The 138,144-nt window shown below is 38.9% G+C and overlaps 1 protein-coding gene and 1 pseudogene across 1 annotated transcript in view; both read left to right on the forward strand.

Annotated features, from left to right (window-relative positions):
• Positions 25,578 to 116,988, forward strand: LOC102166446 (annotated as a pseudogene).
• Positions 131,349 to 138,144, forward strand: part of C1H14orf28 (chromosome 1 C14orf28 homolog) — a 10,680-nt gene continuing 3,884 nt past the window's right edge. The window contains exons 1-3 of the mRNA XM_003480458.4: positions 131,349 to 131,684; positions 134,635 to 135,159; positions 136,964 to 137,053. Coding sequence (XP_003480506.1) covers positions 134,636 to 135,159; positions 136,964 to 137,053 — 614 coding nt within the window. The 5' untranslated portion in view covers positions 131,349 to 131,684; position 134,635. The remainder of the gene's footprint in view (positions 131,685 to 134,634; positions 135,160 to 136,963; positions 137,054 to 138,144) is intronic.

Here is a 138,144-nt window from a genome sequence, read left to right on the forward strand (position 1 = left end):
CTTACATCTGATTCTGATTTCCTCTCCATCAAAGAATTTATGATAACTATGATTAAATAATGCAACTGTACAATTAAATAATACAGTTCTACAATTGTATTATTAATAACCATTTCTCCCCATGGTACAATGTAAGGTCTATAATGTCTTGTTTACCACATCACCTAGAATGGTGTAATGCCTATACTGAAGAATCAATAAGATGTAACAAATTGTGAGGACATATTTGTATAGCTACACTGTTTTTTAACCTATTTCTGCATTTTATATTTTACTTATTTTCAGAAGTGTATTATTTTTGTTATTCTTACCAGTTAAGTTATTCTTTTTATTATGCTATATAAAATATTTAATGGTATATAAGGCTTTCTTCTTTATAAATTTTAGTTGCCTAATATACATAGTTTTAATATAATGCTAATTTTTAAAGAAAAATTGAAATGTAATAGATAATACTAAATAGTAAAGATGAAAGCCATACAAAATGGGATAAAGCATAGAATAAATTTCTTATTTGTCTCAGCATATTTTCCATTCCACTTCTCCAGAGGGAGACACTTAATCTGTTGCTTAAGATCCATGATATAATAATCTGTCTGGATGTAATCGTGTTTAAATATATGTATTTTATTCTGTAAAAAAAAATATATTCTGTGATAATCTCTGTGGGAAAAGACTGTGAAAGAGAATGGATGTGTGTACATGTGTAACTGAATGTCTTTGTTGTACAGCAGAAATTATCACAACCTTGTAAATCAACTATACTTCAATAATTTTTTTAAAATGAAAAATAAATAAAAATAAATAAAAAGGAAGACTAAATGCTCAATGTTATGAACAAAACAGACACACACACACTCTACGACTCATCGTTGTGAAATTCAGAATACTGAGAAAGACCATAAAATGATCCAGAGAGAAATATATACATATTAAAATAATCATAACATATAGATACAGATGTAATACAAGACATAGGAAACAAAATAGCAAGCCTCAACAGTAATGCTGGAGTGTAGAAGAAAACAATATTTTCAATATTCTGAGCTAAACGCATTTTTAATCCACAATGCTATATCAAATAAACTATTAATCATATGATGAGATAAAAGATATCTTCAGACATGCAAAAAAAGCACAAAAATTGCTTTCTCAAACATCTTAAGCAGATTTTGAAGAATTTCTTTACGTAAAACAGAAATAAAAAGCAATAAAGATAAGGACCCAGAAACATAGTCCATCATCAGGACGGCAGCAAAATAAGTAATTGCCAATCCACAATTCAGATATTTTAATTTGAAAAGAGAAAAATACAAAGTATAAAATGACTCATTCCAGAAAAATAAAAAGCAGTGATTCTGACACAGTTGGAGAAATAAAATCAATTTACCTACTTCCGACACTACATTTTCTCCACTAAAATCATCTATTTTTTGTTTTCAACCTTTAACCCTTACTGAAGGCAACATTACTCTGAATTATAGAGTATGAAAATGTCTCTTCCAATATGAAAAAATCTTGGTATTTCTGAATGAGGAAATATTGATAGCTTATTATTTTTCAAATTACTTGAATCTTTTACATTTATCTTCCATGGTTTTTTTTTTTCTGGCCTCCAAAATTGATATGTAAGAGCAGGGGTTATAATTCACTCTTCATTGTAATTCCAAAAGTTCCCAACATAAGGTAAGTGCTCAATAAACAACTGTGTAACCTACATGATATTGAGTTTACAGTAATTAAAGCATAGTTGATTCATGTGAGTTGCTACTTCAGGTGTTAAGACTCTTAATGGTGCTATAGAAGAAGCTGTCAAGGCTGCATAACAAAGACCCAACAGGAGTAATCAAGTGGGGCTTCAGTTATTCTGAAGAACATATTAGAAGAAAGCAGACCTTCCCTAAATATGAAGTAACAGAAACTCATCACTTAAAATTATACTTTGAGGAAATTCTAGGCAGACTATGAAATTTCTGTGAGTCTGATTAGGGTCCTAAAACAAGAAGTTGACAGTCCAGAATGGACGGCATGAGAAATGTAGTATACCCCCAGGATGAACAAAAGAAGGAAGAAAGGTAAGAAAGAAAAGGGGGAGGGAGGGTGTTTGGGAGAAAGAAAAGGAAGGAGCATTGAAGGGAAAAAAGAAGGAAAGGAAAGAAAGGGAAGGGAAATCCAAAAGAAAGAGAATATTCAGAATTACTCTCTTCCTAGCACCAAGTAAAGGTTATCATTAATACTCTCACAAAAGTTATTGTCAGAATTCACTATTTCTTTCATTTATTTAACAAACATATGTTGTGACACTGGTGGCAGATACTGCGTTAGGAATTAGGATTCAGTAATGAATTCTATACCATAATAAGTCTCCTCATGAAGCTTAAGCTTTGTATATAGACGTGTGTATACCTAACACAAATGTGTTTTTTCCTCATGTTATTCCCACTAGGGAACTCCTTTCAGGTTATTGCTTTCAATGAAGCCAAAATAAAGCAATCAGGAGTTCCTGTGGTGGCTCAGCGGTAACGAACCCAATTAGTATCCATGAGGACGCAGTTTCGATCCCAGGCCTTGCCCGGTGGATTGAGCATCTGGTGTTGCTGTGAGCGATGGTATAAGGCACAGATACAGCTCAGAACTGGACTTGCTGTGGCTGTGGTGTAGGCTGGTAGCTGTAGCTTCGATTTAACCCCTAGCCTGGGAACTTTCATATGCCATGGGTGAGGCCCTGAAAAGATAATAATAATAATAATAATAATAATAAAGCAATCCTTCCATGCCTTAACTGGGTTGGTCTTACTCAACCATACTCAGGACTTCAGGGGTAAGAGGATGCCAAGGGTATAAGGCCAAATAAGCAATGCTCTACAGAATCATGTTTTACTGAGATTTATTTATTTTTCTTCCTACACTCCATATTACAGCTGCTAGTTTGTTTTTATTGCTACTATTGATGCTACAAGGGACATCTGGAAACCAGGGACTAAAAGTTTTCAGCTCCATATGTGCTCGGGGTTATAGCCCCAGACCTTAGGCAAGTAACTCTAATCAATTTTGCCAAAGTTCTCACTAATAGAATCTGTGAAAGTGAGAATGGTGTGTCAGGGGTCTCTTGTACCATGAAATATCTTGAAAGCTGCAGTCTTTTGGAATTCTGCTTTCCTCTGCCACACACTAAGCCATGGGGATATACTGAAGCAGGGTTTCAATAAAGACTAAGCTCACATTTTACATGTAGAATTGGAACCAGCAGAGAAGACCCAAAAGTCAGACATAAGCAAGTGTTCAAGCAAGCTATTTTATTTATCTCTCCTACACACAGACTAGAAACTATAGCTCTAAAATTGATCCCACTGGGACCTGAGGCAAAACATTTGCCAGGATGAATGCACTGCGCTAATTGCTCTCTTTCCATTTGCTCCCCATCCTTTCCCAGTTTTCCCCTTTTCTCTTTACCTTTGCCCCGTGGTGATCTCTCATGAGACGGAATCTGTTGCCTTCCTTCCATCACAGATTCCAAAGAAATACTCATGAGAAAGGGGTTGTCTGAAATAAGAACTAAGACGACAAATGATAAAGGGCAAGTTCAAGTAAAGAATCCCTTTAAAACTGCTCCACATTTGGCTATGTGTTCACTCACCAGCTTGTGCAACTGAGTCCTTATGAGACCAGGAAAGGAAGCACCCCTGTTCCTTTACAGAAGACCAGTAAGGTCATTCATCCCTTTGCCTCTTCCTGTCTGTTGTTTAAACCACCCTAATAAAGAGGTGAATTCCTTTCTCTTCTTTCTATTTTCATTGTGTTTGTGTCAAAGCCTTCCATGAACATTTTGTTATTCTGGAGTTCTTGTGGACAGATATTTGAGATGTAAGGGGCATGTTAAAAAACCATTTATAGCTTATACTACAGAGTTTTAAAAAGCCCAGGGTCAGCACAGCAGTGTCTGTTTCACCTAAAGCAAAGCTTTTTAAGCCAAGGGAAAAAGGGAAATGGTGTTTGGAGTTTTATTTACCACATATTGTTAATTCAAAGAAAAACAAAAATAGCAGAGAATAAATGCACTATTATGGACTTAGACACAGTAAAAAAAAAGGGGGGGATATTTGAATAAGCAAAATGAAAATTTTTAAATTACAATGCTTCAATATTGTTATGTGACAATGGTTCTGTGTCCTGGCTTCAATTTAGAATAATCTCTGGAGACAGAATTTCCTTTTTCTATAAGAGCATAAGCATCTTTACCCTGAAAAACATGGTTTCTAAATATCTTGATGAAGATTACAAGAATTTGCTTTCAAAGAGTTTTATTTTGAGATGGGATTAAGATGGCAGAATGAAGGACTGGAGCTCAACTCAGGAGCAACCCCATACCTCCTGAGTGGGAAGCCCCACAGACTGGAAACTAACTGGGTCACAGAGAGAGACTCACCTACAGGAGTGAGAGTTCTGAGCCCCACATCAAACCCCCATGTGTGCAGACCTGGCACTGTGAGAAAGATCCCCTGGAGCATCTGGCATTGAAGGCCAGTGGGGCTTGTGTGCAGGAGCTCCTCAGGACTGGGGGAAATGGAGACCCCATTCTTTAAAAAGCTGCACACAGACTTTCACATGCACTGGATCCCAGGGCAGAGCGAGGTCTCCATAGGAATCTGGGTCAAACCTGACTGCAGTTCTTGGAGGACCTCCTGGGAAAACAGGGGTGAATGTGGTTTGTTGTGAGGGAGGGACATTGAAGGCAAAGCTCTCAGGATTATTCAGCAGCGGCCTTTCTCTGGTTTTGGAAAAATCTGGCCCCACCCATCAGCACTGAGAAGCTCCAGGCCAAACAACAATCCAGGTGGGATCACAGCCCCCACATCAACAAACAGGCTACCTAAAGACCCCCCAGGCACATAGCCACCTCTAATCTCACCCAGAGACAAAGCCCCACCCACCAGAGGAATTAGAATCAGCTCCACCTACCAGTGGGTAGGCATCAGCCCCTCCCATCAGGAAGCCTACAGCAAGCCCCTGTACAGACTTCATCCACAAGAGGGGCAGACACCAGAAGTAAGAGAGGCTACAACTCTATTGTCAGTAAAAAGGTCACCACACCAAAAACCGATAAAAATGAAAAGACAGAGAACTATAACTCAGATGAGGGAGAAAGAAAAAAACCCCAGAAAATCAAAGTGATCAGGAGGTTCTCAACCTCCAGGAAAAAGACTTTAGATTGTTGATGCTGAAGGTGATGCAAGGCATTGGAAATAAACTGGAGGCAAAGATGGATAATTTACAGGAAACACTGACCAAAGAGATACAAGATATAAAACTTAAACAAGAAGAGATGCAAAATACAATAACTGAAATAAAAAACTCACTTGAAGCAGCTATCAGCAGAATACAAGAGGCAGAAGAATGAATCAGCGAGGTGGAGGACAGATTAGAAATTACAAATGCAGAACAGAAAAGAGAAAAACGATTGAAAACAAATGAAGAGAGTCTCAGAGAGCTCTGGAACAAGGTTAAACGCACCAACATCTGTATCACAGGGGTGCCCAAAGGAGAAGAGAGAGAAAGGGACAGAAAAAATATTCCAAGAGATAACAGCCAAAAACTTCCCTAATATGGGAAAGGAACCACACTCTCAAATCCAGGAAGCACAACGAATACCATATAAAATAAACCCAAGGAGGAATACACCAAGACACACATTAATCAAACTGACCAAAATTAAAGACAAAGAGAAAATCCTGAAAGCAGCCAGGGAAAAGAAACAAGCAACATACAAGGGAACCCCAATAAGGTTATTGGCAGATTTTTCGGCAGAAACTCTGCAGGCCAGAAGGGAGTGGCATGATATACTTAACGTGATGAAAGGAAAAAACCTCCAACCAAGATTACTCTACCCAGCAACGCTCTCATTCAGATCTGAAGGAGAAATCAAAAGCTTCACAGATAAGCAAAAGCTAAGAGAATTCAGCAACACTAAACCAGCTTTATAACAAATACTAAAGGAACTTCTGTAGACAGAAAAGAAAAGGCCACAACAGGAAACAAAAATTCCACGAATGACAAGGCTCACCAGTAGAGGTATTTATACAGTAAAGATACAAAATCATCCACGCATGATTATGCCACCAAAATCAGAAATCATGAGAAGAGGGAGTTCCCTTCGTGGCACAGTGGTTAATGAATCCGACTAGGAACCATGAGGTTGCGGGTTTGGTCCCTTCCCTTGCTCAGTGGGTTAACCATCCGGCGTTGCCATGAGCTGTGGTGTAGGTTGCAGATGCGGCTCAGATCCCGCATTGCTGTGGCTCTGATGTAGGCTAGTGGCTACAGCTCCGATTCGACCCCTAGCCTGAGAACCTCCATATGCCATGGGAGCGGCCCCAAAGAAATAGCAAAAAGACAAAAAAAAAAAAAAGAAATCATGAGAAGAGGAGGGTACAAATGCAGGACACTGGAAATGCATTTGCAATTAAAAAACAACAACTTAAAACAATCTCATAAATATATAGACTCTTATATCAAAGACTTTTATTTTACCAAAAGACATCAAATGAGAAAGTAGTATTTGGTTGCCATTAACTGGAATTCTAATATTGTAATTTGCCTACACGTTTTTGTTATTCTTAGCTTTTAAGTATTGAAAGAGCAGTTTGAGAGCTTAAAGTTATTCTCTTACCTTGTATTGATCTTTGCCTTAAAGGACTTTGGCTTACTCTTACTGACTGCCTTTGGGCAAACTAGAAAAATCAAAAGGTACCCAGCTAAAAAATTTTCCATGAAGTCTCTCAGAGTCACATTCAGAAATAGGTGGCTAAATGAGTGTGTCTGTGCATGGGATTTGGGTTGGAAAGAGTGCCTGAATGGGTTAATTCCTGTGAAAAAGGAAGTGAACTTGCACTGACAGATAATAGAGATGGCTCTGTCAGTCAGGCACCTCTTACCAGTTTATCTAACCCACTCTGATCATCCTTTCTTCTATTCCTACTTACCAAACAGCTCTCCTCCCCTGCTCAGATTCTTTCTTCTTCCCTCTGCTAGCTCCCCATGAAAGGAAATTGAGGTGAGGAAAAGATAGAATACATATGACATGTCAAAGATTACCACCTTTTTTGTTCCTAACTTTCTTGGCATATAGTTGACTTACAAAGTTGTGTTTAGTTTAAGGTGTACAATAAGGTGAATCAGTTATACAAAAACATATACCCATTTCTTTTCAGATTCTTACAGGTTGTTGCACAGTATTGAGTGTATTTTTCCCGTACTGTGGGCTGTCTTTTCATTTTGTTTATGGTTTCTTTTACTGTGCAAAAGCTTTTAAGTTTAATTAGATCCCATTTGTTTATTTTTGTTAAAGAATACCACTTCTTTGTTTTGTTTTGTGCTATTTTAGGGCTGCACTGGTAGCATAGGGAAGTTCCCAGGCTAGATGTCAAATAGGAGCTGTAGCTGCCGGCCTACGCCACAGCCACATCAATTCAGGATCTGACCCGTGTCTGTGACCTACACCACAGCTCACAGCCACAGCAAATTCTTAACCCCCTGAGCAAGGCCAAGGATCGAACCTGCATCCTCATGGATACTAGTCAGGTTCATTAACCACTGAGCCACGAAGGGAACTCCCCAAGATTACCACTTCTTAAGTTTACTTCTTTAACAACTCCTCTTCCATCTTAGAGGAAATTCCTACTTAATACTCCCCAAGAACAAAATAGTTATTTTGTTGAATTAACTAAAAAGGAACTTCTTGGGAGGGCCTGTGATTACAGTAGCCATTAGGTTTGGTGATGCAGGTGCCCTGTGTGGTGAACCTTCATCAAGTCTAGTGAGTAATACAACTCCAGGCTTCTTCCTGTCAAACAGGGAGCCCACAGCACTGTAGAGCAATGGGGTGGCCTACAGACTCAAGTTGTCCTGCTAGGCTTGCACCCCGGATCTGCTAACTACAAGCAAGCTGTCTTGAGCAAGAAAACAGGGTTGCTAATAATAATTATAGTACCAATATTCATAGTGTTGTTATGAGGTTTAAGTAAATACTCATGAAGTGCCAAAGAATTACCTGGCTTATAGGTTACATTAAATACCTGTCAAAATAAATTTCAAGCTTGTTAAATTAATTTTGAAATTTAGATTATAATCTATTTACCAATCCCATTTGTAATTAAAATGTAATCAGTCACCTTTGTTATCTCACTTTTTAAATTTTTACATGCTTGGCATTAGAACCCCTCAGCCTCCATTCTTCTACTTAACAACATAAAATAAAACTCAAAATTATATGTTTTAGATAAGCATCTTGTTTCTTTTTTTTTTTTCCCTAAACACTACAGTACCTAGCAAGAGTTTAAACTTGAGTGGATTCTTGCAAAAAATTGACTCTTTCTTAATAACATACTTTCTCATGCTAAATGTCATAGGGAAACCTATATAGTCCAGGTTATTTCCCTATGTTTTTTTTCATTTGCAGGCTATGCTTTCAAACATGAACACAATTAAGTAGAAAAAAAGAAAGGGAAGAAAAAAAAAAGCCTTCAGTTACTGAACCCTATAAGCCAGTACAAAAAGATGCAGCTAAAGGTGTCATTTTCCATCAAAATAGCTATCCTGAATGTGGCACCTCCAATTTTGGATACTATTTTAATGGAAGTAAATGGCAGCTAAGGCCAGTTTGAGCAGTACAGTCTTATAGGCTATAGCCATGATCCAGTGTAATGTGATTTAACCAGATTCAAAACTAGCTACACAATGTATTGGATCATGAACTTCAGATTTTTTCTGCAGTAAAACTGTTTGGAATCCTGTTTTCCAGCCAATATGGGTATCACCTGTTGTAATTCCTAATTAGAGTGTGTAGGCTAAAACATGCCAGTGACCAAAATCTCATACATATTCAGAAGAAAGCTGGTCAGGTGACCTTGCTCAATAAGGAAGCAAAAAGCAAGCACTCAAGGAAAAAATGTATAGATTACTAGATAGATGATAGATAGATAGATAGATAGATAGATAGATAGATAGATAGATAGATAGATATTTAGATTGATTCCTGGAAACAAGGCATTTTGTGTTTTCAATTCAATATGAGTTTAGAGCCAGAGTTCCAAACCTCAGGACACTTCTTAAGTTTACTTCTTTAACAACAGGACAGTAACTAATCAATTTAGCCACAGTTTTCACCAGTAGCCTTTGTAAGGCTGGTGACCAGAAGGTTAAGGTCAGCAACAGCAAGATTACTATTTATTAAGTCATGGTTCTGTCCATCCTCTGTTCACATTCAAATTGTCATCCATAAAGGGATGTCTGTCTAAAGCCCTGACATTTGGTATGGATGCTTCATAAAATTCAGCACATTAAAGACACATAGAATTCCAATTTAAAAGACTAATTTGATGGTAAAAGTCTTCACTTACGAAACTGGAAAGCTACGTTAAAGGCAGTTGAATATGTTTGGGAAGAAATTGCTAAGTAAAACCCCAAAAGAAAATGTGAGATCATGCTGGAATTGTTTAATTGAGCAGTCACTGTCTAACTAGAATTATGTGATTTCAAAACAGTTCAACCTTCACAAAATAAACCAAAATCCTTGTACCACACAACCTCACATTGAAGAAGAAACAACGAATCTAAAGGATCAATCAAGATGGTAAAGAAGCAGAATTAAAAGCAGCAACAGATTCTACAGTATCCCATACACCACTTTATTTTCATATTAACAAGAAGACAGATGACTGAAAATAAATGGGACAAGGCTTTTTCAACCACAAAGCACAATACCTACTTTGCCTGTTGGCCTGCACAAAGCTCAATGGTCTTTCTAGAAATACTAAAATGGAACTTTTCCAAGAAACACTTAAAACCTCATTGATAATCCTCACGTCAAGTGAAGCAGTACCCAAGATTGTTTTTCTTTTTTAATCATCTGACCTTTCTTTTGGACATAGATAAAATTCAGTAACTGTTTTGAGCTATCTCACACCTCCCACACACATGCATATCATGAGTTATTAAAAACACTGAAGATACTAGAAAACATATGGCAATAATCAGCTTTTCTAAATAATAAATCTGTTTTGAATACAGTTTTTTAAATCATCTAAAGTTTCAAAAAATATAAATAGCTTGTGAGATTTTTTTCTAATTTATAAGTAACACACAGTACTTACGTATAATTAAAAAAGGAAAAAATAAACAAAAGTACAAAGAAAGAAAACAAAAGTCACCTATTATCTCATCACCCAAAAAAGTAACTACCAACATTTTGGTGAGTACTTCAGTCTTCTTCCCATGTCTGTGTGTGTGTGTGTGTGTGTGTGTGTATAAATAATGTTTTTAGTTTGTATAAAATTAGGATCCCACAGAACATAATTTTGCAAACTATATAATATACTACAAAATATAGTATATATTATATAATTATTTTTCACATCAAGTTTTCTTCTACTAATTATTTTAGTAAAACTGGCATTTAACCAATCTGTATCTGAGATTACAGGTTGTTTAATTTTTTATTGCTATAAATGATGCTTTGATAAATATCCCAGTAGAGTAATCAAAAACTATTTTCTTGGGAAATATTCCTAGAAAGGAACTGTTACGTTAAATTTTATATATATATATATATAATATATATATTTTATATATATTTATTTGTAAATATATATATATATGTTTTAATGTTTCAAAATATATTGCCCAATATCTAGAAGACTCTTTAAGTGTTCCATATTTTGCTTAATTGACTGCATTGCTAGCTAGATTAGTGAAAATGATAGTAATCTAGAATCTTTCCATGATTCGTTCAAAGGCTTTCACAGTGCTGGCCTCCAGTATACCAAAGAGATCATTTAGCATTCACATGTCACTGCATCCACCGCCCCCATCACTGCCTATGGCTCAGAGATGCCACCAAAAACAAACATTAGCACAGACCTTCCTCAAGGGGCCATTTAATAAACATTATCCCTTTTCAATTAGGTAACATTTAAAAAGGGGGGAGGGAATTTCCTTCATTTTCTAAAAATACTCAGAAATGAAGATTTCACATTCTGGGGAATTCTATACTAAGTCACTATGCACAATTTATACTTAACAGTAATTCCTAAATGAGTTTCTTTCAAAATAACTATTTCACATGCTCTCTTCAACAAATATTCTTCTCCTTTGTGATTAATTTAAATGTGAGTCCACATGGTATAGTAGTTAAGGGCAAAGTTAAGTTCAGCAATGGGTTTCCCTGTGCTTGAATTCTTTCCTTCCTACTTCCTGGTTCTGTGGCAGTGAGCAAACTACTCAAACTCTTTGTGCCTTGATTTCTTCACATGTAAAATTTGAGTATAATAAGAGTGAAATTTCTCCTGTAGTTGTTACATTAAGAGCATTAAATAAGAGAATCTGTATAAAATGCTTAACACCATGCCTAGCCCATAATAAGCATTCAAAATATGTGTTTAGTAGTTGTCATTATTAAACAAAAATTGCCTTTGGCTCTTTGAAACTTGTTGCTCTTCATGTGCCTGATAAAAGAAAGTACATTCTGTGCAGCCTGTGCAGATATAAGGTCTTTTTCCTCTCTGAGATGCTAAAAGAACTTTCCTGACCCTTATAAGCCAACAAAGGTGCAGTGTTGATTAGCGGTTAGATAAAATCCTCTCCAGTTCCTCAGGCAACGTAATCTGTTTATAATGGGATAACACTGACACCTAGTGGTAAGAAAAATGAATTACATGCTTTGGAAAACCAGCAAATACAGGTCTGGCCCAAGGAATTTTCCCACTATTTTAGGGAAATGAGTTACATAAATCCTAGGTAGATTTGTATATTGGTTATATATCATCCTTTAGTTACATATAAAGTATTTTGAACAGGTGAAGTCACATTATCCATTACATTAACCTTCACACTTTGTTTTAATCAATTTGTTTACCTTAAAATTCTGAAAAAGAGAGGAATACATTTAAGAGAAATATTAATATATGTTAATTTTACTTTCAAAGCACATGTAAAAGTATAGCAAATTAATGCAAATTAATCCAAAAACAATACGGCAGGCATAAAGTACATTAATGGGCCTTAAATATTACATATTAATTGATGAATCCATTTTACACAATTTTAGAGTAGAGATTAAAGAATGGAAACAGTTTGTGTTAAATAAAACATAAGTAATTATGGATTTTTTTCTGTTTCATTTACATTTTTCTATAACGAAGAGTTGGAAAATTAACATCTCAGGAAAGGGTTTACACATCAATCATAAAAGAAGCTTTAAGAGAACTTCTTACAAGGAAGTTAGATGATTAGTCACAAGAAATCCATCATTATTATCGGTCTGTATTTACTGATTGTACCTGGTGTTATAGTCACTTGATTAAACTACTGCAAGGAAGTCTAAAGATTTAATTTAGCAGCAAGACCTCAGAAATGCAAATTAGAAATGCCAATAGGTACTACTAGACCATGAGAAAAAAAAACTAAGAGTGATCCCAAAGTCACTGAGCCCTCGGTCCATCATCATCACTGTTAATAGCATCTAACACTTGTAAAGCATTTATTAGATCTAACATTTTGCCAGCCTCTTCTAATTCATAGCTGTTCATTTCATCCACAAATAGACTGTCTACAGTGCTGCCAGACCATATTAAGACAATGGTGGATCACAACAGATGCAATCCCTGTCCTCACTGAGCTTATAAGCCACTAGAAAAAGTAGCAATAATCACCAAAGCTAAAACAAACTTATAACTGTATTATGAGATGAATTATGTCCCCCTAAAATGCATATGTAGAGGCCCTACCCTAGCACCTCAGAATGATTGTGTTTGGAGATAGGGCCTTTAAAGAGGTAATTAAAGAGACTGCTAGCATGGGCCCTGATCCACTCTGACTAGTGTCCTTACAGGAAGAAGAAATGTGGACACATAGACAACATAAGTGTACACACATACAAAGATCATGTGAGGATTCAATAGGAAGGCAGCCGTCTGCATGCCAAGGAGAGAGGCCTCAGGAGAAATCGAACCTGCTGATACCTTGATCTTTGACTTCTAGCTTCCAGAATTGCGAGAAATAAGATTCTGTTGCTTAAGCCACCCAAACTATGGTATTTTGTTATGGCAGCCTTAGCAAAGGAATATACTGTGATAAAATGCCATTAGAGAAGTTTCACAGAACTGTGAGCATACATAATAGAGCACTGGACTTAGTCAAAAAACAGAGAAGAATGAACTCTGAAGAATGAGTAGTTGTTAGTAAGTTGGAAAGGGAGAAGCTGCAAACTCCAGAATGAAGGGAGAGCTTGCACAGGGCCCAGGGGTGGGAAGAAGTAGGTCATATTTTCAGAAATAAGGGAAAATCAATACGGCCAGAATACAGGCAGCAAGTGGGTGCAGAATATGAACTGAAGCTGGAGAGGGAAGCAGATCATGCAGATAATTACAGGTCTAGAGTTAAAGGTTTTGGTCTTTATCCTGAGGAAACTTGAAATCATTAATATGCTCAGGCAGGAGATAAGATAATTTTGAATTTTAAGATCATTCCAGCTGGAGAAAAGGGAACAGATTTGAGGGCAGCAAGAAAGGAATGAAGAGAGCAATTAGGAAGTTGTCTAAGTGTCTAGCAGAAGTTACATACTGAAGGAAGGTAAGAGCAGTGAAGATGAAAAGATATATATATATATTCAAGAGACATTTAAGAGATAAGGTCACAGGGATACAGCAAAGACTTAGTTACGGCGGTAATGGAGAAAGGTTTTTTCAGATTTCTGGCTTGTAGAATGGATGGATAAAAATGGTACCATCCAAAAAAAAAAAAAAAAAAGACAAAAAAATGGTACCATTCTTTAAGAAAGGGAAATGGATGAAAACAAGATTTGGAAAGAAAAGAAATTAACTCTATTTTTAGGTCTATTTAGTTGAGTCTGAATTCATTGACTTTGAAAAATCCAAGTAGAAATGTCCAGAAGTTAGAATTTCAAGTTTAGAACCGAGAGAAGAGAACTGGGTGACAGATATGAATTTGGACGTCTTTCACCTGTAAGTAGCAAGTAAAGCCATAGGTGTAAGCAAGCAAACCAAGGGAAACAAAATAAAGTAAGACGAGAAGGGCCTGGGCTGAGTTAAGTAACTTCAAAGACAAAGGAAGGGTTCCCATCACGACTCAGCAGAAACAAATCTGACTAGCATCCCTGAGGATGCAGGTCTGATCCCTGGCCTTGCTCAGTGGATTAAGAATCTGGTGTTGCCATGATCTGTGGTGTAGGTTGCAGATGCGGCTTGGATCTGGCATTGCTATGGCTGTGGTGTAGGCCAGCAGCTACAGCTCCAATTCAACCCCTGGCCTGAGAACCACCACATGCCTCGGGTATGGCCCTAAAATTTAGAAAAAGACCAAAAAAAAAAAAAAAAAAAAAAAGACAAAGGAATGAAGAGACAAGCAGGAGGAAACCCAGGGAAGTACAATGTTATGGAATCTAAGATAGTGATCACCAATGTAAGATGCTGTTAAGATGTTAGGACTAATTTAAGAATATGTGGGAGTTTTTCAGAACTTAGCTGAGTGATGAATGGAAGATGAAATATGAAAGTAGTGAAAAAGGACAAGTATTTTGAGATATATTCCTAGTAGAGAAAGGAAGTAGCTGTGAAGGTGACAAAACATGTTTGGGTCGTAGTTTCCTGGGTTTTAAGAGTACTATAGACTGAATGTGCCCCTCAAAATTTATATACTAAGACTCTAATATCCAATGTGATGGTATTAGGAGGAGGGGCCCTTTGGCAGTGCTATAGAAAGTTGATGTCTCCTCAAAATTACATGTTGAAACCATAATTCCCAATGTGATAGTATTAGGAGATGGGGTCTTTGAGAGGTGATTGGGTCATAAAGGCAAAGCCCTCATGAGTGGGATTAGGGCCCATATAATAGAGGCCCTGGAGAGCTCCCTTGACCTTCCACCAGGTAAGGACACGGAGAGAAGCTGACAGTCTGAAAACCCAGACAAGGACCACTCTAGAACTCAGCCTTGCTGGCACTGATTTCAGACTTCCATCTTCCAGAACTCTGAGAAATAAATATCTGTTGTTTATAAGCAATGCAGGCTATGGTACTTTGTTATAGCAGCCTGAACTGACTAAAATATAAGGTAATTAGGTATAGAAGAGGTCATGATGGTACATCCTTCTTAACAGGATTAGCATCCTTATAAGAAGAGACATCAGAGCTTCCTCCCTCTTCCATGTAAGGATACATGAGAAGGCAACTATCTGCAAGCCAGGAAAAGCCAAACCTGCCTGCATCTTGAACTTGGATTTTCTAGCCTCCAGAACTGTGAGAATGTAAGAACTGCTATTTAAACCACCCAATCATTGGTATTTTGTTATACAATTCCAAGCTGACCAGGATGGAGTTGGGGGTGGGGGAAAGGGAGAGGTATTTTGTTGGGTTTGGTATGGTTTAGTGGGAGGTACATAAGTATGCTGTAAAATTGATGAGAATTGTAGTGTCTGTTGCAGCTCGGTAGTTACAAACCTAACTAGCATCCATGAGGATGCAGGTTAGATCCCTAGCCCAATCAGTGGGTTAAGGATCCATCATTCCCACGTTGGTGTGGCTGTGGTGTAGGCCAGCAGCTATAGCTCTGATTTGGCCCCTAGCCTGGGAACTTCCATATGCCATGGGTGCAGCCCTAAAAAGCAAAAACAAAAAAATGGGGAAGGATCAAGATGGCGGAGGAGTAAGACGCAGCACTCACCTTCTCCCACAAACACATCTACATGTAAAACGATTCACACAGAACATCTACTGAACGCTGGCAGAAGAACTTAAACCTCCAAAAAGGGCCAGAGACTCTTGACATAACTGGGTAGAACAAAAGAAAAAAGAGAGAGAGAAAAAAAAGAATCAGGACAGGACTAGAATTCCTGAGAGGGAGCTGTCAAAGAGAAAAGGAACCCAAATCCTAGGAGGCCACCTAACTGATGGGGAAATCAGCTGAGACAGAGGGACCTCAAAGTCACCAAGAAAAATGTAGCAACTGGACTGAGGAGGACAAAATAGAGTGAGAGCTACACAGATCATCTGCACCACTGCCCCAATACCACAGCCTGAGGTGCACAGACAGGGGCTGGGAGCTGAGACTCAGGCTATGGAGGTCAATTCTGGGGAGAGGACTAGGGCTGGCTGTGTGGGGACAGCCTGAGGGGCTAAGGAGCTGTGTGCCACGGGCAGGAGAGTAATGTGCTATGCACTGGGGAGTGAAATGCCACAGCGGAGGAAACCTAGGAGGAGGTCGGGCCCCACAGGAGAAGCAAGCCACCATTGTTGGGGAGGGTGGAAGGAGAAGGGGCAGACTTCCATAGGAATTTCTCTGCCCATACATGGGCTCTCAGAGGGCAGGGCACCTCTGGCACAGGCTACGGGTGACAAGAAGCCACTAGCTCAGGCTACAGGAGACCGGGCACTTCTTGCACAGGCTACAGGTGGATGGATACCTCCTGTGTGGGCTAAGGGTAGTGGGGGGCTAAGTGCGATGTGGTGCCTCTTGCGAGATCTACATATGGCAGGGATAGATCACGGCAGTCATCTCAGAGGCCAGAGGGAGCCATGGCCTGCCACCACTGGGTGCCTGTGCCTGGGCTCCACCTGAGGACCCAGTCACCTAGGGGTTGGCCAAAACAAAAAAAGAAAGTGGGCACTGCAACTGAGCACCACCAGTTGTTGTTCTCACTCGCCTGGGAATACACCCACCCTGCTGCTACTACTGCCAAATGCTCTGGGTGGTGCTCAGACACTTGATCACTGTCTCTTCCCAAAAACCTGCAACTAGGAACAGCTTGTGCAGCACCTCCTGTGTGGGCTAAGTGGAACAAGGTGCTTCTTACATGGTCTGCAGGTGGTGGGGGCAAACCACAGCAGTTACTGCTGACTCCAGAGGTGGGCATGGCCCACCACCACAACGGATCCCTGAACAGGCACCACTTGCAGCCCCAATCACCTTGGAGGGCACCACAGAGGAGGGCACTGTGACCCAATGCCACCTGTTGTCGCTCTCATACCCCGGGGAACACACATTCCCTGCTGCTGCCACTACTAAATGCTCCAGGCAGTGCCCACATGCTTGATCACTGTCACTTCCTATGACTCTGCAACCAGGAGCAGCTGGTGCAGCACCTCCTGTGTGGGCTAAGTGAGATGGGGTGCTTCTTATGTGGTCTGCAGGTGGTGGGGGCAAACCACAGCAGTTATCTCTGACTCCAGAAGTGGGAGTGGCCTATGCCATTGGGGGTCCCTAAAAAGGAACCACTTGCAGCCCTAGTCACCTCAGAGGGCACCACAGAGAAGGACATTGTAAGGCAACACCACCTTTTGTTGCTCTCGCTCTCCTGGGAGCACACCCATCCTGTTGCTGCCACTGCCAAATGCTCTGGGCAGTGCACAGAGGCTTGATCACTGTCCCTTCCCAGGAACTTACAACTAGGAGCAGCTGGTGAAGCACCGCCTGCATGGGCTAAGTGGGACAGGGTGCTTCTTACATGGTCTACAGGAGGTGGGGGGAAACCACAGCAGTTATCTCTGACTCCAGAGGTGGCCACTAGGGTCATGCTCAACTTCTCCCACAAACTGAGCTAAAGGCACTAAAAAGCAGAATGAATAATGCAGAGGAACGAATTAGTGACTTGGAAGATGGAATAATGGAAATCACCCAATCAGGACAGCAGACAAAAAAACACAAAAGCAATATATGAGATCTATGGATGATATAAAGTGGGCCAATCTATGCATAACAGCAATTCCAGAAGGAGAAGAAAAAGAAAAGGGGATTGAAAATATATTTGAAGAAATTATGTCTGAAAACTTTCCAAATCTAAAGGAAACTGATATCAAGATACAGGAAGCACAAAGGGCCCCAAACAAGTCAGACCCAAATAGGCCCACATCAAGACATATTAAAATATAAATGGCAAAAGTTAAAAAGAGGATTCTAAAAGCAGCAAAAGAAAAGAAAAGCATTAATTATGAGGGAACCCCCATAAGGCTATCAGCTGATTTCTCTACAGAAACACTACAGGCCAGAAGAGAGTGGCAAGATATATTCAAAGTTCTGAAAGGAAAAAAATTACAGCATAGAATACTCTATCCAGCAAGAATATCATTTAAAATAGAAGGGGAAATAAAGAATTTCTCCAACAAACAAGAGCTAAAAAAATACAAAAATACTAAACCTATTCTAAAAGAAATACTGAAAGGTCTTCTCTAAATAAAAAAGAAGTAAGGAGAAATAGGATGGAGGAAACCACAATTGGAAAGTAATCACTTAAATAAGCCAGCATGCCCATCTAAAGCTGGGAGAAAAAAAAAAAAAAAAACAGTAACAGCAATGATAAACACATGGAACAGCAAAAGGACCAACATGAAGATGTTAAAAAAGGACTTCAAAATCACAGAATGTGGGCAAGGGAAGTAAGAAATTATAGATTTTTTTTTAATAATATGCTTGAGCCTCTGTGACTATCACGCTAAAGCAAGCAGATACATAAAGGAGTTAACATATTTAAAAAACAGGACAACCACAAATCAAAACCAAACATTACATTCACAAAAACTACAAAGAAAGGTACTCAACTATAAAATAAATAGAAATCATCCAACCAAAAAAGGAAAGGAAGAAAGGAGAAACAAAATCAACTGGAAAACAAGGTTTAAAATGGCAATAAATACACATCTATCAATAATTACCTTATATGTCAATGGACTGAGTGCTCCAATCAAAAGACACAGAGTAGCAGATTGGATGAAAAAGAAAAAACCTACAATCTGCTGTCTACAAGAGACCCACCTTAGGGCAAATGACACATATAGATTGAAAATGAAGGGACAGGAAAAGATATTTCATGCCAATGGACAAAAATGAGAAAGCAGGAGTTGCAATACTCATACCAGACAAAATATACTTTAAAATGAAGGCCATAAAGAAAGATAAAGAAGGACACTACTTAATAGTAAAAGAAATAGAGCAACTGAAATGACCAATTGCTAGAAATGAAATTGAATATGTAATAAAAAAAAAAACAGTCCCTACAAACAAAATCCAAAACCAGATGGCTTCACAGGAAAATTTTACCAAATATACAAAGAGGAATCTATACCCATTCTTCTTAAACTTTTCCAAAAAGTTGAAGAAGAAGGAATACTACCAAAAACATTCTATGATGCCACCATTGCCCTAATACCAAAACCAGACAAAGATACTACCAAAAAAGAAAACTGTAGGTCAATATTTTTCATTAATATAGACACAAAAATTCTCAACAAAATTTTAGCCAACAGAATCAAACAATATATAAAAATGATAACACACCATGACTAAGTGGAACTCGTCCCAGGTTCACAAGGATGGTTCAACATAACACAAATCAATCAACATCATACACCACATTAACAAAAGAAAAGTCAAAAACCACGTGATTATCTCAGTAGATGCAGAAGAAGCATTTGACAAAGTCCACTATCCATTTATAATAAAAGCTCTTACCAAAGTGGGTATAGAGGGAATATACCTTAACATAAAAAAGCCATTTATGACAAACCTACATGAAAGATAATACTCCATGGGAACAAGCTGAAAGCCTTCATGCTAAAATCTGGAACACAAGGATGCCCACTCTCACCATTTTTATTCAACATAGTATTGGAAGTCCTAGCCACAGCAATTGGACAAACAAAAGAAATAAAAGGCATCCAAATTGAAAGAGAAGAGGTAAAATTGTCACTGTATGCAGAAGACATGACACTATATATAGAAAACCCTAAGGACTCAACCCAAAAACTACTTGAACTGATCAACAAATTCAGCAAAGTAGCAGGATATAAGACTAACATTCAGAAATTAGTTGCATTTCTGTATTCTAACAGTGAAATAATAGAAAAGGAATATAAAAATATAATATCTTTTAAAATGACATCCCCAAAAATTAAATACCTAGGGATAAACCTAACCAAGGAGGTAAAAGACTTATTTGCTGAAAACTATAAAACATTAATCAAGGAAATTAAAGAGGATTCAAAGAAATGGAAAGATATTCCATGCTCCTTGGTTGGAAGAATTAATATCCTAAAAATGGCCATACAACCCAAAGCAATCACAGATTCAATGCAATCCCTATCAAATTACCCAGGACATTTTTCACAGAACTACAACAAACAATCCAAAAATTTACATGGAAGCACAAAAGACCCAGAATTGCCAAAGCAATCCAGAGGAACAAAAACCAAGCAGGCGGCATAACTCTCCCAGACTTCAGGCAATATTACAAAGCCACAGTAATCAAGGCAGGGTGGCACTGGTACCAAAACAGACATACAGACCAATGGAACAGAATTGAGAACCCAGAAATCAACCCAGACACCTATACTCAATTAATCTTTGACAAAGGAGGCAAGACTATAAAATGGGAAAAAGACAGTCTTTTCAGCAAATGGTGCTGGGAAAACTGGGCAGGGATAGCTGCATGTCAATCAATGAAACCAGAACACACTCTCACATCATGCACAAAAATAAACTCAGCATGGCTTAAAGACTTAAACATAAGACAAGACATCCTCAAACTCCTGGAAGAGAACACAGGCAAAACATTCTCTGACATCAACCTTACGAATGTTTTCTCAGGTCAGTCTCCCAAGGCGATAGAAATAAAAGCAAAAATAAACTGACTAATAAACTAATCAAACTGATGAGCTTTTGCACAGCAAAGGAAACCATCAAAAAAAAAAAAAGACAACTCACAGAACGGGAGAAAATAGTTTCAAATGATACAACTGACAAACACTTAGTCTTTAAAATATGCAAACAACTTAGACAACTCAACAGCAAAAAAGCCAACAACCCAATGGAAAAATGGGCAAAAGGCCAGAATAGACATTTCTCCAAAGAAGATATACAGGTGGCCCACAAGCACATGAAAAAATGCTCAACATCCCTGATTATTAGAGAAATGCAAATCAAAACTGCCATGAGGTACCACCTCCCAGCAGTCAGAATGGCCATCATTAACAAGTTCACAAATAGCAAATGCTGGAGAGAGTGTGGAGAAAAGGGAACCCTCCTACACTGTTGGTGGGAATGTAAATTGGTACAACCATTGTGGAAAACAGTATGGAGGTACCTTAGAAAACTAAATGTATAACTACTATATGACCTAGCAATCCTACTCTTAGGCAAATATCCAGACAAAACTTTCCTTGCAAAAGATACATTCACCCATATGTTCATCGCAGCACTGTTCTCAATAGCCAAGACATGAAAACAACCTAAATGTCCATTGACAGATGACTGGATTAAGAAGGTGTGGTATACATACACAATGGAATACTACTCAGCCATAAAAAAGAATGAAATAATGCCATTTGCAGCAACATGGATGGGACCAGAGACTCTCATACCAAGTGAAGTAAGTCAGAAAGAGAAAGACAAATACCATATGGCATCACTTATATCTGGAATCTAATATATGGCACAAATGAGCTTTTCAACAGAAAGGAAAATAATGGATTTGGAGAATAAACTTGTGGTTGCCAAGGAGGAGGGAGTGGAGTGGATTGGGATCTTGGGATTAATAGATACAAACTATTGCCTTTGGAATAGATTAGCAATGAGATCCTGCTGTGTAGCACTAGGAACTATATCTAGTCACTTGTAATGGAGCATGATAATGTGAGAAGAAAGTATGTACACATATATGTGTGACTGGGTCACCATGCTATATGGTAGGGAAAAAAATTGTACTGGGGAAATAACAATTAAAAAAAATAAAATATGTGCTTATTGGCCATCTGTACATCTTCCTTAGAAAAATGTCTCTTCAAGTATTTTGCCCATTTTTCAATTGGGTTTTTGGCTTTTTTGCTGTTGAGTTGAGATGGCCAACAAGCACATGAAAAAATGCTCAACATCACTGATTATTAGAGAAATGCAAATCAAAACTGCCATGAGATACCACCTCACACCAGTCAGAATGGCCATCATTAATAAATCCACAAATAACAAATGCTGGAGGGGGTGTGGAGAAAAGGGAACCCTCCTGCACTGTTGGTGGGAATGTAAACTGGTACAACCACTATGGAGATCAATATGGAGATAACCTTAGAAATCTATACATAGAACTACCATATGATTTAGCAATACCACTCTTGGGCATATATATGGACAAAACTTTCCTTAAAAAAGATACATGCACCTGTATGTACATTGCAGCTCTATTTACAATAGCCAAGACATGGAAACAACCCAAATGTCCATCGACAGACAATTAGATTAGGAAGATGTGGAATACATACACAATGGAATACTACTCAGCCATAAAAAAGAACAAAATAATGCCATTTGTAGCAACATGGATGAAACTAGGGATTCTCATACTGAGTGAAGTAAGTCAGAAAGAGAAAGACAAATACCATAAGATTTCACTTAATATCCGGAATGTAATATATGGCACAAATGAACCTTTCTGCAGTAAAGAAACTCATGGACTTGGAGAACAGACTTGTAGTTACCAAGGGGGAGGGGAAGGGAGTGGGGTGGTTGGGGAGCTTGAGGTTAATAGATACAAACTATTGCCTTTGGAATGGATTAGCAATGAGCTCTTGCTGTGTAGCATTGGGAGCTATGTCTAGTCACTTATGATGGAGCATGATAATGTGAGAAAATAGAATGTGTACATGTATGTGTAACTGGGTCACCATGCTGTACAGTAGAAAAAAACTGTATTGGAGAAATAAGTATTAAAAAATAATAACAAAAAAATTAAAAATTAAAAATTAAAAAATAAAAATAAAGTTTAAAAAATCATTAAAGAAAAATTTTAAGCAAAAAGAGTTTAAATTTTTTTTAATTTTTAGTAGTAAATAAAACTGCACCATCTCTGAAAGGAAAACATTTTGGTTCACATATTATAGATCAGGGACCCAAGGATCATAAAGATTAAGTAATTAGTGGTCGGACCAGGTCCTCAAGCCTGGTCTGTCTGATTTCACTTTGCCATACTGTCTCCCAACAAATATCTATTTTGCACCAACCAGATAACATAATTCAAATCTAATTAGGATCATGAACAGATTCAGTACGTAACAAGATGATGATGACACTCCATAAAAACAGAATCTGTTCTCAAGTTTAGTACGTACCAGAAAGATTCTTTCTTGCCCTAAGAATTGCCAACTCTACAGAAAAAACGTGAAAATTTAGAGCTGCCTAGAAATTTTGAGCTGCCTCGACCAACCAGGAACTGGGGAAAGGGATGAAGAAATGATACATTAGAGAGTAGGAAAGAGGGGAAAAAAGATATAGCCTGAACCTTAGTGATGGTTGTGTCATTCTTAGAGATCCATGGAGAAATTAGAATCACTAATTTATGTAATATTCTTAATACTGCTATAGTTCCGATGGTATCATCTCACTTTATTCCTAACCCACATGTCTCTCCCTTATGGAGATTTTTAATAAGCGTATTTAAAACGTATTTTCAGTGGATTAGCAATGAGATCCTGCTGTGTAACACTGGGAACTATGTCTGATCACTTATGATGGAGTATGATAATGTGAGAAAAAAGAATGTATACACATATGTGTAACTGGTCACCATGTTGGAGAGTAGAAAACTGACAGAACACTGTAAACCATCTATAATGGAAAAAATAAAAACCAGAATATTATATATATATATACACACACACACACACACACACACATATATATATATATATGGTATTTTCAATGAAAGACACTATCTTTTTGGGGGTTGTGATCCCTAACTACTGCTTGAGTCCCAGTAAGAAAGAGCACCTCAGAGTTCTCCTTATGGAACAGTGGTTAACGAATCCGGCTAGGAACCATGAGATTGCAGGTTCGATCCCTGGCCTCGCTCAGTGGGTTAAAGATCTGGCGTTGCCATGAGCTGTGGTGTAGGTTGCAGATGCGGCTCAGATCCCACATTGCTATGGCCCTGGCATAGGCTGGTGGCTACAGCTTACCCCTAGCCTGGGAACCTCTATATGCCACAGGTGCAGCCCTAGAAAAGACAAAAAGACAAAAGAAAGAGCCCCTCAAGAATATCAAGTATAAGCCTTGCTTAAGACCTAACACCAGTGGATATTTGCTGGGTGTTTTTTGTGCTTCTCCAGGGAGTATTTTAAAAAGGAAAAGAACTGAGAGATTCTCCTGTGGTGACTTTCAACCTTGGCTACACAGGAGTCACCTGAAAAAGTTTAAACATACTGCTGTTAAAAACACTGATGCCTGGGTCCTAAACCCAGAAAACCTGAGTTTTCTCAGGTCTCAGGAATGGCTTGTGTATTATAATTTAAATTTTTCACCCCATTATTCAAATGTAGAGCCTCAGGCTCCTGAAACCCATATGAGGGCTCTCTGGGACAGATCATTCTTGCAACAAAGAATTCACTCCAAGGCAGATACTGTGCTGGGTGGCAGAACACAAATAAGTAAGACAAATCACTGTCCTCAAGGTGCTTATTTCCTCACGGAAGGGTCACACATAAAACAGACCATCACAATTCCTTCAACAAGTGTTGTGACAGAGATATATCCCAGATGTCAATGACACCACCACTCTTTCCAACTTAAAGGGTGCCATTTGTTAATTGTCAGGGTATTTAGAATACTTGGTTCTGTTTTCTCCACAACAGGTGAATTTTTCTCCAGGACCTCAGAGTTGTGATTCTATAGACTCTACTGCACTAAGAGCCAAGAGGGACTCTCCATCATAGAGCACTCTGTAGGTAAACACTCCCTTCCCCTTGAGAACCAGGAGGAGATGAGAAATAGTAAAACACCTTCCAGCAGACACTATTCTTTGGCTATTATTCACATCCTCATCACCCACCACTACCATTTCTTCCCTTTGTGCAATCAGAACAATCAATTTTTGCAATCAGTTTTGTGTTCAGGTAAATATCAGGACAGTCAGGCTTCCTCCTGCTGGTCCAGGAGTTGAATTATGATCAATTTGAAGCAGTCACAGTAATGCCTTTCCTTGCCAAATAAGACCTTTCCCACTCACCTCTGTAACTAGGGGTAACCATGTAATACGGTTCTGGCCATTTGGATAGAGGAAGTCTGAGAGTGAACATCTAGACAGCTGTCCCCATGGTAGGAAAGGAGAAAGCCCTTTTCTCCTTTTACCTGTCTGAAAACCAAACATAATATCTGGAGCCAAGGCAGACATCTTGACACCATGAAGCAACAAGCACAAGCACAAAAGACTAACATGCTGAGAACCATGGCCTGAAAGAGTGGAAGAACCTGAGTTCTGTAACCTTACTGAGCCTCTGCTACAGCCCAGGGCAAATGCCATCCAGATCTCCTACTCTACACAAAAAATAAATCCATTTGTTTAAACTACTATCAAAACCATGGTTAACTAATATACACCACTTCTTTCCTTGTCACTTTTGCCTTTTAGCCTCCAGAAGATTAACCAGTCAGAGAGCAATGTAATTATGAAGGTCTTTACTGAAGGGGAGTTGAGAAAAGAAATACCACCAGTGTGGATAACATTACATGCACCATTTAAGTGTGGCATCTCAAGATGGTGACTTCCATCCCTCACAAGGAAGGTGACCACCTTGTCGCTCCCTCTGCTTCTGATTGGTCCCTCTGCCTTCAGTTCATAGACCTGGTGTGGGTTTGTAAGCGTTAAGCTAAGGAACTACATGTCCCAGGATACCCTTCCCCATATGGTCCTAAGGTAGGTAGTCCAAAAGAAGAACTTACATAGACTTGAAAGGCAGGAATAAAGCAGTGATCATGACCCTCTGAAGATCATTGTTGGTACAAACAGAGATGGACATATGTAGAAGGAACCAGCAGTTTCCATTTCATCGTCATTTTCCTCTTCTCTGTGTTCAACCTTCTTCCCAAATGCTGATGCTATTGGCCCCAGACCCACCAGAGACAGTAGCCATGCAGAGGCAAGAGCTCACCACAGACCTCCCTTCTCACAGTTTCACTCTGGTTGCTAGACATGCGTAGCTTCTCAGATAGACCAGTGGGTCATTTCTTTTTTTTTTTTTTTTTAATTTTCCCACTGTACAGCAAGGGGATCAAGTTATCCTTACATGTATACATTACAATTACATTTTTTCCCCACCCTTTGTTCTGTTGCAACATGAGTATCTAGACAAAGTTCTCAATGCTTTCTGATCTAGCAACTTCACTTCCAGATCTTCACTTGTCCAGCTCCTCAACTGTATGGGTCCAATTCCTATAATAATTCCCTATCTCATAACCTTCTGCTCCCCTGACTGATATGCCTGCCCACCCACTCCCTAGTTCACATGTAAAAAAAAAAAAAATCCTGTTCTCAATTTCTTCCTCAGATCAGATGGTGAGCATGATATTACCCCTATCCTACTGCAGTTCTTTAACCAAAGTGAACATGTGTCCCCCAATTCCAGTTTCAGTTTTCCTTCTGTGATAGTGGCAGGCCTGCTGATTCCCTTACTGGGGGACCAATTAAAAAAGCACTTTTCTCAGTGACAAGCATTAGCTTTCCCTGGAGACAAATAAGTCTCCATGTAGTAGAGTAACCATTTCTCCAGTAGTAGGGCTCTGACTTGCCAACAAGAAACAACAGGCAACCAGCTTTCACTCAGAACACTGGGGTTCCATTCAACAGGGCTGAGATCAAGCAAAGAGAGTAACACAGCTGCATCCTGTCTCCCAGGTAATGGCCGCAGCTCAGGTGTATCCTTCTGAGTCAATCTCTCTCTGATGTAAAGGTGGGGAAGGGGGTTACTTGGCAATCTTCCCACCACAGTGTGTGAAATGAGAAATGAAAAAACCCCAAAGACAGGGTGATAAATACAGCTAGAGAGATGTGGAGAAACTCTCACATAGGAGGTTACACTTTAGCTGGACCCCAAGGCAAAGAAAACTTTTTCCAATAGAGTATCCTTCACTCTATGACTAACCATTCATGAGTTCACATGTTAAGAATAAGAAGGGGATTCAGCATTATCTGAGCCTACTCCAATTCCTGTTTCAGATAAATTGAAATGCTTCTGCATCTCCTTTCAAGGAAAGAAGAGGGAGAAAAGTTATCACAGCAGTTCAGTCAAATATGAACCTTGTTTTCTTACATAAAATTTCTAGCCACATACTTTTAAATACCAGAATCTAATGAATCATAATCCATAATCATTTTATAAAATAATAAATATTAGCACAGAAATCTCTTCACAACCATTTTTCTGAGGGAGAGACAAGAACTGTCATTTTGACCTTTCTTTCTCAAATTTCAAAGCTGTCAAAATACCTTGACCTCCAGAATTTAAAAAAAAAAAAAGACTTCAAAAGCAAACTATTTCCCCATCATCTTTTCAAAGGAAACAGTAATTGTTTAAAAATTAAGACAAATATAGGTGTCCTTAAAGAAAGGTGGCACTTTAACATGTAAAATAGATCATAAAGTTCAGCCATTAAATTAACTTTTACCACAGTGAACTTTTCTTAAGCTGCTGAAATATTGCCATAAAAGGTCAAATCCTTAGTAAACTCCAGAGAGCAAGATTGTTCAAATAATGTTCAGACTGGAATAGGGAAAAAAAATGTGCTTTCCATTTGAGTAGGATGAGACTGGAACGGGCAGAAGGGGATAAAATGCAGCTCGGGAAAGTCATTCAAGTATAGCCAATATGGATCTCAATCCATAAACTCCATGTCAAAGAAAAACCACTTCTATTTTCTATAGGTCAACGTACTTTTTGGCCAGCAGAAAACTTGAGGCACTCTTAGGGATTCCCACACACAGTCCCAGGGCTGAGCCAAGGCTCCATGGTCTTACCTAACACCATGATCATTCTGGCCTTGGGTCATCTGCCCAAGCAGGTCAGCCTATAGCTGATCTTCATAGTTTCCACCAAACCCAACAGCCCTCTCCAGCTCTCTTGCCACAAATGAGAGAAGAGAATCTACTGAGGCTGGAAACCCAGTACCTGGTGCTGCCTTCCTGCTCACATAACCTCCCCTCTCTGGTCTGGCTACACCTTTAAAGTACAGCCAAGAGCAGTGCTCCCTACAAACCATACCCCACAGATCTCCTTTCCTTTAAGTCTGATGTCCCAGTTCTCCCTCCAGCTTCTCCAGGACACCCTGCCTCTTCTCACAAACTCTACCATTCCTCCTTTTTAACAAAACACTTTGGTGGCTACTATGGTTTGACTGTTTGAATCCCCCCTCAACCCCTGCCAGCAAAACTCATATGTTGAGCTTAATACCCAATGTGGGGGCCTTTGAGATATGATTAAGTCATGAGGGTAGAGCCCTCATGAATGGACTGAAATCCCAGAGAGCTCCCTGGCCACTTCTACCATGTGAGGCTGCAATGAAAAGACAGCCATCTAGGAAGTGGGCTCTTGCCAGATATCAAAACTGCTGGTGCCATGATCTTGGACTTCCTGGCCTCCAGAACTGTGAAAAACCATATTTATTTTTTATAAGCCATTCAGTTTATGGTATTTTTGTTATAGCAGCCTGAACAGACTAAGACAGTGACTGATTAAACCCAGAGCCTAAGTCATTACCTAAAATCATTTCCTCCCCACAGGAGCCCTAATCCCTCAACCTTTACTCTCTTACTTGCTTTATTTTCTTCATAGCACTTTTTTGAAACACATATATTTGTATTTCTAACTGTATTGCTCTTCCTATATATTTCTCCCTATATATCTTTCTATTCATTTCCATATAATGTAAACAAGTACCTAGAATAATGCCTGATATGTGATAGACACTCAATAAAGAATTGTTAAATGAGTTCCCGTCGTGGCGCAGTGGTTAACGAATCCGACTAGGAACCATGAGGTTGCGGGTTCGGTCCCTGCCCTTGCTCAGTGGGTTAACAATCCGGCCTTGCCGTGAGCTGTGATGTAGGTTGCAGACGCGGCTCGGATCCTGCGTTGCTGTGGCTCTGGTATAGGCCGGTGGCTACAGCTCCGATTGGACCCCTAGCCTGGGAATCTCCATATGCCGCGGGAGCGGCCCAAGAAATAGCAAAAAGACAAAAAAAAACTTGTCTTCGTGAGCAGGGAGGGTTTAATCACCAAACACTCCCAGGAAGCAAGGGAAAATTTTTGTTTCACATCTCTCAAGCACATTGAGTTGAAGGGGGAAAACAATTATGTTTCCATGTTTAAAATAGTGTGAATGTTCTTATCTTTACATATACATTTTCAGGTTAAATGATTGTTATGCTTCCTCAGGTCTCCATGAAGCTCCCACCTTGTGCTGAAGCTAATTTGGACCTGAGGACCTAGTTTTCTCCCCCACGCAACACAGTGTGAGGAACTTGAAACTGAGGGGAAGGAAGGGAAGAGGAGGAGGAGGGCAGAGGGGACTCCTGATCCTTCTGTTTATGCTCTACTTCTGCTATATATTTCAATCACTAAAATATATCATGGGGTTCTGGGAAGTTCTATGAAGACCTTTTTATTTGGCGCAGTTAAAACTAGTCAATTAAAGGAAGAAAATTCATAGGATTTAAATAAAAATGGTAATGGAAAAATGGGAAAGAAATCATTGAGGGGAAGATGTCTGTTTAAAATATATATTCTCATTAGTTTATCTTTATTTAGAGAAGAGAAAAGTAGGACTCTCACAAAAAAAAGTCAGATATCGTGTCTCTATCACTCTGTGATTTCACTTATAATGCATTCATCAGGCTTGTTGACTTAAGTTATTACATTCTAATACAGATTAGCTAAATTGTTGGAACACAGATGCATACTCCCAAAGAACATGAATTTTAAAATCCAATTTTATACTAAATTTCTTGAGAAGTTTTTACTGTGGTTTGAAATCCATCCTAGAAGAGCATAGTAGAATATTATGCCCATTTGTATTTTATATGACAAAACCAACAGGTTCACCATTTTTTCCTAACTAAAATTGAATTGTCTGAGAATTGCAGTAACTGTCAGCCTCTAAAGAGCTTATCTCATGTCTCACAGCTTAATTGGATTGTTTTCTGAGACAGTTTTTCCTTTTCAATTTCATGAAGACTTTCATAATGCTCATATTATTGTTCCTTTGTTCTCTTTCCTCAGAACTTTGTTCGTTTTAATTTTTAGTCCTAGTGGCCTAAAACGACCCTGCTTTCCCTTTGAACCCAAAATCCAAGTAAACTGCAACCATGGAACCATTTAACATCTTTCCATCTATGATTGTATGGATAAGATAAGAAAGACCTTAATAAGGAAGGCAATTAGTGAATCACTTATATTTTCAGATAATCAAAATCACAAAGTGGTAAAGGCAAATTTCACTCTACAGGTAAATAATTCTTAAGCTATGAACCTGGAGCTACACCAGTTATCAAAAAATCAAACCACAGGAATTCCCACCATGGCACAGTGGAAACAAATCCAACTAGGAACCATGAGGTTGTGGGTTCGATCCCTGGCCTCGCTCAGTGGGTTAAGGATCCAGCGTTACCATGAGCTGTGGCGTAGGCCACAGATGCGGCTTGGATCTGACATTGTGGTGGCTGTGGTATAAGCTGGCAGCTGCAACTGCAGCTCTGATTCAACCTGTAGCCCGGGAACCTCCATATGCCACGGTGCAACCCTAAAAAAAAATCAAACCACAAAATGACAGGAGGTATTATTTAGTCATGCAAACTCCCAACTATAAGTGCTCCGACCAGAGATAGCCATTGGGTAGCAAATAAGCTACTCAATAGAATTTAAGTTTACACAGCAATGAATACTTTGGAGGCATTAAACACTAACATAAGAGTATACTGGAAAAAATATTATCCATAAGTATATCACAATTTATTAAAGTCCTAATCATTCTTAGTACTATGTTAGGCATATGGTAATACAGAAATGTTTGTTTGGTTTAAAATATATTTATAGCACAAATATAAAAAATCAGAAAAGAAAAAAGTTTTAACATATTACTATCAAAAAGCATGTCATAAAGACGGGAATCTAAGCAGCACATTTAGATACACATAGATCTACAATTATGATTCCAGTTATACACACACACACACACACGCGTGCACGCGGACGTTATAATGACAAGTACCCCTGGGTGGTGTAATGAGTAATTTTTATAGTATTCTTTATATCTTTTCAGATCCACAGAATTTCCACAATAACTGCATATTACCTTGCCAATCACATACATAAAAATACTTAAGTCACTTTGATTCTGTAAATATCTACCTAATCTAGCATTTTTATATCCCAACTACCAAAAAGATGCTTCATATACTATATAGTAAACAAATACTAAACCTATGGTATTAAGAATGTAACCCTGTCACAGCCTACTAGAAAATCTAATTCATCCCCTGTTTAATATTTTCACGAGAATGTGAAGCTTGCCTCCCTCCCACCCTCTGAACACACACACTAGAATGCGGGCAAACAAATTCTCCACTTATTTACACTTGGAAGGCAATGTCTGAATTGGAAAATCTTTATCAGATATTTTTAGGTAAGACCCACTTGAGATACTTCCAAATTTCACTATAGACTACAAGCTGCCAGTCAAAAGTCAAGTTAGGCTCTTTAGAAGCCTAAATAAACACTGAGGAGATTATATACTTTACATGTAATTCTTCAAAATGACACCAAAATCACATATACATTAAAATTAAAATTGCCTCTGTCTAAATGCTCTACTTATAAAACTCAGGTTCAGAATTCTCTTTTCTAGTAGTAGAGGCAAATAGTTCTCTTCTGATGCTCTAATCATGTCCATTCTCTAACCATTGCCTAATCCATCCACCTAAACAGTGGTCAGCTCTGCTGCGCTACTCATTCTGCAGTAAAAAGCTACAGATGAGGGAACTGAAAAACCAGCACATTCTCTATTTATAAAAATATCCCACTTCACAAAGTTGAGATTTTCAGATTAACAACAAAAACAGTTTGTAAATTCTTTTTCTTTCTGTCTGAAGTGCACAAATCCCTTTCTACAAGGTCAGATACCACCCCACTCCTCTCATTCTATACATTACAAAAGCATTCCTTTATTTGCAAAGTAAACTAAATGAAAGACTGGATTGAATGGAGTTGCAATAATTTATCCCAATATAGCCATAGAAACACATAAGAAATCATAACTAAAATACGTAATTTTGTATATGTGTTGGTATACATTTTAGTCATCTTAAGACTTGACTTTGAATTAAGAAAGATCCTACCAACAGAGAGCTCATGTGTTCCCAGAAGCAAAGCCTTGGTCAACACTCAGAATGAAAACCAAGACTGAATCCAGCTGTCTGAAATGATCAAATGTCAGCAGCTTGAGATGAGTTTATTTTGTGCTCCGTGTTTGAGTGCTAGAGATTATAAATTTGCAAGTGTAGCTGACACCTAAAGAAAAGGAGAGAGCTTTCAAGGATACTATTTAAGCTTACTTGAGAGTAAAGAAAAAAAGGGAAATGAAGCTTTATTTGTAATCTGAGAGGCCAAACACACAAAAGAGAATATGTTTCTACCATTATACCCTCCTAGAAGCAGTAACTAAAGAAAGAATTCAGAACCAAAGGGTTCAGGAATGCAAGAGTCCATTTGGTAGAGGGAAGTATTACATCTACGGGTGTTGGCCTCCTTTTTATTTGAGGTGGATGTTTGTTACATGTTCTATTTAATATGGAAGGAATAAGACCAGTCATGGGCCTGGGTCAACTAGATCGGGTCTGCAGCTGTCACCTTTATTTTTTGCTGCCTTAGCTCTGAGGCAGAACTGCTTGACAGTTTCTTATGTGTGGCACTAAGAGATCCTCAAGTCATACCTTCAAAAGGAACTGACAGGTAATTGCAGCTAACCCAATTCTCTTCCCTCACCAAATGGATGTTGAAACATAATCCATGTTTTTCTTTTTCTTTTAATCCAACAAAACTGCTTGCAGAAACTCATTAGAACAACATAAATGCTGTTTTGTATTTGTACTAGTTCAGCCTTCGTGCATGTATTTATATTGCTATTATCAGACCGAATCCATAAAGAGGGCTGACTTTATACTCAGGTAAAATCCAGGGTTGCCACCTGGTACAATGTGAGGTGTGTGCTAAATGGCTCTGTTTTTCAAAATTATCCTTGTTGCCATGAAGGCTAGAAAGTTCTACCATTTAAAAATTGCTGAATTCAGGATCCTCCTTGGAATATCTTTAGAGAGTATTATAATTCCCAAGAATTACTCATTAAACAATAATATCAGGCCAGTCATTAATAAAAATAATTCCTCATGTACAATAAAATTGTTTAAAATTTCCACTTGACTAGAGAATGATATCATAATAGACTATATCTTATTGGGTTACCTTATCAATAAACAGTTTAAAAACCAGAAAGGCAAAAAATTAACCAGTCACTTATATTGAAGTACCAACACCAGAGCTGCCAAATTAAATGGGCTTTTCTCTGTTCTTATCTTATTCAATCTTCCAGTACTATTTCCCAACATCAATCCCACTCTTATAGAATTCCTGTTGTGGCTCAGCAGTAACGAACCCAACTAATATCCACAAGGACACGTGTTTGATACCTGGCCTCGCTCAGTGGCTTAAGGATCTGGCATTACCATGAGCTGTGGTGTAGTTCACAGACTCAGCTTGGAACTGGCATTGCTGTGGCAATGGTATAGCCCAGCAGCTACAGCTCCGATTCAACCCCTAGCCTGTGAACTTCCATATGCTGCACATGTGGCCCCTAAAAAGACACACACACACACACACACACACACACACACACACACACACACACAAATCCCACTCTTCTCTTAGTTTCTGTGACTCTAATCCCTCCAGGTCTTCTCACTAATCATTTCTCTTCCATCTATTTCCTGGCTCTTCCTCTACATTTTGAATGGCCAAGGGTTATTCCTAGCCACCTTTCTCTGTCTTCATTCTCTAAGTGACTTCTTAAATTTTCACACATTTGTAGACTATTTGCATGTTAGCGATTCCCAAATTTACATCTCTAGCTCAGAACTTCTTCTCTGAGCTCCAGACACAGGCAAAAACAGGCCATTTTAAACCATTACTTGAAGGTCTTTTACAAACATCTCAAACTTAACATATTTGAAATGGGAGTCTTCCCCATTTTATCTATCAGTTGAATAAAATGGCACCAGCAGCCCATCTAGTTACTAAAGCCAGAAACCTGAGTCAACCTTGAATCTCCCCTCCTTTCTCTCATGCCCTTCACCCTATCACCAAGAATATATCTTGTCTCTATCCACACGTTTGTTCCTCTGCACCAGTGGCATACTAAGTGACAATTATCTCTTGGCTAGATTACTGCAATTGCCTCCTCATTGCTCTTGCTTCCACCATTGCCCCACTCCAATTCAATGAACATATAGAAGAAAAAGCAATCCTAACATATATTTTGAATGATCCATTTCCTTTCTTAAAACCCTTCCATGGCTTCCTGTTTCACATGGAATAAACCTTCCCACAGTGTCTTATAAAATTAAATCCCCAGAGTTCCCAATGTGACTCTGCAGGTTAAGAACCCAGCACTGTCTCTGTGAGAATACAGGTTCCATCTCTGGCCTTGCTCAGTGGGTTAAGGATCCAGTGTTTTTGTAAAGTTGAGGTTTAAGTCACACATGCGGCTCAGATCTGGTGTTGCCGTGGGTGTGGCATAGGCCACAACTGCAGCTCCAATTCAACCCCTGGTCCAGGAACCTCCATATGTCACATGTGTGGTCATAAAAAGAAATAAAATAAAACCACCACCTGTGTGTTTACTACTCTCCACCTTGCTCTGCAACACCCAGCTACTCCCACTGTAGCTCATCAAGTTCTTTTGCATATGCTAGAGACAGGGAGAGATTTCAGATATATTTTTGGAGATGGGTTTGAGAAGATGAGAAAAGGGGAGGTTCAAGGATAACTTTTGACTGGTCTTCCTTCCACTCTTCACATAACTCTCCATGTGGTTAGCTCCTTCTTACCCTTTACATCTCAACAAGACCTCAATCATACTGAAACTGAATCTGTCCCCTGTCACTCCACATCCCTTCTATCAGGATTATTGGAACTTCCAGCAAAGGAACAAGTATAGCCTAAGGAAAGGCTCTGCAAGTGAATGTGAGACAGTGAGCCCCAGGTCACTATTGTAGCATGTATGAACAGAGAGTCATCAACAAGATAGTAACCTCAAAAATGAGACTATCCCTATTATACAATTGTATATACTTTTTGGCTCTGAATTTCCAGTCTTCCCCAAGTAATCATTTAATCTATTCCATTCTGATAAATACAGTTAGATAGTAGAACTTTTTAAGTCACTTTTAGTTTTTTGGCCTTCCTCTTTCAGTGAAATTCAAGTACTATCTCAGTCACTATTCAGAGCTCAAAGATTTCTCTTTGAGCCTACTTTCCCCACTAAACTCCCAGATGAACCAGCCCATGGTGCTTCCTGGAAGTAAGTCACTAAAGAGAGAGATGGTTTACTTATAAGAGACAGATTGCAATAGCTGGTTCACAGTCCCTTTTCTCCTGGTCCTGGCTGCCAGCATCCCCACTGATCTGGCTTCTGGTGCTGGTGGCATCCAGCTGCTGGCTCTATTTTATGGAAGGTTTGCAGGCTGTTGAGTATCCTACTGGGCAGTCTCTCCATAACCATAAGGAGAAAGGCTGTGGCTTGCCACCTCAGCTCCAAGGAAGTTGTCTACATAGCCTCCGTATCAGGTCTCTTCATCCTGCTGGAAAGCCTTGTAGGTAGCAAGCCAGTTTACAGCCTCAGATGTTTTCTTTAGTCTGCCCCAGACCTCAAAGAAGCCTATTAATATCAACTCCAACAAGCTCAGCTCAACAGGAACCTAGGTGCTATCTTTGCCTCCTCTGCCAGGCTGCATCCTGCCAATTTTCTGCTATCCTTCTCCCAGTGCAAGAGGTTATGCCTATATATTCTGTCTCTCAGAGAACTCCAGATAAGAAGCTAGCATCTTGGAGTTCCTACTGTGGCACAATGGGGTCAGCAGCATCTCTGGAGCACTGGGTCACAGGTTCACTCTCCAGCACAGCACAGTGGGTTAAGGATCTGGCATCACAGTAGGTCACAATGCCACTCAGATCTGATCCTTGTCCTGGGAACTCCACATGCTGCAGATCGGCCAAAAAAAAGAAGAAGAAGAATCTAGCACTAGTGCTTACATTAAATACCTCAAATTTTAAAGGAGAATTTGGGGGGACCTTGACTTTAGGACAGGGTGGGACAGGTAGAACATTATCCTTTCCAGGCATGAGATGATGGAAAGACACGAACATCTAACAGTAATGTTTCATAAACACTTCCCCCCACCTAGCTTAGATAACCCTTTTTGACATGATCAATCATATTTTCTCACACCTGGCATATTTATAACTTGTCTAGATATTGCCTTTGTCCTCAGAGATCCTAAATGAGAATGATCCTGTAGAAAGGGAAAACAAGCTCTGCATTTTAATGTCTGGAGTTATTGTCATGAGTAAATACTTCATATATAACTTACTTATCCTAACATTTTTCTCTGATCCTATGAGCAGTATTTATCTCATATCCCTTGTTAAAGATTGAGGCCACTAAAATCTGAAGCCGAAATTGCAATGATAAATGTGATGCTTAGTTAAGTAATGAAGAACTATGTTGGTCAGGGAGAACAAACTTCTGATCCAATAGACCACTGGGGGGAAGTATTTAGTGAGAGTGAGACTAAATTTAAAGTCTTAGAAGCATGTTTTGTGTTGATTATAGAGTAAAGAATTTGATGTCTGCCTTAGACGTATGTTCACTGGAATGAAACCATTACTCACTGTCACTGATCACTGTCACTAATTAATTAGGTTTAAAAGTACTTATAACTCTAACCCTAACCATGACTATAGAACTGTCAGTCTTTTTCTAGGAGCATGGAGACTTTTTTTTAAGTCTCAATCCCCTTTTTGTCCTCTCTCAGCCAAAGCCACAGGAAAGATCATCAAAATTGTCCAGATCTTCATCATTACTGTTGATTACCTTGGCAGTTGATGTTTAATTTGAGAAGGCCTGATTTTTAGTTTGAGTGTTTCTCAGGATAATTTTACCTCTATTTATTTTTGTATCATCTGTTCTGAGATTTGTATGTAGAAGCATTCAAGACTCTGGATAATGCACAACAGTGAGTGGTATTTATCTCACAACTGTGAAGAAAACAAGAATAAACTAAAGTACAATAAGCAAGCACTCTGCAACCATCACCGAAAATTTTCCAGACTGGACCAAGAAAACAAGTCTCAACAACTCCTTAAAGTTTACCTTACATGGTCAGATGATTTTAAATGTTGGTTAGATATGAATTGTTTCACCACTCCTGTGGCTGGCTAATCTAGATACAAAATAAAGTGTTAGTAATCCCCCACTGGTTGACCAAAAGAAAATGCAAGGCTATAATTTCATCTGTAGTAATTTGGACTAAGCAACTTAAATGTTTATTCTGCTATATTATTTACAAAGTTGGGAACAAATTTTGAGACTATTTGAATTATTCAACTCCTATGAGTGGAATTAGTACCCCCAAAAATATTCTTAGGGGAGTTATTATCCATAATAAAAGCTTTATCCCTTTAGACATTTTTAAGAAGATCTACTCCATTGAAGCATAGGGGACTCATTCAATAGGAATGATCTAACTAATAGATCCATAAAACAATTATCCAAGTACTCAATTGGTATTAAAAACTCTGACTGCCACACAGGTAAACAAATCCAATAGTTTATAAGAGATGCATTCAACTATACTATAACTAAAAGCATATTTCCATTGAGCTTGTCATTATAGTCACCTTTGTATCCTAAAGAATATCTATAGCCTCCTCTTCTAATACATGGACAGTTTTCTTTATTTATATGTTGTCTAGAAAGGATGGTCATCATGGGTAGTGTTAATGTAACACATCTTTACATCATTCTTTAAATTGGCTGCACTAGCAATAGCTTGGGAGAGGTGAGTTTAGAGTTATGGCAATAATCATCCCTAGACTCATACAAGTTACTACTGTGGTAAGAGAACTATGATAAACTAAACCAGAAACATATAACCTTAAACCAGTAAAAAAAAAAAAAAAAAAAAAAAAAGACAGAATTTGTTATTAGATGAATGCAGCAAGAAAGATATAAATGATCTTTAGTAACAGATCCAACCTCTGACAATTTGTGCCACACCCCACAACAAAGGGAAGTAATTTGGAATGTTGGAGTTGGTGAGTCCCCAAGGGTAAGTCAGTATGACTAACAACTTGAGACTAGAATCCCTCTGAGCTGTAGCCTTAGGAGCCATGAAGTACATAAACCCAAAATTGTCACTCTTGCCTCAGAGGTGAGTGGAGGAAAACATACTGAAAATACCCAGCCCTGCTGCTTGAGAGGCTAGAGATTTCTTCCAAGGTAGCTGGTTTGGGTTCCAGAAATAGCAAGTTAGCATGAATGAATGCAATGGGCCATTACGTATTTTGAAGACATCCTGAAGAATGCGCTGTGGAAGTATTTGGCCCCACCTCAAAAACATCACCCATTCATATACTCATATCCATGATTCCTGTCCCTCCCCTCTTCTTCCCTACCCACAACAGCATTTAACCGGTAATAAAAAAAAAATCTCAATTCTCAACAAAATCTTAGCCAACCGAATCCAACAACATACCAAAAAAATTACACACCATGACCAGGTTGGGTTCATCCCAGGTTCACAAGGATGGTTCAACATACGCAAATCAATCAGCATCATACACCACATTAACAAAAGAAAAGTCAAAAATCATATGATCATCTCAATAGACACAGAAAAAGCATTTGACAAAGTTCAACATCCATTCATGATCAAGACCCTCGCCAAAGTGGGTATAGAGGGAACATTCCTGAATATAATCAAAGCCATTTATGATAAACCCACAGCAAATATAATCCTCAATGGGGAAAAACTGAAAGCCTTCTCACTCAAATCTGGAACAAGACAGGCAGGGATGCCCACTCTCACCACTGCTCTTCAACATCGTTTTGGAAGTCTTAGCCACAGCAATTAGACAAACAAAAGAAATAAAAGGCATCCATATAGGAAGAGAAGAGATCAAACTGTCACTGTATGCAGATGACATGATACTATACCTAGAAAACCCTAAGGACTCAACCCCAAAACTCCTTGAACTGATTAATAAATTCAGCAAAGTGGCAGGATATAAGATTAACATTCAGAAGTCAGTTGCATTTCTGTATACCAGCAATGAAACATTAGAAAAGGAATACAAAAATACGATACCTTTTAAAATTGTACCTCACAAAATCAAATACCTCAGAATACACCTGACCAAAGAGGTAAAGGACCTATATGCCGAGAACTATAAACCTTTAATCAAAGAAATCAAAGAAGATGTAAAGAAATGGAAAGATATTCCATGTTCCTGGATTGGAAAAATCAATATTGTGAAAATGGCCATCCTACCCAAAGCAATCTACAGATTCAATGCAATCCCTATCAAATGACCCATGACATTTTTCAGAGAACTACAACAAACAATCCAAACATTTATATGGAACAACAAAAGACCCAGAATCGCCAAAGCAATCCTGAGAAACAAAAACCAAGCAGGAGGCATAACTCTCCCAGACTTCAAGAAATACTAAAAAGCCACAGTCATCAAAACAGTGTGGTACTGGTATCAAAACAGACAGACAGACCAATGGAACAGAATAGAGAATCCAGAAATAAACCCTGACATCTATGGTCAATTAATCTTTGACAAGGGAGGCAAGAACATAAAATGGGAAAAAGAAAGTCTATTCAGCAAGCATTGCTGGGAAACCTGGACAGCTGCATGCAAAGCAATGAAACTAGAACACACCCTCACACCATGCACAAAAATAAACTCCAAATGGCTGAAAGACTTAAATATACGACAGGACACCATCAAACTCCTAGAAGAAAACATAGGCAAAACACTCTCTGACATCAACCTCATGAATATTTTCTCAGGTCAGTCTCCCAAGGCAACAGAAATAAGAGCAAAAATAAACCCATAGGACCTCATCAAACTGAAAAGCTTTTGCACAGCAAAGGAAACCAAAAAGACAACTTACAGAATGGGAGAAAATAGTTTCAAATGATGCAACTGACAAGGGCTTAATCTCTAGAATATATAAGCAACTTATACAACTCAACAGCAAAAAAACCAATCAATCAATGGAAAATGGGCAAAAGACCTGAATAGACATTTCTCCAAAGAAGATATACAGATGGCCAACAAACACATGAAAAAATGCTCAACGTCGCTGATTATAAGAGAAATGCAAATCAAAACTACCATGAGATACCACCTCACACCAGTCAGAATGGCCATCATTAATAAATCCACAAATAACAAGTGCTGGAGGGGCTGTGGAGAAAAGGGAACCCTCCTGCACTGCTGGTGGGAATGTAAGCTGGTACAGCCACTATGGAGAACAGTTTGGAGATACCTTAGAAATCTATACATAGAACTTCCATATGACCCTGCAATCCCACTCTTGGGCATCTATCCGGACAAAGCTCTACTTAAAAGAGACACATGCGCCCGCATGTTCATTGCAGCACTATTCACAATAGCCAGGACATGGAAACAATACAAATGTCCATCAACAGATGATTGGATTCGGAAGAGGTGGTATATACACACAATGGAATACTACTCAGCCATAAAAAAGGATGACATAATGCCATTTGCAGCAACATGGATGGAACTAGAGAATCGCATTCTGAGTGAAATGAGCCAGAAAGACAAAGATAAATACCATATGATATCACTTATAACTGGAATCTAATATCCAGCACAAATGAACATCTCCTCAGAAAAGAAAATCATGGACTTGGAGAAGAGACTTGTGGTTGCCTGATGGGAGGGGGAGGGAGTGGGAGGGATCGGGAGCTTGGGCTTATCAGACACAACCTAGAATAGATTTACAAGGAGATCCTGCTGAATAGCATTGAGAACTATGTCTAGATACTCATGTTGCAACAGAAGAAAGGGTGGGGAAAAAAACTGTAATTGCAATGTATACATGTAAGGATAACCTGACCCCCTTGCTGTACAGTGGGAAAATAAAAAAAAAAAAAATCTCTGCATGTATGCTTTCAAACCATTCCTCTTAAGCCATCAACTTTATTAGCCTGGTAGTGGAGTATTTACAGCCTGTGTTTCTGAGTGAGCCCAAAATACTCTACCTGAATGAACCACAGGAAGACAAAGATCTTTAGGTTATAAGTGAAAGAATTTGATGGGGTGACCCCTAGGTGCATAGATTAATACTTTGTAATGCTTCTCTATTACACACAAGGTGTCACTAAGAATGAAGCCACTCCATGACCTTCATTTTAGGGAAAGTGACAAAGTGTCAGAAGAGTGAGGTCTCCCCTAAGCAGCTTATGGGATAACTCAACATAAATATGAGGGGGAAATGGCACCTAGGAACAGGGCCTGGATCCATAGACAAGAGACTGAGTCCTTCCACTGGATTAGAGAAAATGATGAGGTTACTGAATGGGGACTTGCAATTTGGCAATGCATTAGTTAGAATCCCTTTTTCAGTTTCCAAAGCACAGCCAAAGACGTGGGCAGGACTGTCAGGGTGATGTGTTGCTTCTAACCTTTGTGGAGCTGATGTAAAGGGCTCTATTTCACAAGACTGAGTTTTTAGATTACTTAGCAAACGATTCTGAAACTAAGCTGAAGCAGAAACACAACTGTAACATCTCAGGCCTGCTCAGAGTTCCAAACTGGGGCGCAGAGTCCACGTTCCCCATAATACCTAGTTTGAGATTAGTCAGTCAAGTTCTTAAGGATGGTTGAAAGAGACACACACACTCACACAAAGGGATGAAAAGTAAGAAGGAAGGGTGTTAATAGAACAGGAGATCCTTTGAAATGGGAGATCATGCCTACGTGGGAATTCCACAGCCTTTATATGTGAGGAGCTAGTGGGTGCCCGCCAGCAGACCTTAATCCAGGGCAACAGCAACATTCTCACACTGGGCCTGGGTCAAAGCTGGATCACTGAACCCCAGATGACACTGCCAAGATGAAGACTGCCTTTTAAAAATGAGGGAAGGGGGGATTTCCCAACATGGTGCAGAGGAAAAGAATGCTACTAGGAACTGTGAGGTTTCAGGTTTGATCCCTGGCCTCGCTCAGTGGGTTTAGGATCCGCATTGCCATGAACTGTGATGTAGGTCGCAGATGCAGCTCAGATCTGGCATTGCTGTGGCTCTGGCATAGGCCAGCAGCAACAGCTCCAATTAGACCCCTAGCCTTGAATCTCCATATGCCCAGGGGGTAGCCCTAAAACAACAAAAGACAAAAAAAAAACGGGGGAAAGGACCTCGGAGGATAACTCTCTGCCAAATTTCAGGGTTAGTCCCAGACCCTTGAACAAGTGGCACTAAATAGAGAAGCTATTCTCTGCTACCATGCTCTGATCCGTGTCTCATATGGAATATACTGCTTTAGCCTGAACTGAAGGACTTCAAATGGATATCAAGCATGTCTGACTAGCTGACAGCAAATCTGCCTTTTGCATAGCACACAACTTCTCTCTTCACAGACATAGGGGTGATGCATGGCCTTTATAGATAAGAAGTTGATACCCATAGAACTAAAAACAAGGGCATGATTTTACCCCCTATAGTCTCAAATCTTAACAAGGCTTCTTTATTCTTGGGTATACTACAAGGTACATTTTTTTAAATTCCATAAACAAACAAAGTAAGAGAAAGCAAGCGGTAAATTTGCCTACAGATTTTAATTATTTTCTTAAAGCCAACAGTAAGCACCTACTTTTTGCCAAGCATTTTAGGAAGCCTTTTTTTAAAATAGCATCAATCTGAAAATGAGGTAATACTTCCAACTAAAGCCTCCCAGGATTTTGTTGGTTTAGAATTGAAAGTACTAGAGCATACTAGGAACAGATGGTCTCAAAAAGATATCAGAAATGGGTGCTCCCAAGAATAAGAATGTGTTTGCTCTTACCACCTCTTGCCTAAAACATCACCATAATTTCCAAATTGGTGTCCCTACCTCCGATTCATTATCTCCTCTCAGATCCATTTTTTCCCGTGCTGTCAGAGCCATCTTTCTAAAAAATCAATCTGAACATTTCAATTTCTTCCTTTTTCTCCCCTCAATACCCTACATAAAGTCCAAACTTGTTATCATGAATTTCCCAAGCTTTTTATCATCAGTTCTGACACCTCTTTCCAAACTCATCATCTCCCCTGCAAAGGCTAAACCATCTCCCCAAGCTACAAATGAAGAAGTTAGAAAATGCTATTAATTTTGTTATAACTTCATATTGTCTGCAGCAGCTGGGACAATAATTTGGTAGCTCTTTCCCAGAAGCAGCCTTGTCAAAACCCCAGAGGAACCAATGGTTAGACTCTGATGCAAAATATAGCTCTTAAGAGTTCCCGTCATGGCTCAGCAATTAAGGAATCTGACTAGAAACCATGAGGTTGTGGGTTCAATCCCTGGCCTTGCTCAGTGGGTTAAGGATCTAGCATTGCCATGAGCTGTGGTGTAGGTCACAGACGTGGCTCGGATCCCACGTTGCTGTGGCTCTGGTGTAGGCCAGTGGCTACAGCTCCGATTAGACCCCTAGCCTGGGAACCTCCATATGCCATGGGAGCAGCCCTAGAAAAGACAAAAAAAGACAAAAAAATACATACATAGCCCTTAAATTAAGAAGTGTCCTCATAGCTATGAGCAGTGGGACTTTTTAGAATATTATTTGTGCCACAGTGAAGGAGATTCAGGCCAGAATTTTAATGAACATCATAAAATCTGCTGAAAATAAGCAGTAATCACAAACCATAACCTAATACTCCTCTGGGTTGTGATAATGTAATGTTTCAAAAATGGACCCTGGGGTCTTATGCTGCCATTGTTCTCTCTGAATGGTCCCTTTATTTGCTGATATAGTCATAAATAGATTTGCAAAGTAGAAAATCTGGCTTGGGCTCAGAAAATGAAGATGAGAGGATGATACTTGCCTTTCTGGCATGCCCACCACCTGGTCTGGACCTCTCTTGCCTGACCTGCTACACTGTGTACTAAGCATCATAGCTCACCTTCTCTCTGTCTCCCTCCCTCCCCACCCAGTGTCATTCACATTCTCCCAATTCTACTCCCAAGTAAAGGTTGATTGCATTATTATCCCAAGTGTTCCCCTATAATAGGATTATCCATCTATACCCTTTGTCATTTCACTTTTACTGCCCTTCCACTGGGTGTAATATATACTCTCTTTCCCTTTTCCTGCCTTTTTGCCCTGTCCTGCTTTGCTCTCACCAATGAATGTTAGTGGACATGATATGAGCAGAGACCTTAATTATACTTGCATAGTTTGTTTTGTGCTTTTGTGCTCCCGATTCACCATGAGAAAAATCACATCCTCAGCAGCTAGCCCAAAGAGAATGAGAAAGTTCGAGTAGATATAAATGCAACTGATCCCAGCCAAACCCAGCAGAGCCATAGACAACCCACAGCCCCATGAGCAAAAAATATATAAATGTCTGTCTTTGCAAAACACTGAGTTTTTGATATTTTTTTTTACTCAGAATTAGTGTGGCAAGAACTTAATAATACCCTAATAAACAAATTTTCATCAAGGCAATAATGATCAATATTTCCTTCTACAGCTAGCCTTGTATCTGTGAAATGGAAATAAGAAAAAGAACCCAACTCAAATGGTTATAGCACGAAATAAAGGAAATAAAAATTGTAAAACCCCTAGGTAAAGGGCCAATGGAAAAACAAAATAGTAATTTTGAGGTTATTTGATTAATCTGTTACTTTCCCATGTTTATTTATATTTTCAAATGTTTTCCCTAAACAGGATAGTTGAATTTTTAAGTTGCTTATGGTTGAGCCTTCTTAGGTAATCTTTGCCCACTAATAAGCCACAATGCCTTTTGGGGAAGGCCCAGAATGGAAAAAATTCAGGAATATCTGAAAGAGGAGAGAGGAAACAGAAAAGCATTTACTTGGAAAATTAGGGAGGCTGAATACACTTTGGAGAATATTCAGGCCAAAGAGTCTCCAATGATATACGTAGGTCTGACCAAAATCCTATACTTAGGCTCCTTTTTAACCCTCTCCTAACTTACATAGCCAAGATGATTTAATAAGCTCCTTGTAGCATTAAGCTTTTGCCTCCAACAAAGCCTCTGATCTGACTCCACTCTTCAAAGTTGACCTTTGAATGATGCATTACTATATCTTAGGAACATAGAGGAACTTGGTCAGAATTATCACTGATTCCTCTAGTTCTCTTTCTAGAGGAATCAATTTCTTTCACTAAATTCTGAGTAAATATGACTGTCAAAACCAAAATGCTTCCCATAAAAACCTTATCCTTTTCTCTTTCTAAATATTTAAGTGATTTTAACAAAAGCACTTTATGCTTAGTTTCACAGTACTCTTACCTATAGCATTTGAAAATAGGACAGTACTTTAAACCAGAGGAATGAAAGGTAAACTTGCAGTACTATAGCAAGTGAATAATGAAAAGAGATTTGAGGGGGAGAGGAAAATTTATAAGGCCCTGCAAATCACAGCAAATATTCATCTACTTACCTCATCTACTGACCCAGCCAATTATGGTGGCTGAATCAGGATAAAAGCACAGAAGGAGGGAGTTCCTGTCATGGCTCAGTGGTTAACAAGCCCCACTAGTATCCATGAGGACGCAGATTCAATCCCTGGCCTCACTCAGTGGGTTAAGGATCTGGCGTTGCCATGAGCTGTGGTGTAGGTTGCAGATGTGGCTCAGATCTTGCATTGTTGTGGCTGTGGTTTAGGCTGGCAGCTACAGCTCCATTTGGACCCCTAGCCTGGGAACTTCCATATGCTGCAGGTGTGGCCCTAAATAGATGGAAAAAAAAAAGTACAGAAGGATTTCAATTGGTTTCTCAAGAATCTGAAAAGCATGCTCTGCTGTTTTCTCTTAGAAAAAGTAATAGGTCAAATGGAAATAGTTTTCATTACCCCTTGGGCATCAAAGTTCTGAGTCCTACCAACATGTATGTCTATTCTGAAGGAATCTAATGTTTTTCTGTAATAAAATGAAAGGAGGAGTTCTCATCATGGCTCAGCAGTTAACGAACCCAACTAGCATCTATGAGGATGCAAGTTCAATCCCTGATCTTGCTCAGTGGGTTAAGGATCCAGTGCTGCAGTGAGCTGTGGTGTAGGTTGGAGACACAGCTTGGATCCTGTGTTGCTATGGCTGTGGTGTAAGCAGCGGCTACAGCTCCAATTGGATCCCTAGCCTTGGAACCTCCATGTGCAGTGAGTTCAGCCCTAAAAAGACAAAATACAAAAAAAAGAAAGAACGGAAGGACATTTATTGGACACCTACTAGGTACTCTGCTAGGGGACTTACAAGGTTATAAAGTAGAAGGTAGCTTTGTGGGCATGTGACAAGTGCAATCACATAGAGCGTAGCTCTTAAAGCTCTGTTGTTGCCATTTTGAAACTCTTAGTGATTTTAATTTTGAGCATGTGTTTTACAAGTTCAGTGGGACAACGGAGGGTTCACATGAGCAAAGTAAATACATGTATGTATCAGCTGTAACTTGCCACTCCATTCACATAGCCTTCATGGCTTCCATAACATGCTTGTTTCACCTTTCTCACTAAAATTCAATGTATAATGGATCCACCAGAATGCTGTGCCCATGTTCCATACAAGACTTCTATGTCTGTCTGTGAGAGCAGGGTCACTGACAGATTGGAGAGTACATACTTACTCTTTTGAATTGGGACCTGCTTAGAATAAACAGAGGTAGTTCTTAAGAAATGCGAACAACCGAGGGAGCCAATCATATCTTTTTTAAATCATGTCACTTCCGTGTACCACTAACACTAAATATGATAACAGAGTGAAAAAGAGAAATGTGAGGCCACCCACAATTGAGTTCATTTCAGACCTTCCTTTCTCATCAGTAAGCTAGACATAGATAGTATTTGTATAAGATGTACATATAAAGAGATAAAATTAAAAGTTGTTTTTGTGCAGTTTTTCCCCCACTCTTCTGGTAAAAATGAAATACATGTGCATGTACAAGCTAAGAAATACCAATGTTCCACAAACAAATTAAATGCCCTTAGACTTGCATTTACAATTATATATTATAAATATATATCGATATTATACAATATGAAGATGAATGGTAAAATTTACCCTAATTTAAGATTCAATTTTTCTTAACTTACAATGATACCATTATGTTTTACATTATTACATTATAAAATAGCTATAAAAGAAAAAAGGTTTATATATCAGTACTTTGCAGCACTCTTTTTTTTTGCGGTGGGGGGGCGGTGGTTTTGGTTTTTGGGCTGTGCCCTTGGCATATGGAAGCCCCAGGCTAGGGGTCTAATCAGAGCTACACCTGCTGGCCTATACCACAGCCACAGCAATACCAGATCCGAGCCACATCTGCAACCTACACCACAGCTCATGGCAATGCCAGATCCTTAACCCACTGAACAAGGCCAGGGATGAAACCCGCATCCTCATGGATACTAGTCGGGTTCATTACTGCTGAGCCACAGTGGGAATTCCCCTTTATCGCACTCTTTTTCCTGCTTTTTTGAATAAGCAGCATCACATTTTCCTTTTGCTTTAGCTGGCCCTGAGTTGGTACTATTATCTTTCATTTATATGAGAAAACTGAAATCCCATGAGTTTAAGTAGCTTTCCCAAGATCACAGAACTAGCAACTGTCAGACACCAGATTCAAACAAAAGTCTGACTCCAGAGATATTGCTCCTTTACCATTTCACACTGCATCCAAACCGCAGGCTTGGGGCTGAATCTATTACTTTGACTCCTGCCCAGGTTAAGCTGTTTGCAGCAAAGACTTTGGTTAAGACCCACCCCACATACCACAAAGTAGCTGTAAAGTTAAGAAAGCTATTTTAACAAACTTCCAGCATTCTATTCATTAATCTGTGCTCTGGTCCCTCAGGTTAGTAGGTCTACAGACTTGAGATCATTAATTCAAATAGAAGTTCATCATGTTCATTTTTCAAATAAGAACGTTCAATTTTCTTTCAAATTCTCCTTTTTTCTAAATCTCACACATATCTGAATTTCACATACTGAGTCACATGAAAATATTTTATTTAATATTTTATACTATGGTCATAATTACCAACTAAATGGTCCAAGGGATCATGTTACTATGACTGCAATACAAATTTTTCTAATGCCTTTTGCCTTATTCAACTTTTTGCCCGGTATCTCACAAGCATCATGTTGTCCACAAGACCTTGGGCCTCTAACAATTTACCTCCTAGCTTCAGTAGGCATTTTCGCAGATTCCCAACAATAGAATCTAAGGTGCTTCTTTCACCTTTTCCATTAGTATTTACAAAAACAAAGTCAGAAAGCATATATACTAATCACAGTTAAGTGATCATAATTCTTTGCTCCCTGTAAATGGTCACTGAGAGCATTATCTTTTTACCATATTTGCAGGGGGAAATTTGTTTCTAAAGTTAGAAAATACAAATTAAGATATCTTTTTTTTTATCTTCTTAAAATGGAAGTCACCATCCAGACAGATAAATGGATAAAGAAGATGTGATGTATATATACATATATATATATATATGTATATACACACAATGGAATACTATCTAGCCATTAAAAAAGAATAAAACAATGCCATTTGCAGCAACATGGATGGAACCAGAGATTATCATACTAAGTAAAATAAGTCAGGCAGAGAAAGACAAATACCATATGTTGCTATCACTTACATGTGGAATATAAAACATGGCAGAAATGAAATTTTCTAAAAACAGACTCACAGACATAGAGAACAGATTTGTGGTGGCCAGGCTAGAGGGGAGGTTCAAGGGGGGTGGGTAAGGAAGGGATGGACTGCGAGCTTGTGTTTGCAGATATAAACTATTATACAGAGAATGGATAATTGAGTGCAGGGACCTATATTCACTATCTTATAATAAACTATAATGGAAAAGAACATGAAAAAGAATATATATATATATATAGAGAGAGAGAGAGAGAGAGAGAGAGCAAAAATTAACACAACATTGTAAATCAACTATACTTTAATAAGTTTTCAAAAAGAAGTCACTATCCATACATTTGAGTTATTTTGTGTGTGTGTCTATATATACACACACATTCACTTCTTCCCTCTAGAATTGTACAATTGCTGCCATAGCTAGAAATGTGAAATATGTGTTAAAATTTTTATCATAGGAACTCTTCCTTTGAGATGTTTCAAAGTTGTGAATACAATTTATAGATATTTCCAGACATAGAACACAAATACTGCTGTCAAGAAAATTTCCTCTAAGAATGATGCAGCAAAGACGTTACTGTCAGAAAAACATTGAATTCTTCAATGATAATTTCTATAATACATTTCTGAAAGTGTAGAAATAACACTACATAAATATTCTTATTTGAACAACTTGAGAAGACATGCATAAACATAAACTGTATTTATAGGTTTAAAAATTGCACTACATGAAGTCCTGAAAAATATTCCTTATGATTTTTTAAACCCATGGAGCCTCACTGCCAGCCAAGGAATAAAAGTGGAGGATGCAAATACATATAACTAGGGACTTTTCTAAACAAACCTAAGTGTAATATATCATCATAAAATGGTTTTAAATAAGAGATAAATTATAATTTTCCTTATGCCAAAAACTGCCTATCTGGTCTACACAGCTCAAGAGCCAGAAAAAAATTCCCAAGGAGGGAAAAAAAGGTGAGCCCTACCATATAAGAAGAAACTAAAAGCAAATGAAATTCTCATTTAGAAAAGAGCCTGAGAATTTTTTCTGAACCTGCAGCAAATGGAATTTCCCAGGCCATGGGTCAAATCAGAGCTGCAGCTGAGGCCTAAGCCACAGTCACAACACCAGATCTGAGCCGCATCTGCCACGTATGCTGTGGCTTACATCAATGCCAGATCCTTAACCCACTGAGCAGAGCCAGGGATCAAACCCTCATCCTCAGGTAAAGAGTATTGGGTCCTTAACCCACTGAGCCAAAAAAGGAAGTCTGAGACTGAGAATTTATATGATCTAATTAAAGAAGCATCAACTACATAGTGTAATAAATACAGTAACTGTGATATTATGATATCAACATTGTGGCAGCCAGCCTTCCAAAACTGCCCCAATAATCACTGTCTCCTGGTTCTCCTCATATCTGTGCCCTCAGCTAGACTTCTCCCACATTGAACTGCAAAATGTGAAACAAAATGGAAACATTTATGTCAAGAGGTTTTAAAATGGAGCTGGAAAGCCATCAAAGGAGCTGGAAAGGAGGTGAACCTTACATACATCCTCACATGGTGGAACCATAAACCTTTTTTTAAATTTTTTATTATAGTTGATTTACAATATTCTGTCAAATTCTTCTATACAGCAAAGTGACCCAGTTATACCTATATATACATTCTTTTTAAGATTTTTATTTTTTTCTATTATAGTAAAGTGACCCAGTCATACATATATAGACATTCTTTTTCTCACATTATTCTCCATCATGTTCCATCACAAGTGACTAGATGTAGTTCCCTGTTATATACAGCAGGATCTCATTCCTTATCCACTCCAAATGCAATAGTTTGCACTTACTAACCCTAAACTCCCAGTCCATTCCATTCCCTCTCCTTCCTCCTTGGCAACCACAAGTCTGTTCTCCAAGTCCATGAGTTTGTTTCTTTCCTGTGGAAAGGTTAATTTGTGCCATATATTAGATTCCAGATATAAGTGACATCATATGGTATTTGTCTTTCTTTTCGACTTACTTCACTTAGTGTGAGAGTCTCTAGTTCCATTCATTTTGCTCCAAATGGCATCATTTTGTTCTTTTTCATGGCTGAGTAATATTCTATTGTGTATATGTACCACATCTTAATCCATTCATCTGTCAATGGACATTTAGGTTTTTTCCATGTCTTGGCTATTGTGAATAGTACTACAGTGAACATATGGGTGCACGTATCTTTTTCAAGGAAAGTTTTGTCTGGATATATGCCTAAGAGTGGGATTTTTTGGTCATATGGTAGTTTTACATTTAGTCTTCTGAGATACCTCCATACCACTTTTCCATAGGGGTTGCATCAATTTACATTCCCACCAACAGTGTAGGAGGGTACCCTTTTCTCCACACCCTCTCCAGAATTTATTTGTAGACTTATTAGATGACCATGGTAACTAGTGTGAAGTGGTACCTCATTTTAGTTTCGATTTGCATTTCTCTAATAATTAGTGATGAGCATCTTTTCATGTGCCTATTGGCCATTCATATGTCTTCTTTGGAGATGGAACCATGAACTTTTGAACTGAGCTAAACCATAGGTATTCCAAGGACTCTGCAAAAGCACCTTCAACTTGTCACAAGTAACCAAATTTTACATCCTTCAGGAGACAGTCTTAGTATTCAACCATGTTTAGCCAAGATGAGCTTCTGCCTCCAACTCTAATTAAAATTCTTTGTAATGCAAACTTCCCTTCTTTACCTTTAGAAGCCCATGACTTTTTCTCCCCAGCAGGACACTGGGTTACCATCCAAATATATCTGCCCTGAACTGTAATTATTTTATCCCAAATAAACACTTTTTACTTGTTTATTACCACCTAGGTTTATTTAGGTTGACAGAATCATGGCTAGCCTATGTAACAAATACTACAGAAATAAAGACATTGCCACTTCTTCCCTGTTCTATCTTGGATTACTAGAAAGGCAGGGTGCCAGTAACCATGTCATGAAGACAGTGAAGCAGTTCGTTAAGAGGCCCAAGTCAGGAAGAACTAAGGCCAACCACTGTTAGCCAGGACCAACCTGCTAGCCACGTGAGCAAACCACTTTGGAAGAAAATCACCCAGGCCCCAGCAAGGCTTTAAAACTTCTCATTGCAACTTCATGAGAAGTCCCAAGCAAGAATCATCCAACTAAACTGCTTCTCAATTTCTGACCCACAGAAACTATAATAAATGTTTATTGTTTAAAGAGCCATAGTTTTGGAGTAATTTGTTATGCAGCAATAAATAACTGATACATTGGCTTTTGTAACCTAATAGGTAGTTGTCTTATTGTTACCAGGCTGCTGCCCCAGAATCATTCCCTTGCCCCTCCCACAAATGGAAATGAATTGCTCTCATCCGAAGGATGAAGCTGCAAAAAGAAAAACAAGAACTGGTGAGAATGAGCTAGGTCCAAGATGGCTGAAGACTTGACCTCCAGTGGACCTTGAGACTTATTATATGTTCACTGTAATACATTAGCATGCCAAATGACACACCCATCAGTGCCATAACAGTTGACAGTTGCCATGACATCAACCAGAAGAGCCCAAACAAGAACTGAAAATGAGTGAGTGTTGTTTCAGTTCTAGGTCCAAACCACACCCTGTTCTCAGATAAGTCATGAGCATTCTTCCCAATTCTCTCCCTTTTACCTCAACTTATATATATATATATATATATACACATATATATATATATATATATGTATATATACATAGCCCAAGTCAGGTTGAGAAGTTGATTTCCAAACTAAGTTCACACTAAACCATTCTTTGGCCATTGAATAAAGCTTCTGCTATTTCACTCTCAGCATTAATTTCATTATTGGCTATGCAAATCTGAGCAGTAAAAGAACCTCTCCAGCCAAGATAAAGGGTCTTGGTTGAGCTAGGACCCCAGTGCAATCCAGGTGACCAATTCAGTGAAAAATTCTACCTACCTACACAAGACATCTAGATCTTGGTAATACTGAAAGAAATTGATCCTTTGCTTTACAAATTAATAAAATGAACTTCATCAGTTTTCTCAAAAATTACGAGTTTCTAGATTCACATCCACTCAATATCAAACACACAACAGCATAATACTTAACCCCAAACATCAATTTAATAATTTATAATGAGAAATCAACCAGCTACTGCTCATAATATCAGGTACAATCAACAGGCCAATCAAGAAGTACAATCAAGATGGTTGCTTTATGAGCCTAGAAATAGAAAAAGAATCATTGGATATTCTTACAGAATAGGTCCACAAACTATGGGAGGTGAATTTTAAAATCCTTTCTCCTTTCTAGAACATTTCTTTCAAAATAACTAGTCACTATAAACTGAGTACCCTGAAAAACGTAATAGGTTCCAAAGGTCTTCAAAGTAATCAGTAATATGACTACAATAGTTATCAAGGAACTCTATAACACTAGAGTACATCCGTAAGTGTTTAATGAGAGTATTTATACTCCTATAAAATATCTTTTCATTTTACAATAGAAACATCCTGCTGATTGTTGTCAACCAGACCAGTACACTTCTATATTGAAGGTACCACTGAAGCCCATCTTCAAACAAAGCCCCAAAGTGTCCTATCCCTCAGAAAGTTCCTCCCCCCTTCAAATGTAAAATTAGACTCAGGTAGACCCAAACATGAAAATTTCTTTGCCTTGGTTTTCATTTACTTCCTCCTCCCCCTTCCCCAGTCAAATTCTTAGCTCCTTTTTCCTCCAGAGAGCTAATTCATTTAATGTCTGATAATCTACTTAATGTATTATCCTTCCCAGTGGGTTTGCATTTTTACTGGGTAAAGTGCCTGTCTAGACATATTTCAGGCTTCAGGGCCTCTGATAAGGTCATTATTTTTTTCAACTTCAGTATGCATAAGAATCATGAAGAGCTTATTTAAAATGCTATTCCCTAGTCTCACTCCTACAGATTTTTAATCCATTAATTCATGGTAGGGCCCAGAAACCTGCACATAAAACAAATAACCTCCCGCACCCTCTGTGATGCTTATGTAAACAATCTGAAGAACACTCTTTTTATTTTTTTGTCTTTTTGGGGCCACACTGGCAGCATATGGAGGTTCCCAGGTTAGGGGTCAAATCAGAGCTGTACCAACCCATCTACACCACAGCCATGGCCACGCAAGATCCAAGCCACGTCTGTGATCTACACCACAGCTCATGGCAACATCAGATCCTTAACCCACTGAGCAAGGCCAGGAATTGATCCTGAGTTCTCATGGATGCTAGCCTGGTTCATTAACCACTGAGCCAGGACAGGAACTCCTAAAGAACGCTCTTTAAGGAAGTATTGCAAAGGAAGGTATTTTGGAACTAAAGAAATCTAGTTTATCAGAAACCACTGGCAACTATAGTTCTCTTCCTCTTTCTCCAACTAGTATCAGCAGCTCCTTGCAATTATAGTTATTTCATTTCCTAACCAGTTACAATTATTCTGCTGCACATGCTTAAAATTCACATCTATATTGTTGAATTTCTCAACAGGCATACAAATTTCACCTTGATCCAGATGGACTTCAGGTTAAAATCAAACTCTTGTTCTCATACTCTTAAGGTTATTCCAATAACAAAATTGATCTATGTGCCATGATTCCTGGCTTAAGGCTCTTTCCTATTCTGTCCTTTCAGCACTTATCTGCCCTTCAAGATTTCCAAGTCCAACAAACTGTCAATCTCTGATGACCACAGACCCCATTCTGCTGATCCAGAGTCTTAATGCTGACCTTCCTGAGACCCTGTTTTTAATGAAACACTCACATCTTTTAAAATCTGTGTACCTGAGGATAGAATCCAGAAATACACATTTTAATAAGTTACCCAGGTGTACTCTGTGTAAGTATCATTGATATTAAGCAATTTCTCAAAATTGCCTAATGACAAAAAGCATCAGGGCACTGAAAAATAGTTTGCTAGACCTCACCATCTGGTGATTCTGACTGGGAAGGAAGGGCACTTTATTCCTAACAAGTGTTGCAGGCTAATTATAATAATTGGGCAATTTGAAAAACCCTGGCCTAAAGTAACAATATAAGATTTTAGTGTATATTAAGCTGAACATTAAAGCTAGGAGCATGAAGCCAGATGGTTTTAGAAAGGTAATTCTCAAAAGATATAGCTTAACAAAAAGACATGTACTTAGGAGTTCCCATCATGGTGCAGTGGAAACAAATCTGACTAGGAACCATAAGGTTGTGGGTTTGATCCCTGGCCTCACTCAGTGGGTTAAGGATCCAGTGCTGCTGTGAGCTGTGGTGTAGGTCACAGACATGGCTCAGATCCTGTGTTGCTGTGGCTGTGGTGTAGCTCTGATTGGACTCCTGACCTGGGAACTTCTATATGCCACCGGTATGGCCCTTAAAAAAAAAAAAAGAAGAAGACATGTACTTATATTTCATCTCTCACACGCAAATATGTTAAGTAATAATGAAGGGATTTTTATTTTTATGTTATGCTTGAGTCCTTAAAAACTCAGGTTGCAAGAGCAAGATTTTTCAGTTCTCTTTTAAAATATGAATTACTTTGTGGGATTTACCCCCATGAACACATCAAAATATATCTTCATGTGGAGCAATTCTCACTGAAAACAAATTGGAGACAGCAGAAGAACTCTTATTTGACCAAGGTCATAAGATCCACACAGAATAGAAGCAAGAGATTTGAGCCCTGCACCCCTGGGAGGGGACAGAGAAGAGAAAGGTATTACACAGGCTTCAAGATCTTCCCTGGCGAGTAAGTGGTGTGAACCATATATTATGCACCCCAGTCCTGGGGTCCAAGAGGATGAGTCCCCTTAACTGGTTTGAAAACCAGTGGGATTGACAGCAAAGCTTTAAGAAACCTAGACTCTGCTCATGAAGAGCATGCACACACTTGATTACCCCCAAAACAAGGCAAAAGAAGCAGACTGAAACTGCCCAGGACTCCAGCCCAGTTTCCTGTGATGTCTCAACCTAAGCTGACTGCCTGCCCTGGTCCCTCTTGCTCCATGGTGCATCTCCACACAAGACCAAAGGCCGCTGCAGCTGAAGAGAGTGTGCAGTTGTGGGGGGTGGAGCCAGTTCAAACCTGTAATGGCATCTGAACAGTGCAAGGGCAGGCATTACTAGCACTTGCAGAAGTGGCAGACAGGAGTGATCTGCAACCCTGGCCAGGATCATCCAAGCATATACCTCAGCCCACATAAAGTGTCTGCTCCAAAGCTGCTTGCTCAGCAGTGCTCCTCTCTGGGGTGAAGGTTTCAAAGCTGGGAAGAGGGAGAGCACACACTTAGAACAAAACCAGCTAAGACCCAAACCTCAGGGCTTCTGCTCCAGCAAATTGGGCCCCAACCCTGCCCCTGATAGGATGGTGTTGACCACCAACAAGATCAGCCCCAGCTCACACCTGCCTCTTGCTCTAATCAATCCATCTTCAGCTCCACCACCCACCAAGAGATAGGTGCAAGCTCCTGCTAGAAGATGTGACTCATGCTCACTTCAGATCTAACTCTACCACAAAAGCCACTGGGCACAAGTAGACTGTATAGGAATGCTGTCACAGAAGGACACCCCTTCAAGAATAGAAAATTGTTTCACATAATTTCATAAAGATAGAAAAAAGTTAATCAAAATGAAAGTACAGAGAAATTTGTTTCAAACAAAGGAACAAGAAAAAAAAAGCTGAAGAAAAAAAAAACTAATGAAAGAGAAATAAATAATTTACTAGATAAAGAGTACAAAACATCAGCAATAAGGATGCTAACCAATCCCGGGAAAAGAATAGATGAACACAATGAGAATTTCAATAAGGAACTAGAAAAATATAAAAAAGAAACAGACAGGAGTTCCCATTATGTGTCAGAGGGTTAAGAACCTAACATAGTGTTTTTGAGAATGCAGGTTCAACCCCTGGCCTTGCTCAGTGGGTTATGGACACAGCTATGCTGCAAGCTGTGGCATAGGTCACAGATGCAGCTCAGATCCAGTGACACTGTGACTGTGGTGTAGGCTTGCAGCTGAAGTTCCAATTTAACCCCTAGCCCAGGATTTTCCATATGCTGCAGGTGCAGCTGTAAAAAAAAAAAAAAAAAAAAAAAAAAAAAAAAAAAAAAAAAAAAAAAAGAGAGAGAGAGAGAGAGAGAGAACTGAAGAATGTCATAATTGAAATTAAAAACACACTAAAAGGAATTAATAGAAGACTAGGTGATACAGAAGAATGCATAAGTGATCTTGAAGATAGAATAATGGAAATCACCAATCAGAACAGCTAAAAATTTTTTTAAAAACAGTTTGGGAGACCCTGTTGTAGTGCAGCAGAAGTGAATTGACTAGTATCCATGAGGATGTGAGTTCCATCCCTGGCCTCACTCAGGGGGTTGGGGATCCGGTGTTGCCCTAAGCTATAGTATAGGTCACAGAGGTGGCTCAGATCCTGCTTTGCTGTGGCTGTGGCATAAGCTGGCATCAACAGCTCCCATTTGACTCCTAGCTTGGAAACTTCCATATGCCTTGGGTGTGGCCCTAAAAAAAGCAAAGTAAATAAATAAGAACAGTTTAATGGACCTCTGGGACCACACCAAGGAAGGAAGGAAGGAAAGAAGGAAGGAAGGGAGTTAAACATGTATTTGACAAAATTATGGATGAAATTTCCCCAAACATAAGAAGGAAACAGATACACAAGTACAGGAAGCACAGACAATCCTAAATAAGATGAGCCCAATCATCTTATTTATATCATATCATATCATAATTAAGTGGCAAATTTAAGGATAAAGAAAGAATTCTAAAGTCAGCAAGAGAACAACAGAGTCATATACCAGAGAACCTCCATCAGCTATCAGCTGAATTTTCTGAAGATATTTTGCAGGCTAGAAGGGAGTGGCATGACATATTTAAATTATTGAAAGGTGAAAAAAATCTACAACCCATAATACTCTACCCAGAAAGATTATTATTCAGAATTAAAAGAGAAATAAAGTTCTCAAACAGAAACTAAAGGAATGCATCAATATGAAACTGAACCTAAAAGAAATGTTAAAGAATCTTCTCTAAGTGGAAAAGAAAAAGCTACAAGAAGTGAGAATCTATAGAAAAAGAAAAATCCCATTAGTAAAGGCAACTATATAGTAAAGGTTATAGATCAACTATTTAAGTAAGCAAATACAAAGATTAAGAGAAAAAAACTGTAATTTCACCTAGAACCACATTAAAGAGTTAAGTGGTAAAAAGGAAGATATATAATATGACATCAAAAACACAAAATGTGGGGAAGGGGAGTGAAAAATGAAGATCTTTTAGAATGTGTTTGAACTTAAATGACTACCAGTTTAAAACAATTGGAATCAAAAATAAATAACAAATAAATATATATTTGAAAAAATTATATTAGAAAAAATTAAAACAAATGGATATGTTTGTAGGTTAACATATATAAACTCATGGTGACCAAAAATCAAAAACCTACAATAGATATGCAAAAACTAGAGAGGAAGGAAACAAGCATGCCAATAAAGAAAACCATCAAATCACAAGAGAAAAAACTAAAAGAAGAAAAAAACAACAGAGAAGAACCACAAAAACAGCCAGAAAACAATTTTAAAAATGGCAATAAGTACATACCTATCAGAAATGACTTTAAATGTCAATGGATGTAATGCTCCAATCAAAAAACATAGAGCAGGAAGAGGACAAGATGGTGGAGGAGTAGGAGGACACGCTCGCCCTCTCCCACAAACACAACAAAAAAAGCACATCTACAGAATAAATGACTCACACAGAACAGCAACCAATCGCTGGCAGAGGAACCTAAACTCCAATAACGGCAAGAAGTTCATGACATTATTGGGCAGAACGGGAGAAAAGAGGAGAGTGAGAGAAGGTGAATCCGAGCGGGTCGGGCGCTCCCGAAAGGGAACTGCGGAGGAGAAAGGGATCCCGCACCCTGGAAAGTCACATACCGGGGGAAAGTTCAAACGAACCGGAGGAATCTCCAGATGCAGAGAAGAGTGTAGCAGTAAGTTGGAGTACGGAAAAGCCGATCAAGAACCCAACGGACCATCTGAACTACGGGCAGAGTCACCAAAAATTGAGACGCCTGGGTGGGGGTGGGCACCGAGACCTCACCGCCGAAGGTTAGTCCCCGAGAAAGGGCCGGGCGATGCCTGGGTGGGGGCTGGGCACCGAGACCTCGGCTCCAGAGATTAGTCCCCGGGCTAGGGGGGCGGGGCAGAGCGGAAACTGCTTGGGAGGTCTAGAAACCATTTGACGGGGCAGAGACTGCCTGGGAGACTAGAAAACAAAGCTGTCGCAGAGGAAGGGAGCAATACTCTAGGAGCGGGGAAGTGGAAAGCCGCATCAGAGGGAACCTGGGAGAAGAGCCTGGTCTGCGCCCGTGCTGGGGAGGGGAGAAAAGAAGGGGTGGGTCCCCATAGAATACCCCCCACGCCACAGCAAGCTTACAGGCCCTCTAGCTAGCTGAAAGCTGTGCTTCCCAGTGCATCCCCTCCCCCCACCCCCACCACGCCCTATGCTCTCACGGACCTGGGGCTGCCTGCCATCCAGGAGGGCTGGCCTGAACAATTGCCTGAAGCCTACCACCACAGGGACTGTCCCTGCACAGGCCTGCTTGCCCTTTGGAGGGGCTACACTTCCGCAGAGCAACACCAAACACCACCAGCCCCCGAGAAAAGGCCTGAAGCCCAGAAAAGCTAGAACAAGCTTAGCCAGGCTGTGAATAGATCGGCCTAATTCTTGGACGGTTTTTCTGAGTCGGGTTGCCCTGGGGAGGAGCCTCTTCAGTTTCCAACGGCCCTGCTACCCGCCCAAGCCCCCAGGGGATGCTCTAGTGGACCAGCTGCATAGGACTGCCAGCTCCAGGCAGGACCCCCTGCAGCCCAGAAAAGCTGCAACAAGCCTGGCCGAGTCAGGAAAAGATCTCAGACAGTTTTTCTGAGTTGGGCTGCCCTGGGGAGGAGCCTCTTGGGTCTCCAATGGCCCTGCTACCCACCTAAGCCCCCAGGGGGTGCCCCACTCCCGTGAAATAACTGCTCAGCACCACCGGCCCCCTGGAAGAGCCCCTGCAGCCCAGAAAAGCTGCAACAAGCTCGGCCAGACTGTGAAAAGATCCACCTACATTCTCAGGCTGTCCTTCTGAGTTGGGCTACCCTAGGGAAGAGCCTCTTAGGTTCTCAGTGACCCAGATAGCTGCTCCAGCCCCCAGGGGGTGATGCACCCCTGAAGAGCAGCTGCCCAACACCGCCAACCCCCTGCAAGAACCCCACAGCCTAAAAACACCAGAGCAAGCTCTGCATGACCAAGTGAAATCTGCTACCATCGTGGTGTGGACCTCCCAGTCCTCTCTGCCCTCAGGAAGTCCTCCTTTGCTTCAAAGAAACACTATTAGCCCCATCAACACTCCAGAAAAGCCACACTGCCTCAAAAAAGATTGACCAACAACGCCAGCCCTCTGGAAATATTCCACGGCAGTGACAAGGCAAACACTGCCTGTTAACGGAGAGGACAACTCCCTCAGGAGAAAGAAAACAACAAACAAGATGAAGAAGCTGAGAAGCCACCCCCAGTCAAACCAACAGGAGAACTCACCTAAAACAGTCAACAATGAAACAGATCTCTGCAGTCAGACAGACCTGGAGTTCAAAAGAGAAATAGTGAAAATACTGAAGGAATTAAGAGAAGATATGAACAGTAATGCAGATACCCTGAGAAAGGAGCTAGAAAATATAAGGAGGAGCCAAGAAAAACTAGAACATTCATTTGCAGAGATGCAAACTGAACTAGGGGCAGTAAAAACCAGAATGAATAATGCAGAAGAACGAATCAGTGATATGGAAGATAGAATAATGGAAATCACTCAATCTGGTCAACAGACAGAAAACTGAATCAAAAAACTGGAAAGCAATATAAGAGACCTATGGGATAATATAAAGCGGGCCAATCTACACATAATAGGAATTCCAGAGGAGTAGAAAAAGATAAGGGAATGGAAAATATATTTGAAGAAATTATTGCTGGAAACTTCCCAAGTCTAAAGGATACTGGATTCAAGATACAAGAAGCACAGAGGGCCCCAAACAAATTGAACCCAAACAGACCCACACCAAGACACATCATAATAAAAATGGCAAAAGTTAGTGATAAAGAGAGGATCCTAAAGGCAGCAAGAGAAAAACAGAATGTTACCTACAAGGGAACCCCCATAAGAATATCAGCTGATTTCTCTACAGAAACACTACAGGCCAGGAGGGAATGGCAAGAGATATTTAAAGTGCTAAATGGAAAAAATATGCAACCTAGAATACTCTATCCAGCAAGAATATCATTTAAAATAGAAGGGGAAATAAAAATTTTTCCCAACAAACAAAAACTTAAAGAATACAGCAACACAAAACCCAGGTTAAAGGAAATATTGAAAGGGATTCTCTAAACCAAAAAGAAAGGAAGGAAAGGGAAGAAAAAAGAAAGAAAAAAAAAAGAAGAAGAAGAGGAAGAACTAGGACTGAGGAAACCACAATCAGAGAGCAGTCACTCAAATAAGCCAGCATACAGAATTAATCATGAACATGCTTCAAACAAAATAAAATTAAAAAGAAAAAAATAAAAAAGAGTCATCAAAACCATAAAATGTGCACAAGGGATGTTAGGAGGTAAATAACCCTTTTTGTTTGTACGTATGTCTCTCTTCTTAATTTTAATATAGTAATGAAGTGTTTGAACTTACAGGACCATCAGGCTAAAACACACAATTATGGGAAGGGGTTAGCATACTTAAAAATCAGGGCAACCACAAGACAAAACCAAATATTGCATTGGCAAAAAATGAAAAAAAAAATACACTCAAGCAGATAATAACAGGAGACCATCCAACCAAAAAAAAAAAAAAAAAAAAAAAAAGAAAGGAAGAATGGAGAACCATAGAATCAACTGGAACACGAGGTTCAAATGGCATTAAATAATCATCTATCAATTATCACCTTAAATGTCAATGGACTGAATGCCCCAATCAAAAGACACAGAGTGGCTGAGTGGATAAAAAGGCAAAAACCTTCAATATGCTGCCTACAAGAAACTCACCTTAGGACAAAAGATACATATAGATTGAAAGTGAAAGGCTGGGGAAAAGTATTTCATGCCAATAGACATGACAGAAAAGCAGGAGTCGCAACGCTCATATCAGAAAAAATAGACTTTAAAACAAAAGACATAAAGAAAGACAAAGAAGGACACTATTTAATGATTAAGGGATCCATCCAAGGAGAGGATGTTACTATCGTCAACATATATGCCCCAAATATAGGAGCACCCAGATACATACAACAAATATTAACAGACATAAAGGGAGATATTGATGAGAATACAATCATAGTAGGAGACCTAAATACCCCCCTCACATCAATGGACAGATCCTCTAGACAGAAAACCAATAAAGCAACAGAGATCCTAAAGGAAACAATAGAAAAATTAGACATCATTGATATCTTCAGGACACTACATCCCAAAAAATCAGAATACACATTCTTCTCAAATGCTCATGGAACATTCTCAAGAATCGACCACATATTGGGACACAAAGCAAATCTCAATAAATTTAGGAGCGTAGAAATTATCTCAAGTATCTTCTCAGACCACAATGCCATGAAATTAGAAATCAACCATGGGAAAAGGAAAGAGAAAAAACCTACTCCATGGAGACTAAACAACATGCTACTAAAAAACCAATGGGTCAATGAGGAAATCAAGAAGAAAATTAAAAACTACCTTGAAACAAATGATAATGAAGACACAACCTCTCAAAATCTATGGGATGCTGTGAAAGCAGTGCTCAGAGGGAAATTTATACCAATACAGGCCTTTCTCAAAAAAGAAGAAAGATCCCAAATTGACAACTTAACCCTCCACCTAAATGAATTAGAAAAAGAGGAACAAAAAAGTCCTAAAGTCAGCAGAAGGAAGAAAATTATAAAGATCAAAGAAGAAATCAATAAAATAGAGACTCAAAAAACAATAGAGAAAATTAATAAAACCAAGAGCTGGTTCTTTGAAAAGGTGAACAAAATTGACAAACCCCTGGCCAGACTCACTAAAAAGAGGAGAGAAAGAACCCAAATAACCAAAATTATAAATGAAAAAGGAGAAATCACAACGGATACAGCAGAAATACAAAAAACCATAAGAGAATACTATGAACAACTGTATGGCAACAAGCTTGACAATCTGGAAGAAATGGACAATTTTCTAGAATCTTACAGCCTGCCAAAACTGAATCAAGCAGAAACAGACCAACTGAACAGACCCATCACTAGAAATGAAATTGAAGAGGTCATAAAATCACTGCCGACAAATAAAATTCCAAGACCAGATGGCTTCACAGGTAAATTCTATCAAATGTATAAAGAGGAATTGGTGCCCATCCTCCTTAAACTCTTTCAAAAGGTTGAAGAAGAAGGAATACTCCCAAAGACATTCTATGAGGCCATCATCACCCTCATTGCAAAACCAGACAGAGATACCACCAAAAAAGAAAACTATTGGCCAATATCATTGATGAATATAGATGCAAAAATTCTCAACAAAATCTTAGCCAACCGAATCCAACAACATACCAAAAAAATTACACACCATGACCAGGTTGGGTTCATCCCAGGTTCACAAGGATGGTTCAACATACGCAAATCAATCAGCATCATACACCACATTAACAAAAGAAAAGTCAAAAATCATATGATCATCTCAATAGACGCAGAAAAAGCATTTGACAAAGTTCAACATCCATTCATGATCAAGACCCTCGCCAAAGTGGGTATAGAGGGAACATTCCTGAATATAATCAAAGCCATTTATGATAAACCCACAGCAAATATAATCCTCAATGGGGAAAAACTGAAAGCCTTCTCACTCAAATCTGGAACAAGACAGGCAGGGATGCCCACTCTCACCACTGCTCTTCAACATCGTTTTGGAAGTCCTAGCCACAGCAATTAGACAAACAAAAGAAATAAAAGGCATCCAAATAGGAAGAGAAGAGATCAAACTGTCACTGTATGCAGATGACATGATACTATACCTAGAAAACCCTAAGGACTCAACCCCAAAACTCCTTGAACTGATTAATAAATTCAGCAAAGTGGCAGGATATAAGATTAACATTCAGAAGTCAGTTGCATTTCTGTATACCAGCAATGAAACATTAGAAAAGGAATACAAAAATACGATACCTTTTAAAATTGTACCTCACAAAATCAAATACCTCAGAATACACCTGACCAAAGAGGTAAAGGACCTATATGCCGAGAACTATAAACCTTTAATCAAAGAAATCAAAGAAGATGTAAAGAAATGGAAAGATATTCCATGTTCCTGGATTGGAAAAATCAATATTGTGAAAATGGCCATCCTACCCAAAGCAATCTACAGATTCAATGCAATCCCTATCAAATGACCCATGACATTTTTCAGAGAACTACAACAAACAATCCAAACATTTATATGGAACAACAAAAGACCCAGAATCACCAAAGCAATCCTGAGAAACAAAAACCAAGCAGGAGGCATAACTCTCCCAGACTTCAAGAAATACTAAAAAGCCACAGTCATCAAAACAGTGTGGTACTGGTATCAAAACAGACAGACAGACCAATGGAACAGAATAGAGAATCCAGAAATAAACCCTGACATCTATGGTCAATTAATCTTTGACAAGGGAGGCAAGAACATAAAATGGGAAAAAGAAAGTCTATTCAGCAAGCATTGCTGGGAAACCTGGACAGCTGCATGCAAAGCAATGAAATTAGAACACACCCTCACACCATGCACAAAAATAAACTCAAAATGGCTGAAAGACTTAAATATACGACAGGACACCATCAAACTCCTAGAAGAAAACATAGGCAAAACACTCTCTGACATCAACCTCATGAATATTTTCTCAGGTCAGTCTCCCAAAGCAATAGAAGTTAGAGCAAAAATAAACCCATGGGACCTCATCAAACTGAAAAGCTTTTGCACAGCAAAGGAAACCAAAAAGACAACTTACAGAATGGGAGAAAATAGTTTCAAATGATGCAACTGACAAGGGCTTAATCTCTAGAATATATAAGCAACTTATACAACTCAACAGCAAAAAAACCAATCAATCAATGGAAAATGGGCAAAAGACCTGAATAGACATTTCTCCAAAGAAGATATACAGATGGCCAACAAACACATGAAAAAATGCTCAACATCGCTGATTATAAGAGAAATGCAAATCAAAACTACCATGAGATACCACCTCACACCAGTCAGAATGGCCATCATTAATAAATCCACAAATAACAAGTCTTGGAGGGGCTGTGGAGAAAAGGGAACCCTCCTGCACTGCTGGTGGGAATGTAAGCTGGTACAGCCACTATGGAGAACAGTTTCGAGATACCTTAGAAATCTATACATAGAACTTCCATATGACCCTGCAATCCCACTCTTGGGCATCTATCCGGACAAAGCTCTACTTAAAAGAGACACATGCGCCCGCATGTTCATTGCAGCACTATTCACAATAGCCAGGACATGGAAACAATACAAATGTCCATCAACAGATGATTGGATTCGGAAGAGGTGGTATATACACACAATGGAATACTACTCAGCCATAAAAAAGGATGACATAATGCCATTTGCAGCAACATGGATGGATCTAGAGAATCTCATACTGAGTGAAATGAGCCAGAAAGACAAAGATAAATACCATATGATATCACTTATAACTGGAATCTAATATCCAGCACAAATGAACATCTCCTCAGAAAAGAAAATCATGGACTTGGAGAAGAGACCTGTGGCTGCCTGATGGGAGGGGGAGGGAGTGGGAGGGATCGGGAGCTTGGGCTTATCAGACACAACCTAGAATAGATTTACAAGGAGATCCTGCTGAATAGCATTGAGAACTATGTCTAGATACTCATGTTGCAACAGAAGAAAGGGTGGGGGGAAAAACTGTAATTGTAATGTATACATGTAAGGATAACCTGACCCCCTCGCTGTACAGTGGGAAAATTAAAAAAAAAAAAAAAAAAAAAAACATAGAGCATGAGAAATTCCTTTGTGGCTCAGTGGGTTAAGGATTCGGCATTGTCGCTGCTATAGCTCTGGTTACAGCTGTGGCATGAATTCAATCCCTGGCCCAGGAAATTCCCTATAAATGCAAGTGCAGTGAATAAATAAATAAATAAATAAATAAATAAAAATAAAACAATAAAATAAAACAGGGTGGTTGATCGGATTAAAAAAAAAAAAAACAAGGGGAGTTCCCATCGTGGCTCAGTGGTTGGCGAATCTGACTGGGAACCATGGGGTTGTGGGTTTGATCCCTGGCCTTGCTCAGTGGGTTGGGGATCTGGCATTGCCTTGAGCTGTGGTATGGGTTGCAGACGCAGCTCAGATCCCGCATTGCTGTGGCTCTGGTGTAGGCCGGCAGCTACAGCTCTGATTCGACCCCTGGCCTGGGAACCTCCATATGCCGTGGAAGTGGCCCAGGAAATGACAAAAAGACAAAAAAAAAAAAAAGAACCATCTATATGCTGCTTACAGGAGGCTCACTTTGAACTAAAGACACATAAGGACTGAAAGTAGAGGGGGAAAGATATTTCATGCAATTGGAAGTGACAAGAAACTGTGATAGCAATACTTATATCAGACAAAATAGACTTTAAAACAAAAGCTATTACAAAAGACAAAGAAGGACATTATACAATGATAAAGGAATCAATACAAGTAGAGAATATGACATTCATTAACATATGTGCATCTAATACAGGAGCACCTAAATATATAAAGAAAATATTAACAAACATAAAGAGAGAAATTAATAATAATAGTATGGAAATTTATCTCCCCACTTACATCAATGGACAAATCATCCAGACAGAAAATCAACAAGGAAACAGTAGTTTTAAATAACACATTAAAGGCCTCAGCCTCCCCCCAGCCAGGGCACCAGCAGCACAGACAGTGATTTACCACAGGCTGCTCCTTGTGGAGGCCCCTGCCCCTGGATGGCTCCTAGCCATGACTAGACCACTGAACAAAGCATAGGTTTCCAGAAAAGAAATGAGAACCCACTTTTATACTGAAAACATTATTGAAAGTTACTTATCTGACCAGCTACCTTAATAAACAGATGTCTGAGTCCCTTTGGCAGGAGCATGTCACACTTGTGATTTATTCTCCTGCAAACAGTCACCACTGGGGTTCTTTGATGTGGCCCCAAATGCACCACGTCTGGTGCTATGCCCCTCAGTCTCAGGGAACAGGACTGACTTCTCCAGGATAAGCAGGGTACCTCTAGTTACTTGAGTGGGGGAATATTTGCCTCCATCTGATTAAAAATGAAGCTCTCTATCCTGGTAAATGAGTAGAGTCTGGAATTCAAGCTTTACTTTGGGTTATCCAGAGCAGACTGTGAATGTTGTGCTGTTGAGCCCTGTTAGCTTACCTGTGATGGCTGTGGTGTAAACTTCAGATATGACCTGTTGAAGGATTCTCTAACTGGAAATGCTCAACTCACTGTGGAAACTTACCTCTAAGAAAATTTTTTTTCTTACTGAACATAATCAACATTGCTACATAGATTTAAATTTTATTCAGGCAATAAAAATGTTTAGAAAACAGAAATAGGAGTTCCTGTGGTGGCGCAGTGGTTAACGAATCTGACTAGGAACCATGAGGTTGCAGGTTTGATCCCTGGCCTTGCTCAGTGGGTTAAAAATCCGGCATTGCCGTGAGCTGTGGTGTAGGTTGCAGACCCGGTTCGGATCCCGTGTTGCTGTGGCTCTGGCGTAGGCCGGTGGCTACAGCTCCAATTAAACCCTTGGCCTGGGAACCTCCGTATGCCACAGGAGCAGCCCTAGAAAAGGCAAAAAAAAAAAAGAGAAATAAATAGAAAAATAAATAACACATTAGACCAGTTGGATGTAATAGATATCTACATGATATAACATCCAAAAAAAGGCAGAATATGCATCTTTTCAAATGCACATGAACATTCTCAAGGATAGATCATATGCTAGGCTATAAAACAAGTGTAAATAAATTAAAGAGGATAAAATTATATCAAGCATTTTTTTTCCAACCATAATGGTATAAAACTAGAAACGAATTACAGGAAGAAAAATGGGAAAAAAACACAAACATATGGAGACTAAACAATAAACTATTTAAAAATCAATTAGTCAATGACAAAATCAAAAGTAAATAAAAATACCTCAAGATAAATTAAAATAAAAACACAACTTTCCAAAATCTGTGGGAAGTATCTAAAGCAATTTTAAGAAAGAAGTTTATAGTGATGCAGGTATACCTCAAGAAAAAAGAAAAATCTCAAAGAACCTAATCTACCATCTAAAGGAATTAGAAAAAAAAAAAAAAGAATAAACAAAGCCCAGAGTCAACAGAAGAAAGGAAATAATAATATACAGACAAAAAAAAAAATCAATGAAACCAAGATCTGGTTTTTTGAAAAGATAAAGTAACTGATAAACTTTTATCCAAGCTCACCAATAAGAAAAGAGAGAGATGGCATCACAGGAGAATTTTACCAAACACACAAAAAAGAGCTAATACATATCCTCCTCAAAAATGAAGAAAGAGAACACACCCAAATTCATTCTACAAGGTCTATATTACCCTGATACCAAAACCAGATGACACACCAACAAAAAAGAAAGTTACATGGAAGTTCCAATTGTAGCTCAGCAGTAATGAGCCTGACTAGAATCCATGAGGATGCAGGTTCAATCCCTGGACTCGCCCAGTGGGTTAAGGATTCCACGTTGCCATGAGCTGAGATGTAGGTCACAGATGCAGCTTGGCTCTGACATTGCTGTGGCTGTGCTGTAAGCTGGCAGGTGTAGCTACAATTCAACCCTTAGCCTGGGAATTTCCATATGCCACAAATGCAGCCCTAAAACAGCAAAAAAAAAAAAAAAAAAGAGAGAGAGAGAGAGAAGAAAGTAAGAAACAAAGAAAGAAAGAAAGAAAGAGGGCGGTAGGGAGGAAGGAAGGAAACTACAGTCCATATCTTTAATGAACCTAGATGAAAAAATTCTCAACAAAATATTAGCAGACCATACCCAACGATATATAAAAAGGATTATACAATGTGGTTAAATAGGATTTATTCTAGGAATACAAGGATGGTTCAGTATTTGCAAATCAGTCAATTTGATATACCACATTTAAAAAAGGAAAGATAAAAATCACATGACCATCCCAATAGATGCAAAAAAAAAGCATTTGACAAAATTTAACATCCATTTATGATAAATCAGAGTGGATATAGAGGGAACATATCTCAAAATAATAACAGCCATTTAGGGCAAACCCACAGCTAACATCATATTCAGTGATGAAAAGCTGAAATCTTTCCATCTAAAATTAAGAACAAGATAAGGTTGCCCACTTTCACCACTTCCATTTAATATAATATTGGAAGTCCTAGCCACAGCAATCAGACAAGAAAAATGGAATAAAAGGCATTCAAATTGGAAGAGAAGAAGTAAAATTTTGCAGATTACATAATACTTTATGTAGAAAATTTTAAATGATCCACCAGAAACCTATTAGGATATGTAAATGAATTCAGGAATGTTGCAGGATACAAAGTTAACATACAGAAATCTGTTGCTTTTCTATACACTAAGAATAAATTGTCAGAAAGAAAAAGTAAAATACAATCTTGTTGAAATTACATCAAAAAGAAAAAATACAAAGGAATAAACTTAACCATGGAGGTGAAAGACCTGCAAACTGTACAAACACTGATTAAGGAAATTGAAGATGATACTAAGAAATGGAAATCTATCCAATGTGCTTGAATTGGAAGAATTAATACTGTTAAAAAGTCCATACTACCCAAACAAATCTGTAAATTTAATTCCATCCTTATCAAAATACCCAAGGCATTTTTCACAGAACTAGAATAAAAAATAATCCTCAAATGTATGTAGAACCATAAAAAATCGTGAAGTGCCACAGAAATCTTGATAAAAAAAAACAAAGGTAGAGATATCACCCTTCCTGACTTCAGACTCTACTATAAAGCTACAGCAATCAAAACAACATGGTACTGGCACAAAAAGACACATAGAAGAATGGAACAGAACAAAGTCTAGAAATAAACTCACACATGCACAGTCAATTAATCTACAACAAAGGAGGCAATAATATTCAATGGAGAAAAGACAGTATCTTCAATAAGTGGTGCTGGGAAAACTGGACAGCTACATGTATAAGAATGAAATTTGAACATTCTCTAAGACCATATACAAAAATAATCTCAAAATGGAATAAAGACCTAAATGTAACATCAGAACTATCAAACTTCCAGAAGAAAACATAGGCAGAACACTCTTTGACACAAATTTTAGCAGTATTTTTTGAATCTGTCTTCTAAAGCAAAGGAAATAAAAGCAAAAATAAACAAAAGAGACCAAGTTAAACTTTAAAGATTTTGCACAGCAAAAGAAACCATTAACAAAACAAAAAGACAACATACTGGATGGGAGAAAGTATTTTCAGATGCTATGATCAATAACGGGTTAATATCCAAAATATAAAAAAATTCATATAACATCAAAAACCAAACTACCCAATTAAAAAATAGGCATAAAACTTGAACAAACATTTTTCCATAGAGGATATACAGATGGGCAACAGACACATGAAAAGATACTCAACATTGTTAATCAACAGAGAAATGTAAATTAAAACCAAAATGAGAGATCACCTCATACACGTCAGAATGGGCATCATCAAAAACCACATAACAAATTTGGGCAAGGAATGCAGAGAAAAGGGAACCCTCCTACACTGTTGGTGGGAATGTAAATTGGTTCAGCCACTGGAAAACAGTATGGAGGTTTCTCAAAAAATAAAAGTAGAACTACCATATGATCCAGCAATTCTATCCCTGGGTATATATCCAAAGAAAATGAAAACACTAATTTGAAAAATACATGCACCCCAATATTCACAACAGTATTATTTATAATTGCCAAAATATGGAAGCAACCTAAATTCCCATCAACAAATGAATAAAGAAAATGTGATATATATGTATGTGTGTGTGTGTGTGTGTGTGTGTGTGAACAATGGAATATTACTCAGCCATAAAAAATGAAATTTTGCCATTTGCTACCACATGGATCAGCTTGGAAGGTATCATGCTTAGTGAAATAAGTCAGAGAAAGACAAATACCGTATGCCATCATTTATATGTGGAATTTAAAAAAAATAAACTAATGAATAAAACAAAATAGAAACAGACTAAGTCATGTAGAAAACAAACTAATGATTCCAGTGGGAAGAGGGAAGAAGGGAAAGGCAAGACAGGGGTGGAGGATTAAGAGATACAAATTACTATGTTTAAAATAAATAAGCTATAAGGATATACTGAACAGCACAGAGAATATAGTCAATATTGTATAACTATGAAGTACAATCTATAAAAATACTGAATCATTATGTTTTACACCTGAAACTAATATACTATTATAAATCAACTATACTTCCATAAAAATTGTTTTTAAATAAATAAATGATGAATTACTTCAATTCTTTAAATCATATTCTAAATTTATCATTGCAAATTGTCGAGAGACATGTTTCCACTGAAGGATAATAGCCTGGGCCTTGTTGACATTCCACAGCGCAGGTGTAATATAATCAACTCTTAAGCCTCCAGCCGCTGCCCCGCTTCCTTAGAGAACAAAGTTAGCTGATGAGGAGAACTGCAGTTGCTACATGGTTACTCATCTAACCACCTCTTTGGCGCATAACCTGCCTAACCTGCCTGCTTGAAATCAGGAAATACTGCCCTTACCCTAAATCATTACTATTTAACCTAAACACTATTACTAGTTAAGGTTTAAAGTAACTTAACCGCCGCTTCACTTCTGTACCCATGCTTATGCATGTGTACCCCCTCCCAACCTGGATGTAAGTTTGCCTTTATAAACTCTGTCCATTTCTTTGTTCCGGGCTTTACACTCAAGCTGCTTTTAGACAATGTGTGGCCCTGGCCAGTAATAAAGACTCCTAATTTGGCTTTTTTCTCTGTTGGAGTGGTCTCTGTTCTTTCACAGCACAACACTACAATATTTTCTTAGCCTCTTTGCTTCTATTTTCTTTTTCTTTTTTTTTTTTTTTTTTTTTTTTTTTTTTTTTTTTTTTTTTTTTTGTCTTTTTGCTATTTCTTGGGCCGCTCTCACAGCATATGGAGGTTCCCAGGCTAGGGGTCTAATCGGAGCTGTAGCCGCTGGCCCACGCCAGAGCCACAGCAACGCAGGATCCAAGCCACGTCTGCAACCTACACCACAGCTCATGGCAACGCCGGATCCTTAACCTGACGATCAAGGCCAGGGATCCAACCCGCAACCTTATGGTTCCTAGTCGGATTCGTCAATCACTGCACCACGACGGGAACTCCTGCTTCTATTTTCTATGCTGAAAACTCCATCTTGTCCTGCTTTACCTTTACCCCATATTCCTGCTTGGAAAACAGTCACAGTGCCAGTAAATGATTTAGGCTTAAGAACAAAGACCTAAAGGCATAAGTTATTCATATGGTCAGCTGGGTGAGGACATAATGCATTGGTCTAGGCATGCTGGACCTGTGCAGATAGGCATGCCATTTGCACAGCATGATATGTCCTCTTAAGAATAAGAGGAAGATGAGCCTCATGGCCCCAAGGGGTTTATGAGGGGTAGTTAGGAGAATATGCATCAGCAAAGAGAACCGAGGTGCAAACCTAGGCACACAGGGTTGCTGCAGATAGGCATGCCCTTTGCCCAAGCACAATGATGATTCTCTAGATGCTATGCATAGGTAGTTAACGCCAAGCTTCCTCAGTGCTAATGGTTATTAAATGCCTAAAGGTCAGAATAAAAGCTTAACCATCTACCAGCTATGTGACTTTTAAAATAATAGAAGAACTTTTTAAATAATAAAAAGAACTCTATCCTGTACCTGCAACCTCCTCCTCACTTGACCTAATCCTAAAGAGCACAATAAAAGCAGTGTGGTATCTTGAGGTGGGGCTCTTGGTCCCTGAGAACTTGAGACCCTGGTTCCCACCTTTAATTAAGATAAATGTCTCTGTTTCTTGTTTTATGTTAACTTTTTTCTTAAGGGTCATAGCACCTGTTCTTCAGCCCTCACCTGCTGAGCTGGTCTCGTCAGCAAATAAAGCATTTAAATTAGAAAATCTTTCACAAATATATGATATATACCATATATTATAATTATATAAATATTTTGTATTTATATATTTTACTAATATATAAATAATATGTGATTATTTAAACTATCTTTGAGATGCTAATCTAGATACATGATTACTACTGGAGTTTATGTTTAAATATTCTGAGTTGAATATTGGTGTCCCATATCTCTGTCATCATTCCAATAAATCTCTCCTAAATCTCAGAATATCTTTGGAATTTATTTTTAGTCGTATAAATCATTTTTTTCCTAAAATAAACAGTGAGAATTAGAGTAGGGATTCAAGTTTTTCATTAATAAGACTGACCATCTGTTAGTAGATGCAAATACTACATTTAGAATGGATATATATTGAGGTCCTACAGCACAGGGAAGTGTCCATTCTCTTGGGATAAAACATAATGGGGGAAGATATGAGAAAAAGAATATATATATTTGCATGACTGGGTCACTTTGCTGTATGGCAGAAATTGGCACATTGTAAATCAACTGTAATTTTTAAAACTGGAAAAAAAAAAAAGACTATCTGATGTACTTCTGTTACCAGGGCAGCTGCCCAGCAGCCCTGCACCACAGCGTATCAGCTCTGGCAACAGCCCTGTGGCTGTAGTGTACCAGCTCTAGCGACAGCCCTTTGGCTTTAGTGTAGCAGTTCCAGCAGCCCTGTGGCTGCAGCATATGAGCTCTTTTACCTAGCGAGAAACCAAGGAGCACTCGAAGAGTTGGAGAACTCAGGTTTATTACGCTGGCAGGCTCAGAGGAGATCGCTCTCCGGAGTCTGAACCCTGAAGAAAGGTTTCACAAGGCTTTTATGGGCTACCACTTCCGGGTCCATGCTTGGCTAGTTGGACCAGAGTGACGTCAGGCAAGGTGGTAGATGCAGAAACAAGTTTACAGAAGCAGATGTGTGGGGCAGGGGTGGTTGGGGCAGTTGGCTAGAATTTTCTTAGTCATCATGGCTGGGGTCTCTCCTTTCTACATTTTTATCTGGACATTTTCTCCTACACCTCTTCTTATGAATTGTTTAAAACAATAAAATTAGGGGAGTTCCTGTCATGACTCAGCAGAAATGAATCCGACTAGTATCCATGAGGATGCTGTTTGATCCCTGGCCTCGCTCAGTGAGTCAGGGATACAGCGTTGCCCTGAGCTGTGGTGTAGACTGCAGATGTGGCTCAGATCCCACATTGTTGTGGCTGTATCATAGGCCGGGAGCTATAGCTCTGATTCAACCCCTAGCCTGGGAACTTCCATATGCCACGGGCACAGCCCTAAAAAGAAAATCATCATCATCATCATCATCATCATCATCATCATCATCATAGTAATAATAAAATTAGGAAGTTCCTTGGTGGCTCAGCAAGTTAAGGATCTGGCATTGTTGCTGCTATGTGTGGGTTCGATCCTTGGCCCCAGAATGTCCACACGCCATGGGCACAGACAAAAATAATCACAATTTTAAAACTTTAAAAAAATTAAATTTCCAAAGTTCTAATTTCATAGATTATAGTCATTCTATTACAAAATACTTAAAATACTGAGAAAGACATAGCTACAAGTTGGAGGTGGAAAATGCAACATGTTCTCCAGTTTGTGCATGTAACTATATAGCATTCCTCTCTTTGGCTCTACAAACACATTTTTTTCCAATTCTGCCTTGTTTAATAGTATAAACAATTTTCCTGAAAAAAACTTTTTTCTGTACAAAAATATTTTTATCTACCTTCTTTACCCTTTATGTTCTATTGCAATAAGCAAAGCTTTCTCACCAGTGTTTCTGGCAAGTTCAGAGCTCTCTGGGCCCATCTGGCCTTTTGACACACTCAGTACTAATGCAAACTATTGATAAAGGGACTGGGAGGGACTGGAATGCACAGAACCTTCCCACTGAACAAGGCACTGATTTACTTTCCATCCCTAGACTGCCATCAGCCTTGGGTCCAGAATGCTGCTGTTCTATCCTCTTCTCACTTCCTATACTAGGTTCCTATTGCTATGAGTGACTTAATACAACAGAAATTTATTCTGCTATAGTTCTGGAGGTTACATATCCAAAATGGGTCTGAGTGTAGGAAGTAATAAAAGGTATCAGCAAGGCCGTGCTACTTCTTGGGCTCTAGGGAACAATCTGTTTCCTTCCCTCTTCCAGGATTTCCTGGTTCATGACCCCTTCCTCATCTTCAAAACTAGCATCATAGCAACACCTAATGTCTTTTTGGAGGGGCATTATTTTGCCCACCACATTTGCTTTATCTACATTAATTCTGAGGCTATCTTCTCAAGTCCATCTGCAAAGTATGGACTGTCTGCCTAGATTCCCACTATATGGCTCCCCATAAAAAATACAGTTTAAAGTTTTTTATTGCTGATCACCATTAGGGAGTTAACAGAAGCAATAAAAGCACTAAATGAGGGACACTAAAATATCCAGGAAATCTTACAAAATCAGAGATATGCAATGGATAAGATCCCAGACTTTAAAATCCACAGGATCTGAGTAAGAAACCAAGTTACAAACATTGACTTAGCAATGTCTCAATTTATTCATGTAGGTTATTACTAAAAAGGCAGATCATGGACCTGTTTCAGTTTGAATCAGCCTTCTCTGGAAGGAGAAAACTGGACAGTTTTATCTCCAGGATTGAAAATACACAGCAAGAATGAGTGGCAAGCAACTATAATGTCTTGGTTGGAGCATGGCCTCTAGAACTAGAGACCTGGCCAATTAAACTCTTGGTGCATATAAAGCACTTAGAACAGTTCCTGGCACACAGGATAACTATTAAGGTGTTGACTTCATTGTGATGATGGGGGTTTCCACACAGCCATACAAGAAATGGTCCAAGAGTGAACGAGACCCGATTCTATTAATATATAAATATAGGGTAGGAAGTAACAATCAAAAGGTGAATAATAATGAAAGTATTAGCTAAATGTGAGTGCTTACTAAGTTCCAGGCACCTTGCTGGGCAATTTATATGATCTCATTGAAACCTCATCGCACCCCATAAAATAGGTCTATTATAGCTATCATTTAACTATGAGGCTTTTATAATCTTCTTCTTCCCCGCTCCCAATCCCCAGACAATGTTGTTCTTTACTCCCCTGGCTGTGCTCACACTCTCCTTCTTCTATCCCTATCCCACACACTTCCTTTGCCTTGCCACCTGCCTACCTCTCCCCATGTGCCCATCCACGCAGGATTAGGAAAATTTTCTCTGTTTTCCCATAAAACCCCATTCATATCACTATCATCATACATAAAAAATACTAACATTCTCTTTCATGAATCTCTCTCCCCATTACACTGTAAGATTCTGAGAGCCGGGGTCACCTCTTCTTAACAGTTATAATCTAGATTCTTACATAGTAAATGGCTCATAGTAAGTGTTTAAGAAAGGAAGGAAATAGTAAAAGATTAGACAAAGGATATCATTGGAGAAGCGTTCAAAACATATAAAGATTTATTACACAGGGCTATCCATATCACAAGTTGGAACTAATTTACTGTCCAGCACTACTGATAAGTTAAATGCACTCTGTTTCTACCACAATTTCTCTTCTCTGTTCCAAGAAATTTAAAACCACAGAAGAGTACTACATTAAACAAACAGGACACAAAATTATATAAATAATGTTATTTCAATTGTGTTTGAAAAATAACTGTATGAATATAAATACAATTAAAAATACTAAATACTAAAATATCACCAGTAGTTGTATGTAGATGGGTAAATTGTGGGTAATTTTTATTTTCTTCTAAAACTTTCTTATTTTTCAAATTTTCTGTTAAAAAATCTTTTATAAATATTTAATACAATACACACTCATTTTATAAATATTATGAAATTAAGATAAAAATAAAAAACCATTATGTAATGCTAAGATAGATATATAGATACACGGATAATGTTTTATTTAATGATATATCTGGTAGGGTACATCAGTATATATCTTTTTTTTAATGCCACCTCCTTCAAACTGGCTCTGTCAGCCTTCTCTTCACCTCCCCTTCACATCTTGAGTGGGGAACACTTTCAGCTTTAAAAACAGTTTATCCTCTCTCCCATTTCAGAACTGATTCAAGGATTAAAGACCTCCAGGGCTGGAGAACCAGAGGAAGGAGACTGCTTTGCTCTTTTATCTTCTTGGTTTACCTCCTTCATCTGGCTCTGACTAGGCAATTGGAGCTGACTAGCAGGAGAGAGGAAAAGAAAAGGCCTTGTTTACTTAGGGGATAGTAACCTATGTAAATAATCCTATGTCAATTACCCACTGTCATGGCAGACAATCAAATTCCAATTCTCTTTCATGGGGTGAAAAAATTATTTTCATCCTTTAGAGACACCTGCTCACTTCCACAAGTACTTCCAACTGTACCATTCCCTGGCACCAATAATGCTTTATAGGCTACAAATGCTCCCTCAGTACCTATCCTCAGATGGTTCTTTCTACTGCACTCCTTCCCCAGAGCAAGCACCCTCTTGGGTGAAAATTTCAAGACCATTAACAGCCTCCTCAATGTCTACTTGGCTCACAGAACTCATTAATTTTTGTCCTCACCCATCCTTGCTGCTGTCCTCTCTCAGAAAATCTCCCAAAGGCAGGACTGTCCAAATCAGAGGCAGTGACCACTTTTGATCTTCCTTACATTTAGCCCCAAAGTCCTGAGCACATGTATCTAGTTTTCTCAAAAAAAATCTCTCATGTTGCAAATCTATCCCTTTGGGATATTGAAGCAGACATCCAGCAGTGGATCAAAATGCCAGGCTCCCAACATTACTGAGGGGACCTCTTATACTTTTGTCCATTTTGCTTATAGAGAAGACTCAAAGACTCATCTACTATAAGATCCCTTCAAAGAATCTTCCTAATTAATGTCCAGGCTTTACTTAAATAGGCTGATGATAATGACTGAAATGGGGCTCAGCTGGTCCAGATTTCACAGCAATTCCTCTGGAACATCACGTAGCACCTCTTTTGAAAATATGAGAATACTCATTATCCATTGTCCTCAGCTTTGAGGACTGATACAGAACTCTGCAACAAAAAAGTACCATGTAACATAAGCTGTAAATTTATACTTTTACAAAAATGGGGTTAGATGTGTACCTTAATAAGCATTATGTCTCAAAATGTATTGCTGACTATGACTGGTATTAAGAGAAAAAAAAGATGAATATGATAAAATCCCTGTCCTTTAAAAAGCCTGAAATCCAGCAGGGGAGATACATTAACAACAGCTGTAATTTTAAAAAAATTATTATAAATGCCATAAAAATGATAAAAAACTAAAGCATTATAGGTGATACAGGAACAGAAGATTCTGATATGGCATATAGGGGAACATTTCCTAGGTGAGGTTAAATTCCAACCAGATTCTTAATAATTCATAAGATATCAATTCTGTGAAATAGAGGCAGGGGAATGCATATTCCAGAGACAGGAAAACAGTGTGACTAAAAAGGCAGAGACTGAAAAGCATAACATTTTTTTCAGGGAACACTGAGTAGTCCAATTTTCTGGGAACTACAATATCATAGATGAAAACTGTGAAAACATCTTGGAGCTACATTCTACTGGGTGGCTAGAGAATTTGGATTGTTCACCGGGCAGTGGGGAGGCACTGAAGAACTGTAAATTACAAAGAGACACCAAGCAGTGCAATGGCTAAAGGCAAGAAGTAAAGTAGCAAGGAAGCATATGCAATAGTCCTTGCCTGAACGAGAATGATGGCAGGGGGAATGAAAAGGAACAAACACTGATTCAGGTGACAGCTCACAACCTATCAAGGATTCAGCCCATCAGGCACCCTGATAACAGCAGTAAAGCCTTGCTAGAGAGGCTTCGGGTTGATGAGCAAGCCAGCAATTTCTCCTCTTTGAGAAGGAAAGCCTTGGAGGAAAAGTTGGTAAGGAGAGAGATGTTAACTTTTCTCTAAATGTTTGGTATAATTTATCTGTGAAGCCATCTGTTCTTGGACTTTTGTTTTTTTGGGTGTGTTTTTATTATTGATTCAGTTTCACTACCTGTAACTGGTCTCTCAGTATTTTCTATTTCTTCCTGTTTCAGTCTTGGGAACATGTCCATTTCTAGCAATTTTTCCATTTTTTTCTAGGTAGTCCACTTTATTGACATAGAGTTTTCATGATAATCTTTTAGTATTCTTTATATTTCTGTAAAACTCTTTTTTCATTTCTAATTTTATTGATTCAGGCCCTCTCTGTTCTTCTTGATGAATCTGGCTAAGATATATCCTTTTTTCAATCTTCAAAAAACAAGCTCTTAGTTTCATTGATCTTTCCCACTGTTTCTTAATCTATCTAACTTATTTCTGCTCTGATCTTTATGATTTCTTTCCTTCTACTAACTTTGGGTTGTGTTTCTTCTTATTTCTCCAATTCTTTTAGGTGTAAGTTTAGGTTGTTCATTTCAGATTTTTGTTTGTTTGTTTCCTGCGTATATCCCTACAACCTTACCACTTAGAACTGCTTTTTCTATGCCCCATGGATTTTGGGTTGTTTTTGTTTTGATTTGTCTCCAAGTATTTTTTAATTTCTTCAGCTATCCATTGGTTGTTAAGTAGTATGTTGTTTAGCCTCCACCTGTTTGTGTTCTTTGAAGTTTTTTGCTTGTAGTTGATCTCTAGTCTTATAAAGTTGTGATTAGAAAGAGGCTTGATATAATTTCAATTTTCTTAAATGTACCAAAGCTTGTTGTGTGACCTAGCATGTGATCTATCTTGAAGACTGCACCATGTGCTTATATATACTTCCACCCAAAAGCATCATAACACATTCATGTGTGGTGTGTGTGTGTGTGTGTGTGTGTGTGTGTGTGTGTGTGTGTACATACATATGAAGTCCATTTGGCCTAATGTCTCATTTAAGGTCAATGTTTGATATGTCAACTGATGTAAGTGGGGTGTTGAAGTCCCTTAGTATTAGTGAATTACTGTCAACTTCTCACTTTATATCTGCTAATATTTGCTTAATGATTTTAGGGGCTTTTATGTTGGGTGGATATATATTTACAATTGTTACATATACTTCTTGGATTAATTGCCTGATCATTATATAACATTCTTCTTCATCTCTCTTTACAGTCTTTGTTATAAAGTCTATTTTATCTGATTCAAGTATTGCCACCCCAGCTTTCTTTTTATTTACATTTCCATGGAATAAATTTTTCCATCTCCTCACTTTCAGTCAGTGTGTGTTTTCAGATCTCAAGTGATTCTCTTGTAGATAGCATACATGTGATTCTTGGTTTTGTATCCACTCAACCACTTTGTGTCTTTTGATTGGAGCATTTAGTCCATTTATGTTTAAAACAATTATTAATAGGTATGTACTTATTTCTACCTTGTTGTTTTGAAGTTGGTTTTTTTTGTAGAAGTTTTTTTATTGTTGTTTTTGTAGGGTTTTGTTGTTGTTGTTGTTCTTATAGGATTTTTTGTTCTTCTTCTTCTTCTTTTGTTCTCTTCCCATGTCTTTCATGTTATGTTTGTATTCCTTTCTCTTTTTCATGTTTGATCCATTACAGATTTTTGGTTTGTGGTAATTATGAGGTATATATTTAGCTAGTTAGCTATCTATCTATCTACATATCTATCTACCTACCTATCTTTCTACATAAATGTGATTATTTTGTTGTTAATCTCTTAATTTCAAATGTGTTTTAACAACCACACATTTTCACTCCCCTGCCCTCATGATTACTGTTTTTGACATATTTTACATCATTTTATTTTGTGTATAACTTGTTTATTGCAGATATGGATGAGTTTATTGCTTTTGTCTTTTAACCTTCCTACTAGATTAGTACATGATTGATTTACTACCTTTAACATTTCCATATATTTGCCTTTACCAATGAGATTTTTCCCTTTGCAATTTTCACATTTCCAGTTGTGGCTTTTTCTTATTTGCTTAGAGAAGTTCCTTTAACATTTCTTGCAAAGCTTGTTTGGTGGTGCTGAAAGAATTCTATTTTAGCTTTTGTTTGTCTGTAAAGCTTTTATCTCTCCATCAAATCTGAATAAAGGAGTTCCCATCATGGCAGAGTGGAAACAAAACCGATTAGGAACCACGAGGTTGTGGGTTCAATCCCTGGCCTTGGTCAGTGGGTTAAGGATCCGGTGTTGCAGTGAGCTGTGGTGTAGATCACAGACATGGCTCAGATCCTAAATTGTTGTGGCTGTGGCATAGGCTGGCAGCTGTAACTCCGATTGGACCCCTAACCTGTGAGACTCTCAAAGATCAAGAGGTGTATCTGACCCAGGGTCCTTTCAAATTAGTGCTACTTCCATGGGTCCCAGAGCATGTGAGATTTTGTGTGCATCCTTTAGGAGTGGAATCTTTGTGAGAATTATGGATGTGGAACAGAAAAGAGAAAAAAAGATTGAAAACAAATGAAGAGAGTTTCAGAGAACTCTGGGACAATGTTCAATGCACCAACATCTGTATTACAGGGGTGCCCGAAGGAGAAGAGAGAGAGAAGGGGACAGAAGAAATATTCCAAGAGATAATAGCCAAAAAATTCCCTAACATGGGAAAGGAACCACTCTCTCAAATCCAACAGAAACACAAGTACCATATAAAATAAACACAAGGAGGAATACACCAAGACACACATTAATCAAACTGACCAAAATTAAAGACAAGGAGAAAATCCTGAAAGCAGCTAGGGAAAAGAAACAAGTCACATACAAGGGAACCCCAGCAAGGTTATCGGCAGATTTTTCAGCAGAAACTCTGCAGGCCAGAAGGGAGTGGCATGATATACTTAACGTGATGAAAGGAAAAAACCTCCAACCAAGATTACTTTACCCAGCAAGGCTCTCACTCAGATTTGAAGGAGAAATCAAAAGCTTTACAGATAAGCAAAAGCTAAGAGAATTCGGCAACACTAAACCAGCCTTACAACAAATACTAAAGGAACTTCTCTAGGCAGAAAAGAAAAGGCCACAACCAGAAACAAAAATACCACAAATGACAAGGCTCACCAGTAAAGGTATATATACAGTAAAGACACAAAATCATCCACACACAATTATGCCACCAAAATCAGAAATCGTAAGAAGAGGAGGGTACAAATGCAGGACACTGGAGATGCACTTAAAATTAAGAGACCAACAACTTAAAACAATCACATGTATATATATATAGACTCTTACATCAAATGATCAGAATAATTGGAAACCAAAAATCTATAATTGATACACACACAAATAAGAAAAATCAACTCAAATACAACACTAAAGATAGTCATCAAACCACAAGAGGAGAGAACAAGAGAAGAAGGGAAGAAAAAAGAGCAACAAAAACAAATCCAAAACAGTTAATAAATGGCAATAAGAACATACATATCAATGATTACCTTAAATGTTAACAGACTAAATGCCCCAACCAAAAGACATAGACTGGCTAAATGGACACAAAAACACGACCCATATATATGCAGTCTTCATGAGACCCACTTCATTTCTAGGGACAAATACAAATTGAAAGTGAGAGGATGGAAAAAAATTTTTCCATGCAAATGGGAATTAAAAGAAAGCTGGAGTAGCAATACTCCTATCAGACAAAATAGACTTTAAAATGAAGAATATTTTAAGGGACAAGGAAGGTCACTACCTTATGATCATAGGATCAATCCAAGAATAAGATACAACAATTTTAAATATCCATGCGCCCAACATAGGATCACCACAATATATAAGGCAACTGCTAACCACCTTAAAAGAAGAAACCAACATAACGCAATAATGGGGGGGGGACTTTAACACTCCACTTACAGCAATGGACAGATCATCCAGACAGAAAAGCAATAAGGAAACACAGGCCCTGAATGAAGAATTAGACCAGGGGGACTTAATAGATATTTATAGGACATTCCATCCAAAAGCAACAGAATACACATTCTTCTCAAGTGCACATAGAACACTGATCACATCCTGGGCTAAAAATCAAACCTTTGTAACTTTAAGAAAATTGAAATAATATCAAATGATTGGATTAGGAAGATGTGGTATATATACACAATGGGGTACTACTCAGCCACAAAAAGAACAAAATAATACCCATTTGCAGCTACATGGATGGAACTAGAGACTCTCATACTAAGTGAAGTAAGTCAGAAAGAGAAAGACAAATACCATATGATGTCACTTATATCTGGAATCTAATATATGGCACAAATGGACCTTTCCACCGAAAAGAAATGTATGGACTTGGACCACAGACTTGTGGTTGCCAAGGGGGAGGGGGAGGGAGTGGGATGGACTCAGATCTTGGGATTAATAGATGAAAACCATTCCATTTGATATGGATAAGTAATGAGATCCTGCTGTATATCACAGAGAACTATATCTAGTCAGTTGTGATAGAACATGATGGAGGATAATGTGAGAAAAAGAATGTATATATGTGGTAGGTCACTTTGCTGTACAGTAGAAAACTGACAGAACACAGTAAACCAACTCTAATGAAAAAAATAGAAATCATTAATAAAAAAATAATAAATTTTTTTAAAGATTGATGCATATAACCAATAAGGGGTTAATATTCAAGATATATATAAACAGCTCATATAAGTTCATATCAAAAAAACAACTAACCTGAGGAGTTCCCATAGTGGCGCAGAGGAAACAAATCTGACTAGGATCCAGGAGGACACAGGTTCTTTCCCTGCCCTTGCTCAGTGAGTTAAGGATCTGGCATTGCCATGAGCTCTGGTGTAGGTCGCCAACCCAGTTTGGATTTGGCATTGCTGTGGATGTGGTGTAGGCCAGCAGCTATAGCTCCAATTTGACCCCTAGTCTTAGAACTTCCATATGCCGTGAATGTGGCCCTAAAAAGCAAAAAATAAAAACCACAATTTAAAAATGAGCAGAAGATCTGAATACAGGACATTCAGATGGCCAATAGGCACATGAAAATGTGCTCAACATCACTAATCATCAGGCAAATGCAAATCAAAACCACATATGACCCAGCAATTCCACTCTTGAGTATTTACCAGGAAAAAATAATAACATTAATTCAAAAAGATGTGTGTACCCCAGTGTTCATAGCAGCATTGTTTACAATTGCCAAGATATGAAAGCAACCTAAGTGTCCAAAAACAGATGACTGGAAAAAGAAGTGGTATATACATAAAATGAAATACTACATACTACTCAGCCATTAAAAAGAATAAAATTTTGCCATTTGCAACAACATGTATGGTCTTTAAGAGTATTATGGTAAGTGAAATAAGTCAGACAGAGAAAGACAGTTACTATACAATAATGCTTATGTGTGAAATCTAAAAAATACAACAACAAACTAGTGAATATAATAAAAAAGAAATAGACTCACAGATATAGAGAATAAATCTCAGTTACCAGTGAGGAGAAGGAAAAGGGGAGGGACAATATTGGGGTAGGGAATTAAAATAAGCTGGGATTTGCCTATGGTTTGCCATAGCTTGAATTTCCCAGCCAGTTTCTGGTATTTACAAATAAATTAGCTTTTGCTGGTAAAAATAAAATAAGCCACAGGATATATTTACAACACAAGGGCTATAGGCAATATTTTATAATAGCCATAAATGGAATATAATCTTTAAAAATTGTGAATTACTATATCATATACCTGTAACTTACATAATATTGTGCAAACTATACTTCACTAAAAATTAAATTTAAAAAAAGATTAAAACAACCAAAAATAAATTTTAAAAACTCAAAAAAAAAAGAGCACATCCCTTGTATGGAAAACAATGTGGAGGTCTCTTTCCCACAATATTATAGGTGTCTCATCAGGAGTTGCCCCTTCCTCCTCTCCTGGACTCCACTGACAAATAGGTTTAAATCCTAGCATAGCCCAACTAGAGGAAATTCTGAGCTTGGTAAGAAAATATATAGATTGTATATTCCCTGAAGGAACTAAAATAATTGGCTAATATAACAAGCAAGAGTTAAGGGAATATCCATGGGATTGGATATGGACAGTGCCTGATCAGAATATAAGACTGGCTTACATGTATGCATAACTGGGTCACCATGCTGTACAGTATAAAAAAAATTGTATTGGGGAAATAACAATAAAAATATTTTTTAATAAATAATAAAATTAACTGAAGAAGTAAAAAAAAAAAAGTTTACTGACTAGGAGCATGGTGTAAGCACACATGATTTAACACCCTGGCAAGGACTGCCATAGCTGGGCAAACTTTCTACTACAGTAGCTCTTAGAAGATTTAGGAAAGCAATGGTGCAAGCAAAGGTAAGCTGAAATGCCTGAGTTGCTATGCCTGACTGTGTGGAAAAAATTAAATGGCTTAGAAAAGCAGTCATGCTTTAGAAGGATATTTTATGTGAAGACAGAACACTCACTAGAGCAGGTCCAGTGGCCACATCATTCACAAGGCAAAAAATATGCTGGTAAGAGAGGTACCAGCATCACTAAGAAATTTGGGAGTGGTTCTCTTCTGCAGATCAAGGTTGATAGTAAGAAAGGTATTCAAAGAGCATGACTCACTAATTGCAATGGAGATTATGGGGAACGGAAACACTAGCAGCCAAAGAGGGCTCTGTCTTCTCAGAGAGTTGTGGAGCTGTTTAATGGAACATGGCATTCACAGAATGAGCAGCCAATGAATTCAAGTGCTATTTAATACATACATTTAAAAGAAGGTTACGGAGTTCCTGTTGTGGCTCAGCAATAACTAACTTGACTAGCATCCATGAGGATGCAGGCTCCATCCCTGACCTTACTTAGTGGGTTAAGGATCCAGCATTTCTGTGAGTTGTGATGTAGGTCGCAGGTGCAGCTCAGATCTGGTGTTCCTGTGGCTAAGGCGTAGACTGGCAGCTGCAGCTCAGATGCGACCTCTAGCCAGCCAACTTCCATATGTCACAGGTGTAGCCCTAAAAAGAAAAAAATAATTAAATAAATAAATAAATAAAAGAAGGTTAGACTTCTGTGCATCAAAGGACACAAAGGCAACCCATGGAATGGTAGAAAAAATTTACACATCATGTATCTGATCAGGGATTAATATCCAGAATATATAAAGAAATCCTACATCAACAAAAAAGCAAATGATTTAAAAATGGGCAAAGCACTTGAATAGACATTTCCACAATGAAGATATACAAATAGTCAATAAGCACATGAAAAGATACTCAAAAGATTTTTTAGGGAAATGCAAATAAATACCACAATGAGATACCACCACATACTTACTAGGATAGCTATTATCAAAAAATATAAAATAGCAAATGTTGGTGAGGATGTGGAAAATCGAAAGCCTTGTGCCATGTTATTATAATGTAAAATGGTGCAGCTGCTATGGAAAACAATATGGTGGTTACTCAAAATATTTAAAATAGACCTACTGTGTGATCTAGCAATTATACTCTAGGTCTATACCAAAGTAAGTGAAAGCAGGACTCAAAAAGATAGCTGAATACTCATGTTTATAGCAGCATTATTCACAACAGCCATACAGTGGAAGCAATCCAAGTGTCCATCAACAGATGAATGAGAGGGAAGGCTATACAGGGAGGAAAAGCTGACAAGCCCACAATTCCACCCCACAAAGAGGAAAAGCTGACTGTCCACTAGTAACAAAGAAAAAATTTGTACTGAGAATGTGAATTCCCACTCTTTTCTCCCCTCCAGGCCAGGGTAATGCATTTTCAAAGAGGCTGCCTAATGTTAAAAATCCAGGCTGAAGTCATAGAAGAAAGCAAAGTTTATTGGCTCATAAGGGAAACAAACTCATCAACAGAGACAAAGGTATGCGCCAGCAGTTTTCAATGGCAAGACAGAAGAAAGGAACGGCAAATTGACTACCAAGATATTTTCCTGAACCTGACTCGGTAATAAAAATTTCTATTAATGGCAAAACATTGGAAAGCCCAGGATGATGATCTGCTCTAATTGAAAAATAACTATAAATACTACCTATGGATTGTAAATATTTAGACTTTTAATGCTAACCTAAGTGCTATACAGCACTTGATACCTATACTAGGCAAATAATGAGTCAATCTATGACCAAGAATTCTTAATATTCTAAGCCATCTTTATTGTTATTATCATTAAAAGACCAAGTTTAGGAGTTCCCGTCGTGGCGCAGTGGTTAACGAATCCGACTAGGAACCATGAGGTTGCGGGTTCGGTCCCTGCCCTTGTTTAGTGGGTTAACGATCCGGCGTTGCCGTGAGCTGTGGTGTAGGTCGCAGATGCGGCTCGGATCCCGCATTGCTGTGGCTCTGGTGTAGGCTGGCGGCTACAGCTCCGATTCGACCCCTAGCCTGGGAACCTCCATATGACGCAGGAGCAGTCCAAGAAATGGCAAAAAGACAAAAAAAAAAAAGACGAAGTTTAATGGATATTAAGACTTTGCAGCACCCTAAAACCTAATCCAGCACCCTTGGTGTTTTGCAAATTTCACTTTGATGCCAAATATAATTAGCGATCAAATACTTCAAGATTGGGTCAAAAAGGGAAACAATGAAAGGAAAGAAGCAGCTATCATTGGCAAATGAAGATCATCTTTTTAGAAGGAGGAACACTGTGCATGTCTAGCAGAAAAATCTGAGCTTCTTTGATGGTACTATGCTGCCATCTAGAGACATACCAACATGCTACGACTTGTAGCACGATTAAAAAAAAATTTTTTTAATGAAAAATCTAAAACAAAGGCAAGTACAATTAAGATAAAACAGAAAACATGTAAAATTCTAGAGAAGTAACATTTTTTCTTTTTTGGCCACCCTTAGCCATACAGAGTTCCTGGGCCATGGATCAGATCTAAGCCACAGATGCACCCTACGCCACTGTGCAAGGCCGGAGATCAAACCTGCGACCCAGTGCTCCAGAGACACCACCAATCCCATTGTGCCACAGCAAGATCTCCTAGAGTAGTAATCTTTTCAAAGAACTCCTTCCTCAATAGGAAATGGGCTTCTGAACCAAAACTAAAGGTAAGAGTTGTTTCAAAATAAAGGATATGCATTTTCCCAGAAATCCGAAATGTAAAGGTAAATGAATTAACCATGAAATTTGCAGCCATGCAAAAATCAAGATTTCAGTGGGTAAAAATAAATTAGGAGAGGGTACAATAAAAGGAAATTTTGCTGAGAAGGCAAGTGCCATTAATGACTCAAAAAACAAAAGATAGTCCAGAATTTTGCAGAGGCAACAAAGGTTATCAGTTTTCAGTAACAATCAGCTGGCTGATCAAACTATGACTCATTATCGTTTTAAAACAGTATTTGTAAAAACCATCTTTAACATTATTTCACTTAATATAAAAATATGTTATAAACTATAATCCAGGACTCTTGATCAGCCCAAAGATAAAATGTATTCAAATACTGATATTTGTTGCCAAAAGTTGAAAACCCCTGATCCTCCTTCTGACCAAAGTTCTGAGCTTTGGCTTCCACTCAACTGCAATAGCTCCTGTATCAGAATTAGGAGGTTTAGGACCACAAAAAGTAGGTGTCACCTGGATGTTATTTGAGGTCTCCCTGATTTCTGAAATGTGTAAGAACAATTTCACACTTCCTATTCCAGGTCTAAAGGGAAGGCTACTGCCTCCCTAGGATTTCTGAGAATTCCTAGGGGCTCACAATCTCAAATTTTCTTGCACTCAGTTTCCTGTTGAACTCTCTAACTCATTCAAATACCACCTCCCCAGTCATTCCCTGATTTGGAACCAGCTCTTTCCTTAGTTTCTTCAAAACATCACTACCCCCAGCGAGAGTCATATTTAATTAAAGGTTTGGAGGAGAAGACCACAGAGCTAATAACGGACCATTGACAGTAGACAATCCTGTTCTTTAAAAGTCTAATCGGGAGGGAAATTATGATACTCCCTTGGCACAAATGCAGGTGCTTTCAGTTAGTTGTAGTTTTAAATAACTTTTTTTCTTTCAGTTGTAAGAGTCAATCAACTCAACTTCCTTCTTGGCCCAAGCACATATTAGCAACCACCTTCTCCCATGTATTCCAAATTCTTCATATAGTACTTTGGGAAAGAATTACCTTATACTTGTGTAGTGCCATATATTTTTCTAAGTGCTATAATAGCCCAACAAAGTGACCAAAAAAAGTTAATCAAAAACTCTCATACTGTTAAGAAGCATAGGAAGGTGAAGTGATTGTTGATCATGTAACACTAAATGTATCCTGGAATCAATTTTTTTCTGCACGTTTTATACCTTCATACACTCTACTCAACCTTGATGTTACTCTCTTCCTGCTTATTTAACCTCTGAGGCACCATCACACTGCAGAGCAGGGAGCACAATGAATGTAACAAAAAAAATCCACCATAATAGATGTCATGGTATGCATAAATTAGTTATTCTAAGATTGATTATTTTAATGCAACTGATATATTAGTGAATTTTTAAAATTAATGACAGTGGAGTATGATTCAGCCTTAAAAAAGAAGAAAACCATATGTGACAACACGGATGAACCTGGGGAGCATGTGCACAGGCACAGAAAAACAAACACCTTTGTATGGAATCTAAACAAGTCTCATAGAAACAGAGAGGAGAATGGTGGTTACCAGCAACTGAGGCATGGTGGGTGGGATGGTGAGGGAAATGGGGAGCAGGTGGTCAAAGGATACAAACTTTCAGTTATAAAATGAGTAATTTCTGAGACAGCATGTACAGCACATAGAGCACAGAGTGGTGATTATAGTTAATAATAAATATTGTGTGCTTGAAATTTGCTAAGAGTAGATCTTTTTTTTTTTCCCCACTGTACAGCAAGGGGATCAAGTTATCCTTACATGTATACATTACAATTACATTTTTCCCCACCCTTTGTTCTGTTGCAACATGAGTATCTCGACAAAGTTCTCAATGCTATTCAGCAGGATCTCCTTGTAAATCTATTCTAGGTTGTGTCTGATAAGCCCAAGCTCCCGATCCCTCCCACTCCCTCCCTCTCCCATCAGGCAGCCACAAGTCTCTTCTCCAAGTCCATGATTTTCTTTTCTGAGGAGATGTTCATTTGTGCTGGATATTAGATTCCAGTTATAAGTGATATCATATGGTATTTGTCTTTGTCTTTCTGGCTCATTTCACTCAGTATGAGATTCTCTAGTTCCATCCAGGTTGCTGCAAATGGCATTATGTCATTCTTTTTTATGGCTGAGTAGTATTCCATTGTGTGTATATACCACATCTTCCGAATCCAATCATCTGTCGATGGACATTTGGATTGTTTCCATGTCCTGGCTATTGTGAATAGTGCTGCAATGAACATGCGGATGCATGTGTCTCTTTTAAGTAGAGTTTTGTCCGGATAGATGCCCAAGAGTGGGATTGTGGGGTCATATGGAAATTCTATGTATAGATTTCTAAGGTATCTCCAAACTGTTCTAAGAGTAGATCTTAAGTGTTTTACACACAAGCACACAAAGTGTAACTAACTATGTGAGGCAATAGATATGTTAATTATCTTGATTGTGGTAATCATTTCATAGTATGTGTATATATACATATATATAGATAGATAGATATCAAAACACCACCTTGTACACCTTAAATACATACAATTTTTGTCAATCATTACTCAATAAAGCTAGGCCAGAAATACAATCTATGAGGCTAGATCAACCGCCTTCACTGGGCAAAAATTAAAGCAGCCTACCCAAAACTTTTCTGGTCATTTAAAATAATACCAACAGTTCTCCCCTATAGCAGATATCTTTGAAGCCTGAGTCATTCCCTCAGCCTATCCTTTATTTTAGCAGCAACTTTGGGATTTTAGCAATCAGACTAAAAGAGTGATAGAACATCCTATTAAAGATCAGCTGAGGCACCAATTCAGTGTTGATACTCTGCAAGATAGGGATGCTGTCCTCTAGGAGGTAGTATGTGTAATTCGACCAGGGACTGATAGAGACCTCTGTGACCCTATAGCTTAATACATGGGTACAGAGGCAAGGAATGGACATAGAACTGCCTCACCCTTCCCCCATTCCCAGTGACTCCTCTTGCAGAATGTAGTCTTCCCTCTTCACCACCTTGGGCTTCTGATTAGAGGTCTTTGTTTCTTGGGGGATTTTATTTCCACCAGAGAGTAAGGCAAGGACTTCACTGAATCTGAAACTACAGTTAGCAACCTGATCACTTTGGGACCTTACGTTAGTGGGCCAGCAGACAATGAAAGAAGTTACTATGCAACAGGGGCCAGGAACTCTAATTATCATGAGAACCAGGATTGCTGCACATAATGGGCCCATGGAGAGGAATATTGGTACCTGGGATATCCACTTGCGTCTTCTGGTGCTCTCATGTCCAGTGATAACAGCAAACAGGCAAGTGCAGCAGTCAATACCTAATGAGAGCAAGACAGCCAAAGGCTCAGACCCTTCAGGGACAGAATCTGTGTAGATCGCCCTGCCAAAGGAGTTCTCTTATGGCACAGAGGGTTAAGGATCTGGCATTGTCACTCCAGCAGCTTGGGCCATAGCTGCAGTGCAGTTCAGTCCCTGGCCTGGGAGCTTCCACATGCTCAGGGAGCACCCAAAAAAAAAACAAAACAAAACAAACAAAACCAAAGATACCCTGCTGAGCAAGCAACACCCACCAAAGTGCTGAGTAAGAGAAATCAAGAATGGATGGTAGAAGAGAAAAAATATCAGTCATGGCCTTTGACCCACTGCAACAGCAGAGACTAAAGCTTATTCTTCTAGCCCATTATATTGTCTTACCGAGATACTGAGGCCTGCCATCTCCTTGAAGGTCAAGGAAACAGTGGACTTAATGTGGGATATGACTATGAGCTGTGTGAAGACACAGTGCTGTACTGACAACAGTAAATGCCTCCAGTGTCCACATCTCATCCTCAAGGCCCATCTGGTTTCAGTTATAACAGTGATGGACATGACCTCAGACTCACCTCCAGCCCTAATGTTTGCCATTTCAAGCAAACATCACACTTCTTTCTCCTGCTTCCTGGAATCACTTCCCAAATAAATTACCTGCATCCAAGTCCTATTCCCTGGCTCTGCTTTCTGGGAAAAGCAGATTTTACTAAGATTTATCTTCCAGCATCTCCATCTGTGTATCATCATGCTGCTGCTGCTGCTCTTTTCATTTCTTCTACCCCAACCCTGCTGCCAAAAACATCTTCCACGATTTCTCCCACTTCCCATCTCGTTCCTCCAAAAGCAAGCCCCAGAAGACTAGCAGTTCTTCTGTCCCTCAAAGGTTACCAGACCACCATAAATTAATCACTTGAACTTCTTTTTATTTACTTTATCTTTTTGGAGTACACTTGAATTACAACATTGTATTAGTTTCAGGTGTACAGCAACATGAATCAGTTACACATTTACATTTATCTATTCTTTTTCAGATTTTTTCCATACAGTATATTATATAGTATTGAGTAGATTTACCCGTACTATACAGTAGGTTCCTGTTACCCATCTACTTTCTACATACTAGTGTGTATATATTAATCCCAACCTCCTAATTTATCCCTTCCCCTGTCCACTATTTCCCCTTTGCTAACCATAATTTTGGCTTCACAATCTTTGAGTCTGTTTCTGTTTTGAGAATAAATCTTTTGTATCATTTTTATTAGATTCCACATATTAGTGATCTCATAAGACATTTTTCTTTCTCTGACATTTCACTTAGTGTGGTAATTTCTAGATCCATCCATATTGCTGCAAATGACATTATTTTGTTCTTTTTTATATCTAAGTAATACTGCATTGTGCATATGTAACACATCTCCTTTATAAATAGAGACTTTATACAAAGGCTCTCTATTTGATCCTTGGCCCAGAACTTCCACATGCCATATGTGTGGCCAAAAACTAAACTAAAACAAAAAATCTCTAATCTGCATGTGTTTTCAAGTATAGAAAGTGTAATACAGTGACTGTCAGGTTCTCAAAAACTGTTAGTTCTTTTTTTTCATCAATGCCAAGGAAGTCATTAATCAAGGACTAATAGGATGATATAGAGAATTACAATCAAACCTATTTTGCCGAGCTGGGTGCTCTATCATCAGTGGGCAGATAAAGAGGTTTATAGTGCCAGGATTTCCATCCTTCTTTTCTCAGTACCCTCTATTCCTCAGGTGATTCTGTCTACTCCCAGGATAAAGGTGCAGAAAGACAGGAAAAACAGAACATTATAGTCTGGACAAGACCTACCAAGTAAAAGAGGAAGTTGTAATGCTTTCCTATTTCTCTGATCTATTCTAAATAGAATGTTTAATGGGGGAGGTGTTCCTTTTTTTGTTTTGTTTTGTTTTGTTTGTTTTTAGGGCTGCACCTGCAGCATATGGGAGTTACCATGCTAGGGGTCAAATCGGAGCTATAGCTGCTGGCCTATAGCACAGCCACAGCAACACGGAATCCAAGCCTCATCTGCAACTACACTGCAGCTACAGTGGGATCCTTAACCCACTGAGCAAGGCCAGGGATTGGAACCTGCATCCTCATGTATACTAGTCATGTATACTTGCTTCTGCTGAGCCACAATGGGAACTCCTAGAATGTTTAATTTCAAGTATATGCTGATTACTCTGGAATTAAGCCAAGAATATTAGGAAATGTGGCTTAGGAAAATTGACATATTTGTGGCAAATTAAGCCTGGTACTTCTTGGACTTGGAAAATCATGGATGTACAAGAATACTTTATACTATTTTTAAAACTTTTCTATAAGTCTGAAGTTACTTCAAAATAAAAAGTTTTAGGAAAAATTCATAGTGTTGAAGATGCCAAAGTTTTTCTATGGAAGGAGAATGCCCAGTGTTTAATTGGAACTCTTGCATTGCTACCATAAACCCTTCCTCACCCTTCCTAACTCTTGAATGAAGTCAACTACACACCAAAATGCCTTTGAGAGTACAGAGTGTCACATCTGGGTCATGGCATGGAGCAAGACACACACATGAGATAGCAAGATAACCAATAAGCTGAACTAGACAAACAGTTTTGAGGAATATTAAGAACCACAAGAATTTGTACAATCACGGAAAGAGCTCTGGGCTTACATAGCAGGTAAAAACAATGATGTGAGACAATATTATCAATATCCAAGAATCAAGACCAACTCCTTGGTTGGCATTTGGATCACATACTAGAAGCTATTAGTTCAGTGTGATATATATATACATATATACACATAGATATACTGTTAGCTATTAATATTATAGTCTAAAATTGAAGCACAAGCAGGAAGGTACATTTGTGGCAACATTAAGAGAAGGAGCCAAGACCTGGAGAGTGATCTGCCAGGTAGGTTCTCGGGGAAAATAACCAGGCTAAAAGGAGAAACTTTGTAAAAGTCAAGAGAGTATCCAAGACACACCAGAAGCCTCAGGCATAAATCTAGAATTACTTATTACCAAGACAAGATTGAGGTGGAAATGGTAGGATCTCAAAAATAGGCAGAATTCACCAACTTAAAATCCATGCTTATTAAAATTCAGATAGGCAGCTAGTAAGTAGTCTGTCTCCAAGATTCTTGTCCTAGGTTTTCAAAGGTATGAGAGTGAGATTACCATCCTATTTTAAAGGGATTCAGTAACACCTGAATCCTACTACTCACCTTACTGCCATTTATAGTTCTCATCTGAGGAACCATTACACACAGGACCCACAGACAAATAAGTTAAAATACCAAATTATTAACAGAGAGGTAAAAAAAAATTGACACCTCCATTGCTGAGCTTCTGTTAAACTGAAAAAAAATCTCTTCTATAAATGGTGTTGGGACAAATAGATATTCACACACAAAAGAATGAAGTTGGACCCCTACCTTATATCATATACAAAAACTAACCCAAACGGATTGAAGACCTAAATGTAAGAGCTAAAAGGTAATAGAGTCTGACTTTATTTCTGATGTTTCACTGCTGACAACTCAGTTCTCTCTCTTCCCTTGTGCCCCAGATCTAATAAGAAAGCCCATGGTCTCCCTCCTTTGGTGTCATTTGGAGATTCAAACATAAGCCCCTGCTTCAAAACAGGAAGCCTCACTTTAGCCCCACCCCTGGTCTTAATAAAAATCCCTAGTCAGTCTCCTTTCCTTGTTCTCTCAAGACATTTTCAGACAAGCTTGAGAAGCCTCCCCTATAACAAACCAACAAAAAAACCTCATTATGTAAGTAATATTAGCCTTGCTGTTTTCATACTCTTGCCATACTGATATGTGTGTGGCATGATATGTCTTGACATCCAAACCAAATGTGAGATGGGTATCCAGCTCTATATGTGGAGTGGTCACGGAAAGTAGCACTGTAAGCAGGATTGTTTGGGCTCTCACCACCACTCCTGGGGGTCTTCTTTTTCTCTTGGTCTACCAGCCAGGTACAGACAAGGCACAGAATGTAGAATGTCTCAACTGCTGGCTGGCTAGCTTACATTTTGAATTATACTGTGCTGTGCTGCATGTGGAAAGACTTATTAAGCCTCTGATATTGATTTTGTCAACCTAAGTCAGAAGTTTGGATATTTGGCATTTAAGGAAAGCAGTACACTATTAGAGCCCTCCATAAAGTGGCCCTGGTTCCGGTGTCTCAGCCAAGATCTAACCATGTGTCCTAGAATGAAGCTGTGACTGAGGCTAAACTCTGGGGATAGACACTTACCCTGTGACCAATTGGTGGTGTCTCAACCAGGCACTGTGCCCAATATATAGAGTACTCAGGGGCGGGGTTACCACTATAATGCAGAGGGTCAAGAATCCAACTGCAGCAGCTCAGGTCACTGCAAAGGTGCGGGTTCAATCCCTGAGCCAGGAACTTCCATATACCATGGGTAGGAAAAAAAAAAAAATCCTCAGCGGAAAGACTACACCCCCATGTAAGATATGGTAGTTGCCAATGAAAAAGCAGTCATTATGCAGTCGGAGAGGGAGAATGGGAGGGCAGAAGGATGGAAAGAAGGGAAGGAGAGAGAGAGAACAACAACAAAAAAAAGCCATTACGTGATGTGCCGAGGTCCTCACTCCTAAGAGAAAATGGCTTACCAGGATGTTAAATACCTCTGTTGTTGTGTTTCCATGTACCTGTGTCAAACTGAGATGCTAATCCTCAGGGTTACATGAAGAAAAAAAATCCATGAGACCCTTGAAGCACAGCAAAAGAGCTAACTCAAATCTGACTTAAGATGGGAATCCTGGAGTTCCCATTGTGGCACAGAGGAAACGAAACCAACTAGGAACCATGAGGTTGCAGGTTCAATCCCTGGCCTTCCTCAATGGGTTAAGGATTCGGCGTTGCCATGAGCTGTGCTGCAGGTCACAGATGCAGCTTGGATCTGGCGTTGCTATGGCTCTGGCCTGGGAACCACCATATGCTGCAGGTGTGGGCCCCCCCACAAAAAAAAGACAAAACGGGAATCCTTAAACCCTAAAAAACAACCATCGCCACAGGGGAAGACCCTAACCTTGATGGTCCTGATGTGAGGCTCTCTGGAAAAAGAAATTCATAAATATGAGCAGGTTAGAGCACTCTCTCCTTCCCTTGAAAAATATCCAGTAATCACACACACACACACACACACACACTCCAAAACAAAAACAAAAACAAAAACAAAAGAAAGAAGCCTGAATATAGGGGAGGGAAAATAAACAAAAAACTGAAACAAAAGTCTACAATTTGACCAAAAGAAAAATGTAAGATTTGCCAAAAGAATTTATACAACAAAATATAAAAAGGGCACTTATCGGCTTTTGTGCTTATATAACATAGGTTCTGAATTAACTTCTTATCTGATAAAGTACACCATTTGGCAATTCTTAATGGACTTTATATGAGGGATCCCACTTCATTTTAACAAGGTACCCCCTATACTCCTTAGGGAGTTACTGAATATAAAAGAAGGGACAAATAGGTATGCCTCACCTTAACCATCAGAGCTATTGCCTTGCCTAAATTCCCCACAGATTTAACATTGCCCTAAAATATAACATAATGGGCATGAATGCTCTGACCCAATGAGAAACAAGTTAAAATTAAGTCATTGGCATTTGATAAAGTGCCAGGGCTCTCCTCCCCCTCTGTTAAAATAATTTGCACAGCCTATTGTAAATTAAAATACTCAGTGATCAAAATCCATTGTACAAGATCTATTAGAGAAGGAGGTGATTATCCTCACTGCTTCTCCATTTAACAGCCCAATTTTGCCTGTATTTGAACTTGGCAAGAATGAATGGTGCTTCATGGTGGATTACCACAAGCTTAAATGCTGTGGTCCCACTCGTCAAGGTTCCTATAGTGAAATTACTGACCCTATTGAATCAACAACTGGTGAATGTTTTGCCGTTATAAATTTAGCTAATATGTTCTGTTCAGTGACAATTTCAACAGCCCCTCTGAAGCAATTTGCCTTCCCCTCCAAAGGGAACAATACAACTTTACCCAGCTGCTCACAGGACACCTCAACAACCTGAATATCACACCCCATTTTTACAGGCAACATCATAACTGCATCCAATTTTCTCAAGGATCACAGGTATGACACTACATTGATGTCATCCTCCTCCAAGGAGATTCTTTGGAAGTACTCATTTGGGACATAAAATACTCACAAAGGAGCTCAGAAAAGAGGTAAGTCATTGTCTCATATGTAATGCAAAGCCCCACTGCTTCAGTCAAATCCCTGAAAAGCATTTGGTAAATCAAGGGCCACTCCCATCCCTGACACTGTTGGACTGTCTCAGCACCCACAATATCTTTTAGCTCTTCTTAGGTTCTAGAGACAACATATTCCTCATTTACAAATTTTACTTAAGCCCATTTATACTACTACTTGAAAATCGGCCTACCTTGCACAGTAGGTCTCTAACAAAGGGTTTAGGATCTACACAAATTGCAGTATGATAGGCACTCTCTTTTGTGCCCCAGATACTCTTTCACTATAGAAACTTTATCAACCTACTCTCAAGTCTTCAGGAGTCTCTGGACCCACCTATTATGTCCATAAGTTGTCTATCAGTTTCTTATGCAAGACACTGCTCTTCTCAGTCCTGTGCTATCCCCCATTAGAACAGCAATTGCGGGCCACATATCCGGCTCTCTTGGAAATAGAAGCTCTCACAGGCTCCAAGTCCATGACCATGCATATTCAATTGCCCATTATGCCTTGCCCATACTTGCCCATTAAGAAAGAAGCACCCCCACAAGCTCAAGAGAGCAGAGACCTATGTGCTACAGAGTGGAGCCAAACCTAGACCCTCCGGCATAGTCTACCTTCAGGAGTGGCTAGCATCTGTCATCTCAGTTCTTTGTCAGATTTTATGATGCTGGAGGAGGTCAAACCTCTCCCATACACCTTGGCTATCTACAGAGTTCTTAAGGACACACTGAGTGAACAATATTTCTCAGGCATAAGGAAAATGACCTGAGATAGAAGGACAGATTTTAAAGGAATAAAAAGTAATGGGAATGGTAAATATGTGGGTGAATTTATTTTTTTATTTATTTCTTATTTTTTTGCTTTTTTTTACGGCTGAAACTACAGCATATGAAAGTTCCCAGGCTAGGGGTCAAATCAAAGCTGCAGCAGCTGGCTTATGCCACAGACACAGCAACATGAGATCTGAGCCTCATCTGTGACCGACACCACAGCTGTGGCAACACCAGATCCTTTAACCCACTGATCAGGACCAAAGATTGAACTCGCATCCTCATGGATACTAGTTGGGTTCCTAAAACACTGACCCATAACAGAAACTCCATGTAGGTAAATTTGACCACGGAGATCAATAATAATAATTTGTATGGGGCTTCAAAAATATAGAATGTATATTTTTAATATGCTTAGCAAAAGCATATTAAGTCACGGGGGAGTTAAAAATGATCCAAGATTTTAAAATCATTTAGGGAAAAAGTAAACATATGGAATAATAAACATAAAGAGTCCAAAACATAAAAGCAGCGGAAAAAGGTTGTAGAATAGGTTGGACAAATAGAAAAACATAGTAAAATGGTAAAAAGAAATATATCAATAATTGTACTAAATGTAAATATCCTATTAAAAGACAAAATTAGATTGGATTAAAGAAACAAAACCCAACTATGTGCTGTTTACAAGAAACACATCTAAAATACAAGATACAGAAAGGTCAAAGTACAACAGAACACAAAAAGATACAACATGCAAAATAACCAACAGAAAGCTGGCATGTTAATGATATTAATACAAAAAATTAGATTTTAGGAGATGGGATTAAGATGGTGGAATAGAAGAACTGGAGTTCAGCTTCTCTCATAAAAACAACAAAATTACAACCAAATGCTGAGCAACCTTCAACCAAATGGACTGAAAATTCTCAAAAAGATATCCTACTCCAAAAGACAAAGAAGAGGTCACATCAACAGGTAGGAGGGGCAATTACATGATATAAGCAACCCCATACCTCCCAGGTGGGAAGCCCACAGACTGGAAAGTAACTATATCACAGAGACTCACCTACAGGAGTGACAGTTCTGGGCCCCACATCAAATCCCCACACCTGGGGATCTGGCACTGGTAGAAAGAGCCCCCAGAGCATCTGCCATTGAAGGTCAATGGGGTTTCTGCACAGGAGCTCCACAGGACTGGGGGAAATGGAGACACCATTCCTAAAAGGCACACACAAACGTTCACATGCACTGGGTCCCAGGGTAAAGAAAAGGCTCCATAGGAATCTGGTCTGGACCTGACTGCAGTTCCTGGTGGATCTCATGGGAAAACAGGGGGTGAATGTAGCTTGTTGTGGGGAAGGGTGTTGGAGGCAAAGCTTTTGGGAATATCCATCAGGTGCGTGTTTCTCTGGAAGTGGCCATTGTGGGAAAATCTGGCCCCACCCATGAGCACTGAGAAGCCCCAGGCCAAACAACAATCCAGGTGGGGTCACAGTCTGACCCATCAGTAAACAGGCTGCCTAAAGACCCCCCAGACACACGGCCAACTATAATCTCACCCAGAGACAAAGCCCCACCCACCAGAGGGGTAGGAATCAGCCCCAAATAACAGTGGACAGGCACCAGTCCATCCCATCAGGAAGCCTACAACAAGTCTCTGTACTAATTTCCGTCACAAGGGGGGCAGACACCAGAAGTAAGAGAGATTACAACTCTATTGTGTGTAAAAAGGTCACCACACCAAAAACCAATAAAAATGAAAATGCAGAGAATGACAACTCAGATAAGGGAGAAAGAAAAAAAACAAACAAACAAACAGAAAAACAGATAAGTGATCAGGAGATTCTCAGCTTTCCAGGAAAAAGACTTCAGACTATTGATGATAAAGATGATACAAGACATTGGAAAAAAAAAATGGAGACAAAGATGGATAATTTACAGGAAACACTGAGCAGAGAAATACAAGATATAAAACTTAAGCAAGAAGAGAAGCAAAATACAACAACTCAAATAAAAAATTCATTACAAGCAAACAACTGTAGAACAGAAGGCAGAAGAACGAATAAGCAAGGTGGAGGACAGATTAGTGGAAATCACTGATGCAGAAAACAGAAAAAAGATTGAAAACAAATGAAGAGAGTTTCAGAGAACTCTGGGACAATGTTCAATGCACCAACATCTGTATTACAGGGGTGCCCGAAGGAGAAGAGAGAGAGAAGGGGACAGAAAAAATATTCCAAGAGATAATAGCCAAAAAATTCCCTAACATGGGAAAGGAACCACTCTCTCAAATCCAACAGAAACACAAGTACCATATAAAATAAACACAAGGAGGAATACACCAAGACACACATTAATCAAACTGACCAAAATTAAAGACAAGGAGAAAATCCTGAAAGCAGCTAGGGAAAAGAAACAAGTCACATACAAGGGAACCCCAGCAAGGTTATCGGCAGATTTTTCAGCAGAAACTCTGCAGGCCAGAAGGGAGTGGCATGATATACTTAACGTGATGAAAGGAAAAAACCTCCAACCAAGATTACTTTACCCAGCAAGGCTCTCACTCAGATTTGAAGGAGAAATCAAAAGCTTCACAGATAAGCAAAAGCTAAGAGAATTCGGCAACACTAAACCAGCTTTGCAACAAATACTAAAGGAACTTCTCTAGGCAGAAAAGAAAAGGCCACAACCAGAAACAAAAATACCACAAATGACAAGGCTCACCAGTAAAGGTATATATACAGTAAAGACACAAAATCATCCACACACAATTATGCCACCAAAATCAGAAATCGTAAGAAGAGGAGGGTACAAATGCAGGACACTGGAGATGCACTTAAAATTAAGAGACCAACAACTTAAAACAATCACATGTATATATATATAGACTCTTACATCAAATGATCAGAATAATTGGAAACCAAAAATCTATAATTGATACACACACAAATAAGAAAAATCAACTCAAATACAACACTAAAGATAGTCATCAAACCACAAGAGGAGAGAACAAGAGAAGAAGGGAAGAAAAAAGAGCAACAAAAACAAATCCAAAACAGTTAATAAATGGCAATAAGAACATACATATCAATGATTACCTTAAATGTTAACAGACTAAATGCCCCAACCAAAAGACATAGACTGGCTAAATGGACACAAAAACACGACCCATATCATTCAGACAGAAAAGGAATAAGGAAACACAGACCCTGAATGAAGCATTAAACCAGATGGACTTGATAGATATTTATAGGACATTTCATCCAAAAGCAACAGAATACACATTCTTCTCAAGTGCACATGGAACATTCTCTAAGATTGATCACATCCTGGGCTACAAATCCAACCTCGGTAACTTTAAGAAAATTGAAATCATATCAAGCAACTTTTCCGACCACAACGCTATACGACTGGAAATCAACAACAAGAAAAAAACCTGCAAAAAACACAAACACGTGGAGACTAAACAACATGCTACTAAGCAACCAATGGATCACTGAAGAAATCAAAGAGGAAATTAAAAAATACCTAGAAGCAAATGACAACAAAGATACAATACTCCAAAACCTATGGGATGCAGCAAAAGCCGTTCTAGGAGGAAAGTTTATAGCAGTACAAGCCCACCTCGGGGAAACAAGAGAAAGCTCAAGTAAACAAGCTAACATCACATCTAAAGCAGCTCGAGAGAGAAGAACAGACAAGACCTAAAGTTAGTAGAAGGAAAGAAATCATAAAGATCAGAGCAGAAATCAATGAAATAGAAACAAAGAAAACCATGGAAAAGATCAATGAAATGAAAAGCTGGTTCTTTGAAAAGATCAACAAAATTGATAAACCCTTAGCCAGACTTAGCAAGCAAAAAAGAAAGAGGACTCAAATCAAAAACATTAGAAATGAAAAAGGAGAAGTTACAATGGACATCACTGAAATACAAAAGACCATAAGAGACTACTACATGCAACTATATGCCAATGAAATGGAAAACCTAGAAGAAATGGACAAATTCTTAGAAAAGTACAATCTTCCAAGACCAAACCAAGATGAAATAGAAAAGATGAACAGACCAATCACAAGTACTGAAATTGAAACTGTGATTAAAAACTTCCAACGAACAAAAGTCCAGGACCAGATGGCTTCACAGGCAAATTCTATCAAACATTTAGAGAAGAGCTAACACCTATCCTTCTGAAACTATTCCAAAAGATTGCAGAGGAAGGGATACTCCCAAACTCATTCTATGAGGCCACCATCACCCTGGTACCAAAACCAGACAAAGATTCCACAAAAAAAGAAAACTACAGGCCAATTTCACTGGTGAACATTGATGCAAAAATCCTCAACAAAATACTAGCAAACCAAATCCAACAATACATTACCAGGATTGTACATCATGATCAAATGGGATTTATCCCAGGGATACAAGGGTTCTTCAACATCCACAAATCAATCAGTGTGATACACCACAAATCAATCAGTGTGATACACCACATTAACAAACTGAAGAATAAAAACCATATGATCCTCTCAACAGACGCAGAAAAAGCCTTTGACAAAATCCAACACCCATTTCTGATAAAAACCCTTCAGAAAGTGGGCATAGAGGGAACCTACCTCAACATGATAAACGCCATATACGACAAACCCACAGCAAACATCATTCTCAATGGTGAAAAGCTGAAAGAATCCCCACTGAGATCAGGAACAAGACAAGGATGTCTGCTCTCGCCACTACTCTGCAACATAGTTCTGGAAGTCCTAGCCACAGCAATCAGAGAAGTAAAAAAAAAATAAAAGGAATCCAAATTGGAAAGGAAGAAGTAAAACTATCCCTATTTGCAGATGACATGATACTCTACCTAGAGAATCCTAAAGACTCTACCAGAAAACTGTTAGAGCTCATCCACAAATTTGGCAAAGTTGCAGGATACAAAATCAATACACAGAAATCGATGGCATTTCTATACATTAACAATGAAAGAGCAGAAAAGGAAATTAGGGAAACCGTCCCGTTTATCATTGCATCCAAAAGAATAAAATACCTAGGAGTAAACCTACCTAAAGAGACAAAAGACCTGTACTCTGAAAACTACAAGCCACTGATGAAAGAAATCAAAGATGACACAAACAGATGGAAAGATATACCATGCTCGTGGATTGGAAGAGTCAATATTATCAAAATGACTATACTACCTAAGACAATCTAAAGATTCAATGCAATCCCTATCAAAGTACCAAGGACATTTTTCACAGAACTCAAACAAAATATTTTAAAGTTTGTTTGGAAGCACAAAAGACCCAGAATAGCCAAAGACATCCTGAAAAAGAAAAATGGACCTGGAGGAATCAGTCTCCTGGACTTCAGACTATACCACACAGCAACAGTCATCAAAACCGCATGGTTCTGGCACAAAGACAGAAAGATAGATCAGTGGAACAGGTTAGAAAGCCCAGCCCAGAATTAAACCCATGCACCTACAGCCAACAAATCCATGACAAAGGAGGCAAGGATATACAATGGAGAAAGGACAGCTTGTTCAATAAGTGGTGCTGGGAAAACTGGACAGCCACATGGAAAAGAATGAAATGAGAACACTCCCTAACACCATACACAAAAATAAACTCAAAATGGATTAAAGACCTAGATATAAGACTAGACACTATAAAACTCCTAGAGGAAAACATAGGCCAAACACTCTCCGACATAAACGACAGCAATATCTTCTCAGATCCACCTCTTAGAGCAATGACGGTAAAAACACAAATAAACAAATGGGACCTAATCAAACTTAAAAGTTTCTGCACAGCAAAGGAAACCCTAAACAACACAAAAAGACAACCCACAGAGTGGGAGAAAATCTTTGCAAGTGAATTGACTGACAAGGGATTCATCTCCAAAATTTATAAACACCTTCTGCAGCTCCATACCAAAAAAACAAACAACCCCATCAAAAAATGGGCAGAAGATCTAACTAGACAATTTCCCAAAGAAGACATATGGATGGCCAAAACACACATGAAAAGATGTTCAACATCACTCATTCTTAGAGAAATGCAAATCAAAACCACTATGAGGTACCACCTTACACCAGCCAGAATGGCCATCACCAAAAAGTCTACACTATTGGTGGGATTGTAAATTGGGGCAACCGCTGTGGAAAGCAGTATGGAGATTCCTCAGAAACCTAAACATAGAAATACCATTTGTTCCAGCAATCCCACTCCTGGGCATCTACCCAGAGAAAACCACAACTTGCAAAGACACATGTACTCCAATGTTCATTACAGCACTATTTACAATAGCCAAGACATGGAAACAACCGAAATGTCCATCAACGGAGGAGTGGATCAAGAAGATGGGGCACGTATACACAATGGAATATTACTCAGCCATTAAAAAGAACGAAATACCAGCATTTTTTGCAACATAAATGGACCTAGAAGCTATCATGCTAAGTGAAGTCAGCCATACAATGAGATGCAAACATCAAATGCTATCGCTGACATGTGGAATCTGAAGAAAGGATGGACTGAACTTCTTTGCAGAACAGATGTTGACTTACAGACATTGAAAAACTTATGGTCTCCAGAGGAGACAGTTTGGGGGGTGGGGCGATGTGCTTGGGCTGTGGGATGGAAATCCTGTGAAATCAGATTGTTATGATCATTATACAATTACAGATGTGATAAATTCATTTGAGTAATAAAAAATAATTTTAAAAAAAGGACAATGAGACTCATTACAGAAGAAGAGAGAATGGTGCTGGGTAGGTATCTCCTGTAGCAGTACTTTTGAAACTTTTTTTACATCAGTGCATGGTAAATGATCAGAATTGGGCAGTGTCCAAGTGTAAACTGATGCAGATTAGGAGGTGCCTGCATGGGATGTGGTGAAAACATTCATTACTTTTCTTTATATTACATAATTGTAAGAAAAAGGCAAAGTATCAGGGAGATATGAAACATTGAATTTATATAAAACTCCTATATAAAACCTAAAAATTTAATGAGAAACTTGAGCTTGTTTCCATGATATGATTTTTCTTTCAATCCTAATTATAGTATTCATGAGGAAAAGTGTATACAGTTGTCCCTTCATATGCACTGGGGATTGGTTCCCCTCCCTTCACCATTGAGGATACCAAAATCCTTACAAGTTTAAGTTCCTTATATAAAATGGTGTAGTCTTTGCATATAACCTATGCATATCCTCATCTATACTTCAAATCATCTCTAAGTCACTTATAATACTTAATACAATTTAAATGCTATGTAAATTGTTGCCAATGTGCAGCAAATTCATGTTTTGCTTTTTGGAATTTTCTGGAACTTAAACATTTTTTTTCATCTGCAGTTGGTTGAATCAGCACATGCAGAACCCATAGATAAGGAAGGCCAGCTGTATATCATAATTATGCAGCTTAATGAATTTTCACAAAGCAAGCATACCTGTTATCTGTTCTAGTTACATATACTTTCAGAACAAATCACTCCTAAATTTAGATGCCTAAAACAACATTTATTTTGCTTATAGATTTGCAGTTTGGGCAGAGTTTTGGTTGGGGGCTGGAATCATCTGAAGTCTCCTTCACTTCTATGTTTGGATTTTGATGCTACCTGTTGACTGGAACCTTAGCTATGTTGGTGACTAGAATACTTCCACATGGCCTTTCCATGCGACTTGACTTTCCAAAAGCACAGTGGCTGAGTATCAAGGGTGAATGTCCCAAGAATGAGAGCCAGGTGGAAACTCTAGTGGCTTTTCTAACCTTGCATTGAAGTCATATGGTGTCAAATGCAGTGCATTCTGTTTGCTAGCCATATTCAAGGGAAGGGAAGTGGATTTCGTTTTCTGGTGAGAAAAGTGTCAAAGGAACCATGGAGATGTTTTTAAACACCATGCACATCTAACCAGCTTCCTGATCAAGAAATAGAACATTATTGCTAGTGACACAAACTCGCATTCCTCTCATTACCTGCTGCCCCAATGTTAACCACTACTTTGGTTTCTAAGATCACAGATTGGTTGTTGTACATTATGTACATGGAATAATACAATATGTTCTTTTTTATGCTTTTTTCTCTCAGAATTGTGAGGTTCATTCGTGTCGTTCCACATAGATTATTCTTTTTTCTTTTGCTTTTTGGGGCCCCACCTGTGGCATGTGGAAGTTGCCAGGCTAGCGGTCAAATTGGAGATGGAGCTACAGCTGCCGGTCTACGCCACAGCCACAGCACTGCCAGATCTAAGCCACATCTGCAACCTATGCCATAGCTTGGGGCAATGCCAGATCTTTAACCCACTGAGTGAGGCCAGGGGTTGAAGCCACATCCTCATGGATACTAGTCAGATTCTTAACCCACTGAAACACAACAGGAACTTCTTGATAGACTAGTTTTAGTAAATAGTCTTTAGGATTCAAATTAGTAGTAGTAAACTATTTTCAACATCTAAAATTTGAATTTTTGCTTTGAATCTGTTAAGTTTATTAGTTGATGTTAAAGAGGTTCAGAGTCTATCAGAAGTGATAATGAAGAGAGTACTCTGGGATATTAAGAACTCCTGAAACAGCAAGAGAAGATGTTGGTATCTGAACTTGGAGCCAGAGAGCCTGTTTGAAGAGCCAGCCAATGATGGGCCCTGAAGAAGAGAAGTGGAGGAATCAATACCCTAATATTGTTCTCCTCCACCTTCTGATACTGTGATGTATGGTCTATATATCCAGTCTTGGACTATTTGAAAGTTGTTCCTTTTCTATCTCCCTTGCTTTGTTGGTTGACAGTATTGACAATTCTGGCTGGTAATGAGTGATTCTGCCTGCAGTTGCATAAGATCGGAACTATTTTACTTATTCCTGTCTTTTATGTTGTAGTTGTATATTTTTTCAGCTGCATGGGAACTTCATAATTTTTTTTCTTTGCTTTTTAGGGCCACCACATGTGGCACAAGGAAGTTCCTAGGCTAGGAGTCAAATCAGAGCTGTAGCTTCCAGCCTGTGCCACAGCCACAGCAACCTAGGATCTGAGCCACATCTGCAACCTGCACCACAGCTCACGGCAACACCAGATACTTAACCTACTGAGCAAGGCCAAGGGTTGAACCCTCATCCTCATGGACACTAGTCAGATTTCGTAACCTGCTGAGCCACAACAGGACGTCCTGATAATTTTTTTTTGTGTGTGGCTTTTTAGGGCTGCACGTGCAGCCCTAAAATTCCCTGGCTGGGGGTCAAATTGGAGCAGCAGCTGCTAGCCTACACCATAGCTCTTTGGCATTCTTCCCTTCTTCAGGCCTATGTTCTTTCCTCTTTAAAGGCATGAGCTTGTGATTTATTCAACTAATAGGGTATGTTATAAGTAATGCTTTGTGAATTCTGGGTATAGGTCAAAAAGACGATGTAAATTCTATCTTATTTGCTAAAACTCTCACTCTTGAGGCCACTAGGTAAGAAGTATGACCATACCAAGAGCCCATGTTGGTGAGGTTGCAGGTAGACTCCTTGGTCCATGATTCCTGCTAAGCCTGGCCTTTAGCCACCTTGGCCAATTTGCTGTATCTGTGAGGGAAGCCATGCATATGAGGTGAACACTTCCAAGTGGACTCAGTCGATGTCACATGGAAAAGAGGGATCACCTAACCAAATCCTGCATAAATATCTGACTCATAGTATTATAAAATATGACTGCATATTTGATATTTCAAGCCATAGAGTTTCAGAGTAGTTTATTAGCAAGTAACACACAACTAGAAGATATGTTGATGATGAATTCTTTCTACTTTTTTTTTTCCCTCTGGAAAACTAGAATGCCTATCAGACTTGGGTGAACTCTAGTGTTGTTCAATTCACAGCAAAAAAACCTACTTTTTCCAATAGTAGTTCTTTGTGCAGCTTTGTCGATTCTCTGAGTGTCTATGCACAACTTAATACTTGACAGAAGTCTTTGATCCTATGCAGGTTTCTGGATTATTTTCTCTGGGCAGCTCCCTTCTCTTTGGTACTCTGCCTCACAACTTCAAGCAACTTTGTCAATTTTACCTAGTAAAGCTGGAAAAAAGATAATATTAATAGTCAGATATTATCCCCATTGATTTCTTATACCTTCCTACCTTCCTCCCTACCCTGCTGATGACATCCCTCTACTTGATTTTTTTTATTGAAGTATAATTTACATGCACTATTATATTAGTTTCAGATATGGAACATAGTGATTAAATATTTATATGTATTGTGAAATGATTAACATTCATCACCATACACAGCTGTGGATTTTTTTGCCCCTCTACTTAATTTTTCAAGAGTGTAAGCAGAACTAGAAACATCTTCTCATTAGTCTTTAATCATAGAAGAGGTGGACTGAAAGAGTATGATCATGGTCAAGTTCTGGAAATTACCTAATTATTGCTTTGTCCCTCTGTCATTATCTGACCTCTGAATTTATACCAAGATTTTATACCAGTGATGATATATGATTACTACTTTTCTTCTTCTTCTTTTTTCCTGTGAGGGCTGCACCCATGGCATATGCAAGTTCCCAGGCTAGGGGTTGAATTGGAGCTACAGTTGCCAGCTTACACCACAGCCACAGCAATGCCTGATCCAAGCCATGTCTGCAACTTGTACCCCCGCTCATGGTAACACTGGATCCTTAACCCACTGAGTGGGGCTAGGGATTGAACCTTCATCCTCATGGATACCAGTCAGGTTTGTTAACCACTGAGTGAGGGTGGAAACTCCTCTCTTTATTATTTTCTTCCTTCTGCTGACTTTGGGCTTTGTTCTTCTTTTTCTAATTCCTTTAGATGGTAGGTTAAGTTGTTTTGAGATTTTTCTTGTTTCTTGAGGAAGGCCTGTATCACTATAAATTTCTCTCTTAAAACTGCTTTTGCTGTATCCTATAGATTTTGGAAAGTTGTGTTTCCATTTTTATTTGCCTCAAGGTATTTTCTGATTTCCTCTTTGATTTCTTCATTGACCCACTGATTTTTAGTAGCATGTTGTTTAGTCTCTGCATGTTTGTATTTTTCTCATTTTTTCCTGTTGTAATTGATTTCTAGTTTCTTACCACTGTGTTCAGAAAATATACTTGATATAATTTCTGTCCTCTTAAATTTGTTGAGAGTTGTTTTGTGCCCTTGCACGTGATCTGCCCCAGAGAGTGTTCCACGTGCATTTTAGTGTTCCATGTTGCTTTATTGATTTTCTCTTTGGATGATCTGTCCGTGAAAGTTCGGTGTTAAATCCCCTAATATTATTGTCAATTTCTCCCTTTATGTCTTTTAGTATTTGCTTCATCTACTTGGGTGCTCCTTGTTGGGGACGTACATGTTAACAAGCATAATATTCACTTCTTGTATTAATACCTTTGTTATTACTATAATGCATTTCTTTGTCTTCATTATAGCTTTTGTTTTAAAGTTTATTTTGTTTGATATGAGTATTGCAACCCTTGCTTTCTTGTCATTTGTGTAAAGTATCTTCTTCCATCCTCTCACTTCCAGAGTGTACGTCTTTACCTCTGAAGTGAATCTCTTGTATGTACCATATATAGATGGTTCTTGTTTTTTTCTTAACCCAATCAGCAACCTTAAGTCTTTTGATTGGCACCTATAGTCCATTGACATTTAACATAATTATTGATAGGTATGTACTTATTTCCATTTTATTACTTGTTTCTGGTTGTTTTTGTAATTCTTATGTTTCTTTTTTTCTTAGTAATATGCTTGTGTTCCTTTATTTTTAGGGTTTTTTTTTTTTTTGTATTGTAGGTTTTTGATTTGTGTTTACCATGGGGTTCATGTATGTTGACCTAAACTATATCCACTTGTTTTAAACTGGTAGTCATTTAAGTTCACACATTCTGAAAGATCTACATTTTTTACTCTCCTCCCCTATACTTTTTGGTTTCCATGTCCTATTTATTTTATATTTTCATGTTTATCCTTTAATTGTTTATTGTAGTTACAGTTTTTTTTTTTACAATTTTTTTTTGTCTTTGTCTTCATACTGGCTTATTTAAGTGGTTGTTCCTCAGTCCTTACTATATATTTGCTTTTCATAGTGAGATTTTTTTCCCTCTTCTATAGCTTTTTCTGTCCACTTAGACCTTTTAATGTTTCTTTTAGGGTTGGTTTAGTACTGATGAATTCTTTTAGTTTTTGCTTTCTGAGAAGTTCTTTATCTCTCCTTAGATTCTAAATTATAATCTTGCTTGGTACAGGGGGTGTTCTTTAGCATTAAGCACTTAATCATATGATGCAAAGCTATTGAGGTCACCAAATTTCAAGCAGAAAATTTCTGTTTGAGTTATTGTACAGGTTAAGTATAGAATATACTTTACCATTTGAAAAGTGTACCTTCTCCTAACCCTGATTTTCATGAGTGTGGCAGGCAGCCCTCTAAAATATCTGCTAATGATGCCCTTCTCTTGGTATTTACACTTTGGTGTTATCCCCTTTCTCTCTGTCTGGGCTATACCTAATGACTTGCTTAATGAAGAGAATATGCAAAAGTGGTATGATGTCACTTCCAAGATTGGGTTATGACTGTGACTTTCATCTCGTTGGCACTTTCTTGCCTTTGTGCTTTCCTTACTTCAATGAAGAAAGCTGTTGGAGAGGCCCAAGTGGCAAGGAACTGAGGGCAGCCTCTGGCCGATGGTCAGCAAGAAAATAAATCTTGCCGAAAACCTCATGAGCGAGGTTGGAAGCACATCCTTCCCTAGCAAAGCCTTGAGATGACTGCTGCCCCAGCCAATATCTTGACTGCAGTTTGTGAGTGACCCTGAGCCTGAGAACCCAAAAAGTTGTGCCCAGATTCCTGACCTAATGAAATGGTGAGATAATAAGTGTTGTTTTAAGCCACCAATTTTGGATAATTTTTTTATATAGCAATAGATAACAAATACAATGAGAGAGTTAACATCAGAATTTTAATATTCTATCAATCCACTTCATGGGTTATTGGAGTGCACTTGCTCTCCTAGATTTAGGTTCCAGTTATCCAGTGATGACTGCTGAATCATTGCATTTTCCTGAGTCTCCTTTGTAGTTAGATTTCTGTGCTTCCTTTGCATTCACCCCTAAATCATGTTGCTTCCCACCCCACATGTGAATTCAGTCCAGGACCAGGAATAGATTTTGGCAACTGAGAAGCATAGGCACAAAATTTAAGGAGGCTAGGCACCATACATGGCTCACCCTGGTCCCAGCCTTGATTCAGGCAATAGAGCTTGTTTTGTATCTTAGTTTCTGTTTATCTGTGATGGTGCCCTAATTCTCCTATAGAAATTAAGCTTTGTTCTATACTCAAATCTAGGTAGATACCCATTGTGTGTATGTCTTTGTGTATGGCAGACATGTGTTTGTGTAAATCTATTTATCTATGCTTCCTATCCTCTGTTAATCCTTTTCTTTTAAAATTTTTCTTATTTTTATTTTTTCTTTTTACAGCTGCACCTGCAGCATGTGGAATTTCCTGGGCTAGGGGTCCAATCAGCGCTGCAGCCTATGTCACAGCCTCAGCAACATGGAATCCAAGTTGCATCTGCCACCTATGCTGCAGCTTATGCAATGCCAGATCCTTAACCCACTGAATGAGGTCAGGAATTGAACCCACATCCTCATGGATACTAGTTGGGTTCTTAACCTATTGAGCCACAATGGGAACTTCTGTTAATCCTTTTCTTAATGTCCCCTCCTAAAGGGAGGAAAAGTTGATGATGTGGTTGTCCAGAGCCCAAGGTATTACTTACGCCCTGCATTACTAGCAGTCAGGGTAAAATGTCAATATCTATGAGTGGTGTCCTATTCTGTTCTTCCCACTCTCACGGTAAGCACACCCAATCAGGTCCTGACTTTGGCTGCCCTGACAGTATATGGAGTTCCTGGGCCAGGGATCAGTTGCTGGCCCAGCTGCAATTTCGACCTATATTGCAGCTGCAGCAACACTGGATCCTTAACCCACTGGATTGAACTGATTGGCTGAGGATTGGACCTGTGTCCCAGAGCTCCCCAAATGCTGCCAATCCCGTTGTACCACAGTGGGAACCCTAGGTCCTATCTTTTTAAGACAGGCATCTTCCTTTTCTTTTGCATCTTGAATTGTGTTGAGCTGACTAAACCAGATTATCTGTCTGCTTGTTTCTCCCACTACCACCCCCTTTCATGTCAGCAACTGAGTGGTCGTGAAGCTGCACTCCTTCTTGGGTAGGACTTGAACTCGACCAAAAGTCAGATTGGGACTCAAACCCACTTGCTGGTCTTCAAATTCACTGGCACCTTAGATTGGGACTTGAGCCCATGATTCCTGACTTAAGAGGACACTAGAACCCACTGTCTTTTAATTGAAACTGCTCCCAGGTGTCACGACTTACTGAAGCTCAGGTTCTTTTATGTCACCACAGAAAGAATTCAGTGTGAGACAAAGTGGAAGGCACAGAGTGAGTTTATTAGTATAGGGTGCTTGTGAGAGACACAAAGGGGCTGGCAAAGGAATGTAGCAGCCCTGAGAACAAAGAGGGCTGTGTTTTTATAATAAAAGAAAAAGTGGGGCTATCTTTTCCCTCATTTTTGAGTGATGTCAAGGTATATGTCATTAGTTTCTCCTTTGACCCTATATGATTTAACTGGGACTGTCATGGTGCTATTTAAATCATATGTATGTTAGCAAAAGCTTGGTAACATATATTAAACATGGTAATTCATCTCAGGTTTCAGTATTATGTCCCCCCTCACCTAGTTTTTCCCCCTTTCATCTATATTTCTGCATTCAGAAATGCTACTGTTTACAGACTGTTAACTCCTTCATTTAATAAGATTTAGACCCCATATCTATTGTCTTATATTCTAACTATCGGGGTTTGTGGCTTGAGTGTGTCTGGAGCTTAGATGCTTCCTTCAAGGTAGTGTAGATTGTTGCCAGGTTACTAAATTATTTGCCCGAGTGGTCATTAGCTTACAATAGTCTCACAAAATTTCTCAAAATTCCCTGTCTTGAATCCCCTAGTGGGATTTTTAAACTGACACTTTAGTCATCCTACTCTATCCCTATCAGTTGCAGAGTCTGTTTTCTCTTCAAACTTTGCTGTTTTAGATTTGAGGGGAGGAGATGGGAAACCCCATTTAGGTTTTCAGGACTGAGCTGTATTCCTCAATCCAGCTTCTGTCAGACCTCAGTATTGGGACTTATTGGGTGCTGGCTTGGCTTTTAATAAAGTGACAGTTTTCCCACTAGTTCCTTAACTATAGCTCTCTTGGTTGGAAAATTTATAGGCCGAAGAGATGGGTGGCGGGGCAGAATCTGAGTTTGATACCAGCCTAATGTCATCTAAACTTCACCTTGCATTTCTAAATATTGCTCTTCGCTGTGGGGCTGAGTGAGAATAAACAGTCTGGAACTTAGAGTCAAAGTGCTTTGTGGGAAGGCTTGGGCTCCTGTGTGGTATGCAGCAGCTGGCTTACATTGTGGCAGCCCAGCTGTAGCAGATGGAATTGCTGGCATGGGGCTATGGCTGGGTTTGGCAAGAAAAAGAGTTCATTTTGGGCTTAGGAGAGGACTGACTGACACCAAAGCTTGAGCCAACAGGCATATGGTCTTGCCAAGGGAGACAAGTATTTTTTTGTGGTGAGGAGAACCTCTTTAGGTGTTTATAGATTTGTAGAGACAGCTGCATATGTTATAAGCAGAGCACACAGAGAAAGGTCAAACTCTCTCTGGGGCCAGAGAAAACATTTAAAAATGAAAGAGCTTCGGTGCTGCAGCTTTTTAGGAATATGTTTTGCAGTAGGCAGCACTAGCTTGCTCTCTTCCCCATCTAGTTAGTGCCTCTGGTCTTTCAGCAAGTGTAAGTTTTGTTCTCCAGGGAAGATCAGCTCCTTTTGCAGTGGGAAATGAAATGTTAGTAAGGGATTATTATTTATTTGGACTTTTATTTTTTGATGCTGCCCTTGGAGTAGTGAAGATTAACCAAAGACTTGGGAGTTGAAAAATAGAGGAAAACAACTTTTGTGGACCAGCACTCAGCAGATTGTTGCTTCTCTTTGGACGCCTAAGAATAAAAGAAGACAACAGCAACCTTGCAGATTACCAACACCTTGAGTTTCTGTAAGCTTTGGATTTAATTAAATTCACTTGCCTTTAATTTTATAAACTGTGGTCTCCAAATGTTTAGCATAGACTAACCAGCATCCTGGCAAGATGGAAGCCATAAAGCATTGCCCTTTCTACCTATCCTGGGAAAAGGATATCTGAGTAAAGGACCCGTCTATCCTCCTTTTCTCTGATAACACCAAATCTCTACTGTGGTCCATGGTAGGTGAGAGCAATGTAGGAATTTGCTTTGCCTGGGAAATGCCTCTGGGGCAGTTGTCACATTTGGTTCTAAATTTTAAGAGTAGGGGAGGAATTGTGTGGCACAGAGGATTAAGGATCTGGTGTTGTCACTGCAGCGGCTTGGGTAACTACTGTGGTGTGGATTCCATCCCTGGCCTGGGGACTTCCACATGCTGAACAGGCATGGCCAAACAAATAAACGAACAAAACAACAAAAAACAAAAGAGTAAGGGAGTAGCATTAATATTTATTTGTAATATTTGTTTTACTGACACACTGAAGTTGAGAAGTGAGATACCTGAGGGTTGAGGTTAGAATTAATTTAATTTTGGTGGTGCTGAAGGAACAAAGCTCCATGGAAAGACAGGGAGTTACTCTTGGGTTACTCTGTGACTGATACTGAACATAACGAGAGATTCAACAGGGAGAACTATGAGCTCTAATTTCCTTGAGATTTTAATTTCTTCACATTTGGATTTTAATTGCTCTATGGGAATTTAGCAAGGGTCAGAGTTAGGAGTATATAATTTTAGATTGTTTAACTTTCTGCTATACTGAACATTTTAAAATTTGAGGTATAATTGACTTTATTTTAGCTTCAGGTGTATAAAAAAATGATTCCACATTTGTATATGTTATAGAATGATCACCACAATAAGTCTAGTTAACATTCATCACTGTACATGACTACAAACTTTTTACTTGAGGAAGAAGAGAACTTTTAGGATTTACTCTTAGCTACTTTAAAATAGTTACTACAATTTTGACATATGCGAGGGGATGGGAGGAGTGAAAGAGGGAGGGGCAGAGCTTTCCCAGGCCAGCGCACAGGCATATGGGCTAGAGCACCTTCAATGAAGTATAGGACCTCTCCGAGGACAGGTTTCTGCTGCTGGCTGTGCTCCAGGGGGTGGCTGCCGAACTCACAAGAGTGGAAATATGCCTAGAAGTAGGGTCAGGGTCTGAAGTGGTATCTGCATTGTGAGCCTGTATGATAGGTCCTCAAGCTTTGTACATGTGTACTGATGTCAACCCTGAGGCAGCAGCCTATACCCTGGAGAACGCATGCTGTAACAAAGTCCACATTCAACCAATAATTACAGATTTGGTCAAAGCCTTGCTACTGAGATTGAAGGAAAAAGTTGATATTCTGGTGTTTAATCCCCTCTATGTACTGACTCAATCTAAAGAGGTAGGGGGTCGCAGGATAGAAGCAGCTTGGCCTGATGGCAGAAATCATCATGAAGTCATGGACAGATTCTTTCCACTGGCTTCAGTCCTCCTTTCACCAAGAGGATTGTTCTATTTAATTACCATTAAAGAAAACAATCCAGAAGAAATTTTGAAAACAATGAAGATGAAAGGTCTCCAAGGGACCACTGCACTTTCCAGGTAAGCAGGCCCAGAAATTCTTTCAGTCCTCAGGTTCACCAAGTCCTAATCTAAAGTGTGTGCTGCTTAAAGCTGAATGAATTTAGCATATTTTGAAACTGAAGTCATTTCTTTGTTAAAAAAGTAAAATTGTCAGATATTTGTCATATAGCAAAAGAGAGAAGAGTAAGGCATTTCCTTTTACCCAGGAATCAGGCCTACAAAGATATTTGAACAATTGCAGGTAAAAAATATATTGTATATATAATTTGCAGTTTATGCATTATTATATTTGGAGAATATATGAGTTATATTATATGAGAGGATTCTCATTTCAGTATTATTGTAATGGCAAAACAATGAAGTTAACTTAAATGTCCATAAGCAAAGTGATGGGTAAAATAAATTACAATACATTCATGTTACTGAACATGAGTGAATATCTAGCCATTAAATATGAGTCAGAAGAGTTCCCTTGTGGTGCAGTGGGTTAAGGATCTAGCGTTATCACTACAGAGACTCGTTACTGCTGTGGTGCAAGTTTGACCTCTGGCCTGGGAACTTCCATATGCCATGGGCACAGCTAAAAAACAAAATAAAACAAAACAAAACAAAAAACCATGACTCAGGTCTGTATATACTGAACCAGAAGGGATTCGTGATGTACTATTGAGTAGTGAAAAAAAGCATGTTACAAAATAGTATTAACCTGTATGTATATTTTTGATAAACTAACAAAGAGGGTATGTGTATATAAGAAATTCTCAGAAGCTAAATAATAGGTGGGAATAGAGGAACTTTCTTTTGTATTTTTATAATAATGCATACTTCTGTAAGTAAAATTTCTTATTAAAATTTTTTTAACTTAAAAAGTACTTGGAGTTCCCATTGTGGCTCAGTGGATTAAGGACATGGTTGTAGTCTCCTTGAGGTTTGATCCCTTGTCTCATTCATTGGGTTAAGGATCTGGCAGTTTAATAAGCTGCAGCATAGTTCGTAATTGCAGCGAAGGTCGAAGTCCCACCTTGGATCTGGTGTTGCCATGGCTCTGGTGTAAGCCTCAACTGGGGCTCCAATTCAACACCTGGTCTGGGAACTTCGGTGTGGCCCAGGTGCAGCTGTAAAAAGAAAATTTAATACAGTGTTATTAAATATAGTCACCATGTGATACATTACATCCCCAGAATTTATTTACATAAAACTGAAATATTATGCCTGAATCAAAATTTTTAAGCTGATAAAGTTACCTTCTGTATCTCAAATAATAATTTTTGCTTTAAAGCCTATTTTTTTTTTTTTGGCTTTGCCCAAAAATATGCAGAAGTTCTAGGTCAGGGATGGAACTTGTGCTGCAGTAGTGCCCCTAGCCACAGCAGTGACATTGCTGGATCCTTAATCCACTGAGCCACCGGGGAGCTTCTTTAAACTCAATTTTTATTATTTTTTTTTCAGTTTCATTGTGTTAACATTATATTAGCATTTTCATTCATAGTGAATGAAGATATATTAGCATTATATTAACATTATATTAGCATTTTCATTCATAGTGAGGAAGCATTCTGTAAGATCATTTGGAAGAGAGAGGATGAATTTCAGGCAATAAAAGCTGAAAAATGAAACTACTGTATATACATATATATATCCACTCAATTTATTCAACCACAGGGCCAAGTACTTACAATCTGTTCATATAAAATGAAAAATGAGCATGAAAGTTCAGAAGTAATGCAATCAAAATGCTAAAAGAAGATGTAGCATCAATTTCTTTTTTAAATTAATGAATATTATTACATTTATAGGTGTACAACAATTATCACAACCAAATTTTATAGCATTTCCATCCCAAACCCTCAGTGCGTCCCCCCACTCCCCCAACCTGTCTCCTTTGGAAAACGAGTTGTTCAAAGTCTGTGAGTCAGTATCTGTTCTGCTATTCTGCAAAGAGTTCATTGTGTCCTTTTTTTAGATTCCACATGTCAGCGATAGCATTTGATGTTTGCATCTCATTGTATGGCTGACTTCACTTAGCATGATAGCTTCTAGGTCCATTTATGTTGCAAAAAATGCTGGTATTTCGTTCTTTTTAATGGCTGAGTAATATTCCATTGTGTATACGTGCCCCATCTTCTTGATCCACTCCTCCGTTGATGGACATTTCGGTTGTTTCCATGTCTTGGCTATTGTAAATAGTGCTGTAATGAACATTGGAGTACATGTGTCTTTGCAAGTTGTGGTTTTCTCTGGGTAGATGCCCAGGAGTGGGATTGCTGGAACAAATGGTATTTCTATGTTTAGGTTTCTGAGGAATCTCCATACTGCTTTCCACAGCGGTTGCCCCAATTTACAATCCCACCAATAGTGTAGACTTTTTGGTGATGGCCATTCTGGCTGGTGTAAGGTGGTACCTCATAGTGGTTTTGATTTGCATTTCTCTAAGAATGAGTGATGTTGAACATCTTTTCATGTGTGTTTTGGCCATCCATATGTCTTCTTTGGGAAATTGTCTAGTTAGATCTTCTGCCCATTTTTTGATGGGGTTGTTTGTTTTTTTGGTATGGAGCTGCAGAAGGTGTTTATAAATTTTGGAGATGAATCCCTTGTCAGTCAATTCACTTGCAAAGATTTTCTCCCACTCTGTGGGTTGTCTTTTTGTGTTGTTTAGGGTTTCCTTTGCTGTGCAGAAACTTTTAAGTTTGATTAGGTCCCATTTGTTTATTTGTGTTTTTACCGTCATTGCTCTAAGAGGTGGATCTGAGAAGATGTTGCTGTCGTTTATGTCGGAGAGTGTTTGGCCTATGTTTTCCTCTAGGAGTTTTATAGTGTCTAGTCTTATATCTAGGTCTTTAATCCATTTTGAGTTTATTTTTGTGTATGGTGTTAGGGAGTGTTCTCATTTCATTCTTTTCCATGTGGCTGTCCAGTTTTCCCAGCACCACTTATTGAACAAGCTGTCCTTTCTCCATTGTATATCCTTGCCTCCTTTGTCATGGATTTGTTGGCTGTAGGTGCATGGGTTTAATTCTGGGCTGGGCTTTCTAACCTGTTCCACTGATCTATCTTTCTGTCTTTGTGCCAGAACCATGCGGTTTTGATGACTGTTGCTGTGTGGTATAGTCTGAAGTCCAGGAGACTGATTCCTCCAGGTCCATTTTTCTTTTTCAGGATGTCTTTGGCTATTCTGGGTCTTTTGTGCTTCCAAACAAACTTTAAAATATTTTGTTTGAGTTCTGTGAAAAATGTCCTTGGTACTTTGATAGGGATTGCATTGAATCTGTAGATTGTCTTAGGTAGTATAGTCATTTTGATAATATTGACTCTTCCAATCCACGAGCATGGTATATCTTTCCATCTGTTTGTGTCATCTTTGATTTCTTTCATCAGTGGCTTGTAGTTTTCAGAGTACAGGTCTTTTGTCTCTTTAGGTAGGTTTACTCCTAGGTATTTTATTCTTTTGGATGCAATGATAAACGGGACGGTTTCCCTAATTTCCTTTTCTGCTCTTTCATTGTTAATGTATAGAAATGCCATCGATTTCTGTGTATTGATTTTGTATCCTGCAACTTTGCCAAATTTGTGGATGAGCTCTAACAGTTTTCTGGTAGAGTCTTTAGGATTCTCTAGGTAGAGTATCATGTCATCTGCAAATAGGGATAGTTTTACTTCTTCCTTTCCAATTTGGATTCCTTTTATTTTTTTTTTACTTCTCTGATTGCTGTGGCTAGGACTTCCAGAACTATGTTGCAGAGTAGTGGCGAGAGCAGACATCCTTGTCTTGTTCCTGATCTCAGTGGGGATTCTTTCAGCTTTTCACCATTGAGAATGATGTTTGCTGTGGGTTTGTCGTATATGGCGTTTATCATGTTGAGGTAGGTTCCCTCTATGCCCACTTTCTGAAGGGTTTTTATCAGAAATGGGTGTTGGATTTTGTCAAAGGCTTTTTCTGCGTCTGTTGAGAGGATCATATGGTTTTTATTCTTCAGTTTGTTAATGTGGTGTATCACACTGATTGATTTGTGGTGTATCACACTGATTGATTTGTGGATGTTGAAGAACCCTTGCATCCCTGGGATAAATCCCATTTGATCATGATGTACAATCCTGGTAATGTATTGTTGGATTTGGTTTGCTAGTATTTTGTTGAGGATTTTTGCATCAATGTTCACCAGTGAAATTGGCCTGTAGTTTTCTTTTTTTGTGGAATCTTTGTCTGGTTTTGGTACCAGGGTGATGGTGGCCTCATAGAATGAGTTTGGGAGTATCCCTTCCTCTGCAATCTTTTGGAATAGTTTCAGAAGGATAGGTGTTAGCTCTTCTCTAAATGTTTGATAGAATTTGCCTGTGAAGCCATCTGGTCCTGGACTTTTGTTCGTTGGAAGTTTTTAATCACAGTTTCAATTTCAGTACTTGTGATTGGTCTGTTCATCTTTTCTATTTCATCTTGGTTTGGTCTTGGAAGATTGTACTTTTCTAAGAATTTGTCCATTTCTTCTAGGTTTTCCATTTCATTGGCATATAGTTGCATGTAGTAGTCTCTTATGGTCTTTTGTATTTCAGTGATGTCCATTGTAACTTCTCCTTTTTCATTTCTAATGTTTTTGATTTGAGTCCTCTTTCTTTTTTGCTTGCTAAGTCTGGCTAAGGGTTTATCAATTTTGTTGATCTTTTCAAAGAACCAGCTTTTCATTTCATTGATCTTTTCCATGGTTTTCTTTGTTTCTATTTCATTGATTTCTGCTCTGATCTTTATGATTTCTTTCCTTCTACTAACTTTAGGTCTTGTCTGTTCTTCTCTCTCGAGCTGCTTTAGATGTGATGTTAGCTTGTTTATTTGAGCTTTCTCTTGTTTCCCCGAGGTGGGCTTGTACTGCTATAAACTTTCCTCTTAGAACGGCTTTTGCTGCATCCCATAGGTTTTGGAGTATTGTATCTTTGTTGTCATTTGCTTCTAGGTATTTTTTAATTTCCTCTTTGATTTCTTCAGTGATCCATTGGTTGCTTAGTAGCATGTTGTTTAGTCTCCACGTGTTTGTGTTTTTTGCAGGTTTTTTTCTTGTTGTTGATTTCCAGTCGTATAGCGTTGTGGTCGGAAAAGTTGCTTGATATGATTTCAATTTTCTTAAAGTTACCGAGGTTGGATTTGTAGCCCAGGATGTGATCAATCTTAGAGAATGTTCCATGTGCACTTGAGAAGAATGTGTATTCTGTTGCTTTTGGATGAAATGTCCTATAAATATCTATCAAGTCCATCTGGTTTAATGCTTCATTCAGGGTCTGTGTTTCCTTATTGATTTTCTGTCTGGTTGATCTGTCCATTGCTGTAAGTGGAGTATTAAAGTCCCCCACTATGACTGCGTTATTGTCGATTTCTCCTTTTAAGGTTGTTAGCAGTTGCCTTATATATTGTGGTGAACCTGTGTTGGGTGCGTAACTATTTAAAATTGTTATATCATCTTCTTGGATTGATCCTTTGATCATTATGTAATATCCTTCTTTGTCCCTTAAAATAGTCTTCATTTTAAAGTCTATTTTGTCTGATATGAGTATTGTTTTACTCCAGCTTTCCTTTGATCCCCATTTGCATGAAATGTTTTCTTCCATCCTCTCACTTTCAATTTGTATGTGTCCCTAGAAGTGAAGTGGGTCTCTTGAAGACAGCATATATATGGGTCTTGTTTTTGTATCCATTCAGCCAGTCTATGTCTTTTGGTTGGGGCATTTAGTCCATTAACATTTAAGGTAATTATTGATATGTATGTTCTTATTGCCATTTTATTAATAACTTTGGATTTGTTTTTTCTACCCTTTTTTCTTTCTCTCTTCTCTTGTTCTTTTCTGCCTGTAGAAGTTCCTTTAGTATTTTTTGTAAAGCTGGTTTAGTGTTGCCGAATTCTCTTAGCTTTTGCTTATCTGTGAAGCTTTTGATTTTCGCTTCAAATCTGAATGAGAGCCTTGCTGGGTAGAATAATCCTGGTTGGAGGTTTTTTCCTTTCATCACGTTAAGTATATCATGCCACTCCCTTCTGGCCTGCAGAGTCTGTTGAAAAATCTGCCGATAACCTTATTGGGGTTCCCTTGTATGTTATTTATTTCCTTTCCCTAGCTTCTTTCAAGATTTTCTCTTTGTCTTTAATTTTGGTCAGTTTGATTAGTATATGTCTCAGGGTGTTCCTCCTTGGGTTTATTTTATATGGTACTCGTTGTGCTTCCTGGATTTGAGTGAGTAGTTCCCTTCCCATGTGAGGGAAGTTTCTGGCTATTATCTCTTGGAGTATTTTTTCTGTCTCCTCTCTCTTCTCCTTCTGCCACCTCTATAATATGGATGTTGGTGTGTTTAACGTTGTCCCAGAGTTCTCTGAGACTCTCTTCATTTGCTTTCAATCTTTGTTCTCTTTTCTGTTCTGCATCCATAATTTCCACTAATCTGTCCTCCACCTCACTTATTCGTTCTTCTGTCTCCTGTATTCTGCTGTTAGCTGCTTCTAGTGAATTTTTTATTTCAGTTATTGTATTTTGCATCTCTTCTTGTTTAAGTTTTCTATCTTGTATCTCTTTGGTCAGTGTTTCCTGTAAGTTATCCATCTTTGCCTCCAGTTTATTTCCAATGTCTTGCATCATCTTCACCATCAACAGTCTAAAATCTTTTTCCTGGAGGATAAGAATCTCCTCCTCACTTAGCTGTTTTTCTGGGGTTTTTCCTTTCTCCTTCATCTGGTTTATAGTCCTCTGTCTTTTCATTTTTATAGGTTTTTGGTGTGGTGACCTTCTTACAGATACTAGAGTTGTAGCCTCTCTCACTTCCGATGTCTGCCCCCCTTGTGGCTGAAGTCAGTATGAGGGCTTGCTGTAAGCTTCCTGATGGGAGGGGCTGATGCCTGCCCACTGGTAGGTGGAGCCAATTCTAATCCCTCTGGTGGGTGGGGCTTTGTCTCTGGATGGGATTAGAGGCAGCTGTATGCCTGAGGGGTCTTTAGGTAGCCTGTTTGCTGAGGGGCAGGGCTGTGATCCCACCTGGGGTGTTGTTTGCTCTGGGGCTTCTCAGCAGCTGACTCATGGTGGGGCCAGATTTTCCCAAAATGGCCACTTCCAGAGAAAGGCACTGCTGCTGAATATTCCCAAGAGCTTTGCTTTCAGTGTCCTTCCCTCACAACAAGCCACATTCACCCCTGTTTTCCCAGGATGTCCTCCAAGAACTGCAGTCAGTTTTGACCCAGATTCCCTTGGAGACTTTGCTTTGCCCTGGGACCCAGTGCACATGAAAGTCTGTGTGTGCCTTTTAAGAATGGGGTCTCTGTGGAGTTCCCGTTGTGGCGCAGTGATTAATGAATCCGACTAGGAACCATGAGGTTGCAGGTTCGATCCCTGCCCTTGCTCTGTGGGTTAAGGATCCAGTGTTGCTGTGAGCTGTGGTGAAGGTGCAGACACAGCTTGGCTCCTGCGTTGCTGTGGCTCTGGCATAGGCCGGTGGCTCCAGCTCCGATACAACCCCTAGCCTGGGAACTTCCATATGCCGCTGGAGCGGCCCAAGAAATACCAAAAAGGCAAAAAAAAAAAAATGGGGTCTCTGTTTCCCCCAGTCCCATGGAGCTCCTGCACACAAGCCCCACTGGCCTTCAATGCCAGATGCTCCAGGGACTCTTTCTCCCTGTGCCAGATCCCCACACGTGAGAGTTTGATGTATGGCTCAGAACTCTCACTCCTGTAGGTGAGTCTCTGTGAACCAGTTAGTTTCCAGTCTGTGGAGGTTCCCACCCAGGAGGCATGGGGTTGTTTATATCATGGAATCACCCCTCCTACCTCTTGATGTGTCCTCCTCTTTTTCTTCTGGAGTAGGATATCTTTTTTAAGGTTTCTGGCCCATTTGGGTGAAGAGTGCTCAGTCTTTAGCTGTGAATTTTGTTGTTTTTAGGAGAGAAGTTGAGCTCCAGTCCTTCTATTCCACCATTTGAGAGAGTCCAGGGGATGATGCATGTCCCGGGGGCATTGCTATAAGCTTTGGGTGCCCCTTGTTTATTTCATGTGCTGAGTAAGGGGAAGGAGTAGGGGGTCCCGGCTGCCTTGCTACTTGTGTTACCGAGCTGTACACTGCTGAGACAGCAGGAGTGAAGATTCGATCCTCGAGAGTCTGCTGCACAGGTCCTCTAGGAATTTGTTGGGGCACCTGCGTCTGGAGGGCCCTGGTGTTCGGGTGAGGAGGGGCCACTGCTGCCGCCGCCACCACTGCCACCACCACTGCTGCTGGAGGGTGGTACCGCTGCTGCTGCTGCTGCCACTGCAGCCGCTCCAGTGCCAGGTCCAGTTCCTGCTGCAGCTGCTGAGCCTGATTTCAGAGCCAGTTTTTTTCACGGCAATATCCTCACGGGCCGGCGGCGGTTGCGGGGGGGGGGGGGGGGGGGGTCTTTATCCCCCTCCCCGGGGGATGCGGTGCCCTTCTCGGTAGCTGGGCTCAGGCGATGCCGGCGGAATTTTCTTCACTCAATGAGCAGAGCATCCAACATAGCGCTCGAATCTCATTGTCCTTTGTGGAACTAACTCCCTTTGAGTGAATCAAGGTAGCTGAGACCTGATTATTGTTCAGTTTTTTAAAAACATCTATTAGGAGTTTCTGCTGTAGTACAGCACACTAAGGATCCAGTGTTGTCACTGCAGTGGCCTGGGAATTTCCACATGCTGCAGGCACAGTCAAAAAAAAAAAAAAAAGAAAAAAAATTATGTTATACTTAACATTCTTCCAATAAAATTTTTAGTTTATTTAATTTTGCAATATTTGCTCTCTTTCTTTGCAAAGAATACTTACTTACTGATACTTATTTTCAGTGCTAGCACATGATGATGAATAGTTTAAGATGAACAAATATAAAACAAAATGTTTACAAAATGATATTGAACAAGTGATTTTTGTCAAAAGCATCAAGGTAACACAGTGGAAAAAGGATAGCCTTTTCGGGGAGCTTCTGTTGTGGCCCAGTGGTAACAAACCCAACTAGTATCCATGAGGACATAGGTTCGATCCGTAGCCCCACTCAGTGGGTTAAGGATCTGGCATTGCTGTGGTGTAGGCTGGCAGTTGCAGCTCCAGTTGGACTCCTAGCCTGGGAACTTCCATATGCTGCGAGTGTGCCCTTTAAAAAAAAAAAGAAAGAAAAAAAAAAGACTTTTCAACAAATATTACTGGAACATAATGGGTATCCATATGTAGTAAACACAAATAAAAATTCAAAATGCATCACAGACTTAAATATAGATCCTAGACTGTAAAATTTCTTGAAGAAAGTATAGGAAAATGTCTTTTTGAGTTTAGGGTAGGCAAGGATTTCTTGGAAATAATACTGAAAGCACAATTAACAAAAGAATATATTGGACTTTATTAAAATGTAAATTTCTGTACTTAAAAATACACTGTTAAGAGAATGAAAAGACAAGCCACATACTGGGAGAAAATCTTTGCAAAGCATCTATCTGATTGAGAACTTGCATCCAAAATATATAAAGAATTCTCAAAATTTAGGACTCAAATCTGGAGCAAGACAGGGATGCCCACTCTCACCACTGCTATTCAACATCGTTTTGGAAGTCCTAGCCACAGCAATTACACAAACAAAAGAAATAAAAGGCATCCAAATAGGAAGAGAAGAGATAAAACTGTCACTATATGCAGATGACATGATACTATACATAGAAAACCCTAAGGACTCAACTCAAAAACTACTTGATCTGATTAATAAATTCAGCAAAGTAGCAGGATATAAGATTAACCTTCAGAAATCAGTCGCATTTCTGTATGTCAACAATGAAATATTAGAAAAGGAATACAAAAATACGATACCTTTTAAAATTGCACCTCAAAAAATCAAATACCTCGGAATACACCTGACCAAGGAGGAGAAGGACTTATATGCCGAGAACTATAAAACTTTAATCAAAGAAATTAAAGAAGATGTAAAGAAATGGAAAGATATTCCATGTTCCTGGATTGGAAAAACCAATATTGTAAAAATGGCCATACTACCCAAAGCAATCTACAGATTCAATGCAATCCCTATCAAATTACCCATGACATTTTTCACAGAACTAGAACAAACAATCCAAAAATTTATATGGAACAACAAAAAACCCAGAATTGCCAAAACAATCCTGAGAAAACCAAGCAGGGGGCATAACTCTCCCAGACTTCAAGAAATATTACAAGCCACACTCATCAAAACAGTGTGGTACTGGTATCAAAACAGACAGACAGACCAATGGAACAGAATAGAGAACCCAGAAATAAACCCTGACACCTATGGTCCATTAATCTTTGACAAGGGAGGCAAGAACATAAAATGGGAACAAGAAAGTCTATTCAGCAAGCATTGCTGGGAAACCCAGATAGCTGCATGCAAAGCAATGAAATTAGAACACACCCTCGCACCATGCACAAAAATAAACTCAAAATGGCTGAAAGACTTAAATATAAGACAGGACACCATCAAACTCCTAGAAGAGAACATAGGCAAAACACTCTCTAACATCAACCTTGTGAATATTTTCTCAGGTCAGTCTCCCAAAGCAATAGAAATAAGAGCAAAAATAAACCCATGGGACCTCATCAAACTGAAAAGCTTTTGCACAGCAAAGGAAACCAAAAAGAAAACAAAAAGACAACTTTCAGAATGGGAGAAAATAGTTTCAAATGATGCAACTGACAAGGGCTTAATCTCTAGAATATACAAGCAACTTACACAACTCAACAGCAAAAAAGCCAGTCAACCAATGGAAAAATGGGCAAAAGACCTGAATAGACTTTTCTCCAAGGAAGATATACAGACGGCCAACAAGCACATGAAAAAAATGCTCAACATCACTGATTATAAGAGAAATGCAAATCCAAAATACCATGAGATACCATCTCCCAGCAGTCAGAATGGCCATCATTAATAAGTCCACAAATAACAAGTGCTGGAGGGGCTGTGGAGAAAAGGGAACCCTCCTGCACTGTTGGTGGGAAGGTAAACTGGTACAGCCACTATGGAGATCAGTATGGAGATACCTTAGAAATCTATACATAGAACTTCCTGGAGTTCCCGTCATGGCGCAGTGGTTAACGAATCCGACTAGGAACCATGAGGTTGCGGGTTCAGTCCCTGCCCTTGCTCAGTGGGTTAAGGATCTGGCGTTGCTGTGAGCTGTGGTGTAGGTTGCAGACACGGCTCAGATCCTGCGTTGCTGTGGCTCTGGTGTAGGCTGGTGGCTACAGCTCTGATTGGACCCCTAGCCTGGGAATCTCCATATGCTACGGGAGCGGCCCAAGAAATAGCAAAAAGACAAAAACAAACAAACAAAAAAAAAACAAAAACAAAAAACAAAAAACAACAAAAAAAAGAACTTCCTTATGACACCACGATCCCACTCTTGGGCATATATCCGGACAAAACTCTACTTAAAAGAGACACATGTACCCGCATGTTCATTGCAGCACTATTCTCAATAGCCAAGACATGGAAACAACCCAAATGTCCATCGACAAACAATTGGATTAGGAAGATGTAGTATATATACACAATAGAATACTACTCAGCCATAAAAAAGAATGACATAATGCCATTGCAGCAACATGGATGGAACTAGAGAATCTCATACTGAGTGAAATGAGCCAGAAAGACAAAGACAAATACCATATGATATCACTTACAATTGGAATCTAATATCCAGCACAAATGAACATTTCCACAGAAAAGAAAATCATGGGCTTGGAGAATAGACTTGTGGCTGCCCAGGGGAAGAGGGAGGGAGGGATTGGGAGCTTGGGGTTATCGGATACAACTTAGAATAGATTTACAATGAGATCCTGCTGAGTAGCATCGAGAACTATGTCTAGATACTTATATTGCAACAGAACAAAGGATGGGGGAAAAAATGTATACTGTAAGAGTAGCTTGGTCCCCATGCTGTACAGTGGAAAAAAACTAAAATAATAAAACAAGAGAAAAAAAATTTAAGAAAACACAATTTTTAAAAAAATGTAACAAAGAGCTGAACAAGGACTTCAAAAAGACATAAGCACATAAAACGATGCCCAATGTCACTATGAAAATATAAATGAAAACTGCAAGATACCACCACACACCTATTACAACAGCTAAAATTGGAGTTCCCGTTGTGGCGCAGTGGTTAACGAATCCGACTAGGAACCTGAGGTTGCGGGTTCGGTCCCTGCCCTTGTTTAGTGGGTTAACGATCCGGCGTTGCCGTGAGCTGTGGTGTAGGTTGCAGACTCGGCTCGGATCCTGCATTGCTGTGGCTCTGGCGTAGGCCGGTGGCTACAGCTCTGATTCAACCCCTAGCCTGGGAACCTCCATATGCCGCAGGAGCGGCCCAAGAAATAGCAAAAAAAAAAAAGAACAGCTAAAATTAAAAAACAACTGGCCAGTTATACTTAGCAACAAGGAGCAAAATTAAAAATAATTATGCACTTGCTTATGGTGAGGGTGAAATGGTATTAGAATTTATTGAGTTGAAAATGGAAAAAACAAACAAAATACGAACCATATTAAGTGTTGGTGAGGATGTGGCGGAAATGGAACTTGAATACACTCCTGATGGAAATATAAAATGGTAACAACCACTTTGGGAAATAATTTAGCATTTTCTTTAAAAGTTAAACATACATCTACGTATGACCCAACCATTCCACTTCTAGATTTTTATCCAAGATAAAAAGGAAATCTATGTCCATATGAAGACTTGTACACAAATGTTCATAGCAACTTTATTAGTAACAGCCCCAAACTAAACACAACTCAAATTTCCATAAACAACAAATTTCAGTACATCCACATAATGGAATATACTCATCAATAAAAAAGAATGGTATACAAAGCTATTACTGGTATCTTGATGAATGTCAAAGTAACGACTCTGAGGAAAAGAAACCAGCCCAGGAAAAAAAAAAATACATACTGTCTCATTCTATTTATGTAAAACTTGAGAAAAGGCAAATGAATCTATAATGACAGAAAGCAGATCAATGGTTGCTTAGGTGTGGGAGGTAGGGAGGAATGAGAAAAGAAATTATAAAGAGGCATGAAGGAATTTAAGGATGACGGATTTATTCATATGATTATAGTGATAGTTTCAAGGGGATATACATATAAAAATTTATCCAATTGTATTCTTTAAATATGCTTCATATATTATATGTCAATTATACCTCAATAAAGCTGTCTTTAAAAAAAAACAGCAATTGTATTTCCCATCGTGGCGCAGTGGTTAACAAATTTGACTAGGAACCATGAGCTTGCGGGTTCGGTCCCTGTCCTTGTTTACTGGGTTAATGATCCGGCGTTGCCGTGAGCTGTGGTGTAGGTTGCAGACTCGGCTCGGATCCTGCGTTGCTGTTGCTCTGGCGTAGGCCGGTGGCTACAGCTCTGATTCAACCCCCAGCCTGGGAACCTCCATATGCCGCGGGAGCGGCGCAAGAAATAGCAACAAAAAAAGACAAAAGACAAAAGACAAAAAAAAAAAACAGCAATTCAGGTGTCAGATTTTGAACAGAGCAGAAAGGATGCAGAATGGAAATCTTGGTTAAAGGTCTCAGTAAGACCTTTAACAGAGTGGAATCTTAGCTAAAGGTCTCTTGTGAATTATCCAAGTACGCAAGGATCCATGCCTCACCAGACTTCAGCAGAATTTAATAAGCCATCTCCCTGTTATTCTCCAGAAATGGTGACGATAACCACTACCGACTCTGTTTTCAGGAAGACAATGATCCAATAAGTATAAAATGAATTCCATGTCGTAAGAGAGATTTCAGTTAAACACCTAATCCATACTTATAAACATTTTTAAAGGGCTTTCTCCTTACAAGATCGTTTTAGTATCGAGAGTGAACTGTTTGTATGTGAATTCCAATACAGATACAATACACTCATTATTTTAAGCCTCAAAGCCTGAGTTTCCTCAGCTGTGAAATGCCGTAAGAAATAAGAAAAACTAGGAAACTAAAAAGAGCAGATTTTTGCCAGAATGATTAATTCTTCCTTTTTGGGCAGCCTCTTCTCCCTCTGCTCTGAGAGGTTTCCATTTCTTCCCAACTCCACCAGCAGTAATTATCTTGAATGAGTCAAGCTTCTCTCCCAGAAGTTCCATCCCTCTATCACTAGACTTCTCAAGAGAGGTCCAAGAGGTAGGTCCCTGCCATATCCCTGGCTAACCATTAAATTCGTCAAGAAGATGTCCAAGACTCTGCCACACTCAGCTGTGAATGCAGACCATACTGATGCGCTGGGCTGGGCTTAAATGCCGTGCATTTTGGGCTGAGTTTATTGTGTATTCTGTGCATCGTGTATTCTAGAAGTTGAGCTTCACTTTCCAGACATTTTTTATTGCACAGCTAAACCGACAGTATTTCAACAGCATCCTCATTTCTAACTGCGGGTGGAGGTAATTTTCCAGGATGGCCTGTGTTCCCTGTAAGCAGAACCATGTTGGCTGTGAGCCTTTTAGGGAGGATACAAGAACCAAGACCTACTGAACAGGAATAGTGGTTGGGTTGGGCCCACAGACTAGCATTAAGCATCTATAGCTTCAATTTCCAGTTGTCTATGTGTGGGACTTTATCATCTCCAAAACTCAATTTTTTCATCTCTATAATGGGGCTAAAGCCACCTAATTTTTTTAAGTGTTATTAACTTCCATGATAAATTACAGTACGTTGGCCAATTCTTACCTTAAACTATTAAAGACAGCGTTTAACACAGTAATTCAACTTTTTTCCCAAACTTATACCTAAGTCAAAAAGCTTCCATAACCATAAATTACTAAGAAAACAAAGCTTTCCCTTTTTGAGTTTAAGAATATGAAAAGACCAGACCTAGAAACAAGCCAAAATCAAGTTAAGTCCTAAAATGGTACGAACCTCAAAAAGCCAGGCAAGGTTTGCCTACAAAGCTCCGCCTCCGTGTAAACCCTGCCCACTTCCGGCTACCCCACCCACTTTCTGACAGTGGAATACCGCCCCTCTCTGCGAGGTCCCGCCCCCTACAGCTGATCCTGGTGCCCATTGGGCGAATGTGGACGCTGTGTACACACCCAACACACGCACTTTTGGCAGGGGCGTCTTCGCGCCTGCGCAGCAGCGTCGTCAGGCAGCTGTGAACAGGGGAGTGGGGACTGGGGGGAGGGGGGCGGAGGTCAGGCCGAACCTTCCTCCGTAATAAGAAGCTACGCGTCCCGCGGTCCTGGCTCGGTGGGTCCGGTCGGATCGGGCCTGGGCGCTGGAGCTGCTGTGGCTCCCGCCGCGGCGGGTGCGATGGAGGCCGTACCGGAGCCCAGCGGTCACGCCGGGGGAGGCCGAGACAGCCGGCGGTGCTGGTAGATGAGGCGGCGGCGGTGGCGGCAGCACGGACTCTCCATGAGCAAGCGGAGGCGGCGACGGGTGCGGCGGCACCGGCGGTTTTCGGTCCCCGAGGAGGTACGAAAGTCGGCTTCCGGATGAACGGAGACTGGCTCCTGTGGGAATGCCTTCCACATACAGGCCCTCCCGCCCATTACCCGCAGCCCCAGGCGGGCAGGGGACGCCCATCCCTTTCACCCGCTTCTGGTTTGGAGACCCGCCGCTCGTGCGGGGCCAGCCCTCAGTGCCGGGCCTCCCCCTGCGCTCTGGGCCGGGGGCGGGGTGGGCGTGGCCGGAGTGCGGCGGGCGGAGGGGGGCGCACACCGCCACCCCAGCGGGTCCCTGCCCTCAGACCCGCGCTGCTTCGAGCTGGAGCGCGTGGCCGCTTTATAGATTATTTCGGGGCGCTGATTCGGGAACGAACCCTTAGGACCCTCGAGCTCTTAGGGAGCCCGACATTCAGTGCCTTGGGCAAATGGTCTGGTGCTCACGACCCGCGTGGGGTGGTTTGCTACCCTTTGAAATGACCCCAAAAGAAAGGTGTCGTTTTGCCAAGGAAATAGAGGTCTGGTGCGCTTTCTATGTTTATTCAAACAGGAAGGCCTGTTGAGGCAGGAAAATAAAGCCAGCAGGGTGCCTTCTCTATGGCTTCTAAATCAGTGCCTAACGAAACAATGTTTTTGATATATGGCCAAAACTTAAGGCAATTTAAGTAAAGCTCTTTGCAGCTATTTCGCCATCTTTTTAAGTCATTTTTATTGTCATTTGCTTTGAAACAAATCTGCTCATTCATACAGAAGCAAAATTGTGTCCTCTAGTTCTTTTAATCCTCTCTTACCCCCTCCCTTTTTTTCCAGAAAAAGGCTGGAGAAGTTAGTTTCATTTTGTATGTATGTGTGTATAATTGTAGTTAATTCTCCTAGAGTGTAACTATTGCTTTACAGAGCTATAGTTGCTCATTTGTAATGTCTAAAAGATAATTTGGCCAAAAATACTGCAGAAATTTACAATTTCTTTCCAATGCAATATTTAGGAATCTGAACACAGAGGCTTAATATGTAACCTTGCTACAAAGTTCTTTAAAATTCAATAGATATCAATCAAGCCACGAAGAAAGTTATTTTTATTTTTAAAGTATTTAAGTGTTTTGTGATTTTTAAATAATCTGCTCTGGAACATGTCAGTTCCTGTTAAGAGGGAACTGAGTTTGTGGTTTCCTAGGCTCTAGATTTGCCACGCCCTCTTATTCCTGAGTGGTTGACTACAGCCAACATGTTCGCTATATATAAACATTTACACTTCAGACTAAATATAGTGTTGAATATTTTAGAGTCCACAGTATCTTGCCAGTTGAAAATACTGTGTGCGTGTGTGTGGAAACTGAATTTTTAGTCTGCCAGTGTTGCAAAATAGGTTTGAACGTAATTCTTTAGTCAAATAAAACACATAGGTCTGCAGCTTTGAGTGTTGGATTCATACTGTGCTTGGGAGGATGTGGCACTTGAAAAGATAAAGTAAGACACTGACCTCAGCCACTAATTTCTGTTTCTGTTCTTCAGATGCTTCCCTTTTTCATAAAAAAACTCATTTCCATAAAAGTAACATATTGGGAAACCCTATGGTATTCTTAGTTTAGGCACTTGTTTGTACCAGATAAAGTAAAGCAGTATTTCAGTTTGGTTTCATTAGGACCTTATTCTTTAATTTTTTTAAATTTTGCTGTATAAAACATGCATATGACACCAACATGTTTATTAGAATACTGTCAGTGACTTTAAAAACAAAATGCTTAGCTATCCTCAAGATAGAGGTAAGATGGATGCCATTTCAAATAGGGAGTTCATTTCCAAAACATGCAGAGAGGGGAATCAGGATAATTATCAAGTTCTCAATTAGATCTTCACAGAATGGCCTCCGTAGTTAAAATTATAGACTATCTAGCATGGTCCTCAATTGCAAGTAAAAACCCCAAAGTGTATAGAAATGATTTTTGTGTTAGCTCTGCTACTATTCAATTAAGTTCTTAGGATTACTCTTCATATGTTATCTTTCAAAGCCAACTGGCTGAAATTCCCCTTGTGTCTCAGCAGGTTAAGAACCTGACATAGTCTCCATGAGGATATGGATTAGATCCCTGGCCTCGCCCAGTTGGTTAAGTTGCTCCAAGTTGCAGCATAGGTTGCAGTGCGGCCCAAATCCAGTGTGGCTGTGGCTGTGGCTGTGGCCTAGGCTGGCAGCTGCAGCTCCTATCCAGCCCCTAGCCTGGGAACTTCCATTTGCCACAGGTGCTGCCATGAAAAGAAAAAAGAAAAAAGAAAAAAAAGCCAATTGGCCATTATTCTATAGCCTAAGAATTCCTTTATATCAATTTCATAAGTGGAATCACACATATTAACAAGAAAATGAAGCACAGCTTGTATTTTGGAGGGAGGAAGAGGTTTACATTAGGAATACATTCAACCAAATTTAGATTGTATCTTTAAATAGTTTTATTTTTATTTAGGATTTTTTTTACTACAGGGGTTTCCTCTCTCAGTGATAAAATGCCATATAATTAGTATAAAGTCCTATCAAATGACCATTCTGTATCTCAAAAAAAGGCTGCAAACTTCTTAAATGGTCTTTCCGGAGACTATGCATTTTGCCAAAAAATGACTCATAACTTAAATTGTTTTAAATTTTTCTGTTATGTTGGGAGTCCATCTAGCCAAATTTAATTTGAATCTTTATTCCTTTTTTGGCATCTGCAGCATATGGATGTTCCCTGAACAGGGATTGAACCCGAGCTGCATGTGCAGCCTATACCACAGCTGCGGCAATGCTGGATCCTTAACCAGGGATCAAACCTTTGTCCCAGCAGCCACCAGAGTTGCCACAGAGACAATGCCAGATCCTTAACCCACTGTGCCACAGCAGAAACTCCTAATTTGAATCTTTAGACAGTTTTATTTTCATTTAAACATATCTCATGCATTTAAAATATAAAGTCACAAATTTACAAGTACTATCTTAAACTTTTAAAATGCAGGATGAAGACACTGTTTGAAGAGATCAAAGCATCAATTAAAAATAACTATAACCAAGATCGCTCATTTTGGAGGCCTGTTCTTCCTTGGGGAGGTGTTTTTACTATCAAAGCTGGCCGCAAAGCAGTATCCTGTACACCACTCTATGTTGAAATAAGACTGAAAAATACCTGCACCATAGATGGATTCTTGATGTTATTGTATGTCATTCTCAATGAAAATGAAAATTTCCCTAGGGAACTCTCTCTTCATTTAGGTAGAGAATTTGTAGACTGTTTTCTTTATTTAATGGACACCTACAGTTTTACAACTGTGAAGCTACTTTGGATTTGGGACAAGATGGAAAAACAGCAATATAAATCTGAAGTTCATAAAGCTTCATTAATAATAGATTTGTTTGGGAATGAGCATGATAATTTTACAAAAAATCTCGAAAATCTCATGTCAACCATACAAGAGAGTTACTGTTCCAACTGGCGATGCCCAACTCGAGTGCAGGAAGATCAGCAGCGCACAATTAATATAAAGTAAGTTGCTCTAAAGTCTGTTTTGTCACCTAGGAAAAATAGCATACTTTTGTATAATGAATGATAGATAGATGGATAGATAGAGTCAAAGTACGTTTTAAAGTACAGATCCTGTTTAATAACTTAGGCATAAAGCAACCACACCAATGCAAGACTTTAGGTCCCATGACAAAAATGTTAATCTTCTGTTACACCCAAACATCTCAGAATTTACTTTGCAAAACCAGTTGATAACTATTTCACCTCCAAAGTAATGACCTATTCAGTATGCAAAATGTTTTGCTCAGAATTTACTAATATGACTATGAAGATAATCCCTTATGTCACAAATTTCAACTCTCAAAAAACAATACTCTATTGGAATGTTTCGCTGTTTGAATATAAGTGGGCTAGTTCTATATGAACAGGAAGATCCATGTCATGGCTAGGGCATAATCAGAGACAGAAACTTCAAACCTGAAATAATGAATACCTGAAAAGGGTATGTATGTGAACACTTGGCTAGGAAAGGTGCTGATAGCCTGCTGAGTATTTTAGGCTTTCAGAGAAAAGGCAGACCTCCAAGCTGGTAAATGACAGGGAGGATGGCCAAACTGGCAAGACCCAGTGGAGTATTAGGAAACATTAAAGCCCCCAGGGGACATGAGCTGGAAAAAGGATAATTGCCAGTGTGTGTGTGGGGGGGGGGGGGGGAACAGGACAGAAAAACAGACCCAAACACATTGTTGTCAGAAGCATATTTGGCCCTGTGGGTCAGAAGAACAGCCTAGTAGATTGTTCCCTTTTTGGGAATGTATGTCACATATCCAAACTTTTTAAATTCACATTTTCTGTATAGCATATTTAGTTTACTATTATAACATCATGCTACTTAGGGAAAGCCGAAGATACATTATTCTTTTTAGAGTCTACCAATTAATGTCCCTCTTGTCCTGATATACACTTTGTCCATTTTGCTGTATCACTGATGTTGATTTTGAAATCTCCATCAGAAGAAAAAAAAAGTTGTTACTCTAAATCATAAAGGACTAAAAAAAAGTGTTTCAGAAATTTGTCTTGCTTTTAAAAAACTAGTATCTTTTAATCTGTATGTATTTTGAAGCTATAATGAAACACTTTCAATCCTATATTAATACCAGTATTTTATGCTTCTCTTAATATTTCTTATCATACTCTATATAACTTGTTAAGTCTTTTGCTTGTTTTTATCCTGTATTTAAAATCACATCTTCAGTTCCCTGGTGGTCTAGCAGATTAGGGATCCAGCATTGTTACTGCTGTGGCTCAGGTCACTGCTGTGTTGCAGGTTTGATCACTGGCCCAGGAAATTTCATATACCACAGGTATGGCCAAAAAAAAAAAGAAAGAAAAAAAAAAACTTCTAAAGTATGTAGGAAAAGATCTTTTAACAAATCAGGAAATTGAGACCAATAGTGGCTCTGACTTGCACTGAGTCAGGTCACTAATCAGCTGCTGTTCTAATTCTGGGTCCTGCTTTCTTCCAACACCACCAGAATCCCCTCTATTGAATCCTCTTGGAATTTTAAAAGTAACAACAACTACATATTTTAAAATCAGGTTACAGAAAGATTTGGTGTTTCTTAGAAAGCTTCATGCATTAATGTTTAAGTTCAACTGGTTTCTGTATTCTCCATAAGAAATGTAAAGATGAATAACAAAGGTTATACTCGGCTTGCTTGTGCAATGCATTGACCTGTAAATGAAGACCTGTAAATTTTGCTATCCTAATAATGTATTTACATGCATGAAAACAGTTCTTACATGCATTTTACAATTGTTATAGTCCTCCTCAAGAAATTCCACATGGAAACTTGATACGACTGGCTGTGGATGAGTTATTCTGTTCCAGGATTGAACTGTGTGAAGAGCGTGGGTGAGTACATGATAGACATTTAAGATGAAAATATTTCTATGTTTTTTTATAAAGAAATCTGGACTGATAAGTTCTTTGATGTTAATACTTTATGAAATGGCCACTCAGAAGTATTTAGAAAGCCTAGTATTTTTGGAATCTTAACACTGTCTAGTTTACTATGCCATTTTATGTGGTATTATCATTATTACTATATAGAATATAATACTACAGTTACTTGATGAATACAAAGCAAATGCCTTTTTTTTCCCCACTACTGAGTAGGTACAATAAAGCCTTGGTTAACCAGAACCCAACTAATCAGGTCCCTAAAATTAACTGGAATTTTTTTCTGCACTCCTCATTTAGGAGAAAGGTAAAAGACAACCAAAAAGTTTAATTTAGTCTTTCTAGAAAAGTAAATTCAAAGGGGCAGAACATATTCATCCCAATCTCTTAACAATTTTAATGTCTGCAGTATTGTGCAATGAGAATTAATATTTAGAAGAATGATCTTATGCCTAATTATTCACAAAAGAAGGAGAGAATAAAATACCTTCGGTTAATTGTACTTAAGTCCAGAAAGTGAACTAGTATATTTTTGCAACAAATACAGAAACAAAATGGTTTTCTAGTAACTTATTTAGTCAATGTGTGTCAACCAAAATACTGTGCCCCGAGCAGTCTGATTAATTGAGATTTTATTGTATAATTGTATTTGTTTTATTCTGACCCATATACTTAATACCTGATAAGTTCTTAGAAAACAGAATTCTCTTCATCCTAATGGCAAAAGGAAGCATTTAGCGGGAACTGCATTCAGTATCTTGTAAAAGCCTTTAATGGAAAAGAATCTGAAAAAGAATGTATGTATGTATAACCAAATCTCTTAACACCTGAAACTAACATAACATTGTAAAGCAACTATACTTCAATTTTTTTAAAAAAGAAAAAAAAGAAGCAATTCGCGAATTTTCTCCAGTCTGAAGAGGACGGTAAGAGTCATGTTATTCCCTATCTGCCATTATTCCTGTTTGAAACCAGCCCAGAGAAAGAAATGTGTATTTACAAATAAAATTTTTTATCCCATTTCAAAAGACTACATGCTTTTA

This window comes from Sus scrofa, chromosome 1, assembly GCF_000003025.6.
Source record: "Sus scrofa isolate TJ Tabasco breed Duroc chromosome 1, Sscrofa11.1, whole genome shotgun sequence".
NCBI classification, from domain to species: domain Eukaryota; kingdom Metazoa; phylum Chordata; class Mammalia; order Artiodactyla; family Suidae; genus Sus; species Sus scrofa.